This window comes from Oxyura jamaicensis, chromosome 1, assembly GCF_011077185.1.
Source record: "Oxyura jamaicensis isolate SHBP4307 breed ruddy duck chromosome 1, BPBGC_Ojam_1.0, whole genome shotgun sequence".
Classification (NCBI taxonomy): Eukaryota; Metazoa; Chordata; class Aves; order Anseriformes; family Anatidae; genus Oxyura; species Oxyura jamaicensis.
In genome coordinates this window covers 138,420,230-138,523,407 of record NC_048893.1, presented here as the reverse complement: position 1 = coordinate 138,523,407, position 103,178 = coordinate 138,420,230, and the positions used below count along the sequence as shown (strand labels likewise).

At 40.5% G+C, this 103,178-nt stretch overlaps 3 protein-coding genes across 4 annotated transcripts; 1 reads left to right on the top strand and 2 right to left on the bottom strand.

Moving 5' to 3' along the window:
- Window positions 1-18,274: 18,274 nt before the first annotated feature.
- TMEM182 (transmembrane protein 182) lies at window positions 18,275-42,286 on the bottom strand. Of its 2 annotated transcripts, XM_035316502.1 has the most exons (5): window positions 41,936-42,280; window positions 41,408-41,507; window positions 39,457-39,555; window positions 30,313-30,450; window positions 18,275-19,781 (listed from the first exon to the last, which is right to left on the bottom strand). In XM_035316502.1, the coding sequence occupies exons 1-5, from the start codon at window positions 42,074-42,076 to the stop codon at window positions 19,558-19,560; spliced, it is 702 nt and encodes a 233-aa protein (XP_035172393.1). In that variant the 5' UTR covers window positions 42,077-42,280; the 3' UTR covers window positions 18,275-19,557. The 2 variants fall into 2 exon arrangements, with proteins under 2 accessions (XP_035172393.1, XP_035172404.1); XM_035316513.1 differs by lacking the exon at window positions 30,313-30,450 and having other exon boundaries at window positions 41,936-42,286.
- Window positions 42,287-53,507: 11,221 nt separating this feature from the next.
- Window positions 53,508-64,581, top strand: MFSD9 (major facilitator superfamily domain containing 9). The gene is made up of 6 exons (XM_035316486.1): window positions 53,508-53,885; window positions 56,842-56,929; window positions 58,298-58,341; window positions 59,641-59,770; window positions 61,068-61,277; window positions 61,819-64,581. Exons 1-6 carry the CDS (start codon window positions 53,799-53,801, stop codon window positions 62,607-62,609), a joined length of 1,350 nt encoding a protein of 449 aa, XP_035172377.1. The 5' UTR covers window positions 53,508-53,798; the 3' UTR covers window positions 62,610-64,581.
- A 4,308-nt stretch (window positions 64,582-68,889) lies between these two features.
- Window positions 68,890-102,591, bottom strand: SLC9A2 (solute carrier family 9 member A2). Its single transcript, XM_035316473.1, has 12 exons — window positions 102,191-102,591; window positions 96,385-96,848; window positions 90,820-91,070; window positions 83,781-83,998; window positions 82,274-82,476; window positions 80,452-80,541; window positions 78,977-79,047; window positions 77,336-77,497; window positions 76,614-76,710; window positions 75,260-75,391; window positions 73,269-73,362; window positions 68,890-71,466 (listed from the first exon to the last, which is right to left on the bottom strand). The coding sequence occupies exons 1-12, from the start codon at window positions 102,471-102,473 to the stop codon at window positions 71,096-71,098; spliced, it is 2,436 nt and encodes an 811-aa protein (XP_035172364.1). The 5' UTR covers window positions 102,474-102,591; the 3' UTR covers window positions 68,890-71,095.
- Window positions 102,592-103,178: the final 587 nt, after the last annotated feature.

The window sequence follows — 103,178 nt, the reverse complement described above, 5'->3', positions numbered from 1 at the left end:
AGAGAGGGAGAGAGGGAGAGAGGGAGAGAGGGAGAGAGGGAGAGAGGGAGAGAGGGAGAGAGGAAGGAGGAGAACCAGTGTTCAGGGGCAGAAGCTTTGGATCAAGTAGTCCTTGAATTTAAAGAGGGAGATTTTCATGCCAAACAGGAAAAAAATAGAAAATTCAGAAGTGAAGGCTTCTACTTTGTGCACCTCCAGCCTCAGTCTTTATGCCAGCAATAGTCATTGCTGGATGCATATAGGTGCTACTGTTTGTAGCATTCAGCCTGCAGGATAGCAGAGTTAATTTTGCTGTGACAATATTAGCATTTGCCCTTTCTTAATAGGCGTTAACCATGTGACATTACTGGCGTGCTAAAGCAGGCTTTTGAATTTTACTACTTTTATAAATAAAAAGAGTGTTAGCTGCTTTGAGATTGGTCACAACAATGAAGAAAAGGTGATAGCTGTGACATGAGATCAACTTTTCTAAAAAGCATTCATTACTAATGAATGTGCTCCAAATATTTAGATATCGCTTAGTTTAATTTATTTCCAAATGCCAAAGAGATATTAAACAAAGTATTCATGTTTACCTTGATATTCACAATTTTGTCTTTATTGTAGGACAATTTAAAAACAACAGTAACCTTAAATGGGAGATTATCAGAAGGAATCAGAGAATGAGGATCCCAAGTGCCACTGCTCTTCATAGGGAGTTCTGCCCCAAACAGCAGCAGGAGCTTCTCAGAACCCTGCACCAAAACAGTGATGTGAAAGACACTTTTTGGATTTCCTCTCCAGCACACCATTATTCTGTATTAATTCAATTCTTCCTTTGAAATGGATGCATAAAATAGCATAAAAAGACGCAAAATAATTATCTATCTTTTTTAACAGCGGAGAATATTTGTGATGATTTGAGTAGCACTGAGGTCTTCTTATTAACTGGAGAGTGCAGTTGGTATAACAGGGTTTTTATGTGAATATGCAACTTTTGGGCAACTCTGCAGGGCAGAGAAACTAGCTGAGACTAGCAAGCTGAAGTATGTGCAGGTGTCTCCCGGACATTAATACCCCGGCTTATCAGGCACACAAAGCTGGCCAAAAAAGTATGTCCTACTTACAGAGGCGGAGTAGCTGGACCACAAAAGAGATAGGACCTGACCTGGAAGTTACTTCATTTCCCCTTCACTCAGCCCGTGGCAGGAGCCAGTGCAGGCAAGTGGAGGCCATCAGGGGGACAGAGGTTTGGAAAGGTGTGGCAGGGAAACCTCAACGATAAAGGAGAAAGGAGACTGCTGAGGCATGGAGGGAGGAAGGTGGCCCAAAACTACAGGCTGAGTCCTTGGTGTTTATGAGGAGCAAAGGAAGCAGTGTTCTTGCTTTTGCAGTAGGTATGCCAAGCATATGATCACAGCTGATAGGGGACAGAGTTTCAGTGAAGAAGCTGAAATCCTCTGTGTAATGCAAAGGAGATATTTCATCACTGAGGAGCTGAGGAGCATTAGCCCAACTCCGTAGGTGTGTGAACAAGAGAGGGGCATCCTGAGCTATCTGGTGTAACCCAGCTGTCAAGGCACCATGGCTGCACAGGCCAGAAAGCTGGCTTTCCAAAAATATAATGCGGAATCATCTCCTAGGCTTTTACATTACCCCCCTTGAATTTAAGTGGGTGGCAGCTCCCAGGAGGAGAATGTCCTGTAGTTGCTCAGCATGCAAACACCGCTATAACCTGAGCACTTAAAACAACAGTTGAAATACATTTTAAGCAAGGAAGTAGAAAAGCCACTCTCTTCAGTACAGCATTCAAACAAAAACATAGACTTCCTGGTATCTTTTTGGCTTGTAATACCACCTACATGGCTGCAGCGTGAATCTCTCTGACAAAACTCTGCAATGCCTGGGTGGTGAGTGCCATTGAGAAACATTCAACCTCGATTCAACCTCCCTGAGGAGTCTATTTTTTTTTTTTTTTTAAACTGGTTAAAGATGTTTCTACTCGGCATCAGTTCTGCAGTTTTCTCCTTAAATGAGTGAAACCAAAGCATGGGGCCCACTCTTATACTACAGGAAAACGCTACTGGAGCATGCTGTGCACGGCCCTGCCCAGCGGGTAAACTAGGCAGCCTGCCTTGGTGGTAGCACAGCAGGCCCCAGGAAGGATGCCTATCCCTTTGTATGAGACGAGGTAGCGGGGTGCCAGCTGTTGTAAATCTTGTGCTACTCACAACTGTGGCCTTTTGTCCAGCCTACTCCAGCCCTGCTGTAGTCTCAACTGTTGGAGCAACATGGGGGAACACAACCAAAGGCAGTAATATTGGTATTTCAGGGAAAAAGTGGAGGGAATGTGAGGTAAAGGCTAAACACAAATGTTTTATTGGAGGAGTTGTATATATAAGACTTGTTGTACTGGCTTACATGACAAGGTTTTGGGAGAGGGGCTTGTGCACTGTGGGGTGGCCTCTGTGAGAGAAGTCCAGCAGCTGCCCTGTGTCAGATAAAAGCCAGCTCCAGACAGCTCTAAAAGGAACTCACTGCCTGACTGTCCCCCTGCAGCCCATGGGTCCCACACGGAGCAGATCTCCACGCTGCAGCCCGTGGGTGGAGGAGCCCCCGGTGGAGCAGGTGGATGTGGCCTGGAGGAGGCTGCGGCCCATGGAGAGCCCCCGCAGGAGCAGGCCCCGGGCCGGAGCTGCAGCCCGTGGAGAGGAGCCCACACAGGAGCAGGGGTCTGGGGGGAGCTGCTGCCCGTGGGGGACCCGTGCTGGAGCAGTTTGCTCCTGGGGGATGGACCCCGTGGTATGGAGCCGTATGGGAGCAGATCTTGAGGAGCTGCTGCCTGTGGGCAGCCCCCGCAGGCTCAGCTGGGGAAGGACGGCATCCCGTGGGAGGGACCCCACGGGGAGGAGGGGCAGGGAGGGACCGTGAGGGAGCGGCAGAGACGAAGCTTTAGGGACTGACCACAGCCCCCATTCCCTGTTCTGCGCTGCTTTGGAGGGGTAGGGGTGGGGGAGAAAGGTGTTACAAGAGAGAGAGGAAATGTGGGAAAGGCGTTTTTAGTTTTCCTTTAGTTTTCACTGCTCTAGTCTGTTACTAACTGACAATAAATTCCATTAATCTTCCCCAGGCCAAGTCTGTTTTGCCTGTGATGGTAATCAAGGAGTGATCTCCCTGTCCTTATCTCAGCCCACAAGCTTTTCTTTAATTGTATTTTCTTCCCTTGTTTTTCTGAGGAGGGGGAATGACAGAACAGAACAGCATTGTGGTGCTTAGCTGCCTATTGATGTAGTTGCAGAGATCTGGGCCCTGTGATGTTGGAAAGGGGATTTGCCCCCTGCAATATTGACCTGTAGCAGCAGCCATTACTACTAGCTTGTTTTGTGAGTGTAACTGCTTGTAACCTCACACGTGCTTTCTCACTGTCATATCATATTAAATGAGCTATAATTGTAGTCTATTAGAGTGCAATAACCTAAAAGTGATAGTGCATGACAGCACCTGTCAACACGTCACAGAGGATTGTATGGGATGCTGAATTATACCCCTTTTATACCACATTAATGAGGCAGCTCACTCTTATCCAGTCATAAATAAACAGGTTTCCATTTCTTTATACACCATAAGAAGCATTTTTTCTTGCACTCAGACCCACAGAAGTCATGATAAGGTGATCTATTGCCTGGAAAAAAGTATCAGACTGTAGTCGTTAATGACAATGATGATGTTATTTTTATCATTATTAATTGCCCTATGAATACATCTTGGTGGGTCTGTTTCTTTCCATTTTCTGGGGGAGAAAAACATAAAAATAAGATTGGCTGCCCTTAGTAAAGTTTTAATACAAAATAAATGAATTGTCTGAATGTTTCAGCAGCACCCGAAGGACAAACCCATATGGACAGAAACCTGCTCCCCTTCAGATCAATGGCTGTGCTAGGGCCTGGCTATAATTCATAAATTCTCTATATGAAATGGGGATGGAAGGAGAAAAAAGGGAAATGACTATAAGAAGAGGAAAGACAGAGAGCAGGAGGCTTTCAGCCAAATCAAAAGAAAGCAAATGCATCAAAGTACATGTATAGTGCCCATTATTTTCTGTAACCTAACTGGATCAAGGTGTCTTCCTTTCAAATAGCTGCTTAGGGCTCAGAGCCATAAATAACCACTTGTGCTCTTGTGCCAAGTCCACATGAGACAGAGCTGAGAGAGTCCTCGGCAAGCCCATGTTTCCCTTCCCAAAGCCCAGCAGAGGCTCCCTGCATCAAATGCACCAGGTTGGCCGAGTGTGGCTCAGCCACCGACCAGTTTGGCAGCACCATTCCCTTTTAGCTTATGGTGAGAGGTGTTGTAGGAACTACATTTTTTTTTTTTTTTTGGACAACTTTTCTCCTTTTCTTGCTCTCAGTTACTCAGATAATGTGAGAAGAAGTAACACACTCAATAATTTTCAAGTATGATGTGCAAAAATGTAACACTTCTTGAGAGAGAAAAGGACCAATGTGGACAGTATATATAAGAAAGATAGCATTTTTCACAATAAGGAAAAAAGGGGTTGGAAGTCAGGAACTTGCAAGTAACCAAAACAGTCACTAAATCCTGGATGAAACCCATTCCTTTGCCAAGCACCTCTCGCAGAGCCCATGTGATGGTCGTCTTTCAGGATCCTGAAAAACAGCCTCTGTTCTTTAATCTTTGAGCTATTACAGGAAGAAGAGAGAACTTGAAACCCCAGCCCACAAAGACACATCAGCTTTTTCTTAATGAGTAAAAATGGGTGATTTCAGCCTTGGGAGCTTCATTCTCCAGGCTGACACCTGGGCAACCAGTGCAATCAGACACCAACCTTACCTGTCTTCAGCCCCATACAGAACCCTGGAGTGGCTCAGCACATCCGTGTTTGGTACCAATTTGCTGCAGAAATGACGACTGAATAACTCCAGAGCAAATCTGTGATGCATACCTGAATACTCTGGCACCACATTATTTTAGTTGGTTTTATTTGTTAAGACTGGTAATTGTTAATTTAGCAGTAGCAGTTTTGATGCACTGTTCAAGAATAGCTTTTTGTTTGTTTGTTTGTTTGTTTGTCAATCCTTATTTGCTTATTTGCACTTTACCTTGAAAAAATCTTACAGAATAGCTTCCCTGGAATATTTTCTTGTTAATTTTAGCTTTGTAACAGAGGAATGGGTTTAGAATTCTGTCCTTCTTCTCCAACAGAAGTGAATTAAAAATCCTAATTTAAAAATCATATCATCATTTTCCTCAGAAGTTGTTTTCAACAGTTCTTCTAAGAAATGCACTATCGTGTGAAAGCAAGGTTGAAGGACAGGGAGGACTAGTGTCATTATGTACTAGGAAAACATATCAGGCCATTGTTCCTGACTTTGGCTTGATTGGACCAATATTTTAACTGGAAAAAAAAAAAAAAAAAAGAATAAAGAGAAATTATACCATATTTTCATAATATTTCAAGCTTTTGTTCAAAAGTGATTATCTTTAAACTTCTTGAAATCAAAAATGTACTCAATAAGCATTTGAATTCCCACAACTAAATAAACTAGTAACTGACTTCCACACCAAGCCATTTTTTCTACTTTTTTTTTTTTTCATTTTGCCAAGAAAACCAATAACATTTTATGTTTCAGATCAACCCCAAATGAATGCTTTGTTTTGCCTTTTTTTTTTTTTTCCCGTCAGTTTGAGCATTGAACTGAAGAAACATTTACTCACATAACTCCACTCCAAAATGGCTTGGAATATTCAATTGCACATGTAGGCACTTAGTTTCTGTGAGATCGTATTGGTACTCTCCAACTGCTTGCTCCTTTCCCTCCTAATTGTGGTTGTGCTTTATTCTAAGTCAAACTGTAGGGTGTTAGGGGCAGACAGAAGCCTTCCTGTGTGTCTGAAATGTTTGTGTGGGGCAATTGTCTTCCTACCAATGGTAAAGAAGTAAACAAGGCTGCGTCCATCACATGTCCCTCAGCCCTCCCTAACACCTAGCCAACATCCTCATCACTAAAAGTGGCATTCCCAGCATGCAGGATTCATGACCTTCTGTTTTCTCCTGAAAATAATAATTCAGTCTTCCAGACTAATCATTTGACCTTTCGTATTGGTCCTGCCTACTGCCATGTGAACTGGAAGCCAGCTTGAGTACAGAAATACAACAGAAACCTTGGAAATCTCCATAGAAGAAGGAGAGCTAAGTGTTTGATTTTGAACCTAGAAGGCAGATGAAAGAAGCAGCAAATGACAGAGAAAGTTGGAAGATTCTAGTTTCTGCTTGTTCGCCAATGCTGGCAAAGGAAGAATGGATAGACAAATGAATAGCTCTCAGTGTACATATAATTACCAGATCATTCAAATGCATCTTTATCTTTCACTGTCTTTTCCAGCGTTTTTGTTGTTTGGCTTGTTTGTTGTTTTTTTTTGTTGTTGGATTTTTTTCTTTTTAAAAGAAACATGTGGTACTGTTTTCTGGTCTCTGCTTAGACTTGTCTAAGCTTATTTCAGTGGACTTATGTCTCATTTACTGTGCAGTAACAAAGCTTTCTTTGCATCCAAAGAATAATACTTTGAATAAATTGTGCTGTAAAAATATTTAATTCCTCCTCAAAATGGAACAGATATTTCACTTTGACCCAAACAATAGCAGATCCTGCCAAAATCTCACTGTAGGAAGCAGAGAAAGAGGAGATAGCAAGGTTTCATTCATGCAGTTGCTCCCAGATTACTCTCAATCATTCATAAATATTTTTTGGTTTTCTTTTTTCTTCACTGATTTTTAGTGTCCTTATAAAGTTTCACTGCATCCCTCTTCATCCTGTAACTAATAATGCAGTTACCACAAATCTGCCTTCAAACAACACGATACCCAGTCTGAGAAACACGTTTTTCTTTGAAAGGAGACTCAGTGACAGCATCTAAAACAAGCCCCTTTCTATTTGCAAAGCACTCTCCCTAAATCCTCCGTACATATAAGTCATAGCTCTCTGCCTCTGTGAACGACCGAAGCTGATGCTGAATCTCTGCGTTAGACTACTGCATAAGATTTCAGTGCATTGAATGGACGCTGGTGGGGAAGAGTTCATGCAATGGGCATGAAACTTCTACAGAAATCTAGATGCCAGCCTACAAAATGGACCTTTCTTGACCCGTCCCCTGCCCTCTGTACTCTTATTTTCCAGCAGCAAAAAACAATGGTTGCAGATCTTTGGGATCCTAGTTGAGAAAGTAAGTGATAGTGAAGTAGCCAAATAGTGACATGGCAAGTCAAGACCCTGAGACCAGCAAGACTTCATTCTAGAAGACGACTGAACATTTTTGATGGCAGTCATGGCTGTTCACTCCCGGGTACAGGCCAAGGTCCTGTATACAGAATGGGGGAAGGAATCAGCCGCTGAGACCAGGACCACAAGGGACGACTCTCAGAGCAACGTCCTACGTTGCTACCAGAAAACTGCACGCTATTTTGTATGTAGGGAACATACTACGGAATACATTGTACCTACTTAATTAACTGTACTTTGCAGTTCTGTATTATTAGCTGCTAAGGGCAACTGGCTGCTTGGCACCGTAGGCAGTGTGGATTACATACGCAGCCTGAACTTGCTAATTGAGTACGAGCAAGTGTATACAGCTTGGTTGGCTGATGTCCCAGACCCTCCCGCACCACGAGCAAAGTGTCTCGGGGTCTTCTGCCGGACACCCAGTACAACTCTGTAGGTTAAAGCATTATCACCTCTATGACCTACACGTGGTCAACAACTTGCAGAGGAGTTGCTCGCTGTATGATAGCGAATTCAAGCCCTGATTTGCAAGGGCTGTGCTGGGTATGGAAGGAAGTTTTCTTCTCCCCTGGTGAATATCTAAATGAATCTTTATCTGACTCCCTAGTACCACCTACATTTGCCAGCTGACGCCCTGCGTCAGATTGTGGTCCTGGTTTTGCAAATTCCATGAAGACCCTGGGGACAGCCGAAGTGCAACAGTAAATATATCTGAGGGCTTTTTTTTTTTTTTTTTTTTTTTTTTTGTTCCCTGCTACTCCTTCTGTATGCCAGTGGAATTTAGAAAGATCACTGCAAATGATACAGACTTGTGTAACGCTTAACATCGATTTCAGCAACATCTGAGCTCCCTACAAAAGAACTTTGCAGTTTAATTAGAATGGCTTACATCCAGCAACTGTGTTCAGAATAAACAAAAATTAGAGCAAAGGGATGATTTTTTTTTTTCTCTAACGGAGTGGCTCAAATAGGGAAATGGGAGAATTTAATTAATTATACTCACATAGTCATAGTTTGTGATAGAAGCACTCTGTCAGGGCAGTGGTTGGAGGCCCAAGGGGAGACCCTACAGGGTTGGATAGGGTGCATGTTGCCCAATGTGCTAGTGGGAGAAAGCAGGGCTCAGTACTGGGCCTCTCACCAGAACCCTTATTTTTGTGGTCCCAGCTCTGCATAAAGTACAGGAAATGAGATGTGAGGCCTGATTTTCTTCATATATGATCTCCTATCTTTTGAACTCTTATTCTTGCTGCAAGTATCATGGATAAATCACATAAGCTTTGATCTAAGCCTTCCCCAGCACCCCATAAAACACACCCAGAGCATGAACAACACCAATAAAAGGGGTGCGCATAAGAGCAGGATTTTATGGATCCATCTGCCAAGTGTTTCTTCACAAGAGGAGAAAGAAGCCATGAGTCTAAGCAGATGCCAGGACTCACCAAATTGTTCGCTGCCAGCAAAGCATCAAGCCAATTTGGTGCTCTCTGCAAGCTGTTTCCAAAAGAACTGCATTCTCCCTGATACATTTTTTTCCTACTTTGCAGTCAGTTGCTGAGGACATTTGAGTTGCCCACGTGGATTTGACCTGTTGTATTTGTACTTCAGCTATATGACTCATGGTGAAGTCTCATGTTATGTTTGACCTTGCATCTTCCTCGTGATTTCTGATGGTAAATTTGGATTTGCATCTTTCCCATGATAGGTGGACCTGCTTTCTATGCTTTGGAAGAACTGAAGAAGCTCTGAAGAACTCACTGAGGCACTGACTCTGAGGGAGCACTTCAGGGAAAGGTGCATAGCAGGAAATGATGCTGAAGGCAGTTTCCCTGTTCTCCCTTGACCAAGCGTGGTTTTTATCTGCAGTCATGTGAGGTCCTCTCAGGCTGAAGGAGAGGGAAAGGCACACACCAGATTCATAATCAGTTAAGGAGATGTCACATTCAGCCTTCCAGCATGGAGAGACAGAGCTCAGAGAACAGCAGGGCAGAAGAACAAGCATTGCCACTGTATAAAACTGGTAAATGACATGCAGAAATTATGAGGGCACTGCTCAAGGACATGTATAAGTAAATGGGACCCCAGAGTCATAGCATTATGGAGTTATTTTAGTTGGAAGGGACACTTGGGGGTCATCTGCTCTGACCACCTTCTCAAGACTGGGCTAGTTTTGATGTTAGTAAATCAGACCTACCATACTGAGAGGGTTCAATCAGTCAGAAAGGAGAACACGATTTGCAACACCCTCTGACACCTGGAATATCTAGTGGTTGCTTGAGTCCCTGATGGGAAAGTGGGCAGAGATGAGCAGCTCATGCAGTGTTCAAGCTGCTGTGTAACATTCAGCAAGCCTTACAATTTGGCTGAGACAAAGAACTCTAAGAACTTGACCTGCCCACTGTTCCCAGAGAGGCATTCTGAGTCAATGCATCCAGAACATGCCGAAGAGGAGCTTTCTGAATTCCCCTCTGCCTCTTCACGTAAGCTGTGCTGTCACAGAAGACACATAGCACAAGAATAATCTGGGGTCAAAACGTGAAATTTCTCCAGATGAGCATACTTCCCATTGTCTCCGACACCCATTTTTCCTCTCTTCCTTCTTCTCCTGTTTCTCTTGATGATGTGGAGAGTCCTGATATAGCTTCAGAGAGGTGACCATGTGCCCTCTGCCTCCCCAAACACCTTCCCAGCTGCAAACACAAGGGCATGGGTGAGCACTTGCCAGAAGGGCCCATGCCCTGAGGGAGATGCACTATTTGCACAGACAAAAGCTCCTCCTGCACACCTAGGCACCAGCAAAACCTGACCACCCAAATGTTTGTGCAAAGGCAATAAGAGGAGCAGGAACGTGATCAGATGGAATCACTAGCCAGCTTTAGCAAACATGGGCTCTAATTAATTTTTTCCTCCCATTGTTTACCCAGCTTTGTATGTAACTGAGAGCTGAACTGGGCTTATCAGTAATTACCAACAGTTCTGGAAACTTTACATGTCATTGTGCCGTGCTACTACACAAGGCAGTTATCCATGAAGAAGGGTGTTTCTTTGCTCACTGCCAAGCAATATGTTAGAAAATCAGAAAACTCCTCCGACCCATTATCGGGGTTGTCACAGTGGAGGGGCAAACAGGAGGAAAGCAGAGGACGGCAGCACCTCTGCTCCAGACCTAATCGGGAAACTTTCCTGGACGTGGCGGCGTGCTCCCTCCGTGGCCGTGTCGGTGGATGTGCTGCCTTGCAGCCGGGCTCCGGCAGCCGCTCTGCCAGCCCTGGGACTGCATTTTGCCATTCCATAGTGACACCTGCCGGGAGCAACCGAGCCGATCGAGCCGAGACTCCCCCGCTGCTCCGCTTGGCAAGGGGCTGTGGAGTGCAAAATGAAGGGTCTACGGCAATCAGGCAGATTGATTCTCCTCCTTTCCTTCCAGATTGAGCCGGGCTCTTATCAGGGGGAGAACGGATCTCTGCGGCGTGATTAATGGTTAGAAATGCCTCGTGTGAGCAGCCCCTCAGAAGCGGCGCTGGCGTAGCAGCCAGCGGGCTGCGGGAGAGAGGAGCAGAGGGATGGATATCAGGGGCTCGTGCGCATGCTGAGGGCCAAACTCAGCCCACGTAGCAAGGAGGTGAAAGCAGGGATGGATCTGTCCCCTTTGCAGAAGCTCACCAGGAAAGGTCATGTTACACTTGCTGTTTGCTGATAGTCTCTCTGTAAATATTGGCTGCTGTAGGGAGGCAAGATCCCGGGCAGTATCTTTGATACAGCCACTCTTATGACAGCCTGAAGTGTGGCTTCTCTGTGCTGTTTGCCTTTCCTCCCGAGGATTTCACTGCTCCTACTCAGAATTTAGCTCCCACCATGCCTGTAATGGGGGCTGCGAGGCATGCATGCAATAACCGGGGAAATGGAGAAATCTGGCCCTACCTCTGCACTTTCCCTTCCCTCACTCAAAGCTGAAGGGAGAAGACAACCTGGCAGGAAAAGTGCCAAAATGTTTTAGAAATAAACGACAGACACCGGAGTCATCACACATTTTCCTAGGCAGGATAGTAATTTCTGTAATGTATTTTTAACAGTGAGGAGTGATGGGAGGGAAGCCACTTAAATCTAATGCAAACGGAGGATTTGTCAGTTAACGCAGTTTGTATAATGTCATACCTAGAAAATGTTATAAAAATTGAGGGATTACAGAGACGAGAGACATTTCTAAAATTGGAGGCCTCCGTTAGCCCCCTCGCTCTTCCAGATCACTGGGAACGTTTTTCTCCGAGGAAGGACAGGAGCCGATCTCAAACCTGTGACAGCTCTCTAGGCTGCGTGTTACTTCAGAAACTCTGCTCTCCCTCTCCCTGCCGCTTCTCCCAGCTCTTGCCAACTGCTGCCTCCCCTCATTTCAGCTCTTCAGTGATCCCCAACCGTTTCGACCACAGCAGGGCAGTTTCCAAATGCTTCCAGACAATTTTCTTCCTCCCTTCGAGGAGGCGGCAGCTCCTGTGACCGAAACCCTTGTCTAATACGGGGGCTTCCCGCTGTTTTGTTTTTGGCTCCAGCCTTGGCTTAAAAGTGTTGGAAATGGGACCGTGTGCCCGGCTGAGGCACAGCGGCTGCGGTTATGAGCATGCCTGCAAAGTCTCTGCAGCAGCGGTTCAATAGGGTTAATTGTGCTGGCCTCATTTGAAAAGCACTTAGAGATGTGTGAATGAATAAAAGTGTTAAAAAAAAAAAAAAAAAGAAAGAAAGAAAGAAAAAAAAGGTATTATTATTAATAATATGTATTGCTCTCACAGTTAATTATTTAAGCAAAAAATTGTTGAAGAATCCTTTTATAGGAAAAATAAAAATAAAAAATAGAGCAGTACCTCAGGAACAGGGTTTTGTAAAGGGGTTTTAAGCCAACGTGTGGGGCCGGCCTGCCCCAGGAATAAACAGGGGGGCCGAGGCGCCTCTCAGTGAGGAAAGCTTGCCCTAAAAGCGAAGGGAGGAGGAGGAGGGAAGCCGTGCTCGCCGGTCCTGGGGAATCATCTCCCGGCTGAGTCCTTGCGAGGGGAAATGAAGCCCCCCGGTGGCCACCGGCCGCCTTGCAGCCCCCGGCCGCCCAGGCTGCCCGCCTCGTCCCCGGCTCCGGCGGGGCGATCGGCTGGCCGGGGGTGTCCATCCATCCACCCACCCTGCTTGCAGCACAGGCTGCAAGGCTGTTCCCTGTGTTTCTTTTCGAGCGAAACCACTTGTTTCCGCCAGCTGTTGGTCTTAGGCTGGAGGAACACGTAGCTCAGGGGCTCACACGCTGCTAGTGCCCTGTTCCCACTTAAAAGGACACCTTCCATATTATTCACCAGCAGAATCTGCAAAGGCAGGCAGGGGGCAGATGCTTTTCGTTAAATCGCTCCCGAGAGGGCCTGTCTTTTTCCATTATTGAGTGGTTTTTAAACACTCTTGCATCTGAGGATTTCCTTGTGTCTGGACGCACAGGCGATGACTGAACAAGCCACGTGTGCTTGTACTGGAGCAAGCACATGACCAAATCACCCAAACGCACTAATGATCAAAGAGTTTCAGATATCAAGATGTAGGGCATTCACTTCTAACTGGGGCTTCTACTTTGGTCTCTCTAGTTCATGAATTTCTTCCCTCTCTGAGTGCAGAGGCTCCTTATTAAATTAAAGAGCCCATAGCTGATTCATGCATAGTCTTCAAGGGTTGTGCTCATTTCACTGGAGCAGCAGAGATATGGGCACAGATTACCAAAGGCAATCTGAAGGGTATTTCACTGCCATTGAAATATGCACAGAATTTGGTGGGGTTCTTTTCTGCAGAGAAAAAATGTCAGACATGCCTTTTTTATAGCAATTAGTAATTGGAATATAATTACTTAGCACTCCAATACATCTGAATTACGAATTAATTCTTCTTACTGCAGAAAGGTTATCCAAATATTTTCCTATTGGGTGAATCACAGGTTAGAGTTATAAGAGGGTCTCATGTACCAGAACCAGCTGTCACCATCCTGTCTTTGAGCACGTACGTCACTGCCCTGTGACGCTGACTTCTATGGGACTGTTCCCACAGTAAGGTACAGCTAGGTTTTCATTAGGGCTCAAAAATCTCAGCTTATAAGAGCTGTTTTTGTTTTTTTTTCCTGACAGGCTAGAGAGTTTTTCCTGACAGCAACAGGAAGCAGATGCCTCCTGTGGACTGCACCCTCTGTAGACACAGTGAATTAGCAGTCCATCAGAAATATCTTCCAACAAAACCTGAAACTGCACAGCTTCTGTACAATGCCATATCAGTCTAACTGCAGAGTCACGTCTTACCCATACCACGTCCAGTTCTGAACCTGACCAGCTATGCCCACATCCTCCTATGTCTGGACGCCTGCGTGGGTCCTGGAGTAGCTCATGTAGTGGTGCAGGCTTCTCCCAGCCCCAGGCACGTCCAGTGGTGCTGTGTGGTGGCAGCACACCAGCTCTCTGAAGGTTGCGGTGCTCAGAGAGAGCCATGATGCTCTGCTCCCTTCCATAAAGCCTGTTCCTCAGGGAAGGATGAATGTCATGCTTTTGTATTGGGTTATGTGGTGCACATCCTGAAGAAACAAATTATGGAATAACCTTTGCACTAGTCCAGGAATATACATGAATATGCTCTTTGCATTACCTTGACCAGCAATAGAAGTTGCTACTCAAATTCAGGGCAAGGCTCTAAAGCCTGAAATTGTTGGGTGAGGGACAGGATAGAACTTCAGAAAAAGGAATCAGCTAAGGAATACATCCAAAACTTTGATTTTCTGATCAATAGGAATCACTGGTGCTTCTGGGTATAGCACTACCCTGTATTTCCTAAGAGAAGCTAAATGCAGGCTGATCATGCCAGCTTCTCAATTTAATCTATCAGGGTTAACAGTGACCTGGGTTTGAGATCAGTCACTCTGTTTCCTATGGAAAATTCTCCTCTTCTCCAATAATAAAAATAATCACATTTCCTGCAATGCAAAGTATTTATTGGTTAATTCTACCTGTGAGTCACTTGTCTTGACTTTGTTCAATGTTTTGTAAAATTCAAGATTTAGACTCGTTATATTAAGAGCAGGATTCAAATCTATTTTGAATGTAATAATGGCATCCTCTCCTGCTACAAAATCTCATCCTGGACTGATTATGGGAAGACAAAATTAGTCCTTTTCAAGAAGTAATGATCAAAGATCAGTGACCACCGAAGCATGTTACTTGGGGGAAAAACAAAGAGGCCAAATTTCAAGATAGCACAGTCAGTGAGACTGGGGTGCTTGGAACTGGTGGAATTTTCTTAAGTCATTCATAAATACGATATCTACCCTTGACAGGTCATTTCATTCTATTTAGCACTTTTTATTCTCTGTGGTTTATAAGCTCTTAAGCAAATGTAAGAGGAGGAAAAGCTAACGTGTCTGATAATACACTGTATCAGGCTGACAACCTAACTGAATTTCCCCTGTGGTGCTAGCAAAATGCTGTTCCAAAAAGTAATAATGCATACAAAGAGAAAAAAAAAAAAAAAAAAAAAAAAAAAAAAAAAAGGAGAAAGGAGGAAAGGAGGGGGGGAAGGATCACAGAGATCATGCCGTCACATTTAATTTCAGAGAACAAAACCTGAAGCTGATTTCTCTTTAGATCAGTTGTATACCAGTTGGAACATGGGTGCCTAGCACTGTGACAGAGTAATATGATCTGAGCTTTAAATAGCTGCCAAATAACCATGTGGTGGCTGGCAGCATTAAACGTGTTGCAACGAGAGTGATCTGTTTCAAAGTAAAGCCACATAACAGAGGATAAGTCAATCTGATGTGGTATAGGCAAGGAGGGGGGAACGTTTTTCATTATCTTTCTGGGTTTCTTGCTGTCTTAAACGTGTTTCCATCTTAGAGATGGATTAATTTGAGGTCTTTTTCTTAACCAGCTTAAAACATGAATCACGTGCAAGTCATTTCAGAGATCGTCTCCCTGGGCACCCGTGGCACAGGCTGGGGGGTATGATGTGCCAAGTGTGAAGTACCGTTGCTTTGATGGTACTGAGACCATCCCATTGGTGAAACCCAGTTTAGAGTGGCTGCCTCCCAGCGTGAAAGGCAGCTTCCATGTGTATGGGATCCCTTTGGTTTGTACCAAATGCTTTCTTGACAGTTTTTAGGAACAGTCAAGGAACCTTCAGGAAATAACCTGGGGTGACTTCTGCTCCAGGCACTCCCCTTAAGCTCACAGCAAACAACAGAGCCCAGCAGCACTCTGTGAGGACCATCTTAGAGACGTGTGGGGAAAAATCAGGTGCAGAGTATGGAGGTGTGTAACACAGGAGATACTGCCGGTCCTCCTCTCCTTCTTACCTTCATGCCAAGTGGCTCTCCAGATTCCTGTTGTCAGTGTGTCTCCTGGGTAAACATTTTGGACTGGGTAGACCATTTTAACTAGTAACATGAGTAAGACACATGGAGGAAAAAGTGGTACTGTAAATACTTGTGATTCTTCATCTCTCCTGACACTTTTGATTATAGATGATTGATTATAGATGACTGGCTTCTGTTTTCAATTTCAGCATCTCCACAAACTTCAGCAGCATCAATCCAGACTTACTCTAAGTTAACACAGCAGAATTTCTTACTTTATCTAGTCTTCACTGCCTGGAAATCACACTTCCAAAAGTACAGATAGGAACAGGATAGTCAGAGGAAAACCCAGCTGCTTCATTAGAAGGTAGGTAGTTCCTTTACCAAGTTCAATTTGACTTCTTAAAAGATAATAAACACAACATAGTTGGCAGCCAGTTAGGATTTTGCAAGAATGGGGGCAGCAATACAGGCACTACTTACAATTGTCTTACTAGTAGTTTACTAGTACACTGCAGAGAACTGATTCAGCTGCAGCAGCTAGACACCCTGCGGGGAAATAGAGCAGGCTTTACTTTGCACTTCCTCAAAGGAGAACATTGCTTTAGCTCACTAACATAAACATCAATAAATGACCACGCATTTCATCAAGGTCAGCTCCAGTGGAACTTCCAGCAGTCACCCCAATGACTAACATGGATAAAGCAGGGCCAGATCCTTTTCCATCTGTTTTTGTCAGCAGCTGCCTTTGCCACATCGTGTCAGCACGTCCACCAGGAATCCACAACAGCTGCACAGCGGGCTGGCAGAGGACAGTGTGGAGGGACACTCATGCTCCTTTCTTGCTCCCCTCATTTTTGTACTGCCTTTTTGGTGAGCATTTACTGTTCTTGCCGTATTTTGCACTGGACAATCAGATGATTATCAGATTAAAACTAATCAGAAAATGTTTCTTACCTGTTCCTTTTACCATCACTTTTCCAAACACGTGACTTAAAAAAAAAAAATGTTTTCTTTCAATTTGACCACAGGCTGTTGAGCCAGTCAGACAATTAAAAAACATCCCCCGTGCCCTATTGGTTTGCGAGGTATAGAGTTCTTTGACCAATTTCACTGAATATCGTGATTACAGTATTTAATCCCCTTTGCAATCTTTTACCCAGCTTTAATCACGAAAATCCCTGCATCGCCGCCAAGGATTTTTCTGGACAAAAGGATATCTGGAAGAATGCCATGGAACGAGCCTCCCTTGCTGGCCTGTCTTCCCAGGGCTCTGACAAACCCATTCCTTTGCACACAGATTTTAATGAAATCAGAAGAACAAGAGTTAGACTATGCTTTTAGGTAATATTTATATGTAAATGCCTCCCCATCACGCTCAACACAATGCCCTGGTGCACAACAGCTCCGCATTATGTGTTCAGCTATGACCACGTCCTGGTGTGAGCAAGCAACCTGTCCGCATCACTTCAGAAGGAATCCAACTATCAGCTCTGCCACTAGGAGAAAAAGGTGGTATCCAGTTAAAGCAAATCAACAGAGTGAGTCAGAGTGAAGAATGTATGCATGCTTAAGCAATTTCTGCCAATGTCGAAAGGCTTCCTGAAGTTTTTAAGGAAACTCCTCGGATCTGCAACAGCCATTATGCCCGCAGTCTGACCCGGAGGGTTGCCTCCAAGAGAGGTTGCCTCGCACTTAGGAGTATAGCTAATTTAGGTTGCCTCCAAGAGAGGTTGCCTTGCACATAGGAGGGTAGCTAATTTAGCTGCATAATGGAGAGAGTTCTGAAGATGCACATGGGCTGAATTAAGGGCTCCACAGGAGCCTTTGGCTCATTCCTTGCAGAGTTTATTAGTTGCTGCTGCACACATGGTTAGGTTTCTGGAAGAAGTCCAGCTCTGAGGCACCTCTCGATTCCTCCAGCTTCTAAAAGTTGCAAGAAAGTGGCTCAAGCATATTGCCCCCTCCAAGCTCTTGTGGAGAAGGACTCTCCCCCGCAGAGAGCCAGACAGGGTTTGGGAGGGGTATCTAGCCAAATGACTGCTGATTATTGAATTTACCTCCCCAATTACCAGTGAGTATCCCAGACTGTAAAGGGGGTAAATACCAACAGATTGTATTATTTGAGAAACAGTATGTGATTGTGTAATTAAGGGCAGGAATATAATACCATATGCGCAAGGGGCAGGGTTAATTTCAGCATTTCCTGATTAACCAAGGGCATTATTGTGTAACCCTAATGTTCTCCGGATGGCTATCATTTATATGGAGTTCATATATAAGTTTATGAATATTTGGTTAAAATTCAGCCATCATATTCTCTGACACAGTAATTAAAAACACCATGTTAGCTGCCAATAAAAATATTTTTATGATTTGGTAATTATTACAAACATCATAGCCCCATACTCCTCTACCCCCTGCCCTTGTCATCTTCCTGTTCTATATTGTATGAAGCCAATCTTGATGATGGAAAAATAAATAAGTAGCAGGGGAAGGCTGGAAATCTTCCAATCACAAAAACTCCTGAAATGGAAGCAACATCCAATCTAGCCTACCACATCTTCTAGGTGGGCACTCCTTTCCTGCCTTTTAGTGATGCTTTTAGTATTCATAACAGCTGTGGAATTAAGCATTATGAACAAGAGGAAACCAACATGCAGTCTTTATTTTTCCCCATCAGTCTCAAACTACTCTGCATTGAGTTACAAAGTGAAAATGAACACACACTCAGATGGATTTAATTTCAGCTTGGGCCCAGTGCCAGACAAACCAAGTTTCCCCATTGTTAAAACTCCACACCATCTTTTCCATATCATGCATACAGCCCCATCCTCACCCCATCTTACACACACACACACACACAAACACACACCCCAAGAACCAGCCACTCCTACAATACAGAACCAAATCCTCCTCCCCTGCTTTATTTGCTAGCCTCATTGATTTTCCTGGGATGACTAGTAGCAAGGATGGATTTGGTCTATAATGTAGATTTTTAATATTTAAGAAAAATTAAACATACATTTTCATGTCCTAAGTATTATCTTCATAATAAACCTTTATATGATTAAAAACAACAACAACAAATACAAAAAGGCATTTGACACAAGCAAGAAAATGCTTCAGGGAGGAGGAGCCAATTATTCCATTCAAAATAAAAGGGTTAAAAAGTTGATTAAAATATTAAAGCAGTAATTCAAAGTACAGTTTTGGCATAACTTTAACTAGTGAATAAAATATGGCATTTTGGCCTACAGAATCATGCAACAAACACGGATTTCAGAATATAGAAGTATACAGCTTTCAAATGCATACAGAAAGGAGAAACATGTAACAGAAGTAGTTAAGCTTTTACATGTACAGACTAGCACCAAATCACTGTTCACTGTAATTGTCCTCCCTCTTACCCTCTTCCCATGGACTCTGCATGAACAACTGCACTCTATTTTTATAAAGTGCAGATAAGTCTGCTTGTATCAAAGCTAAGGCAAGTAGTGGAAAACAGGAGAGGAAGTAGATTAAATTACTGTATTTGAATGTTTGTTTTCCCTCCATCTTTTACCATTCTCCACAAGCAGGAGCACAAGATACATGTTAAGAAATACATAAAACGTTGATTTGGCCCATTTCACATTGGGCTTTCAGTTGCAGAATATTTTTGCCTTCCACTGTTTGCAAAACTGCAAAAATGCTGCTAGTAGTACACTAGGGAGAACCACGTGTGTACCTTCTAAAGAATTAAAAGCAACTAGCTAGGACTAAGGGTGGTTTCTTGCCGTATTGAATTTTGTGTCCATCAGCCTTCAACAAATAGCAGAAGAAATTCCAGAAGTGTGCCTGCATCCTTAGGATTGCCAGAACAGTAATAATGTATAAAATTGTGTCATGAAGTTTCACTAGGTTTCCTGTATTCCCTTCAGTATATGACTAGTCTGAGCGTAAATAAATAGCACGCCCTACCAACAAGAATAGCATTCCTGCTAATAACGCAAAAAATACTCCTATTGGAGCCAGCATAAAAGACCAGCCATAGCGTACATAAACAGCAAAGTCTGGGCAATCCAATTTTTTCATGTTCGTGTAGTTTTCCAGATCAGCCACCGCCTGGACCCAGATGACATACATCACGACTACCAGCGAGAACAAGACACCTGGAAAAGAAACGTGAGGTTTTAACAACAGTGTGAGACAAACACTGGGTGTACTTATTGATTATACAGTAATACCTAGAAACACATCCATGCTTGTGGCCCCCTCTGCAAGGCACAGTCAGCGATCACTGGATATTTTTTGCCTTTGGCTTTCTCTGACAAGCTCTGTCTCCACCTTGCCTGAAAGTCATATTCCCATGACAAAGGATATATCTATTTTTGGTGGGCAGACCAAAACACGGGTGTGTTTAGGGACAAAATTCACTGTTTTGAATTCAGGGGCCAGGGGAGGAAGAAAGGGGAGATATGATAGGATGATCCAGAAAACAAATTCTATATTTACTTCCCAAACATTGATACTGTTTCTATCACAGACTTCTGGATGAGGTATGAAAAGGAGGAAGGGGTGGGAAATCTTTCTACCGTCTTCACCTCTCTACATTTTGCTTTTTTTTTTTTTTTTTTTTTTTTTTTCTTAGTAGAAAGGGCATGGTTTAGAATATTCAGGGTATTCTACTCAAGTATTTTGCAGACAAATTCAAATGTATTCCATTCAAATCTTCCACATTAGAAAAGAAGTTGCGGGCTATCAGTATTAACTACTATGAAGCAGGCTATTAGTATTAACCTCAGATTGTACAGAACAGTTTCCTGGAATTAATCCACCACATAATTCACAGCATTTTCCCAACCACTCCTCTGAAAGGCCTTTGGATTGTTTACACGTGATAGCAATGGGAGCACATGTCCTTACAAACTTTGTTAATCTCTTTGTTACTATACACCAGAAGGAGATATAAGAATAAAGTGCTTTCCTAAGTATCAGTCGCATGCCTAATAATTAATTTTAGTTTAGAGGAATGTTCCTCTTTATTTTAGTAAGAGGAACACTTAAGAAATGCAAGCCTGCAGCACAGATGCTCTAGAAGAAAAACCACTGGAAAGCTGAGGGCACAAGTCTGAATTTTTTGCATGCTCCAGCCTGTACCCACATGCTCCCTGAGCTCCAGCTGTCATAGCACAGTTACAAGCAGCAGGGTTATCTATTCCAACACTAAAATATTAGGGGAACACCACCTATGTTTTCCTGCCATGATGCTTAGGTACTTTGTTTAAACCATAAACCAGTGAAATACTTCTGGGAACACTTATTGCCAAACTTGAATCTACAGGCTGTAGAGCAGCAGAGTACAAGTCAAAGATATTTGAGATCTCTAAATATTTACAATGCAACCTTCAACAAATGTGACACTTGTGACAAAACCTACAAATGCTCTTTGTAAGTACCCATGGAGAGGTATTTGCCTCCAGACCCAGCTGTCCTGGTACCCTTTCATGGTTGCCTTTCCTTATCCCCATGCTGAGATGCTGCCTCACCATCTCTTGCCCTGCTACTGCTACCCACTTGCCAGGGAGCAACTCCTATCATCATTCTCTCATTTACTTTGGGCAAAATCAGACAGGTTAGCTGCAGCAATTTAAATTGGTGACCTGTTGACATTCTTGTTGTTGCTTTATTGTCAGAATGTAATAGGTTTACATTCTGGACATCCTGAACATCTGAAAGGTGAAAGCTCACAACTCAATGTTTATGAACACCACCTTTTGAAGCCAGACAAAAAAATGAACTGAAGTAGTTAACCTGAGGCATAATCAAAAAGTGACTGAAAATCCCAAAGAATTTCCTGTCTATGAAATATACTAATATACTTCCAGGATTACATCTTTTGTGCAGGCTTGAATTCCTAACGAAGTTATTAAAACAAAACAAACAAACAAACAAACAAACAAACTCTAAAAGGCATAAATTCAAATTTGAAAGTATTTTACCTAAGCAAAACTCAATTTTGATGGAATTTAGTGCTGCAATTGTATTAAACACACAGCTGGTGAAACTATCAGAGAGAAGGATCACCTCAGGGCCATATAAACAAAATAAGAAATTAAATTGAAGAATTTCCAAATATAAGTCAAATTGAGCAGAAGATTCCGGTAACAGAGGGTATAATGATAACAGATAATGTAGGCAACATAGGAAAATTAGAACCAACACAAATATTTGGAAAGACACATTGATAACATGGTAAAATCCACATGAACACTGGAATTCACCTCAGCTGTGACTGTTTAATTTGAAATGTCCAAAGTCTTATATTTATTTTATTCTCTACATTAGAGCAAACTTAATCCAGAAGAATAATAATTACAGAAAGTTGTGGTGTATATTCCCTTACTACAGCAGCAGGTAAGTACAACCAGGCCTTGCACATCTGGAATGCTTTTGACTTCCAGCAGGCACCCCAGGCAGGCACAAAGCTAAGCAGCCCAGTTAGTCAGAAGCATTAAAACAAGAGTCTTTCAGAGGTGCTGTAATTTCAAAATGAGCACCCCCTTCCTCTTCTGGCAGTCTGAAGCAACATCTAGTTAGTTAAACTAGAGCCAGCTCCATGCAGGTGCAAAGTAGCAAGCCAGTCCTGCGAGTAGTGAAACAACAACAGCTAAATTAAAATCCATCAGGTGATATCACAGCAAACTGCTAACTTCGGCCTGTGCCAAATTCTTGGGTATGGAAATTTGCTGAAGAAATGTATGTCAAGCAGAGATAAATGTCCATCTTTAAAATAGAAGAAAAAGGAAGGGAGAACATGTAAACCTTCTTAGTTAATTAAGGCACTAAAAAGAGTATTTAAAGGTTCTGACTACCTGCTAATGGAGGCTAATTAGTGGGTATACTGTTCCGAGTGTTCAAGAAATGTCCTGAGCAGCAGAATCAGACTAAGTAAAAACTGGCCAAGTCCCATTGGTCCAATAGGATTTCATTCGTTAATGCTCATCTTTTCTAATTTTCACAGAGTTTTGATTTCATGGGAGTTAAGCACTTACAGGGTAGTATACTGAGTCTCCTCTATGTCGTAAATAGTAACATAGAGAAAAGGGAAACCAGAGAAACATTTTTTCACACACTGACCTTCTGTTTTGTCTGTTTGGTCTTGTTTCCTGAGATGTTAGAGTACATTAGAAGCAGTAGTGAGAGCAGGGAAGCAGATCATATACTTCTATTATCACTAATGCATCTGCTGAAAATGTTTGATGTTTAGGGCCAGAGGCATTGGTTCCTTCCTATCCATTAAGCACTTCAGGTTGTGCTTAAATTTAAGCACATGTGCAAGTCTCTTTGACTTAAAGGGTTTTTCCTCCTGGCATCAACACTGATTGCATCAAAACACCTGATTCAAAGGCGAGTTATGAGCTTAATGAATGGTTACTATGGCTTGAATATTTATCTGCTTGTTAGATTCTAAAAGAATTACATTTCTTTTCAGAGGATATAACTAAATGTCTGTGCATTGTCTCATTTTAATAAAACAGTGAGATGCTAACTGTTCAAGAAAGGTTTGAGAGAAAAGCAGTATCAAGAACAGAACACTTTGTTCAGTAGACTGGTTAGCATGTAAGATTCAGATGCATCTAATGTGCGAGTTATTTTTTACAGACCACAAGATATTAATTTGGACTACACATTATGAATTGCAATAGACATGTCAGTTTACAGTCAGAACTTTATATGCTGTTTACAAAAATGTAGATCAAAAGTTGTTTTGTAGAAAGAAAAATGAGGCATAAAAAAAAAAAAAAAAAGAGAAAGAAAAAAGTGATATTCAGAGGTTCTAAGTATTCACGTTTTGTTCTGGCATTCAAAGGAGTTTTGCTCCTCAAAGCCAAGGCAAATTTGCTTAAGATAAGCAGATCTGCTAATAAACACACATCTATCCATCTTCTGCCTCTCCATCCTGCTACCTTGTGCATACATCTACACTACTTTTACACTACTTCTACACTGCAACATTCTGCTTTTGTTATTTATACTTGTTGGTGAATTACCATTCACTGGAGCATACTTTAAACCAACGTAAAGCCATCTGAATGAAGGCATAATAAAATCTTACTATTGTGGTCTGCTTAAATGTTTTAAAGTAGCTCCTATCACTCCAAACTCACAGAATCACAGAACCAAAGGATGGCTGAGGCTGTCAGGGCCCTCTGGAGGCCACCAGGCCCAAGCCCTGTTCCAGCAGGGCCATCCAGCGCAGGCTGCCCAGGCCCATCTCCAGGTGGCTCTTGGAGATCCCCAAGGAGGAGACCCCACAGCCCCTCTGGGCAGCCTGTGCCAGGGCTCAGTCACCCTCACAGTAAGAAGTGTCTCCTTGTCTAGACAGAACTTCCTGTGTTTCTGTTTGTGACCTCTTGTCCTGCCACTGGGCACCAGCGAGAAGATCCTGGCTCAGTCTTCACTGCACCCTCCTTTCAGGTATTTATACACATAGGTGAGATCCCCCCTGAGCCTCCTCTTTCTGCATGTCTCAGTTTATGTGTAGATAACAGAGTATTTTTGAAGAAAAATCATCTATTGCAAAAAGTTAAATATTAATATGTCTTTACATCACCCCCAGTCACAAGATTTAGACTTGATTCTGAAGAATCTAGTAGAGTCACTGAAATACTGGTAACTCAGAAACATTGGCAATGACCATGTAAATGCGGAGGTGAGAGTTAGGCTTTTTATTGCTGGAGAGTATTTTCTTAAATAAAGTTTGTACTGCTTGTTGAAGGCAACAGGGAGAGTCCTTCTATTTATATAACTACTGCTATTCCATCCTACTTCTGCATCGACAAGTTTGCCTCACCAGCTTGTCTCTTTCCTTCAAAATATTAGTCACGCCAATAGAGTTGAGAAAGCATCCATTATAACTGTAATAGGAAACCCTATTCATTATGAAGGAGAATATGCTAAAATGAATATATATTTATTCGGGGAAATCTGTTTCTGCACTCTTGTACTTACTACCTATCATGAATGTCATGAACTCCCATGGCCAAGCTTCCAAGCAAAATCACTGAGATTAAAAATATATATATCCACAATTTCATGAAGCAGATATTTTTAGGAACGATGTATCCTATAATGTATTTCTACATTGTCAGCATTTAGACCTTTTTTATAGCATGCGGATGTCCATTTGCCCTTGCCTTTTAGTGACTATAAAATAAAACAGCAGTTGCATGAATCAGGAATGATGGGAGAAATTATTCCTAGAACATGAAGTATGTCTGAGAGAGATTAAGACAAATAAATATTTCCCTCCTCCTCCTTTTTCTTTCTTTTTTTTTTCCATTTTGTATTTTTTTAAGAACACACATGTTTGATACACAGCTCTGTGCAATGTGATAAGACATGGACTTCTCTGAGGTCACTCTGTTCTGTCTTTTGCATTTATTCTTTTGAATTTCTTTCAAACAAATACTTGTGCATATTGCAGAGGAAAAAGAATACAGAACCTTTAGAAATGTCTATGAATTCAAGAAGCAGTTTGCTGGCCTTTAGTACTTATTCTTCCCACGTAGAAATGCCTTTCACTTGTCAATGGTGAATGGCTGTTTATGGCATGAATCTTTTACTATGCAGACATGAAGACAAAAGGTCCTAGAAAGAATGATGTGAGCTTTTTACTTCTGCCTAAAAGTTTAGAACTCTTTCTCTCATTTGAGGAAAACTTTCATGTCTGTGTATATATATATATATATTTTCAATTGCATTTTTCTGTCCTTGTCCTTATTATAGATACTTCCACCTACCTTGGCCTCTTGTGACCTTTACTTTAAAAAGTATGGTTTACATTCAAATCTAAAGTATTTGCAGAGGATCCCACTTTAGAGTTATGGTAGTTGGCACACATATCTCTGAAGACAGATTTTGTCCTCATCTAGGAGCTAGAATTAAAATATCAGCTTTTTCACTTTTTTGGCAGGAAGCAGAAGTCATATTTCTAATCTTGCGTCTTCACAAGGGTGTGATTCTGTAATGCTCTGTGCACATCATGAGGTCTTGCTTGCCTGACATCAGTACAAAATGAAAGTTTTAACTAACATCCAGACATCTTGCAGGAACAGGCCAAGGATAATCTGAATTTTATTGAAGGTTGCCCTAAGTGATTATTTTATGGCAGTTTCCCCTTCTTTTCCTATGACATTTGAAGAAATTATAGGGATTCTTACAGTTTGAGCTACCGTAGCTGCTCTTGTTCCATCCTCTGAGGCTGAAGACATGGAGGTGAGCTTGCAAAGAGACTGCCCAACTCATTGACTGTGGTATTGTTAAACTGATAGGCACTTTTTCCCCACAGGCATGGCACGTGTTTCACATGTGAACTTGGGTGAAACTTGAAAGCTTAACATGGAAAGTTGCTGGTCAATAATAGATACTAATAATTGTGTGTGCCCCTCCATTTGTAGAACTTCGGAGGTACCACTCAAGAGGAGAAGCTTGAAGCCTTTAAAATCACAGAATCATAGTATCATTCAGGTTGGAAAAGACCTCTAAGATCACCTAGTCCAACCTGTCTTAAATATTGGGATAAGCAAAAGGCAGGTGTGTGACCCTGCCACAGATCAGACATCAGAATTGTTCTTTAGGTACATTTGCTGCTTTTCTGGTGCTCAGATCTGGGATACTCTGAAGAACCTGCTGAGGCTCCCTTGGCCCTTGGAGTATAACCTCTTCCAGTTCATCCACATGAGGACTAGTGGTGCTGGCAGAAATACCTTCAGTCATGGAATCATAGAATGGCTTGGGTTAGAAGGAACTTTAAAGATCATCTAACTCCAACCCCCCTGCTATAGGCAGGGATGCCACCCACTAGATGAGGTTGCTCAGGACTTCATCTAACCTGGTCCTGAACAACACCAAATCCATCTCTTTCCAATTTAGAGACAGGGATGTTGTGCAGGACAGTTTAAAATACTTTGGACAAGTCCAGGTTTAGACAAAACACAGCTGTAGGATGGCTAAATAGTTGACTTGAATCTCATTTACAATAACCTCTTCAGCTGCTTTCTGAACCCTAAGATGGGACAACAGATTATGCTACAAGTTTTTTCTTCATTTGAGGCAAAGTTTTTAACTGCTACCTAGTTTGTCAGTTAAGGTTGCAAAACAATACACTCCAATAGTGGGTATTAAAATTGCTTCACCTCGCAGTCTTCTTTAAAGTACAAAAGTAGGAGAATGACTGATCTTCCTATCTTCTGCTTTGAGACTTCTACAGAAAAACTATGGTGACTGACTTCTTTCTCAGAAGCCTAATATTCTCCCTAGTATAACTAGTATAACTTGCACCTTGGCAGTGAGATAGCATGTACACATCGGCTGTGAGGGTATACTGACTTGTGAGCAGAGCTTTTGGTTTTGGTTTTGTGGGTGATCTGAACTGTTGAACAGGCTAATGATATTTACAGTAAGCACCTTTCTCGAGCAGTTCAGCTCTACTGGTGTGACTGGAAGTAGTTGCAGAAGAGCTCGGTCAGGAACTCTGTACCCATAACCAAGCCAAAATGTCTTGTGCTAGCCTAGTGGCTGCAGGGTCCAGTATTCTGTTACAACCACTTCCTTTTGGGAAATCACAGCAGGATTTTGCTAAATATCCTTCCCTTTCATCAACAAAAATGGTAAAAAAACACAGCCCTGCTCTGAATCTGTGGTTGAGAACAGTGCTGAAGCTGAAAGATACTAAGTATATGCATAGTAAAAGTCAGGATTTCCCTTAAAGAACATCTGCTATACAGATTCAAAGGGTGAGAGGGGCAAAGAGACAGGCCCAAGGTCATATACAGGGTTAATAACACTCAACTTCAAAAATCTAAAAATAGTCCAGATCTAAAGATGGTGAAGGGCCTAGAGAGGAAGACATATGAGGAGCGGCTGGTGTCACTTGGTCTGTTCAGGCTGCGGGGAGACCTGATTGTGGTCTACAGCTTCCTCACAAGGGAGAGTGGAGGGGCAGGCGCTGATCTATTCTCTTTAGTGACCAGTGATGGGACTCGAGGGAATGGTGTCAAGCTATGATGGGAGGTTCAGGCTGGATATCAGGAAGAGGTTCTTCACTGAGGGTGGTCACGCACTAGAACAGGCTCCCCACATATGTAGTCATGGCACCAAGCCTGCTAGAGTTTAAGAAGCATTTGGACTATGTTCTTAGAATTTTTGGGTAGACCTGTGTGGAGACAGGAGTTGGACTTGATACTCGTGGGTCCCTTCCAACTCGGGATATTCTATGATTCTATTCTATAACTGTACAGGTCTGAGGACAGACCCTTGAGGTACATCACTTGTCACCGGCCTCTACTTGGATATAGATCCATTGACCACCACTCTCTGAGTGTGACCTTCAAGCCAATTCCTTATCCACTGAATGGTCCACCCATCAAATTCATATTTCTCCAATTTGGAGATCAGGATGTCATGTGGGACCATATCAAAGGACTTGCAGAAATCCAGGAAGATGACATCAATTGGTCTTCCTTTGTCAACTGATGCAGTCACTCCATCATAAAAAGCCACCAGTCTGGTCAGGCACTATTTGCCCTTGGTGAAGCCATGATGTCTGTCTTGGATCACCTCTTTGTTTTACATGTGCCTTGACATTGCTTCCAGGAGGATCTTCTCCATAATCTTGCCATGCCCAGAGGTACTTGATTTCTTACATGACAAATGATAAATAAGTTGTGTCAGGGGAAGTATTGCACATTAGGAAGAATTTCTTCAGAGAGGGAGTTGTCAAACATAGGAACAGGCCGCCCAGAGAAGTGGTGGAGTCCACATCCCTGGAGGTGTTTAAGAAACGCATGGATGTGGCATGAAGGGACATGGTTCAGTGACGGGACTCAGTAGGTCAGATTGACAGGTCTTTTCCGACCTAGATGGTACTATGATTCTACAGAGCATTCATCTGAGGCATCTTAGGCCCCTCCTTCAAGATGAAGTGAATTGCCAGCTGGGGACTTCTTACCTAACATTTTGACTGTTAATGAATGTTATTGCTTGCAGCAGGCCTCTTAGGGAAGTCAGGGGTGACTAGCCCAGACTTGCGGATCTAACTTTCACTTGCCTAAATTAGGGTGGATGAAGTGACCGTTCCATAGTGGAAAAAACACACTTTACTTCAGAGGTCTCCCCGCTAGTTCCTGGTGGTTTCCCATTTCCTCCCAAACAGTCTCTGCCACTTTCTAGAGACAGTAGAGATTTTTACAGGTTACAAATGCAGAAAAAGAGCATAACTTACATGGGCTTTTAACCTGCAAATCAGTGCCAGAAAAACCTTAGAACTTCCAACAGATTATGAATATTTTTTTCATGTCTTTTAAAAGTGGGGAGGAGTACTCCTCAAGGGAGCAAATGCAAGTATTCAGGATTTTTTCCAGCAACAATGTAAAATAATTCCCACACTTTGCTGAAGGTCCTTTACAAGTAAATTGCGATCATTATTAGTCTGTGTATGCAGACTCCAAGGTGAAGTGGGTAAGCAATATCAGTAGATCAATAATAGAAGCAGAAAGAGAGCCCAGGCCTTTTGAGTCTGGCATGGGTGATCTGCTCCATAGCACTATGCTGCTGTTAGAACTGACTCTCACCAGGCTGTATACAATTTAGAATGAGCACATATTGAGCACGTATTATCATTTACATCCTACACAACTGTTATCTTACACATCTTCCTAGACTCTTCAAGATTAACAGAGCAGTGTCCCAGAAAGCTGGTCAAATCAGCTGAATCCTGGAAGGATGCATCCTACACATTAGCATATATATAACTCATCCAGCTGTTAGGGCAATGGAGCTGGTGAAGGGTCTAGAGAACAAGTCTTACGAGGAGCGTCTGAGGTAGCTGGGGTTGTCTAGCTTGGAGAAAAGGCGGCTTAGGAGAGACCTTGCTGGTTTAGGTTGGATATCAGGAGAAATGTCTTTACTGAAGGGGTTGTGTGGCACTGAAATATGCTACCCAGGGAAGTGGTTGAGTCACCATCCCTGGAGGTCTTCAAGAAAGGCATAGAACTTAGTAGCATGATTTAGTGGTGGACTTGTCAGTACTAGGTTAAAGGTTGGATTAGATGATCTTAGTGGTCTTTTACAGCCAGAATAATTCTATGATTATATGCAGGTTATGAGGAAAGAGGTAATTCAGTTATTAACTATGTTTCATTCACAGAGGTTTAGAGCTTCCACTTACTCATATTTGACAACTATTTTGTGCATTCCAATAGCATACAAAAATGTCTCCTATTCTAGTCATGTGAATGTGCTGTGTCTTGCAACTTCTTTAGTCTACCATTACCAACTTCATTGCTTTTGTGCCATGGATTGAAAAACCTCTTCTTAGCTAAAGCCCTTGAGAGTCCTACTAGGAAGCATCCCTAAATATGCATTCCTTTTTCCTGCTAAATAAGTAGTTTGAAATTGCAAAGTGATTCCATGAATGGTCCTAGACATTTTTTTTATTTTTATCTTAATCAAAATGTAGCTTTTTGAATGGCTTCATGACTAAATAACTGTTGTCTCCAAAAGCCAAAGGACAGAGGCATGCATGTTTCTTCCTTTTACCCATGATTAATATAATTTTTGTCACAGAAAATGGGGTGAAATACCTCCTATCTTTTCTATTCTAACAGCTTTAATTGACTGAGCAAACAGTATACCCACCAGCAATGATGTAAAAGCCTCCTCCTGCTTTGTACAGAATGTGGCTGGCAAAAGGAGCTGCACAGATGATGAAGAAACTAGCCATCACAATAGTGAGCACTCCCAGGAGCATAAGAACTGTCCAGAAACCTCGATAAACTGGAGAAAGAGAAGAAGGAAAAAAGCACACAACACTTTTTAGAACTTAAACAAGTGACTTATTTGGCTAACAAAACTTTTTCCTTTCCTCTTCTCTTTTCACTTTCCTTATTAACAAACCAAACATTTATTCCATTATGTGTGCACATTATATATCATGTGGATCAAAGTTGGACCTCAGTTCTTATCTGATGATCATGGAAAATAAGATGTAAGTTACCATGAATGAAATCCATATGCCTAATATTTAGACAGTGACTTGCAACATAGCAAATTTATGCACTTCAGAAAATGGTGCACCAAAGCTGTAGCGATGATATTCTGGAGTAAATGATTGGACTGACTGGATATAATTGTTTTACCAAAATTGACTGGGAGAAGCAGAGAATTCTAACATTTTGACATTCTTAGTGCTCAGAACCTCTCACCAAAAGCAATCTTTAAGTTCTCTATAATTTACTAGTGGATAATTCTCCTTATATATAGTCATGTTCAATACAAGGAAATTTAAGCAGGAAAGAACTGCAACACAAAAATGTAAACTGAAAAACTTTTTTTTTTTTTTTTTTTTTTTTAAACCAGCCTATTCCTGCTCTAATGCTCTCTGTATTTTATTAAATTTAAAATGTGATGTTTCAGAAGTCCCTGTTAGACAGTGCCAGGCAGTGCTGAATTAATGGATGCAGCTGGTGATAAATGAGCCGAGAGTTTTGTGACATACTCTGGCCAAAAGAGTCTTTCTAACAATTATTTTTTAGCTGGTTAATTGCACATCCATTTAACAAAGTCATCATTTTACAAATGCTACAAGAGTGACATAAATTTCTCCCATGAATTTAAAAATTGGTACATTAACACAACCCATTAGTAAAATTATGAGTTGCAAAGATCTCCATCGTCAGATCTGAAAATCTTGAGGCACTGACAATTCAGTCAGTGAAAAACATTTCCACCCAACTGAGAGAAAGCATATAAGCCAGCTGGCATGTCAGAAAACGTGAGTCACAAAAGAAACTGCCACTTATCATTTGACAGCACCTACTTACTGTTATAGCAAAACACAACTAAGCAACTATTATACTGGTTCAGCTCCTGAAACTTTCAAATCCATACAGGCTGTTAAAGCCAGCTATTCTGGAATAATTCTGGTTTGCTCTCATCTAAAAGCTGAAGGTGCACTAGACATTATCAGTTTGTGCTTCCCATTGAGTTTCAAAAATCTATAGATTTCAACTTGACCAGCTTAACTCATGTTAAAGTATACATCAGCTTGCCTACCTCAGCCCTGTAAATTTATTAGCTAGATCACATTCACCACATCACATTAGACAAACTTTTTAAATAAAAACCTTTTTAATCCAGGCAAAGATTCACAGACATAATTTTCTGCCACAATGATCAGCAGATTTGGGCACAGGGAAGATGAATGTGTCTGAAAGTAGTTGGCAGAAGGGCTAAAACTGTGTTTTGGTTCATATCCAATACAAGGCTTCCTTCCACAATAAAGAAATAAATATGAAAATAGTAGGTAAGAGATAAGGCTGTGGTTCAGCAAATCAGTTAAGTGTGTGTTCTGCTTTAAGTACTCTAATTCTTACGGGATTGAGGCACCTGTTTAAAGTTAAACACCTTGTTAAATGATTCACTTAATGCAAATGGACAGTGAATGGAGACCTAGAAAGGTAAATCTCTCAAGTCCTTCGGTATTGGGTATTAGAAGCATTTTCATGTTATTTTACTCATGGGTCTACTTTGCTAAGCTTCATCGCAGTCCCCAAGTCCATGGGACATTACTTCCTCATTTAAAACCTAATACCGCTAAATCAGCCTATAACCACCCAACTCCTTTACATGGATGGCCCAAGGTACTTCAAAGTCATGCTACATAATAGGACACATTGGCCAAAATGGACCTTGAAAAAGCTTACTTCGATATCATTATGGTCAGTCACTGTAGTTATATAGCAGTGTTTCTATTTTCTGAATGGATGAGGACACAAGCTTCTCCAGCATTGTGAAATTAGTGTGTGCAGCTTCATTATATATTCTTTATACAAGAACTTTGAAGGTGGCTTTTAGTGAATTTTTACCAGAAAAGCTTGATTTCCTCAAATATTCCTGAAAACTAAACATAAAAGGAGTACAAATGTACCTGATGAAAATTTGTTTAAACCTCTCTGTGACAATACAAGAGAAAAACTGTTTCTCTGCTCCAACAGCATAACTGTTTTATGCATTATATGTGAATACTGATTTGACCTTGCTATCGCCTGAAATAAGCTTCTATTGTATTCCTTCATACATAGTTATTTTCTTTAGAGAATCATGGAGATATTCTGATGATCCTAATACTTTTTTATCTAGATAACTCCATGATTAAACATCAATTAGAAAATAGAGAGGACAGGTAAAAAGTCTTCAGTGCTCTCAAATCTGTGACTTTTCATGCAAATGCCTACCCTTTCTAATCTACAAGAAAGGAAGTCATAAGGGTCATTCGTGGAACAAGTCCAAGTAAACACCCTAAGAGCATCTAGACTTTTTATTTAATAATGGAATTAAAATGCAACCATTCTTCTGCAGAGACTTTACTTATTTCATATTCAGACCATTTTTACCCAGACCACATCTCCTACCTTCTCTGTTTAGATGGGCAAGATCACTTCCCATGGAGCTAACCATTCAAAATTACAGTGCAGCCCTATTGCACTCATTAGCTTATCTGGCATCAAGAGATGAACAGAAAAGAGACAGTTGAAATAAACCTACCTAAGAATGAACTTCTTAAAGACTTTGGTGCTCTAAGACTGAAGTGAACTTTGGCAGATAAAAAACAACAGAAGATGCTGCTTTGAATTATGCTTCTTTATAACCCATGAAAAGGGATGACACTGTGATCCAAGCAGCCTGTTTCAGCTGTAGTTCAGTGTACATCCACAAGATGTTAACAGAAATTGGCACCATTTCAAGTCCCACTGAAGCAAGTTCATACGATGTTCTGGTCCATACAAGGAATACCCTTGCCTCTGCAAAGGCAGCAGGCGCTAAATAAATGAACCTCACAGATACGTCAGTATTGGCTACCTCAAGTACTTGCATTATTCCAAGTATTTCCTGTAGTGGAAGAAATAAAGTACAAGCACTACCGTAGAGTGAGGTAAACCTATCTGCAGTGTTAACCTCAGATATCATTGCTCTATGTTGTGAGAGTGCTAAACAGAGGGTTCTGTAACTCGTCTTGGTAAGCTGTCCCTTCATCAGGGTACAACATTTGTCTTGGTAGTGACAGGCAGGCCTAAAAATAAAATAGTATTTAGAGGAAAACAGGGGTACAGCCAGAATGCTTGTCTTTGAGCTCTGCACCATTCAGTCTATATACCATGAGAAAATTGCAGCCGAATGATATTCCTTTCAAATTGCGTGACCTGTGATTTTGCCTTTCCACCTGGTTTTCTCCTAAATGAGAAACTTAGATTAACTAACTAACTTAGATTCCTCTGGAGACTTCTGCATCATTTGGAAAGCAGCTGAAGTATCACATTTTAAGTAAGGGACTGGATTTTGGAGAAGTGGCTGAAAAGTATCAAAAGCTCCCTTTTCTTGTATAGTAGATCCCAACTGTTTAGAAACTGATGACACAGTTTCATATTTGAAGATGTTACTGATGCATGATATGGAAAATAAGTAATAATATATTTGACACAGTAAGACAATGATGTCACCTAAAAGACACACTTTTTATGTAGTAGCAATGCACACCTCAAAATCTCCATAATGGGCTATTCAGGAACAGGCTAACTAATGATAGAATGCAACACCCATCCATCTAAAACTAGGTGTGTTAACACCAAACTCATGAAACCACATGTCCTGATTTTAGCTAGGAGAGAGTTAATTTTCCTCCCAGTAGCTGGTAGAGTGCTATGTTTTGGATTTAGAATGAGACTAATGTTGATAACACACTGATGTTTTACTTGTTGCAGAGCAGTGCTCACACTAAGCCAAGGACTTTTCAGTTTCTTGCTCTGTCCTGCCAGCGGGCAGGCTGGGGGTGCAGCAAGAGCAGGGAGGGGACAGACCCAGGACAACTGACCCAAACTGTCCAAAGGGGTATTCCATACCATCTGGCATCATGCTGAACAATATATAGGGGTGGCTAGCCGGGGTGGGGGGGCGGCTGCTTGGGGATAGACTGGGCATCGGTCATTGGGTGGTGAGCAATTGTATTGTGCATCACTTGTTTTGTACATATTATTATTATTATCATTTTATTTTCCTGTCCTAATAAACTGTCCCTATCTCAACCCATAGATTTCAGTTGTTTTTTTTTTTTTTCTCGTTTCTCTCCCCCATCCCAGAGAGGGAGGGGGGAGGGTGAGCAAACGGCTGTGTGGTGTTTAGCTGCCGGCCGGGTTAAACCACAACACCACACCACAGATTTTATTGCCCTTGCCCACTCCAAGTTCTTCAAAATCTTAGCCGTGTAAACGACTTGGTCCATACATTTCCTATGGCCTACAAAAAAACCAAACCAAACCAAAACAAAACAAAAACACCACCACCATCACCAACAAAAAAGTCAATATCAAACAAGAATTATTAATTCCTACAAAGCTGAAAATCTTTTTGAAGCATGTGTGAGTACAGTGCTTCATAAACATTGCAAAGAATCATTAAAATGACTTGGAAAAGTTGTTGTGAATTTTCACCCACAAACTCAGGTCCTAAAGTGAACCTTTCTTGTGATTTGGCTAAATAGCGGATTTCAGAATATCTTTTTTACCTCTCTATTTAATGTAAGTGATATCAAAATGATTTTGACAAGAGGTATCAAAATGCCACTCCCAGTATAAAATATGATGAAAGGTAAAGTGCCTGAACTGTTCTATATTTGAAGGATCTTATCTGCAGATAAACAACTGCAAATGTGATCACAGCTCTCAGCAGCAGCACCTGAGACACATCTAGCAACACAATAAAGCTTGCAAAACTTTTATCAGTTTCACTCAGTACCCTTTATTACCCTTAGTAGTAATAATCTTTTTTTTTTTTCAAATAACCTTAACAGTAAAATAAATAAAATATTCACATTATGAATACATTGCTTTTTTTAAATACTTCTTGCTTTATCACTGCTCAGTGACTGGGGAGTTCTCCCTTAGAAAATGTACTGTATTACAACCTCTCGTGGGCAATTATGTGACCGTATTACATAACAGCATTTTTTTTCCTAAAAATAGGCTAATTCTAGCATTTCACTATACAGTTATTATTTTCAGATTTCACTGCTGATATTTCCTATATTACTTTAGGTTAATTTCAGCCCAGCAACAAACCTGCCAATAAATTTGATCACACCAATTTAGATGTAATAGTTGCTGAACCAGAACTTCTCTTCAGTCCTATAAACATTCTGTATTCCGCATTAGATTAGGCACTACTTCAGATGTTGGCAATGTGCCCAGTACTGGACAAAATAAGATACAAATGGCCAGGAAAAAAGGTACTAGCAGCTACAAATCAGAGTATTAAACTGATGTGTCAGTGCAGCCCCATTAAATTGCTTCCAATTTAACCTCAAAAAGTGCTGGGATAATTTACAACAGTTAAGAAACTACTGCATATTTCCAAATAAACTTGCAATTATTTTTTTTATTTTTTTTTTTCTAATTGATGACTTGACTAAGTGATAGATCTTATACTTCTTTTTCTTAGGAATTATCTCACTGTTGCAATATGGGACTACTTGTATGAGTAAGGACTTTGTACAGTAAAAGAGAGTTCTACAAAAGTATGATACTCCTTGAATATCAATGTTAAGTAATCCAGTGATGTGATACCATGAATTAATCTAGCTTGCAATTACTTTTATTTAAGTAATATAATTACAATGATAAAAATGTATATATAAGTATGCTTATTTTAGAATAAAATATTTAGAATAAAATAGATAAAAGGTCACTGTTCTGGTACTTTTATTGTATGGGTTATTTTTATTATTATTGTTATTATTCCTAGCTTGTAGTCTGTTGCACATATGTTTGTGAATCATCATATAAATGAATCTGCTGGTGACACAATGAGGTGCTGTCTGTCCTCTTAATAGCTGCACATTGTAATAGCTGTCACTATAAAACACTGTAGCATCACAGAAAGTCAGGAGAGTCAGACTTCCCTGACTTCATTTAGATGTCTATTTCAGGTTAAGATAAATGCCATGGCCTGCAAATTTATTTAAGTGCATAACTATAAATGATGGCTAGCACAGCTGTAGACCGCACTTTACACTGCAGGTAGGTGATCTACCAAGATGCTTAACAAAACCAATGAATGAACAAAGTCATAATACCTGTGATTAAGATACAGAAAGCTGCAATTTCAAAACAGTACTACCTCACCCTTCCAAGCTGATCATGTATCTGACAGTAACGATGAAAGGAAATCTGAGACAATAAAACATGCATTTGAATCCCCAATGTAAGCATCACTGAAGGCTTTTCTGTCTTCACATTTCCATCTAAGGCTATAACTCTTCACAGCAAGAGCTCATAGTCTAGGTTTCCACAGGAGGATGAACTAGGCCGTTTGTGTAGAACATACTAACACTCTAAACTTCAAGGTCTTCAGAGTTTGAGGTTTTTGGGAACTATCGAACACCTTAAAACCAACACATGAAAAAATATAAATAAACCAAGAGAGGATAGATCAAGCCTTTTTGGAATTATGGCCATGGCCCAGAAAATCTGAGGCAAATTCTTACTGATACTAAAGCCAAAGGAGTTATGTCAACAGAGGACTTGGTTCAGTCTCTCCACTCAAAAATCATCAGAGATTTTATAGCCCTCAGGAAACTTATTTTTGCCTGAGCCATCCTAGCTGGATGGTAACATGGCACTCCAGCTACAAACCACAGTTGTGTTTTTACTAGGGTCTGTAATTAAATCCAATTCACTCTGACAATTTCTCACAGTCTCTTAAGCTGAACTGTCTTTAAAAGCAGGTGCATGCCTTTGCTTCTTCAGAAAGTAACAGTTCTGTTAACATGAAGTTAGAGATTTTTAGAAAATTGTGTTGTACATCCACACTTGATTTCTCTAATGAAGTTTAAAGCTTTTTATTCAATTGTTTATTTTTCAGCAAACTGACTAATTTTCAGGTGACAGAATATTTCTTCTTATCCATTCCTAATTAAAATAAGACTTGAGGGTCTTATGAAAAACATGGCAAAAAATCTTTCTGAAAGGACCGGGAGTAGTGGATTATTTTTTTTATCCCTCAAAGTGAATGTTTTGAGAAAGCTATAAGCCATGAAAAATGAAATATTTTATCAAGATACAGTAGCAAAACCAAAAAAAGGAACAAGAACCCTAATCTTTTGGTAGTGCCCTTTTGTTCTATGTTTTGTTGACAGAAGGTATTAGATGCAGCCAAGTGGATGTACAAACAGCTGACAAAATAATTTTTTTAATGAAATCAGATGGAGGGCTTTCTCCACTGACTAATTCAGAGAAGCATTTCCTCCACTGCGAATCAAAAAGACAACAACTTTCTAGTATTTCTTAATTTAGTAACTGCAGATTCAGTGAGGTTTTAAGAGCCTGTTTGCCAAATAGCACAGGCAGGACTGTCGAAGTACACTAGAAGAGGCATGAATTTTGAACTAACAGAAGAGATGATGATATAACCTTCTTAATAAAAAAGGTTGTGGAAGATTCTTGAACAAGTATACCTGCTCTAGACACTGAAAATGAACTGGTGGCATAAAAAAAAAACAAACCCACACTTCTCCAGATTTAATGAGCTCCAAAGCAATCCAACTGTATCTATTTATACAGCAGGAATGGCTCTGAATATACTCTACCTGGGCCAGCATCTATAGTACAGTTCTGTCTATTTTTAATCTTGTAATATAAAATATAGATAGGAAAATTATATTTGAGCAGTGGTTCTTTTGGCAAACATTAACTGAAATTAATTAAACTTTTGATGATATTCCTTCTCCTTTCCTTATTCTTTGTTTGTCTGCTTCGGTGTAATCATGCAATATGATTTGAAGATCTTTTGTGAATGTATGAGTGAATGGTGGAATACAAACTCTGTCTGGATTATTAGGAGCAGATGACTCGTCACTTTCAAATGGAAAGATAAACTGTTCTAGGCGTGCTTCGAAGTTACAGATTAGATCTCTGACTCTGAATGGTGAGGGATGAATTCTTCCTGGACAAACAGTTCATAATTTCTGGAAATTAACAGAACTGTTACCAGTCCAACTTCTTTTTCATGTCTGTAGCATAAAAAATGGATTCTGAAGACCCTTCAAAGTCAGCAAGGGTATAATTGCAGCTTCAGGGATCACTTAAGTCATTGAGTCAGCAGGCTCAGAGACATGCAGCATCCACACATCACAGGTTATTTAAAAAGTCACATGAAATAGGCATCAGAAGCAATATTTTCAAATACATTTGCGTAAAACCCTTGATCTGATGAAATGTGACCAATTTTTTAAGTGGAGTAGTAAAAACAGAGCTTTCCAGGCATTATTCAAGTATAAGGTTTTTGATTCTATGTATTTTACATATACATATCTGTTACTACACTATAGTTTCTCAATGTTAAAATCTCAGTTTAAGATATCAAGTATTCTGAAATATTATAGAACGTATATATATGTTCAAAAAGAACTTAATTTACAAAACAAGATTGCACATTGCTACACTCTTGGTCTACATTATTCACGTATGGCACACACTGTAACACTAAAAAAAAAGTTTCTGTTTTTAGAAATGATTTCCATTCTGCCATCATACTTAAAGCTATGCATTTATTTAAGTGCTTTGCTAAATAGTGTCTTAAATATGCGTGTTGTGAAAGTATGAGAAGTATGAAACACCAGAACTCTATAAATTAAACTGTATGGAGTGATAAGGCTGTTTTGTACTGAAGCATACAAATTGTTTTCTTGAAACTATAGGCATTGTATCCATTTGCAGCCAAAAAAATACTTACTGACTGCAGAGTCATAGGAGGTTGAGTTGTGTTCATCTCGGATATGAGGAAATGGTGAGAGGTAAGCATGTGTGCAATTCTTAGAAGGTGACTGGTTGGCTAAAAGAAAAAGAGAGAAAAAGATTAATATTACAATGTCTTAGGAATAAAATATTTTATGTCTGTTTTTCAAATAGGTAAACTGAGTTTCATAGGTCAAGATTCCAGGTCCTTCCCAGGCAATAGCTTTAGAGTGGATTTTGCTTTGGTAAGAGATACCAGCCTTGATATCCAGCCAAGGATATTCCTTAAAGGGCAGCTCAGATTTGTACTATGGGAACAGTAAAGAAGCCTCTCTTGAGAGAAGGATCTGGTACACTGCAATTTATATACAATGCCTATGTATGCTTTTATATGAATATGTTCTTTTCTCTTGTGAAGGTTAATTATTTCTGTCTCATTACTGCATATCCCACCAAAACAAACAAACAAGCAAATAAAACAACAACAAAAACAGGAAATTAATTTTTCTCTTGTGAAAAGATAATGACAAATACCGACCATCTTCAGAAATTTTACAGTGTCAACAACTAGGAGTTCATTCTATGGAATCAGTATCTCCAGAGAAGTGTTATTTCACCCTTTTTATTAAATGCTTATAAAAGGTGATGGTGATGACCTTCTTCTTTGCAAAGGGTAAAGGTTTTCTATAGTTTAAATCACATTCAGATTTCATATTCCTGACTGCAGAATTATCCAGATAAAGAACAAGGGGAAATTACAGTGAATATTACATTTGCCACCTAAGAAGAAGCAACATCGTTACAAAACTATGGATACTGAAGTAAAAAATGTATGATGACATCTGCTTTTCACAAGAATTGTGGAAATCTCACAATAAGGAGAAGGAGCTCTGTATATCACAATTAGGGTCAAACACAGTAGAAGCTTTGCTCGATCTCTCCTCCATTGGAAAATCTCGTGGCAAAAAAACTCACTATCTTCCAGAATCCTGGCATGTAGTGAAAGAATACAGATCATCCATGCAATTAAAATAGGGATTTTTCTGAGAGGGTGTGTACAACACTATTCTCACCACAGAATTGCTCATGCCTTCCTTAAGCTACTCATAGAACTACTTGGAGAAAAAGTGCAGGCAAAAATGCACAGACCATCCTAACCACAAGGCTCCTTTTCCAATGTTACAGACAAAAACAATCTGTTAACAACAAAAAGCAAGACTGTCCTGATAAGAATGGACTCAGACTTAAGAGGACAGGTATAACATAGAACTAAATCCTAGAATCACAGAGCAGTTTGGGTTGGAAGGGACCTTAAAGCCCACCCAGTTCCAGCTCCCTGCCATGAGCAGGGACACCTCCCCCCAGAGCAGGCTGCCCAAAGCCCCATCCAGCCTGGCCTTGAACACCTCCAGGGATGGGGCATCCACAGCTTCTCTGGGCAACCTGTGCCAGGGCCTCACCACCCTCTGAGTGAAAAAAAGTCCTCCTAACATCTAATCTAAATCTCCCCTCATTTAGTTTAAATCCATTCCCCCCTGCCCTGTCATTGTCTACCCGAGCAAAAAAATGGTTCTCCATCTTTTCTACAAGTGTCCTTTAGGTACTGAAAAGCTGCAGTAAGGTCACCATTAAGCCTTCTCTTCTTCAGGCTGAACATCCACAGCTCGCTCAGCCTGTCTTCATAGGAGAAGAGTAACAAAGGAGAAGAGTAACATAACACTTGAAGAATAAACTGATACTTAAACATGTATGATTCTGTCCTGGGGATTCCTTTAGTACAAATTATGAAAGTGTTTGTCACTTTTGAATTTATTTAAAAAGAGCTAAAGAACCAAAGAAGCCAAATGAAACTGAGTGATTGATTCACAATCACTCAAAAAAAAAAAAAAAAAAAAAAGAGTTTTGAAAATGAAAGCACTGTAGATAACAACAAAGGAAAAGTTACTTACTGTACCAGAACTTCCACATGCTGGAGTTATGTTCTCCTACTTTCCCACTAAACCAGCACCTCCAGAAGAAACCTTCATGATGGAAAGTGGCCTTCTCTCCCTACAGAAATAAAACATAAAAATAAATAAATAAATAAATAAATAAAAAGCCTTTATCATACCCTTTTTCAGCTACCTGAAAGAATCAAGTTCACGTGTTTAAGTAAAAAATAACATAATCACAATGAACCATAGACTTGTCTGACTATAGGTTAGCTATAGTATATCTATACAGTTACAGTTCCTTTAGAAGACTATCATATCAGAAAAAGCATTATCACAAAAGACAAATTATTTTTGGAGTTGATAATAATTGCTTAAAAACGGTTTTGAAGTAGCCTTGTTTTGAAGCAGCAGACCTCCAGAAGGTCAAAATGAACATGATTAAAAGTTCCTACAGAAATAATTTTTTTTTTTTTTTTACAAAATAAATACATCCATGAAACAACCAATATATAATTCCCATTATAAATAAAAATCCATACTAACCCCAACATCCTCAGGTGCTTTTGAACATTTTCCTATTTCCGTAGCAAGAAGCCAATAATCAGTTCCAAACGCCACCAAAAAAAGCAAAACCCCTAGAGCTGCAAAGAAACCTCCAAAAAATATTCCTACACTCAGCTTCATTATCAAAGTTATCTTAAAAAAATGCAAGTATTTTTTAAAAATTACTTAAGAAGAAATTGTAAACTAAAGAAAATTATTGTGCAAGTGACTAGAAACTTTGGAGAATACAGCTCATGTCTGAAGAAGTTCCTCCTTGCTTGACTTTCTGCCTGTGTTTCTCAGTGCCCTGTGAGCTGATTTGTGTCTCCTAATTTGTGTTCCATGCGGCTGACTCAAGACTGACAGATGAAAAGGGCCATCTATTTTAGGACACTGATGGCAGAGCTTCATTCTGTTTCTCTGTCTGGGCGAGGCCAGTCAGAAATAGCTGACCTTCCCATAACTAATCAGGGATTGACTTGAAATATTATTGCAGCTGGTACATCAAAATCAGGGGAGATGGAGGTGGAGCTGCAATGACTCTGGCAGTCCACGTGAACTGTGTTACAGAGCAGCAGTAAGGGCTTGCAAAGTTCAGGACTGATGGTGAAAGATTCCCTGGCTGTTAGGAGGAAAGGCTATATGAAGAGCACTATGAAAGTTATCTACTTTACTAAATGAAGTTTGCATTTGTTTGTTTCTTTACGGAACTTTGAAAACATGGCAGCCAGATCACAGAGATGCTTTTGGAAAGTCTTGACCTTTACTGAAAATACACTTAACTTTACAAATTTGCATCTTACCTGTAAAGTAATACCTTTAATGACACTAAGCATTTAACTGCTTTATTTGTTCCCATTCAATTTATTTGCATATCTCACAAATGCATGCAGGTAAAACCAAGAAGAACATCCTAAAACTGAAAAAGTGAAAGCAATTCCTGCACCGCACCTCTGAAGCACCTGATATAGAAATACCAAACTTTTTTAAAAAGAAGACACTTTCCCATCTGTGTTCCTGGGATATTTTGGAAGGTGATCAGGTAGCACATTTAAATTCCAATGATTCACTGCACAAGAAAAAGGCTTTTCCAACAAATTCTTGTAATGCCGAACAAGCCTTCCCTGCCACCTCCAGAGGATGAAATGGCTTCCTCCTGTAGAGATCTGTTGAGTTTGTACCGTGCATCAGATCCTGCAGTCGTTACCCAATAAAATTCCACTGGTGTTATCTATCACCGGAGTAAATAATCCTCCACTGCTTTCCTGTGCTGGGAAGTGCTGTGACCAAGAGAAAGACGAAGTCAATTCACTCCAGAAAATACTTGTTGCAAAATTTTATTGCAACAGATTTAGCTCTTAGGAATTCCTACTGCCAATGCCCACTTGGACAGTACTGCAGTGTGCTCATGGAGAGTAACAGAAAAGTCTGTTTCTACCTGCTCTTATTTCCAGACAGATGAAGCAGATGTGTCCTGAGTGTTTTCATAACACTACCTTATCTGCCTAATGCCATATTTGCATATTACAATTCATATTTTATACAAACTTGAAACTATACTAACTTAATACAGAAGCATTTCTGATATTTTGTGGCCCTTCTGCACTGCCCAGTTTCAGTGCAGAACAGTAAACGAATCTCCAGTCAAACAGACTCTTTGACATGTTTTCTTTCCCTGGCAGACACTGATGCAGTTCGTTTTGCTGTGCTTGAAGGTGATCTTTGGAGAGTATGCTATTCAAGAACAATAAGCAATATTTTATTCAGAAAGAGAACACAGAATGTGTTACAAAAGAATATATAGCATATTTAGAGCATGTTTTAGAAAATCATTACTTGCTAGTTAGAATAATGTCCCATCCAAATAGAAGAAATAGAAAAGGTGAGATTCAGCTCAGAACTAACCTGTCAAAATTTAGACAATTTCATATGAGCTAGAGGTCCTTCCATTATAATCAATACAGATCTAGTAAATGCAAACGGTAGCTCCAGCTAGTTCTCAGGGGATCCTGCTGGCTTTCAGCTGCCACTCCAGAGGGCAATGTTTGTCTCCTGGTTTTGACTACATTTGCTAGCACCACACAGGGGTCTCAGGTACCTTCTACCACCTGAAAAGGCACTAGGAGTGTACGTGAGGGTAACTAAATGAAGCTTGGAGAGAGAGATACAGCTGCCTTGCCAACATTCCCTACCACTCCCTACCAGTACCACTGGATACTCCAGCATGTCTAATACATCTACATTTGGCAAAGAGGGACGACAAAGGACTTCGAGGAGATCCAGGAGATCCATACTTTTCTTAAATGAGTGCTACAGGCCAAGTTCACATCGCCTAAAACTGATGCTAGATACCTCTGTTTAGATGACTAAAACCAGTCTCCACTAGTTGGTCAGGTCATTCTGGAGTACTACTCACCATTTTAACTAGACCTCCATTGACTTTAACAGCAGCACAGATTTTTATTTCACATGGAGGTGTGAATTTCAAGGTCTTACTCTGGAACTGAATCCTACACTGCAGGTCGGAGTTCCCAACAATTTTGGTGCTGTATGGGTGGCCTTAGATTTGCCCAAAGCCTAAGAAAATTTATTCAGTGAAATCCAGAGATGTAGACACTCACAACATTAAAAAAAATCAATAAAGCATAAACAAAATCAATGTCACGATTTTTCATGATATTCATTTTTAAAAAGAGAGGGATAGAGAAAATTGAATTACTTCAGATGAGCTGTTCAACATAATGCCATTTGGCTCATCTTGAAAATTATATTTTTGAGTGTTACAGGACATTATTTATAACCTCCAAAATACCAATTGGGCAAGGCTGTGTATAAGTACTGCAAAACTCACTACAACCTGATTTTGGTGAATTCTGACAATGAAAATAATAAAAATGCTTTTCACTCTTGTGCTTTAATCTGAAAATCTCAAAGTTCTTTTCAGAATTGTTATGCACTGCTATTTGTACCTGTGAATAAGGAAACTGCGGCACACAATGGCAAAATGCCTTTCACAGTGTTACATCGGAAGTGAAAAGAGGACTCCAGTCTCCTAACTCAGCCACTGAACCACATATGATAAAAGAAATAAAATGGTTGGTTTCATTCTTATTGCACCCAGCTGCCTCCAGGTGGCTTCAGGTCAGACAAAATAAAATAATCAGTGACTCTGTGAACCTATTTCTGCATAAGAGTAACATACTCTCACGAGTAGCTTCACCAAAATCAGTTTGTATGAAGTGTCACTGAATTCAAATGACACCTGAATCACTGACATAGATTCTGTACATTCATTCTGGTCTCAGAGTAGAATGTTCGTCCTGAGATGATCTCATTTAATTATTCTCTTTTGTATTTACGGTACATTCTCTGGCAACACTATCTTCTAAATACTCTAACATCTCCAGTATTATGCCCACCTATGTCTGGAATGAATCAGAAGACAGATTTAGATCTGTTATGTCATCATAAAAATCACTTTTTCCCACCACTTGAATGCTCACTGAAAGTTCCAGGGCATTTGTTCTTCAATTAAATTAAATTAAATTCTGAAGGTGCCTCAACAGAATAGAGAAAGTTTCAAGGCAGCGAAAATAGGGCCAGGCTTATCAAATCAAAACAATCATTAATCTGATTCTTAAACACGGTCACTCTCCAATTACTTCCCAAACTCCTAAATTTCTACAGAAAGACTGACACTTTAAAGTCATAGCCAAATTTATCCCTACTACAATGACAATGATGTAATTAAATCTGTTTTAACATACAATCAGTTTGGCCAATTATGCCCAACATCCATTGATTTTGTTGATTCATAGCGTGAAGATTGAAGGCCCTCATATAATGGATGCATTCCAATCTCATTTAACAAAGCTGGCAAAAGTTTTATGATTATATTTCTGTTTATTTTTCTTTTGCAGATAAGGCAAAGCTAACTCCCAAATCTGCATATTTTTGTTTATTTATGTATCTAAATAGCTCCAGCATCAATATACTATCCGAGCCCCTCCTTGTATTTAAAAATAGAAAAGAATTAAAAACAAAATGAAACAATAGCAGGCTGTTTCTTTCTTCCTTTTCCATCTGAAGGAGAAAAAGCTTGATTAGTTTATGGGAGGGGGAGGTTGTTTATTTGCTTGTTTATGTTTGTGTGTGATTGAGTAAATGTCGTGTGTATATGTTTGGAATTGGCAGGCAGCTCCTTATCTGTGCTGGCAGATATGTCCATGATCTAAAAACAGCCTGTTAGAACTGGCTGCATGTCTCACTACACACCAAGAAACAATTTCTGCAGCTGCCTCAGAGCTGAGTCCTTCTGAGACCTCATTGCCCATTTGCTGCTGGAGAAAAAATGTTTTGAACATCGATAAAATACCTCACCCACAGATTCAGATCCTCATCCAGGCCATCCTCCCCAGCTGGGTAGTATGTTATCCATTGCACCTACAAGATCAATTGTCAGCAGTGTGCTGGGCAGACACATAGAGTATAGTACACCTTGTCCATTAAAACCTTGGCTGGGATTCATCTTACCTAACACTAGACAGCTGCACTATAGCTGCCTCCAATTAAGCCAGTCACCTCAGGTTTCCTTTACAGTTATATAGGCACATTTAGGGCACCGTCCATCTGATCTATTTTTGTATGACTACTTCAACATGCAATGAATTACGCCGTAGAAGTTCAATTCCCTGAATTCACTGAAAAGGGCCTGGCTCTGCCTTCTTTGTACCCTCCCTTCTGGTATTTATATTCCATCACAGAATCATTTAGTTTGGAAAAGACATTTAAGATCAAGTCCACACTACAAAGTTCACTGCTAAATCATGTCCCTAAGTGCCACATCCATGTCTCTTAAATATCCCCAGGGATGGCAACTCTACCAACACCCTGGGCAACCTGTTCTGATGCCTAACCACTTTCCCATGATGAAACTCTTCCTGATATCCAATCGAAACCTTCCCTGGTGCAACTTGAGGACATTTCCCCACATCCTATCACTTGTCACCTGAGAAAGGAGACTGACATCCTCGTTGCTGCAACTTCCTTTTAGGTAGTCATAGAGAGCGATAAGGTCTTCCCTCAGCCTCCTCTTCTCCAGACTAAACAGCCCCAGTTTCCTTAGGCACTCCTCTTAAGTCCTGTTTTCTAGTCCCTCCACCAGCGTCATTGCTCTTCTCTGTGCTCGCTGGAGAAACTCAATATCCTTTCCTGTAGTGAGGAGCCCAAACCTGAACACAGTTCTTGAGGTGCGGTCTCACCAGTGCAATGTACAAGGCCACAATCATGATCCTCATCCTGCTGGCCACACTATTTCTGATAGTGGCCAGGATGCCATTGGTCTTCTTGGCCACCTGGGCATTCTATTGGTTCATGTCCAAATGGCTACTGACCACCAGGTCCTTTCCTGCTGGGCAACTTTCCAGATATTCTTCCCCAAGCCTAGACTGCTGCATGGGGTTGTTACAACACAGGTATAGGACCTGGCACCTGCCCTTGCTGAATGTCATGTGCTTGGACTTGGCCCATTGATCTAGCCTATCCAGGTCCCTCCGCAGAGCTTTCCTAGCAGGACAAGGAGAAGGCTGTGGGAAACAGTATTGAATACCTTGTTAAAGTCCAGGTAAACAACATCCACAGACTTTCCCTAGTCCACTAATCTGGTCATCTTGTCACAGAAGGAGATCAGGTTACTCAGACAGAAACTGACTTTCTGACTTTTCAGCCCATGCTGACTGCTTCTGGCCACCTAGCCACCCTGTACTGTGCGATGAAGGGATCTGCTCCATGACCTTTCCTGGCACCAAGGCTGGACTGGCTGGTCTGAAATACTGATGAGATCTTCCCGAGCCTTCTCTGCTCCAGGCTGAGCAATCTTCACTCTCTCAGCCTCATAGGAGAGGTGCCCTTAATTACTTTTGTGGTCCCTTTTTTGGATTCTTTCCATTATGTCCATGTCTCTCTCGTACTGGGATGTCCAGAACTGAACACAGTTCTTCACATGTGACCTCATTGGTGCTGAGTAGACGCGAAGAATCACCCCCCTGCTGGCAACAGTCCTCCTAATGCAGGCCAAGATATCATTAGCCTACTTTGTGGCAAGGGCACAATGTTGGATCATGTAAATCTTGAGTAGAGACTGCAGAGAGTACAAGTTCTCTATGCATGGATGAACTCAAGCCATTCTGAATACAGACATCACCAAGTCATTCATTTTGCAGCACTACTATGCTGTTATGTAGTATAGCTCATGAAGAGAGGATGGCCCAAGGACAGAAGAAGCCCTTATCCCAGCTATAGCTTCAACCGGAACTCTCTAATGCACCAACAAGAACCATCTTATGATCCATTACATCTACACATTTTAATGTATCCAAGTATTATATCATACACATTGCTTATTTACTGTGTGGGAGGTAATGAAAAATACAGCCTCTCCCTCTGACTTCTGTTTGTACAATCTGGCGCAACCTGCATCTGCAGAACGTGCCAGACTTGCAGCCACCTACATGAACTGCAGGGTGTGTAACTCCTTTGGACCCTGCCACGTATCTTCTCTGTGCTCCGGACTTTCACACTCTAAATACAAGGAGATGCATCTGGGTTCCCCACTCACACCTGAGCGCTCTTAAATTTTCTTAAATGAATAGGAAAGCAGGGGAAATACCATTACTGTTTCCTGCAGTGTTTTAATGGAATGCCTCACCCCTGTGTGCATTTTTCACATAAATGAGTTGCTTAATTTTAGGAGGTGTTCGAGGAAGCTTCCCATGGAAACAGTTACGTGCTTGCAGCTCAGAAATTGTCAGAAATTAAGAGCTGCACCTCTCCTCAGCATTTCTATTGCTGTCTTATATGGGTCCTTTCACAGCAGAAAGCTGTTATGAAACTCACTCTGAGGCACTAATTCTTCCCATGTACTGCACAGATGCTTTTTGGTACATATTTTAGGATTTTACTCAGGAAGCCCGAGGAACCTGCCTTCAGACCTTTCTGTACTGTTCCAGCATCTACAGGGCTTCTCAGGTTAATAAATAACTAAATAAATAATAATAATAATAATAAAAAGAGCATAGGCTGGGGTGGGGTGAATATTGTAGTATTACAGGAAATGGTCTGGAGTCAAAAGGACTTGTCTGGGCCATCCTCTGAAATAGAGCAGGATCAATGGTGTCTAAACTTGACATATTTATTTTATCTGTTAATCATTAACTGAAAGAAACATGGAAGGATATGCAGTCTTAGTTATGCTGCCACAGAAAACTCCATAAGGGGAGAAAGAGGCCCAATGGCTGAAACAATTTCTTTATTTATCAAGATTTTTAGAAATGCTTTCTAAGTCACTCTGTCTTGACCACCAGCATTTATAGCTTTGACGGAGGAGTCAATTATATGATTTCTTTCCATATTCCTTAAATCTGCAGATCTTTTCAGAAAGATTAAACTTTATATGCCTTTAATATTATCAGCAGCTTCCAAATTCAAGTTCCTTTACAGTTCCTCTTAAAAAGTTCTGGACCACTGGATTGTAACTCTTTCTACTGGGCCTAATAGAAATATATGAAAAGTTGAAATGACTGTTAGATGTTACCCTAATGATTTGAAACTGTAAACCAGAATGAAATAAGTCATTGTTAGATTTGCTAAACTTGATGACAAATGGTACATCGGGGGGTCTTGACCTTTTGCATTTGTAATGCAGAAATTCATGAGTATGTTCCATTTACTGCAATAAATTCCTGTAGTTGCCTTAGATCTGTCTTACAAAATGGTTTAAAGAACTGTATTTGAGAATTTATAAGGTTTAAAATGTTCTCCTTCGGAGGAATGAAAGGATCTTTTTTCACAACTTTGTTAAATTTCAGAAGATGATTTCCATCAGAGCTTTCACTTTGTCTTGGTGTGGAGCACACATAGCTTTCCTTGGAGTTGGCTGAGGAAGGACAGGTGCTGACTGCCTCAACTCCTTCCTTGGCAGGTGACACTGAGCATTTGCCACAGGAAATGTTTTTAATGAAGGGTTGCAGATCCCTCGTACCTTCTCCTCATTAACAAACTGAATCTCAGACATACTCCCCGGATTACTTCTCCCATATATAATCTGAGGCAAGAACAGTTCAGGAGGTGAGCCTTAGGAGGGTCAGATATCTGACAACCTGACATGGTAAGGTATTTTCTTCCTGCCATTAAAAGCTTTTTTTTTTGGACCCTCTCCCATTATTGAACATTGTCCTTCAATTACGACAGAGGAATTAGACAGAATGTTGCATTAGTATTCATATCAAAAAACGGATACAGAAGGAATACAGTTTTCTGCTTTTTTACTTTAGATTGCCCTATTTATTATCAGAAGATGGAGTTAGCTTCTTTTGGTTACAGAATAGTAATAAAAACGTACTCTTCCTGATTATTTAATATGACTACCAAGTTTATTTCATAATCACTGGCTGCCACAACAGAGATATGCACACCCTGAGCGTGGCCCTCATGCTTTGTTTATAGCTGTCTTTATATTTAGAATACTAAAATATCATGAGAGCTGAGTACTCAGATTGTATTGTACTAGTGGTATGCGTAATTTTCCTGGTCACTGTGTTGCCCATAATATTAGTAATTTTGATAATATAGTTTCTTCCAAGTCGTGAAAAAAGGGTAACAAATGAGAGGACCCATCTAAACGCACCCTTTCCTCAGCGAAGATTCTTCATTCACAATTACAGTCTGGAGGGGTATGCCAAAATTCTGAATCCACATGCTGATGGCCATTTCTGAGTGTGTATTGTTCTACTCAAAGAACTATCCAGTAAAAAGACAAATACCTTACAGTAATTTAAGTGTACAATATTGGCAGTATAAAACAACTATGTAATTCTGCCCTCAAAAGATATCACATTAGACCGGTTCTATTTTCCTTAAGATTGTGATAAATGTTCATTATATTTTATTCCTTTAATTCTGTGCTAGTCAAGTCATACCATTCTTTATTTGGGAGCCTTTATCTTAAATTTTGTAATTGCAATGACGGAACATGAATGGGATGTTCTGATGTAGTGGAAACCATCTACCTTCAATTCAAAGGCAACAGAGATCTTCACCATGTTATTATACATTAATGCCCTTTCCTTACACATGATGTAAAAACAGACAGATGCATATATATATACGAATTACCTGATTAAATTTGAATTTTGTTTGTTGGTTGGTTTTTCTCCATGAACAGTTGGCACTGAAAATGCTATGGGAGCAACCAAAAACTTTGGGTTTTGTCTGCTTTACAAGCCATTCCGCATGGGAATAGCTGAAAAGAGTACACAAAACTAAGAAACAGCTCTTACTGTCAATGAATTCATGGCTGCCAACAATATTCTGTCCCCATTATGATTGTTTGGATCTTCACAATCTGAAAATAATGCACAACTGCTAACTCTGCTTTCTGAGACTTGAAGCAGAGACTGACATTTACACAGAATCTCAAAATTTTCACTTGGGCTTAGTGTTAGGACAAGACATGATCTGTCTTATGACCCAGGAACAGTATCTAAACCCTTGCAACATCTTGTAATCATCCACCTCTAATACTTTCCCTTAAAAAGCCTTCAGGCTTTTTCCATTTCTTCTATCAAAGTTAAAATGACCAAAATTAGTGTAATATTGAGCTGATACAATGTAGTGTCAATTCCCATGATACTCTAATATTTCAGTATCCTCTTATCATTTTGTTCCATTTCAGAGCAACTGTATGCAACTGTGATCCCCATCAATGCTACATCAAAATTTTAAAAACATCATTATTCTGAGAGGACTTGTTATTCAAAGTAAATGAATAGCCTTAGAGAGCTAAATTAATAGGGAGCACTGGTTAAGCCAACTATAAAATATTACTGCCACTGGGATATTAAATAACCGAGTTATTTGAGAGACTGATAGCATCTTTGTCCCTATGCATACATAAGGCTATCATTTTTGGTGTCTTATAAATAAGCTGTATATTTAGGAATATTTCTTGCCTTCCAGCTTTTTTTTTTGATAGCTCAATTCTTCAAAACCACAAGGAAAATGGCATTCCCTTCTCCTGTTTCGTGAACTAACACTGTTGAAGACCCTCGACCCTGTGGTACTTATTTCTTCTTAAAACTTGAAGACAGAGCTGAAGTTATCTCAAGTTATCCCATTAATTAATTAATAAGTGACATTCTCAAACTTTTATGAACAGGCACTGTTTAAAATATCACCATTGTTTTTCAAAAGCTTGTTTTTACTCCTAGTGAAAACCAAATTTTAAAATGTCCTGTTTCATAAATCAGTACTCTTGTTTTTGTATTACTATTTTTAAACATTTAAAACTGTGATCCTTTTGTAGATCAGCAGCTATACAAACAATCTCTGCTGCCTCCAATAGAACAATATTTTGCATGTGATAATCACTTGTCTATGCTTCTCAGAGATTTAAGAATGCTGCTTTACTTCTTCGGATGAAAATACCTTTAAAATAGAGTAGTGGTCCAGAATTTTAGGTAACTCTGACTTTAGTGAAGCCAGGGATAAAAGAACAGGGGCTTGCTTAATTGCATTAATGATTTCTAAATAAAAATATCGTAATTATTAAAGCCAGGAATGGAAGAATGGGGGCTCGCTTAATTGCATTAAAATAGATATTGCTGAGTGTCTTTGCTTACTTCTGTGCAAATTAACCAAAACAAGGAGTCTAGGGGACCCTCACAGAGGACATTTCCTGACCAAATGGGGAATCTGTCTCAAAAAACAGCTGAGACCGACCTTGTGGTTTGGACAAGAGCCAAGGAGCAGCTGAGTCTGTACAAAGGCAGGGGGTCAGCTAGCGGTGATGAAGAGGAGTTATCAACCTTCATCCCCACGATGACCACCACCAGAAGGCACTGCGCAAGCGCAGACAGGAAGAGTTTATGGAAATGATTTCTTGGAGCTAATTTTAATACAAAGTGGGGAGAGGTTATGAGTACGTATAGGTGTGTTGGGAAACTTCATGCATATGTAACTTTTTACTGCGTATAACCAAAGCAAGATGCCGCGTTACGGTGCCCATGCCTTTGGGAGTATACCACATGCGCCTGACGCTGAAATAAACCACATACCTACTTTGTTTCTCATTTGCTTTGAGTTGTAGAGTTCTTCCACGAATCACTAGGAGAAATGAAGCACAACTACAGACACACTAAGAAGAAACTAGGATGACCATCACCATCTCCTCTGGCTGTGTCACCATCTCCAGCCAGTTTGCATGTAGCATGGCTTGAAAACACTTTGCCATCAGAAACGCTTGAAGCAAGCAGGTTTAGCCCTGTGAGAGCCAAACACCAGCAGTGGTAGTAGAACAGGGACACCTTCCCACGAGGGAGGCAGAACCAGAGGCATATGGGTTTAAAACTTGTCTTCCTACAGCGGCCAGGAGGACTGTGTGGGGGACCATCACCATGCTGCTGGGCACATTTCTGCCTCCAAAGGCAGAAATGGAAATTCATCTCCGAAGAACTATCTTCTCCTCCCTATCAAGGCGTTCACTGCTTTCCTGGGGTGACACTGACACGTTGCGAAACTCTCTGCAAACATGCAGAGAGGCAGAAAGGGCAAATTCCTGCAGGTGACGAGAGGAAGGCCAGGACTCCAAAAACCTCCAAAAACTGAAGGAACCCTGATCCCTCGCCTGGAGGAGAGGAAGCACGAATACCCTCGCTAAAATAAGGAATAAAAAACCGCCGAGGTTTACACGACGGCACCGCGAGGACTGCCCTGACTGACTCCCCCGCGCCGCCATTTTACGGCCGCCCCGGCGGCACTGCGCACGCCCATCGCGGCCGCTCCGGGGCCGCGGGCAGCCGCCGGCCCCATGGAGGAAGATGGAGGCCGGGGAGCCAGGGCCAGCCCGGCGGCATCCGCCCGCTTCGTGCGGTGCCTTTACGCGGTGGGCTTCCTGGTAAGCGGCGGCCGTGGGGCAGCGGGTGGCTGCGCCGGGCGAGGGGAGATGAAGCCCTCCCCGCCCCGCGGCTCTGGGGCCCTCTGCCAGGTCTGCCGCGGGGGCGCCGCCGGAGGGGCGGTGCTGGTGGTGGCAGGGGGAGCCTCTCAGTTAGGGTCCCTCAGGTGCTCGGGAGGCGCTGCAAAGCCTGAGGTTACTCAGAAACTGGTCTTCTGTCTCCTTTTCTCTTCCACCGGTCAGAGCCCCCGGTGCTCCCACCGAGCCTGCGGTCGGGCCTGAGCTGGTGTTGGGTTCCCCCCTTGCGCTGCAGGCGAGGTAGCCACGTTCAAGGTGCATGGCTTAGCTGCTCTCTGGAGTGTGAACGCTTGCTGAAGTACTGGTCTGTAGCAGCTGGGATGTTTTTCCACTGTGATCAGTCATATGGCCTGGCTTGGTATGGGTTGCATCCAGTGAATGCAACAGAATAGTGTATCACCATTAAAATTACGTCTTGTTTTACGTATATCAGAGCTGTTCTTTGCTTCCTTGAACTACCAGTGCTTATTACGAACTCAAAAACCATCTCCTTTTTTTTTTTAAAAAAAAAGAAAAATTACAGTGGAAAAATAGGTTTGCGTTCTGTAGTTTACAAGCCTTGGAAAACAGGACATTTTTATTTAAAATTAAAGGGGGCAGCATGGAAAATGAATACAACAGTGGTACAAATTTGCACTGTGAAATGTAGCTATACTCTGTTATTTACCTTTAGCCTGGGCAGTAGCAACAGTCTACCTGGTTTCAGTCCTGGAACTAATATTCCAAGCAAAGATGCATTATAACACGCTCCGCTTCTTAATACCTTCTCTGTAACACCTTGCTGACGTGAAGCTTTGAGTACACACTGCAGCCAAGCAAAAAAATTAGTGTAATTTTAATGGTATAGAGTGTGGTGAAATATAATAAAGAACTGCTACCTGTTACGCAAGTTTCTTGTAGCCAAGCAAATGCAACGTCGTCATTTGATGTGAGGAATTGTAAGTGAAATGACAACTAACCGCCTATTACAGAATAGCGGTCAATGGGTCTTGGTCATCCTGCATGCCTGTGACAAGTCGAATGCTACCAGGATGCATTCTGAGACCTGAACTTTTCAATATCTTTATCCCTGGCCTGGACGAGGTGGCAGACTGTACTCTCTTTGTGTTTGCAGATGACATCTAAGTAGGGGGTGCAGTTTAAGGCAGGGGTGCCATCCAGGGGGGAACTAGGCAGGTTGGATGAATGAGCTGACAGTAGCCTTATGAAACCAAACAAGGACAACTGCTAAGTCTTGTAATTGGCAAGAAATAATCCCTTCCAAATATACAGGCAGGGGAGTAGCTTTTCTGATAAGGCCCTGGTGGGAAGAGAGCTGAATATAAGCCAGTAGTGTGCCCTGGTAGAAAGGCAGTCAGCAGCATCCTGGGCTATGTGAACAAAGAAGTGATGTTAGTTCACTCAGTATTTGCAAGAAGGCATCTAAAATACTGTGTCCAGATTGGAGTGAGCTTCCTGAGCAACCATCCTGGCTGGAGAGGTGGAACACTTGCCCTCTGAGGAGAGGCTGAGGAGGAACCTGGCAGCAGCCTTTTCTGTGCCAGCAAGCAGGTACAAGAAGATGGAGCCAGACTCCTCAGGGTGGTGCATGGCAAGAGTAAGAGGGACACAGGTCCTGTATGCAGTCAGAACTTCTCATTTTAATTTCAGGAAAGCCTTTTTTACCATGAGGATAGTCAAACAGCAGGACAGGTCATCAGAGAGGTTGTACAGTCTCTGTCCTAGGAGCTTTTCAAGGCTTGTCTGGTTAAAGCCTTGAGTTACTACGTCTGACTTCAGAGCTGGCCCTGCTGGAGGCTGGACTAGAAACCTCCTGAGGTCCCGTCCAAGGGGATTATTCTACTTTTCCATGATTCTATAAGCTAGTGCTTGGTATAGCTTTTTGAGCCCTAATACTGTTTTACTGATGATGTTTGTAAGCCGTGTGGGCTGTTCTAACTTTTTAAGTCTTAGTTGCAGCCATCATAAGAGACTTAATGATAGACTGATGGAATTTACTCAGTGGCATGCATTGTTGCAATTATTCTGACTGTGGACATACTATGAACAGCTAGTCTGCTTCAGCACTCAGTGATAAAAGGTGATCTTGCTTCAGCAGCTCTCCTTTGTAAGGTTCAGCTCTGATAAAAGACTCGTACCAGCAGCGTATAGTGTAAGAACTCCTGGGTTAATGTAGTTAGCTTAACAAAAGATAGAAAGTCGAAAGGACTGAGTAGGAAATCCTTGTACTGTTCAGGATGGGCAATGTCCTTTGCCCTCCCCTTACAATAACTTTTCTACTCATGCTTTGCTGTATGTTTTTTTTTTTTTTTTTTTTTTTTTTTTTCATGTTTCTGCCTTCACATTTCTTCAGTTATACAGAAAGATAGCATTTGGGTAGGTTCAGATCTGTCTTAGCTTCTACCCCATCCTGGTTGAGAGGTAAAGTACTGTAGATTTTCTAAATATACTCCCTCTGCGCAAGTAAAAAATATGTAGGTGACTGAAACGACAGACCACTTTGAATTTAAAATACTAGTGCCAAACACTTTTCCTGTTAAACAGATAAGTATTCCCTTAACATATATTCAAATGTAATGTTTATATATGTATCTTCAAAATGTTAGTATCTGGAGGGGGGAAGTACTGATGTTTTCGTAGTTTTCACTACTGTGTGAGGCAATCCTTTATCTTTCAGTTTGTATGTTTTTAATTCTGTTCATACAGGGTATTCTGCAGAGGTTACGACATACCACATTAGACATGAAAACTTCGTTTAATCTTGTATTGATGTAGAAAACATTTAAAACTTTTGAATAACTGACTGGCTGTTGTTAAGCCAGGTTGCTACCATCTTTGTAGAAGTGATCAGTTCCTAAAACTTTTCCTGCCTTCTTTTCAGGATTTATTTGGTGTGAGTATGGTTGTTCCTTTAATGAACCTTCATATCAAATCTCTAGGAGCAAGTCCTACAGTTGCTGGAATTATAGGTGAGTTGCAGTACTCCATTGATCTACCAAAGAATAAGATGCTCTGAACTGGAATTTCCTGCAAATTGGACGTTGAAGCATAATTCTTCCCTGCTAGTAGCATGATAAAATTAATGACAAATTTAAAAAAAAAAAAAAAGTATGGAAAACCATGCTGTGTTAAGATCCAGAGACCTGTCCAACCTCACATCCTGTCAGGAGCCTAAAGCAGATGCCTGGGAAAGTGCATTCTTGGAAAGACTAGAGAAGTCCTGCAATAATACTTGGTATAATAATAATAATACTACATATACTGTACATATATATATATATATATATAATAATAACAATACAGGTGCTTTTCCAGCATCCAAGAATTCACAGCTCAGCAACTCAGGGATCCAGAGCTGTAGCTTTTATTGTTATTTGCAAGCTTTCTAAACAGTACTTCCACAGCTGGTTCTGTTGAGCTTTCCAATGCTCTAGATTGCTTCCCTTTTGATTGAATTCCTTGCAGCTGCCTTTTGGCAAAAAAATATTTATCATCTTTAAGTAATATTTACAAGTAAATTTTGAAGTTTTGGAGTTCTATCTTAAAAATTAACTGGTAAGATGAAGTTCCACGGTTCTAGGGTTCTTATTTATATATTACGGTACTGTTTATGGTTTGCTATCATACAAGTGTGATATTCTTCAGAGCCATGTGTGGTTGACTTAGGTTTTGTTATTAATTTTTTATTACCTTGGTTTTTTATTTTGGATGAAAACACTTTCTGTGAAATAATTTAGTTCTGCTCTGAGGTGGCAATATTATTTTAAGCAGCAGTTCATCAAAAATATGTTTGTGTTTCAACAGTCTGCTTTGATTTAAAAAAATAGATTTTGGGGTGTATTCTTGTAAAAGAAAGAATTTGGCAGATGTTTCTCTGTGCTTTTCTTTGCTGCTTCTCTTCTGTCACTAACTGCGCTAAACTCAGCCTTTAAAATGAAAGAGTAGGGTCTGTGGTTTCTTCAGGGCTTCTGTGGTGCCTTGGAATAGGTTGAAGTGCCAAGTGGAAAGTAATTACAGCCTTCCAGTAATGAAATCCTCTCCTGATTCTGAGAAAGGAATTAAAAATGCCAGGATCTCTTTTGCTTAATACACCATGCAAAGCAACGTCCTTCTACATTACATAGCTTTGTAAGTTTGATCAGCAGTTGCTTTACTTTTTCACTCCTGAAACTATTTCCTTTGCGGTCTGTATTTCATCCTTGGTTTGTTCCATTCCCTCTTCTTTCAGTAAATTATTGCTTGAATCTTTCTCATGTTTCCTCATTTAAGATTTTGTGCACTTTTCATAAAATAATAATAATATTTTTTCCTGTTGGTATTTTACTTGTTTGTTTTAGGATCTCTATATGGTATAATGCAGCTATTTTCCAGCACATTTGTGGTGAGTTCTAACACTGCTTTTTATAGTACATTGGTATATCTATGGCTTTTATGGAAAATAGAGAATTAGGTTAATAATAACATGTCTTGAAATTTTGAAAATGTTTATACTGTTCATGTAAGCATTTTTGGTTTGAAGGAACCATGTTTTTTTTTGCCTTTTGTTTCACTTAAAGCAAACACCTAGATCCTTCAGAACATTTCTAAATAGAATGAAGTCTTTAGACCAAAGCTAGAATTCAGATTTGGAATCAGTCACACACTACTGAGCCACATCTTAGTCACACAGGGTTGTCTCCAACGTTGGTGTTAGTAAAGCAGTTCTCCTCAGTGCAGTATCCTTTCTAAAAAGTAGTCTCATCAGTCAGCTCGTCATAATCCGGTTATCTAGAGCTTGCTTTCCCTGCTTCATAAGCAGTGTCTTGTAATCGGTCATATGGCCTATACTCATGCAACATGTCTTTGAGCTATGTTTAGTTTTCTGTTTGTGTTTGTTGCTGTTGGTGTTTTCATTTGTTTTTCTTTTTTCTCACATCCTAACCAAATAAGAGTTCTAAGGTTTGTCAAGCCCAAATTGCTGAATGCATGCTTTACCTATTAGTACTTTAGATCCCTGCGTTTAAGCAGGAACATCTTCAATATTATTACCCTGGTACCTCATAGCTCTCAAGAGAGACGATTTTGAGCATCTTACGAAAAACTGTTTCAGAGTTTGTTATGCAGGCCACCTGGGATAACTTGCTTCTGCAATTTTGTGGCTTTTTCTCTGAACTGCAAAACCTCTACCTACATTCTTAAAAATGTACTTCCTGTTTAGAAACAAGCTGATTTATAAGTATACTACCTATAAGTTTACTGTTTGACCTTCTCATAATTAACTTCCTACCTGTCTGCTCTCAGGTGACAAACTCCTACCTAAGACCATTTGTTTTAGGATGCTCAGCAAATGTCTACTCTACAGCAACCATTGTTGCAACCAAATATTTGTGGTTGATTGTGATGACATTTTCAGAGGGTCACCATCAATAACATTCGAGGGTGTTTATTGCAGGATTGTATTTTTTTAAAAGAAGAGTATATTTTTTAAAGCTTGATACACGACATTAAATAGAATGCCGGCAGGGCAGAACTCTGCTTGCCTCTTCCAGACTTCAAGCACTTAGGAAACTTGTATAATAAGCTTATTAAGCTTTCACTGACAGTTCTTTTAATTATTTTCTCAGCTTAATTTAGACATACTGATTGTGCATTGTACCTAGTTAAATGTTACAAACTGTTCTTAAATTCCTGCTTTTTGTAGGGCTGCTGGAGTGATATAGTAGGAAGACGGTATTCCCTGCTGACTTGCATTCTTCTCAGTGCACTGGGTTACTTCATTCTTGGAATGTCCACCACTGTGTATCTGTTTGCCATTTCTAGAGTCCCTGTAGGTGAGTAAGCACTTGGCATTTTGCAGTTTAATTTCCCTGTACTTACAGCTTGAGAATTGCTACTGGAGAAGTGGTGGCGTGTGGATAACTGCACAGCATCATCCAACAGCACCAGCTGAACCCTGCTAATGGAAACATCTCTACAAATTCACTCTCATGAATTTTCTGAAAATAATCTGAAATGTATACTCAAACTGTCACAAATTTTATGCCACCTTTAGTGGCTGAGTTTTATAAGAATAGGAGTGCAGCAGTTCCTTGAAAGCAACTCTTGTAAGGTTAGTCTTTAGGGGTACCCAATGTACCTGGTCACTGATGAAATCTTACTTGCAATGCAGAATGGAATGATTTGTGCATTTTTTTTTGTTCTGTTTTGTTTTTATGCTGAAAACGTACTTTAAAGTGATACTACAAAATCTGGCTGAAATTTTAGGTCACTGCTTCAGTAGAATATTTATGTGCAAAAGCATGTGATTTTGCAGCACATAAGCTAAGTTTGTAGCAAGGTTCATAACAGAATTCTTATAATAGCTGAACATTGTACATATTCTGATGTAATAAACGTTGTTGTTACTACGAACACTTAACTGATGGGCACTTTGGTGCCCCATGGTCCCAATTTAGGAACTCATGGTATTGTTTCTTAATTTAAAGAAAACTTACTAATGAATGACTTGGTTGATCAAATAATTACCCAGTAGAAGTAATACTTTTTAATACTAACAGCGCAGTGCCTGTGACAGATCGATTTGTGCTGGTCAGAGAGAAGGAACTTAAAAGATTGTATTGTTAGTATTCCCGCAGCATGCTTACACTTCTGGGCTCTTCTTTTGCCACTCACCAGTATCTAATATGAATTCAGTGCATTACAATCCTGGAAAATCTCCATACTCAGCAAAGTTGGTACTGAGCTATGTTTATAAACAGAAAAGCCATTTCTGCTCCACCTTTACCCATCCTTGTGATCCTGTTTTACAGACTCTTAATCTTAGCGTGCTCCAGCACTCAGTTTATTTACTTTTTATTATTCTTCCAGTAGGTGGAGCAGCACTTCATCAACTCAGTTATCTGAGTAGTTTTGGTACTTAGATCCAAAACCTTGAACAGCCAGGATGATGGTCATGGCTCAACACACTGTATAGCTCTAGCATTGAAGATTTATTTTTTTTTTTTGGTGGAATATTGACCATACTAATCATACAGAGGTTTTTTTTTTAATATTGATACTTCAGATACTGTCTGGAATTTTTAATCTTTTGGATTAAACAATACGTTTTTTTTTTGTATTATTTTGCAGGTATTTTCAAACACACACTCTCCATCTCTAAAGCCCTGCTTTCTGATTTGGTTTCTGAGCGAGACCGCCCTTTAGTAATGGGACGTTTCAATGCAGCCTCCAGTGTGGGCTTCATTCTGGGACCTGTTGTTGGTGGCTACCTTACAGAGTTGAAAGATGGCTTCTATCAAACGTCTTTCTTCTGTGCTTCTATCTTCCTTCTGAATGCTGGTAAGTTTTGTCACATTGTGCATTTTGGGTTCCTTCACTCCCTACTCTTGTATATTTTTGATATTTGTAACACCTGGAATTCATGGTGGCTTTTATTATTTACAGCACACATGTTCTGTATATTAATAGTACCCTTTGAATTTGAGCCTGTGTGGAAGAGCAGGAATTTTTAAACAGTTAACTTCCAGTTGCTTCTCCATTACATTGTGTGCATTGCTTTTATAGTCAGACACCGGAATGGAAATTTTGTATGTGCCCAAAGATGACAACTGGAAATCAGAATTTTGGCTTCGGTCTTTAGATTAATATGTTGTGAGGGTTTCATCTCAGTGTTTGTGTTTTCATTCCTTGCTTTCACCACATTTAAAATTGAACTGTGAATAATACTAGACTCAATCTTTGTAATTTTTTAAGGTGAAATGATTGTTGAAGTCATTTTTTTAATTTTTTACACTAACTGTAAACTTACCATCAGACTAATGTCAAACCACATAAAATTAATGCAATTGAATAAAATCAACTGATTTTTTGATCTATTTAGGTCTTGTCTGGATGTTACCCTGGAGTGAAGAAAACATTGACGATAGGAAACAAAAACAAGGGAAGAAAAGGACAGACACTATCACAGCAAAACCAAATTGTGACCTGCAGTTGAAATCAGTAACTAATGGAACGGTGGCAAGTGACAGTCCTTTCCAGTCTCCGTGGGTCCAAATTGTGACAGTGCTGAAGAGGATTAAAGGAATTGCATGTTCTGACTTGTGGGATATATTTTTAGTGCGGTTACTGATGTCTGTTACTATACTGCTGTACCATAGTAATTTTAGTCTGGCCTTGGAGGAGAGATTTGGGGTAAAACCCTTGTTCTCTGGATACCTAATGAGCTATAGCAGTTCGCTCGGAGTCCTGGCTGGTTGTCTGCTTGGACCAATAACAAGACTGTATCAGCACAACACTTACAGACTTCTGTTGCACTCCAGCACTTTCACCTGCACGTTGATTCTGCTGTACGCATCAGCGCTTAGCATATGGATGGTCGTTTTGTCTTCCACCTTCTTAGCCTTTTCAACTACTATAGGTCGTACTTGCATCATTGATCTTGAACTGACCATCGGTGGGAATGAGGCCAGCGGTACTCTCCTGGGCGTTGGACAGTCTGTGACATCAGTGGGACGTATAATTGCCCCGCTCCTTTCTGGAATTGCTCAGGAGTTCAGTCCTTGTGGCCCTCCAAGCGTAGCGGTTGGATTGGCTTTGGTAGCTATTCTGATAATGAATGTAAACAAACAGAAATATTGTAGCAGTGGAAATGTTAAGTTAAAAAATCAGTAGCTGCAAATTTGGATTGCATGGATGTATCTTAGCGCAGAGGCAATGAATCAGCCTGGGGTGATGCTTACATCTACCAGACCTGTACAGCAGTAACAGGATCTTTTACAAGGGCACGTTACGTTCGCATGGACAACATGTAATGAAATGCTGGAGACAAATACATATAAATGTCTGCTGCAGGACTTACGTCTTGTGAACTGGTACCACTAGAACCCTGAGAGAGAGATATTACTGTACAGTATTGACTGGGATTTTTTTATGGACTTTAACCTTTCTGGAGGGAAAAAACGATGACTTGAAGTACACAAATCCTGTTTGGAGCTAACATTTGAAACAGTATTTAGACTGATTGTAAAATGTGCAGACAAGTTGATTTGTATTACTTAAAAAGAAGTGAATTGTTATTATTTAATCGGAATTTGCATTATAACTCGTTAGCCTTATTTTCTTACGCTGTGGCCTGCTTCAATTTGTCTGCTGTGACAATAGCTGCATTAATAGGATGTTTGCTTATATGATTTCGTTAAGCATACTTTGTCTACAAAACTTGTGCAGCATGATTAGACACCTTAGGGTAGCTGTCCAGCCCGTTTTCTAGTCTCTCCCAGGTAACAAAATTGGGTATGTGTTAACTTTGTGTATTAGCAAGCCTAAAATGGACAATTTTAGAATAACGTGGGGACATTCAGATGGAAACAGACCAAACCTAAGCTTTGTTGAACCTTGAACTGGTAGCTTCTGTTTAGTGTTGACTTCTACTGAGCGACTTTGTCATGAATTATTTTTTAATACTTCCTGTGCAGGTTTTCTACCTTCGTTTTAAGAATAAATTTTCTTCTCAAGTCTTTGAATGGCTGTTAAAGGTCTGCCAGAGCAACCATCAGTAATTCTAAGATGGCTCTGGATTAATGCATTTTCTCTCATCACTGGAGGCATCGGTGACATTTTAGTGGCAAAACAAAAAGTGTCAATTTGTTTCTATCGTAGTCTTCATTTGTCTGAACTTCGTAAGTAATGAGAGTTTACTCTCAGAGTTATAGTGAGAGTTGCATTGCTCTCTTGTGCTATTTGTTGTTTGAGCCTATATTGCTTACCAGTCACCACTGTTTATATTTAATCTGAAACATATACAAAAAAATATTTTGCACTGATAATGTTCCATGTGCTTTTTCCTAGCATTACTTGATGAAAGTACAAAGTCAACTACATAGAATTCTTCTTCTTATTATTATTTTTTTTAAAGTTATTCCCTTGAACACATCTGTGCAAATATGTTGCTACTTCAGGAGAATCTCAGTGTTTTGCACTTCATATTTTCTTTTCCAGTGCCTGCTGCCGCTTAAGTCCTTTCTGAAACCTCAGTCATTCAAATGACACCACCGTGAGAATACATAGAGGGAGCTCTGAGTTTTTAATTGTATATATTGACATAATAAGTGTCTTATTATACTACTGCTGTGATGTCAGTAACTAGCCTCAAAGTTACCTATTGTAATAACCTGTGTTTAATTTACCCTAGGAACTTGAGGCATTTTCAAACGTGTTATCTCCTGTTGTCTTGCTTGGTAGATGCTTCAAAACATTCTCACCCTCAATTTCTATCCTCTTTCTTTCCATGTCTTAAATAAATTTCAGTATTTATTTTTACCTAAAACCACTTTTCTGTAAGTCAGGGATTTTTGTTTTGCAACTATAGCAAAGGTTAAAGGAAAAAAAGGAGGAAAGGTGGGACCTAAAAAAAATAGTGAATGCATTTGAAATACTTAGCCAATAAGCATAGTAAAAATTACTATACTAGGTAACAGATAACATTTACCCTCCTAGAGTTGCTGCATTGTTTAAAGCTAAATTCTGTAAACACCATAAAATTCAGTTTATACTGTTCAGCTGACAGAATATTGCTTTTCTGCCTATAAAAGCTTCAGTCTCACTGTTTTTTATACATGAGTAAAAAATGTGCTTTCCACAATGATTAAATGTTTTTGTTTAATGTTATTTTGCAAAATAGGTCTCCATATACACTAAATAAAAATGAAATTAAATATTTTCATTGAGAAATCTTTGGAAGGCTGTTATCTCAGGGATGTTACAACTGGTGTTATGGAAGGTTGTTTTTTTTTTTACTTGTAGGCCAAAATGATTTCAGAAGTGCCATCCAAACATTTCTTCTTGAAAAACCTCAGTTACAGAAAAGTTGTACTTTTTTTTTTTTTTTTTAGGAATAGTAATAAAATGAAATAATGTTCCACTTTTATCATTTTGTCACTGTGTTTTTTCCCCTCTGCTGAAACTATACCATGAAAAAGAAATGGTCAATTTAATGTTCCTTAAAATGACCGTTTGATCATTTGTTCCTTAAAATGATCATTTGAGTCTGTCTGTTTTTATGTAAAAGGCAAAGGAGCCAACCACGTGGCCTGACAGTGAATGAAAAAGAAGAAAGAAATGAAAATAAAGAACTTACCAGTTTTAAGATGGAATACTTAAAGCTACTGTTCCTAGTGTGTGGAGACCATGTTTGCATCCCTCGTGTTGCTATGGCCATGTAAGTTCAGCAAGTGATGAGTAAACGATGTCCCTGGAGAGAAGGAGATGTGACTCCCCCTTTTAAGTTGAGGGAGGAGCGGTTGCAGCTATTTTTGACTACACTCTTCTGGACTTTACTGAATTACTCAGCAGTTTCTTTAATCCAGTTGTGGTATCTGAAGATACCAAACCATCTAAATACGGACTAAACTGGAAAAAAAAGTTTCAACCTGCAAACGACTGCAGAGTGAGAGTTTTCCCTTGCTCACTGTTACTTTAGTTTTGGGTTAGTTTTATTGGGCTTGTAGGCAGGGTTGATTATTTTTATTTTTATTTATTTATTTGTTTAATTATGCTTTTACCTTTTGAAATTTTCACTTTTTTTAACACTGACCTTTATGATCAGCTAATGCTGAAGAAACTGCATATACTGTGTGCAGTATTTCTTCTGTAAAACACTGGTAGCATATGATAGGTATTCATTTTGCTTTTAAATGATTAAATAAATGTAAGATTTATTCCTTGTTGATTTATACTGTATACATTCCAGCAGATACTTTATAAATTTATCAGTTCTGCATGTGGTTTTTTTTTTGTGTGTGTTTTGTTACTGTTGTTTTATGCATGTGTTTGATTATTATTATTATTTTTTAATCTGAATTTACCCAGCACAGCCCCACCGCAGAGGTCTGTACCATTCTCATTTTCTGAGAACATGTTTACTGAGGACTAGGTAATGCAGCTACAGACCAGGACAAGTATTGCTTTCTCATTGCCTTGCTCATTACTTCAAGCACTCAATTTCATTGAAGTCAAGCAGACTGCAACCACTGGGGATATGTTCAAGCACTGCTGCTCCCCACTTCTTCCCCCCCTTCAGTTCTGGGTGCTGTGGAGTATCCCTGGGTAAGTGATGCTTTGTAGCTTGGCACTTTGGGATTTGGAGGTTGTGCCATTGTTGCTATAATTTTGAAAACTCACAAAGAGATCATCATGAATCTTGCAAGGAAGTTTATTATGGCCTGGACTTTGAGAAAAATTTATTTTGAGTGGAGGTCAGAACTTTTTCTCATAAAAATGAAATAGTTAATGGAGCTTGTTTTAAAGGGAAGTCTTGAAAATCTCTGAGGCCAGCTTAGAAATGAAGCTAAATATTTAGTTATTTTTAATTCAATGTTAGCATCAAAGAGCTATTTTTGAGAAATGCTTTGCAACTGGAATTGCCCTTTCATTCTGTTAAGTCTGTTAAACAGAAGTGTAAGAAATAATATGAAAAATAAATAAGCTGGGGTATTTAAAACACCTTTACCTTTCTGTGGCTAAAAGTTACTTATTGAAACAAAACATCTAGCAACTGGTGTGCTATTGCAACTCACAAAACACCAATGTGAACTGCAGCACATTCCAGATCATGAGACAGTGAGACTCATCAGATCAGCCAGTGTAGCTATTATTTTCTGTCCTGCAATATTAGTCCCAGATATCAAATGTCACAAGATAAAGAGGCTTCCAAAGCTTGTCAGTGCTGTGCAGGAATCACATCAGTGTTTGACTGCATGGAGAAATGATGCTAACCCAATATCGTATTGTGTTGTCCTATTAGAAGACCTGTCCAGCACCTGCAGAAAGAATTCTGGTGGAGAAAATTCTCAGGTGGCACAGTGCAGTACCCAAGCAGGAGACTTTTCAGCCCCAAATCTGATTAACTCCCAAATGCTGAGATACCCTTCAAATGTTAAGAGGAGAATTCAGCTGTAATATATATTTTATTTTTAAATATCTACCCATTTAGCTTGCCATCTAATAAATAAGCCAAGAGGGAGATTAAACCCTTTGACCTGAAAGTCTTAAGACATCTTCCTCATGGTGGTTCACATAAGTGACGTCAGGCACAGCTGCAGCTTTATCTATAATGCACAAGTTAGTTCAAGGTGTGCTAAAATCAGGGAGGGGGAAAAAAAAAAAAAAAAAAAAAAAAAAAGAGGCTATTAGTCCTTCTTTCCCTTCAGGATTTACTTAGCACCTGAATAAGGTGAGTTAGGTAGTTCATGACTTCCCTCTGTACTGGGTCCTAAAGCAGATCCTCATTCTCCTGCTTGGACTCGATACCTCCTGCATCTTGTTTTCTGGGCTGTGCCTCCAGGCCTCTAGTGTTGGCCTGGCTGGCACTGTGTGTTGCAGATGTTTTAAACATATTCACAATCATAGTTTTATAGGTCCAGAGCTCTTGCGGTACAAGCATGCCTCTAACCAATTTCAAAATCCTTCATCTCTTCAGGAGTTGGGGATGTTGGCAGATCTTAGCCAATTCTGGAAATGGTGACCAGCTGAAGCACTTCTTGCAGTGTCAGCCTTAAAAGGTTTCTGGTGTCTGGAACTGATGAACTTGGCATCTCTTGAAAAAGCTGGTGCAGAGTGCAATGTATTTACTTCCAGAGACCCCAAGGAACTATTCAGAACAGCATGCATGTTATTTTGGCCAAGTTTTCAACTTGGTTTGTTCTCCTATGTGATTTCTATGTGGCTTCAACAGAGAATGATATTCTTAAGCTTTTAAATTGTTATGCAGCAGGGTTATCTTCTGTTAAACACCTGTCATTTCAATGGACCTTGAATTACACTTCAGTACCAAGCAGTACAGCCATTAAATTTGGTCTCTTATAGCAAACTATTCTTGTTTTCTCTTCCAAATATATGCTTAAAACAGATAAATGGATGTCTATCTACACTGTAGACCTTGCTATACCTACTTTCTTATCCTATTTGCTGTCAATTTTATAGGCCTCAGAAGCTGAAGGGGAAAAGAAACTCTCAGAGAACCCTAATTCACAGTGTAATATATATTTCCTACTCTCTCATCCCTAAAATTGGACAGCTGGGCATTTACCAAAGCAGTAAAATATTGATACTACAGAAAGCATCGGGGAGTCCATATGGAAACAAACAACAACAAAAAAAGTGTGGATATGGCAAATTTCCCAGTCAGTGCTGAAGATGTGGTTTTTCTGAAGTGAAAAGCGTGTCCCCAGTCAATACACATTTTTCTCCATCAGATGGTGCTCCAGGACAGCTTTATTGGGCTTCTCTTTCTTCAGCAGACAAGCTTTGATACAACGTTAAGGAAAGGTGTCTTCTGCCAGCTGAAGATAGACTGGCACTCTGGGAAGAGGCAAAAGTGCTATTGAACTTGTTTACCCTTTGCAGGAGAGAAAAAGAAGAAAAACAAGAGAGACAAACCTCAGACCCAAACCAGAGTGTGAGTTGAATGAGGGGTTGCCTGGGACGTAGCCTGTGTCACCTGCAGCTGTGTTTGCTACTGAAAAGACCACCCAGGGAAGCAGTTCCCAGAGGTGATGAGGTCTGTCCCAGCAGAACCAGAAAAGAAAGAGCCTGAAAGGGGTGGGAGGAGCAGGAGAGGGAAAGGGAGGCAGTGCTTGCAAGGAGACAGTCCCAGGAGATGTGATTCTGCATTGCAGTGTAACCATGCTGGAGGTTTACCTTGATGCTCCTCTTATGAGGTTCTCAAAGTGCTTTGAAAAGGTAACAAAGTGCTGGTGTGTCTTGAAGCACCAAGAAGTTAAGACCATATTTCATAAGAACAACCTCTGTCTTTGTGTTTTTACAATGGGGAACCCAGTTTAAGTACCAATGATCTAAGCAGGTCCTGTACTAATGAACAACAAGCAAAGCTGTCAGGTTGCTGAAACCTGCATTCATTATTTAAAATTGTGCCAATAAAACCAACAACCATTTAAAAAAATATGATGTCTTTCCCCAGACACAAGCCAATTACTTGGTCATTACCAGCACGTGAAGGAGAAAGCTCCACAGGGAGAAAACTAAATGTCGATGTGCAACATTTTGCATTTATTTATTTGGTCAGATTTCAGATGAGTCTAAACAGTCCCATCTGCGGAGAGGTTTCAGAACTGAAATCCAAACTTAAGTCTTCTTTCTTATTTAATCATTGTATCAGTAATGTAGTGACAAAGTACTTGCTGGCAGTTTCACAGCTGAAACATTTGCCTGTAGAAAGACATCCAAATTTATTTTTAAAGCTTACTAGCTTTGTTAGAACCCAGTTTTATTTCCAAACAAGTGATGATCATTAAAGGGTAGACAAATATTGCCTTCCACAAAAATCGTTTTTTGAAAATAGCCATGAATGCCTGACTGAGATTTCTAGGGTTCACGTAGCCATCTCTCTGCAGCTTAAAATTTGCATTTGACAAACAGCAGAAATTACATAGCCTGAACAGAGGAAAAAGATTAAAAGACGTGACAATAAAAGAGTTCAGGCAGGTCTGACATTTTAAATACGTACATGAAATGAATATTTTGGAAAAGATATTAAATGAAGGAAAGCCATTATCCCTGTTTATAAAACTCATTTACCATCCTGGCCCACAAACATTTGAAAGAAATCTACCCCGTGATTTTAAAAGGAAATTTGATTTTTAATAGTTCTTTCATAACGAGCTTAAATAAAAAAGTGAATCTTATTGCCCACAAATTTAGAAATGTGCTAACAAAAAAAAGAGAAGTTATGATTTCACAGTGTACATTCTTAACTGAAAATTATGGATTTGTAACAAGAAGAATGAAAATGATTTTTGCATTGTGCTGAAATGTGTATCTGTGCTGAAGCAAGCTCAAAACTTAAGATAAAGTGGGACAGAAAGTGCAAATTCCTGAGAGCTATTAAGTATCATTTATTTTAATGCACCCTCCCTTCTCATAGGCACTCAGATGACAGCCATTTACGCTGGGGTGAAGAAAGTCTGCATTTCTTATGGTTATTAGTAAGGTGCACACTGACTGCAACTGATTCCAGAGCTCTCTGGTGCTACTTTTACTCAACAAGAAGGAACATTTTTGTTCCTTGGAGTGCATAGCCCGAAGAAAAGATAATCATTCCCCCTTTACAGACAAAGGAACAAGAAGTAAAATGAGTTGACCAGGTTCACAAGCATGAGTGAAGGAGCTTTCTTGAACCTCAGTGGTCCCAAAACTCAAACAGGGCACTGCTGGTTTTGTCTATGTGCAGTGCTCTACAACTATTCTACTGCTGTGTTTGCACTGCCATGGAAAAGCTAAGGTGCAAAAAGCAATTTTGAACAGTAACATTTTTTATCTACTTGAAGTCTCTTTTTAGGGCTTCTGGTGTCCTTTTAAGTGCTCTAGTCGTGCTGACATTAGTCAGAATCAAGCTTCAGATTTCAGTGAGAATTCAGATTTCCCTTGGTGATTTGCAGTCTAGATTCAAAGGCTACATATAGCCAAAAATTAAAAAAAAAAAAAAAAAAAAAAAAAAGTAAAAATTCAAGCTATTCAGGTCTTGTCTCTGTTGCAGCTTCTCTCTATAAACTGTGCAATTCTGCTCCAACAGCTTGCTCCTTCTCTTCTTCCTCTTTTTGCACATCACAGCTCTTCCAACAAACTGGGCTCCAGGAATATATTTATTCTTCTTATGAAGTCTATATGATAGGTGCATTGTGCAATTTTCAGTGTTACTCATATTAAAGCTCTGGTTAAAACAAGTATTGTTTGATCATAAATAAAACCTGAAATGATATAGGTTTTTGTACAGAACCCCTTCATCACTAGACTTTCACGATTTTTTTTATGGATAGCTGGGTATTGAACTTGCATGACTTGGTTCCACAGGAGATGATGTGATAAGGCACGTTTCCATCCTATCTTAATAGTGGATATAATGTAATTAAAGCATTGCCATAAGTTATTTATAAAAGAGATATTTTTTTAATGTTCTCAGTTTTGCAATTGCTCCAGTATTCCTTTCGCTTAGTTAATGGTGTTGACTTTGTCCAAATGGAAATGCTTAGATCCACATTAAGGTTTCTTTTCTCTTTAATGGATCCCGCTGTCTGATCAGATAGTTTAGAATCCTAACTTGATATGCCCACTGCTTATTACCAATAGTTCAGTTTCTGCTGTGTTCAATACGGCTGGTTCTCAGGCTTATTTCTTTGTCTTTCCCCTTGTGATGCCTGCCTAACCAATCGTGGTGGTGGTATAGGTCTTGCCGACCCATGGTCTGCAGTCAAATCTTCCCTGCTCAAAGTGCCAAATCTCGGTCTTGTCAGCAGTGGTTGCCTGAACCCAATGGACGGCTGAGGCAGGCTGCCCGGCTCCTGCTGCTCTCCTCGTCCGTTCTGGCTCCCATCGACTTCATTCTTCCACTCCATCCTTAACTCAGACGGTGGCCGCTGCTGTCTCAGTCTCTGTTCTCTCAAGATTTTCCCTGCTCTGGGTCTTAAATTGAGCACCGTGGTAGTGGCATCCATTTCAGAGTCACTGCTGTCACCCACTGTTGATTGAAAACAAAATTAAAATTTGACACAGAAACGAGATACTCTCATCCTCACATCCCATAAGAGGCATTTCCAGGGCACTGCACTTAGAGGCACTCTAGAAACTTGACTTTGGAAAAGTAGCATCAATGTTCTACCAAGCAAAGGATCTCCCAAGGGCAATGGCCAGCTAGCTGGGAGGAAACATCCCATCCTTAATACGCCTAAATGTAAGATATCAAAGAAAAAATACAGGGCAAATCTCACAGTTTGCAAGTGCCACAAATTCCTTCAGCCCCTCACAGCATGGTAGAAAATGGGCAAGGGAAAGCTGGCATAACCATTCAGGGAATACTCTTAAATGATAACTATCAGGTAAGCTCAGCTGGAAACATTTTGGGTGTGTGTATGTGCAATATATTTTCCCCAGCAGACTTCTTTTTAATTATTTAACATCTTCATCAAAACTTGTGCACTTCAGTCATTTGGTAATCATTTTAACAACTGTTTATGAATGACTCAGATTTGTTCTTAGGCTCACGTCAGATATTGTGTTTTAAATAAATCAAAGCAAAGAATTGCATATTGTGCAACTGTCACAAGAGCAACTTCCATTAATAACCTACATGTTAGTTCTTTTAAAAAGGTGAGGAAGAGGTCAACAAAATCTATCACCATATAATTGTCCATTCACCCAGATAATTTTATATCAAGGAAGGTCTTCATCATACTGTGTTTGTAGGCTTTTCTTCTCCTAAATATGTCATATGATATATATTTTTGACAATTGAATAATCTGGAGGCATTTTTCCTCTTTAGTATCTAATTCTAGGTGACAGTAGGTGACCTCTGTAGACATAACTATAGAATAAAATGCATCTTACATTCAGGAGAGCAAAGATGTAATTAACAAGAGACAAAGACATGGTCTATTGCTAAATTAATTTGGAAGAGTGGGAGACTAATTGGGCTGGGGTGTTGTCAAGAAATTTTAGTGAATAGGCAGAGATTTAAACTTCTCAACAAGGGATCTTGATGATTGCTTGGCATGAAAGGGAATGTTCCTGAGCATAGTATAAGCATGGTAATGCAAATAAAAGCAATGTATAGAGTTGACTGTTTTCGCATCAAATTTTTGCCTTCCTCCAGATTTTTTTTTTAATTTCTTATTTTTTGTTTTAGAATTCAAGAACTCCAAAGTGAAACACTTGTGAGTTCAGGCATAAAAATAAATAAATAAATAAACATTTGGGTTGTATACCACAGACTTTTGAGAAGTTCTTCATGAGATCTATGAATCAGACCTCATGTCCCCATTTTCCTCGTTGGTTTGGTTCTCAGGGCACTGTCATCTGCTCTGACCCCAGTAAGAAAGGAAACCACATAGGGTCACAATCCAAGAGAGAGATCTAGGTATTATCAAATAAAGGTGTGGAGAATAAGCAATGGACGGAGTTTCTGGTGCAAGTGTATCCGGCTACTGCTTGCTCACATGAGGAGATGTGCTGTGAGGACCACGCTGCTACAGCATTTGAACTGAGAAAGCCCCGCAGGACTGTTTGTTGGGGTATTTCTCTGCACTAAAATACCTGCTTTAGAACCCATCATTTTTAATGCCCTAAGACCCCTGCTAAATATCCAGCACCTACAAAGATTCTATGAAGGCATTAACTCTAGAATGAAAGCACTGCACCTGAAGCAGTTAAAATTTATTTCAGTATTAACATGCTGACTTCTTTACATCATCCCTGGAAAAGCTTTCCTTCTATGTAGGCAAGATGAGTGCAGCATAGTAAGAGAGCAGAAAATTTTCCATTACCTCTGGAAGATGTTTTATTTCTTACACGTAGTTTCTCTGGGAGTTTAGTGTTTTTAGGAAGTGAAAGAAATCTTTTTGTATTTGCAGCAGCAGCCTGTCCAAAGAAGTAAGTAAAATGTTAAGTTACAGCAGACTGAAGTACCTCCATAGTGTATGTTAGATAAACAACCGAGGCTTGAACAGACTTAGGTAGCTAAAGGGCTAGAGTAGTTTGGGATTAGCTAATACGTGATCTTTTACTATACACTCAATTAACACTTACTGCTGGTCGAGGACTGTGCTAACTAAGGCAAGGACTGGGTATTCTCAAGAAGCTTAATCAAAGCAAAGCCTAGTGTTATGCCCTCTGAGATCAGAGTTAATAAATATATGCTCTCTAACCTCAACCTTACCTGTACACGTTTTTCAGAGGAAGGCAAAGCATCATTTTATGCAATTGCAGTCTGGAACCTTATTAGTCAGCTACGAAAATTAGCTTGAGATTGAAGCTTGGGCACAAGAAGTAATCTGTATTCTGATCCTGCAAAGACCTTATACATATAAATGACTTTTACAGTTGACTAGTCACACTAGTTGATGAGGAAGTTAGGCACCAGTGTGACCATTTACCAGTGCAGGGCATAAAAGCCTTGTTTTCCCAAGACTAAGCTCTAAAGTCCCTGGTGCAGAGCACACCTCTGGCATGCTCTGGCGAACACTTCCTGGAGCATACGAGGTACTTTCCAGGACAGGGTGATTTTTAAAAAGAGATTTCTCAAGGGTATCCTTTCTTTCATTTGTATATGAGGACCTGTTTAAAACCTTTGTAATCTACCAACTCTCCCTGCCTGCACCACCATCATTGCATGCTCAAAGGGTGTGTGTAAGGAAAATCTACTTTACGTTAGACATTTTTCATCTTTTGATATTTTTGTGCTTCTCAGGACCACTTCTGTAGTCTGGCCAGGTGCACCAGGCACGAACCTACAGATAACACTTCTTTGTGTGGTGAATTTACTCAAGGATAATTATTTTTAAAATAACAGTCTGTGCATTTTAAAAAGTTGGGGGCATCTTTCTCCCTGCCCCCAAAATGACTCAGTCCTGCAAAGTGTCTTCAGTATTCCTCATAAAAAATCAGCATATGTTACTGTGGTTGAGAACACCAACACAAAGATCATTCAGAAACAGACTTATTGCTGCAACTAATGCCACAGGTCACCCAGGTGATAATTACAAATGGGATGCAGCACTCGTTGTAGACATCATTATCAGCAGCCTCAGTAGCTGAAGGACAAATGTATCATTGAAGTTGCAAAGTGTTCTTGTAGCATGAAAATACATGTTTATAGGGTGGTTAATTTCCCTCCTAGCTAAAATGGGAGTATCAGCTTCTCTGTTGTTGCTCTGTTTGGAAGGTCTGAAGTTTACAATGATGGCATAAAAGGATTGGTTCAGAGTCAAATGTCAACATGACATGCCATTTCTTGCAGATGGAGGGGTTTTCCCTATCCTGTGTAAAAACCTGAAGGCCTGACCACTTTTTAAGAATCCTAAGGAGATGATGGCAGTTTTCAAATGGAGTGCTCACCCTGTCAAACTTGACCAGTAGTTCTCCTCATTCCCATATTTTGGAGCATACTGCAAGTAGTTTCTCTGCCTCAAAGTAATTTTCTACCTCAATCATCCACTCTGCATCAAAATACTGACAGAGAATTCTGACCATGCCATAGAAGTACACTGTGTATGGAACCTGCTCAGCTCCTCCGAGATAAAATCATAGCAGCACATCCCACTCTTACCCACTCTTAAATTCCACAGTATTGAAGGTTTTCTGAAGGGCTCAATGCAAACTAAGGGCCCTCAGTGTACAACTGAGGGTGTAACGGTGACATTATATGTGCTGTTGTCTTTCAGATTTGGGATTTATTTTTTCGGCACTTCAGATTTTGTTCTGCATGGCATTTAGCTACCGAGAGCTGTTTTCTATAAATCAACTGAAATGCAAGTACCGGTCTTTCTCTTGACAGGCTGTTAGTTTTCCTTAGGCTCTCCCTAAGGCTGTGCCGGCGACGGATCAGAATTTCTTTGGCCTGCTTCTCATTTGCATCTGCAGCCAGGCTATGTCGGTTATATGACATTGTCTGAAACAGAAAAGCAGTGGTTACATTCTGAAAAGAGCAATGTCAAATGTTGAGCTATATGAATAGTACAAAATAGGATTTGCTTTAATATTTTAATAACCACCATAAATCCTTGCAAATAAAATCATATTCAGGATGATTAAGAACAAGGACAATAATTATGCGTGCATTTTTTTAGTCAGAGGCTTCGTGAGCAGCTTCTTGTTTTTTAAGCCTGCTGATATTTGTAATGAAGCAGAAATTGCAGAAAGCTGACTTAATACAGTATTTACCCCCAACGTTGTACTAGCTCAGTCAATGTCAATGGAGGATGCACATTTGAAAGTGGTAAGATGAGTCACCTAGAGGGAAGTCATTTTTACCTCCAGCAAGTTGAAGCAAACTCCACTTTTGAATGTTTTCCAAGGGCGCAGACATTCAAACTACTTAGCCACAGGAGGGTAAATGTGAAATGTCCTTTTGCTTTTATTTCACTGTTTTTCCAGCTCATCACCTCTGCTCTTAATACAAACAACTTCTCAACTGGAGGTAAATGGGAAACCTAATCCCATATCATGAGGTGACCAAAATACTAATAGAAGTGGGACAAGGTTGGATTGAATTTGCACCTTTCTAAGTAATGGAAGTATATTGCAGGTAATAAGAGAAAAACATGAAGCTTTATCAATAGTCTAAGATTAAGTAAGCAATTTGCATAAAGGATCATGAATATGTTGCTCTACATATGACAGCAGATTAATAGACAACAGTAGTAAATAACAGGATTAATTATTATGCTATAGTACAGCAGATGCTGCACTGGCCCAAAGATGTCATAGAACCATAGAATATCCCAAGCTGGAAGGGACCCACAAGGACCACTGAGTCCAAATCCTAGCTCCACGCAGCACTACCTGAATCAGAACCTATGTCTGAGAGCAGTGTCCAAACACTGCTTGTACTCCAGCAGGCTCGGTGCTGTGATCACTGCCCTGGGGAGCCTGCTTCATGGCACAATAAAGCTTCAGGAGCAAACCCTGCTCAAAGGTGAACCCAAGACCAAGAGGTACAAATTCACTGCACAACAGTCTTCTAATATTTCATTAGCACCTGAGCTGACAGTACCGTTAATGGAGTGATCAAAAGGAAGACTGAAAAAGCAGAAAGGCAATAAGGATATTATTATTACAGTATAATATGTAAAAGTACTGGGGTATTTAAGTATGCAAAACTTCATCCTTACTCGATGTCGTATTTGGTAGAGATTCTTTGTTAGAATTTCCCGCATGTTTTCCATTTCGGTGGGAGACAATGGCTTTATTTTTCCTTCATGATATTCACTGTGGCAGAATAAAAACAAGCAAACAAATAAACAAAACCACACACACACACACACACACAAAAAAAAAAAAAAGGAAAATACATGAAAGAGAGAGAGAGGGAAAGAATATTTTTATGATTGGAAATTACATTTAAACTATTTTGTTTGATAGAGTTGAAAACAGCATTTTAAAACAACTGAGGAAGAGGTAAAAATGTAGCAGGTAAAGAATGAAACCTTGATCTCATTTGAGTCAAGTGCTAAGGCTCAAAACCCACTCTCCAAATGCTTTCACTAAATAGTAAATTCAACTAAGACACTTTTCAAAATGTCCCTCAGGCTTCCCTTGTAGCTCCTAGTAGCAGATGTGCAGGCACTGGTTTAAATCCAGCTCAGTTCTAGGCAGCAAATCAACATTCCCTGTGAGCTGCGTGCAGCTGCCCTTGTAAAACTACATGGTCCGGAAGACTGAGGCTCACAGTACTTTTTATGTGAGCTGCGAGTGAAACGCTCCGGTTTCACGTCTGCTTACTGTTCGTGGACACAAAGTGCCCTAAGTTAAAATGATTATCTTGCCTGTGGACTGTGAAATACATTACACGAGCCCACCACAATGCTCAGCCATGCTGGCCTAGCTGGCTTACCTGAGAGACACCGACGATGGGACTTTGCTGATCATTCCACTCTCTGCCATCTCGATGGCATGCTTTATTTCCAGCTTCTTGTACAAAGAAACAATGCTGGATTTGGGCTGGTTCTCCCGGATGAGAAGTCTTCGCAGGTATTTATTGTCAAATTTTTTAAACCTGTATGAGAGGCAAACCAACCCAACCAGTTAATTTCAACTATGCATAGCTGAGGAAAGCTGCTATACTGTAGCTAAAGCGATTGTGAAGTAGTTTATGCCCTTGGAATATGTGCATATTAAGAACTTAGGGCTGGGTAACACATAATCAAGGGTCAAGCTCATCTTTGCTTCAGATAGTCTTAACCTATGTTTTGGTTCATCTGTTAAAGCACATGTCCCTGGCAGCAACATTTAACTTTTGGGTACTATGTGTTATTGGACAACATTGTTTCTAATTCTCCATTTTCACTGAGACAAAGGGAACATTAAATATTTACTGTAATAACAAATAAAAGGTCTACATCTGCACCCACTGCTTTTTCCTTTGAAATTTTAGCTTGCTCTTGTAAAACTTCTGAAGTTCGCCTTTTCTCTAAAGCAACCACAACTCTCTTGGATGCTTAGTGAAAAAACATTGATTAGAGCCAGGGTGACTTTGTTTGTCAGAAAATATTCTGCCCTCCAGTCATTCTGAAATTATTCTTGAATTTCAGTCAGAAGTGTTTCTGAAGGTCACAAAGAGGTGGAACTCTCCTTTGCTCCATAATCTGTTGGTTAAAGATCTTACAGATTGGAGGAGAACCTGGCTGAGTAAAAAGGTTGTACCCATGTTATCCATCTGTCAGGAACACATCCTCTGTCATGCCCTCTAATTATTTGGAGAGCCTCTCCTGCTGATGCTCTTTCCTCTGTACAAAACACTTAAATTCTTATTGGAACAGTGACTAGAAGGTGGGTGAGCAATGCCCATGCTTTGGGGCCAAAGGATTTGGATGAAAAAGAATGTACTTATGCGAAAAGGGAGTTAGATCCAAACAAACGATGATGATGATGATTCAGCAGCTAAACTGAACACACGAATAATTCAGGTATTGCCAGTGGTAATCTCCTTAACTGACACTAAGTCCTAAATAATACCATCAGGAACTGTGGAGCTGCCTGCCATTAAGATCTCTCATGCACCTCATGCCAGCCAGTACCTTGATCTTTCTAGAGGAAGTCCCAAAGCTTTTGTTTGTTTCTCATCAACTAGGGAACTAACCCCGCATTTAACACCACAGAGGCATACAATTTGCAGCAGCATCCTGAGCAGGAAAGCCAGCTCGGGATGAAAAGCTCAGCAGACATACAGGAAATGCTCTGAAACTGTCAGAAATAGGGAGATTACACTCATCCTCAGAAGGTAGAATACTTTACCCTGGGATCAGAGGGCTATGCTTTTTCCCAGCTGGAGATTTTGTCCTGTTTGCTTGTGGTTTAGTTAAAAAGACATTGTTTTTCTGCCTTCTCTTTGTAACCCACACGTTCTAAAAACAACCACCCGCTTTCAAGAATGAAATGCTGAAAATGAAATCTGATGCCCAACAGCCTTTATTTGTTGCTGTGGAGCCAGTTTAGTCTCCCATGTATAACAAAGAGTTTTAAATGCCATTCTTACTTATCTCTCCAAAAGTTGTGACCCCAGTGTCCACACACATCTTCAATTCCCGTCTTCACATGATCAAAGAACTAAAGGGGAAATGTTGGATCATTACACAAACTTATAGACATAATTTGGTTTGCCCTCAGATATTATTATTTTTCAACTTCAAAACCGAAAAGCCTAGTCAAAATTTGGGACAATACTTGAATTTAACGAAATGCAACTAAATAATGTTAACTAAATGCAATCTAAACAAGTGCAGGCTTGGCTTATGGATATTGAAAGGGGTCTGTCCTTGCCTCCATTCAAATGCCATGGAGGGCAGCATGATCTCAGAGCTGGATTCTGTTCTTCTCCCATCAGCTCCATCAGCTCACAGCCCCAGAAGGACAAAAGTCAGCTGCCAATCTCCACATCAATCTTGCTGATCTCCTACCTAAATCTGGAGGTAATTTGTTTTTCCTATATTTTCATTTCTTTTATGTTCTGTAACCAGTCGGGGCTATGCCTGGGCCTTCTCCAGGGACTTCCCCAGGCTTGACAGTGAGCCAGGTATGACTTTGTGGAGACAGCCTGAGTGGGCAGCAGGTCCCCATACCAGCACTGCCCTTCTGGATGCACAGTCTAGAGCTGTGAGAGCCAGCACTGGGTCCTGAGCTCCTATTTCAGAGGACTGTGGTCCAACTTCACCTCAAAACATCCTGAGCCCCCAGTATTGGAACCACGCTCTTCCTCACTCTATTACCAATTACAAAAGGATGAGCCAGTCCATCTAAGATTTCACTGGATCCCGAGAGGTGGCTCACAAACAGCTGTGCTCTTGATTCAAGTACCATAGCAGGGGGTCTATAAAATTCAGAGACAAATCCTGATAGATATGTGTAAAATGTAAGTTCTAGAAGTACTGACTAGATTTGGTTCTTTGCTGAATGTCACCCTTCTTATTCCTCAATTTGGAATTTAAAACCACCTACAGCAGGTATGCTGTAAGTAGAAATACATTCAAGAACATGCACAGCTAATGAGCCACAATAATTAGACATACACATACCAAATACAAATCCACTGAGAGGTTGGTGATGTGAGAGTTAAGGAAGTTTAAATGTGTCTTTAGAAGGAGTTTACATGTGTTTAATTAGACTAACTCAAACACAATGTGATGTAATTAAATTGCCAAAGGTTTCCTAATGTAGTCAAGTTCTAAAATAACACATCTCCTAAGAGAAACAAATTACAAGATAACTTACCTCAACAAGTAACAAAACAAGGTGAAGATTCCCAAATAATGATACATAACTATGATAATTTTGATAATGATCAAAATTTAAATATAAGCTCTACAGTTATTGTGCTTAAAACAGCTATAGAAAAGAAATCTTAAAGAGTGCATTTATCTCTGTAATACTGTATGTTAAATCTCTCATCCTGAAAGTCATTAGGAATTTTATCTATATGAAGGTTTCATCTGTAACACTGAAGGTGCAACATACCCTGTTATAAATTTCTTCACTGACAGCAGGTTGCTTTTTATTTGACCTTTTGACATCAAGAAACTCCACCAGTGGACGAATTGTTATTCCCTGTGAAGAAAAAAGCAAATATTTCTGTGTTTTTCCATAAACATAAAGGAAAAACAAAACCTTTTGGTCTTTTTCATCTCTGTCAGAGCAGTGAAAAAGGCTGTGGATAACTTTTTTAGCTCCAAAAATTTTCTTAACTCAGGTACTCAAATATGTCTCAACAGTAGCACTAAAATTGCTATTGAATGGCTGTAGAGCAGACCCATGACACCAAGATTTTTGGTATATATGTATCCATGTTATACTATTCTTAGAGAAAGAACAAATGCTTTGGCTACCTCTAAATGATATAATGATTTTTAACCATTATTTGTGGAAGAATTTACATAATGGTTTATTTGTATAGGCACACTGACACAGGAGAGAGAAATGAATCTAATGGTGTCGAGATCAGTCCCTACCATCCCAGACAAGCATGTCATGTATTGCTATTCATAAATGAATCAAGCTTTATCTCACAAGTAGTTAGGTTTCTTTGCCCCATTGCTCATACTGGAACACTCCTCCTGAACCTCATTGTTCTGATAATTAGAAAGCTGCTTCTTAATTACATCATGGTCACTTTGTACCACTTTGTTCTTGTGCCAACATTGTCTTTTTGGCTTGAACAGTGTTCCTCCTTCTCTGGTGTTCACTCCCTGATATAAACAGTAATTACATTCCCTCTTCTCCTTCATTTTGCTGAGGCCAAGACATTCTGGTCTCCTTTCATACGGCAGGCTTACTAGTCCCATGATCAGTCTAGAACATGACATTGTTTTCTCCTGGAAATACCTGTCTCAGTATATCTTGAGATCATATTTGCCTTTCTTCTGTCCATATTGCATTGGTGGCTTAAACTTCACACCATTATCAATCAGTACACCTGTGTCTTTTTCCCTATTTTTTTTTCCAGAATGAAAGGTCCCCATTTCATAAGAGAAATCCCTAGTGAGAAAATCCTTAACAGAACACATTTGCACTTACTACTGTTAAATTTCATTATATTTCTATCATATTGGTCCACATCTGCTCTCCTTTTCCTAGCTGCTTCCCCATAAGGTTGTAACCTGCTGAGGTCTGTCCTCAAACACAATCATCACCGAAAGGCTTCTATGTCACGGTCAGTAACAAGGATATTAAACAAAACAATCCCCAGGAACCATCCTTTGAGGAGTTCCATCTCATCAGCCCCATCTGTCCAGGGTGGTCAAACCCTGGAGCAAGTACCCAGAGAGGCTGGGGGATCTCCATCCATGCAGATACTCAGAACCCAACTGGCCAATACCCTGTGCAACCTGATTGAGCTCTTGCAGGTAGCCCTATTGTGGGCATGGAGTTGGACTAGAGACCCTCAGAGGCCCCATGCATCTATTTCCCGATGTAGGAGAAATTGCCAGCTCCTTCCTCATTCACTTTACAATCATTCAAAGCCCAGTCTAAACCTCATTTTAATTAACAGGCTAACAAACTCCTGTGTTGCAGCTCACCCCCCTCCCCCCCCTCCAACCTCATAGGGTTTTAAGTGCTTAATGCTACTTACATGTTCACATAAGTACTTAATATCTGGCATACTTTTGCTACCTGTCTGCTGACTGCATAGCATTTTTTTCTAAGTATGACCATGGAGCAATACAGAAGTATGTTCCTTCAAGTATGTTCCTTCCAGTAACTTAAGACACCTGATTTTCTACTCATTTCTTATTTACAATATGTTTGAGAATGAAAAGGTCCAGAGGAGGAAAGGTGTTACCTGAATGAAAACAGTAAAGAATATCACCACAATAACAGCAGTGATGAACAACTTCTTCCTGGGGAACACAGTAGAAGGAAGCAGAAACACAAGTGAAAAACAAATAGCTCCTCGGAGACCTCCATAGGCAATAATAAATTGGTCCTTAAAAGTGAGAGGAATTGTCCGGAACACATTAATGATCTGAGTCAGAACAAAAACACCTGAAAAAAAAACAAAATGGAAATACAAAAAAAAAAAAAAAGAGAGAGAAAAAAAGGATAAATTAAAATTGCATGGAAATCCCCCACAATACTAATATTTGTTTTGAAACACCTTTATTTACTTCTTCATTACTTATTATGGAAGAAATGAAATATTATATGGCAGCTTGAAAACACAACAGAAGAAAAAAAAATAAATTCCCAATAAGTATTGTCTTAAACATATATACCTCAGGTCAGCTGGATTTAGGACCTGAAGCACCTAATTGAGAGCCATGAGACAGCCACTATGCCCCTTCAAAGCATCAATGATTCTTGTGTCAGTATGGACTGAGGCAACTAAATTACATTTTTAAATGGGATTTAAGTGCTTTTGAACACATGGTCTTGTTAAATCTGTGCTTTGAATTCTGCAAAATCCTAGTCAATCTCTTAATTTTACTGTATTAGGCAGAAAGGATGGAGGACTGGGAATGGAAAGAGAAGATATCAGTGAATGTGGGTGTACCAAAGGCACAGGCTCCAGACGTGGGGCATGGTGGAGTAAAGGCATAAAGGCAGATGAAGGGAGCAAGCCTAATGGCCCTGAGCTGAGGGGCAGTCAGGCTGGTTTTCAGTATAAGGTATTAATTATGGGGTTACATGTGGTGGAGGGAAAATAGTCCATATCTGTGCAGTGAAGGGAGACTTGGGATCTGGAAGCAGAAGTGAGGACGCAGTCCTGAACATGAGCTGCTCGTATGCACAGAGGGGCCAAAGTATTACACAGCAAAGTGAGATTGAAGACCTATGAACCTGACATCTACTTTGGTATCAAGGTAAAAGAAAAAGAGATAATACTGCAAATGCAGCAGGGTCAAGCAGTTTCCTCGCATAATATGCCTGAACAACACTACAAATACAGCATTTCTTGTTTTGATGTTATTAATGCCAATGATGGGGAAAAACCCAAGCCTAGCAAGCATTAAAACAAAAACAAAACCTTTTTATTGTTGCAGAACTGATCATCCCTTTAAGTCAAAATGGTTAATTTGTAAATAAATGTGTAATTAGATATACATACTCTGATTACCATGCCTACTGCTTGTGCCTTCAGATAGGCAAGATCAAGACCAAACTGATGTTTGGGTTCTGTTCTGGGGAAAGGTGGAAGCTGACCCTGAGATCTAGGAAACATTATAAATAAGAAGACCATTCCACAAGCTGATGGGACTCTACCTAAAATTTGGCATTTTCTGCTAGAGGAAAAGTGGTAGAAGTTTTCACATGTAAAGAACACGACGTGCAGTCTGAGACTTGCTTACCCAGTGCTCTCCAGATTAAACAGAAAAGGAGGGTGAAGCTAACAAAGGCCCAGTTCCACTCATGGTTCTTCCCAACTGTGGACACTCCCATGAAAATGAAGATTAAGGTCTCACTGACACTGCTCAACATCTTCATAAAATACTTTATCGTTGTATAGGATTTTTGGGAAACATTTTCCTCCACGTATTTATTCATGGTCATGGCGCAAGACGTAATCCTGAAAGGCAAACATAATCCTGTATCATTGACATGATTTCTTCTCTACCCTCTCTCATTTCTACAGAATACTATCCACTTTTCCATAGTCCTCTTTAAATTACAAAATATGACTTATTCCACCACCAACAAATCTCAAAGGTATAGACTCAGTGAAACTTCAGCCTGGGGCATTATTATTATTTGTTTTTCCCCATAGTGGGAAGTTTTCTGAGAAGACATCAGTATATAGAGAGTTTTGTCACATACTAAATTCATGTGATCTGTGCAAGGGTCACTCAAACAGTGTGTTAAGAGAGGCAGATCTGAGGAGAGCCAAGGGCAGCCCTGGAGAACATGGAGTTATGTTCCTATTGCTGCTGAAGGGCATCAGACAGATGTCCTTCAGACATCAACAGACAGGATGGAAACTGTCCTTGGGCAGGATTTTACTCCTGTCCCATCAGTAGTTACCCTCCCAAATCATTCCCCCTTCAATGGCAGTGTCTGTAGCTAGCTCCTCTTTCCTGGCAAAGTAAGCAGCAAGGCTATAGAAAACTTCTCCTCCACTCTAGGACTCTGCTTGCTTTGTGTATGCACAGAGCTGACCATGGCTTCAGAAGTAAAAAACACAACCAGAAATCATGCTGGTGCTGTTGTACATCTAAAGCACTCACAAATTAATGAAATTCACATTTCAACTGATATGTGAGAGAACAGACAGGGACCTATGTCTACAGGTCCTTCCTCTAGGCCTGTTAGTAAACACAGGTTCTTAATCAGCAGGAAGAGCAAAGCAAAGAATGACATTACTGTTTGTAATCCCACAGTGCAGGGATGGCTGAGACTATTCAGCTTTAAAGTCTTCAGGCTTAAAGATGGTTAGCAGTGCTGGCTAGAAGATAACCTCGGGGTGGTGTCTCAGAGTATGGTAGCACTGTCTGAATTGCCTAATAATCATCAAGGTGGGCAACTAGTGCAAGATGATTTGAGAAACAGCCGTCGTTCTTTGTTCTTTCACCTAAGGCAAAAGCATGTCTTCACTCCCTGCAGCCATGTCTTTTCTGATTTCCCAGTTAAAAACAGTATTATACACAGCCATGTATTGATTCTGAGCCAAATGATATAGACTAAACCTAAACAGTGAGATAGAGGTGTATTTATGTTGCCTTTCTGAATATAGCCCACAAAGACTTATCCCATGGTTACTTGTCCCAGTACAACTATCTTTCAGTATGTAAACACTATTTGCCAACATAGGGGATATCTCCTCCTACTAAAATGTCCACACTGCTCTCTCTCATGAAGGAAGAAGATCAAAAGTTTGCCAGACCCTCTTTGGAAAGAAGCTGAGGAATGTTTCCTCATGTCTCATGGAGATTCCAGTGAAGAAAATCCAATTCTGTATCCTCCCTCCAAGCTGAGATTCCCATTTCTGAACAACTCAGTTGTCCTTGACTGTAAGTGCAAATAGAAAAGTAGGCAGAGGGAAAGCTCCGAACAACCCTACTCACTGGAATAAACATGTCTAGATTCTTTCTTCTAAAATAAGATATATATATATATATACATATATTTTTTTTTGCAAATATCAGAATTAGTAGTAACTTCAAAAGGACCTCAGAATAAAAACTTTCTTAATATTTTGCTAGAGGCTGTCCCTAACAGAGGACTGAGGCTGTAGTTGAGGCTGTAATAGAGGCTGCAGTTGTGGCTGACAGATTCAGAAAACATTTCTTTTATTAAATAACTTAATTAGTTTTGTCCAGAATTTTATTTCTCGTATGTAGAGCCAACATGACCCGTTTTGGAGGACAATGGCCAAAATGTGATATGTAGTTCTAGATCTCTGACCCAATCAACAACACATCCACAGCCCCAGAAAGTGACTGGGAAGCATTAGGTCTGCCGGGTGAACCTGGGACATCACATGGACACTGGGAGAGGGCACAGAGTACTCCTCTTACCTCTGCTGAACAGCACAAGCATATCAGGGTGAATAAAACTCAGGGGAGAGGTTCTGATATGGGGACAGATGCAGTTCAGTGGGGCTTGTGGTGGCTTAGAAAGGTAAGTGGATAGGTGTTAAAAGAACAGTGCACCTAACTTGGCCTTCACTCTGCATTTTTGTACAACTACATTTGGTGATACAGAGGCAGATCTAGTCTGCACAATATAAAATGGCCATTTCTATCCAAGCACTAGCTCCATCCCTAACCAAACCCCAAGACTGAGTAGAAGGAAAGCTTGATAATAACTGTCCCAGGTCCTCACCTGCATTTAGTACCAACATAATGGTCCACTGTCTCTCATTGTCAGCTGATTTCACCACGGTCTTGAACAGAAAGATTCTCTGTGGCCCAAGACTAGTGTGCTCTCTGGGAAGCAGATTTCATCATGGCTATATGGGATCCAGTACAAATGAAACGATGCAGATTTCATGAGTATGCAACCTTCCTCCTTGCAACTTTCAGTTGTTTAGGTAACATTTCTAGTTTAAGCATGACTAGGACAACCGAGGTCCTGCACTTTTGCCAGCACAGACTGTGATGCAGATGCTCTTCACAGCTCTCCTCCTCATTCTGATTTTACAGTTGCCCAAACCAGGGACTTGTCAGAGATCCCACATTACTCATGCCTGCACATCTCAGGAAGAAAGTGGGAGAGGACCTGGGCCATGCAAGATTTTGTCCTGACATGGAGTGATGACTTGGCCAGGACACACACCCAAACCTGGGAGCTGGCAAACATTCCCAGGTTCTTATGTTTACAGGTGACCAACCTCTAAAGTATATGTGAAGAGGGGGTCTCAATTTTACTTATCACATTCACTCTCCAGAACTCTGATATTCAGAGGCAAATCAGCTGTTGTCAAGCCACAGACTGCACCGATAGACCTACAAAAATCTCAGGTTATGTCACAGACCATGACGGCTCTCCTGTGAAAGCACAGCTTATCTGCCCAGGTATAGCTATTCGGTCACATCCTCACCACCTCCAATCGATTGCAGACACAGCAGAGATGGCACTGGTGCAAATGCAGGGGCAGAAAGGGAAATCTAGCAAGAATGCAATGGGCAGGCTGCAAAAGAGACCCACAGCCTTTTCAGGGTCTCAAAGCTGCAGCTTACTGCCTGACACATTATGGCTGTGAGGTCATTTATTACCCTCTTGAAATAAATAGTTTTTGTGATTATAGTCCTTTAGGAAAGCCCTGAAGCTTGGGGAGTGGGGAAGCATACACTGGACACAGTTTGTTTTTGGATCCTGAGGTAATGGAGACACTGTAAATAGATGTCTGATAAGAATCTGCCACCAGATTAATCGTGATCTTTACAAGGTGTAATTTAAAACACCTACCATGTTTAACCACCACAAGAATTTAAAGGGACTACACTCCTATATAAAATATTATTTTCAGTCACATTTTGCATTCATCCAATTAGTGTCATCCGCTGAGCTGATTCACTCTTACTCTTCAGATAAATGCTATTCCACTGCAAATCACTCTTTATTTTATGAATCTGGTTTCTCTTCAGAAAATTTATCTACATTAGAAAAAAAATCCAACTGAAATCTCTTCAGTTTGAAAATGGTATGGAGATAGTGTTAGAATTCAATATAAAATCAAATCCTTTCAGATTCAATATAAAAGCAAATCCTTTAAATTTTTATTAAGATTTTATGTAGATCACTATAAGATGTTTTTAACAGTCTAAATTTTTACTGTCACCCTGATCAAATGAAAAGCTTAGGTGTGTTTTATTTTACATTTCTTATCCTCAGACATTACTTCTAGCTTCCATTTCTGTGACCTGAAGTAGTTGACTTCGTCAAGAAAAGGAGGGAAAAAAACAGTTAATTTCAATTAACCTGCAGCTTTCTGTGCCTCTGAAGAATAGAAATTCTCCTGCACAAACAGTAGAGTTTCTGTCATGACTGAAATAAACTAGGCCACTGGGTTCAATCCTCATGTTTCCTTGACCTACTAAATTTACAGTAGTTTCAATGTTTGTCCTTTCAGACTGCTAATTCACTGTTGGAAAAAAAAAAATAGCTCTTCTGCTTCACAGCCTTTATAAGAAATTAGTAAGAAATTAGTAAGCAGCAAAAGTAGAAAATGCAGTTTTATAATTACAAATGGAACCAAGCAGATAATGTTCAGATTCACATCTGTATTTTTCACACCTGTGAATCTGACTCAAGCCAGGCTCTAATTACAGGAGGACCTCCTTCCTCTCCTTCTGGAGAGGACTTTCACACAGCAGCTGGCAGGGACATGCAGTCCCAGAGCTATTTCAGCCAAGTAACCCAGTGCAGGGGTTCACATGGATGCTTCACGAATCATTTGTCCCCAGGGTGAATACACAGATTTATCAGGGGAGGGACAAGAGGGCACCTTTTATTCCCCTCTGCTCCTCTGGCAGCGAATTTCTACTTGCACAGAAAGGAGGCACTCTGTGTGTCATAATATTTATGCAAAAATCTTATTAGTAATAACACTGCATGTTCCTGCTTATGTCCTGTGCCTGAAGTGTGGCACAGTGTGTACCTGCAAGGATTTGTGGAGTATCTTTAAGAACCTGGTTATGAAGGAAGAGGGAATCAGTAGTTCAGCAGACTCAAGCGAATATGGATTTCTTCCCCATGGGCTGAACTACAAATGGCCACAGAATCACGTAATGACTGAACGAGCTGGGTTGTGAGGGGCACCCCAAGGTCATTTGGTCCAGCTGCTTGCTCGGAGCAGGGCTGCCTTTGAAGTCAGAACAGAGTCATCATGACAAGAGGCACTTGTTGCAAAACGTGGCAAGGGGCTCAGTACCGGTGCATGCTGTGCTCTGACACAGGGCAAGAGATTCTCCCTAGCTCGGAGCCTAATGAAATGCAAGGAGCACGAGGTAAGATTTACTCCCAGGTGATGTGGGGATTACAGGAGCTGTAAGGCCCCCTGCAGGGAGGGGGCATGCTATATGTCTCATGATAGCAGAGAGTCTACGCCTCTGCTGAGAGCCCTTCCTCCTTCCCACCCGTGCCACTGAGGTATGCACCTCCCTCAGCTGATACAAATACAGTTCAGATACAAATACAGAGTCAAAATACATATAGGACATTTTAAAGATAACTTGTTTTCTGTTGCGTTGTTGGAGGGAAAAAACAAACAAACAAACAAACAAAACCAACTCAATGTTTCCTCTACTGTTTTGAACCCACTCAGAGGATGCCATTATAGAAATAGAATAAAATAATAGAATAAAAACAAATAGTTTACTTGTGCCATGTGAAGCAATGGTGTGCTGGGTCCAGGCACTGGCATGCACCAGTTCCACTTACCCACCAGCAGACCCATGGTGTCCTTTCCATTTTATCCCAGATGCAGAATGTCCAGTTCAGTATTTTCATGCGCACTGATACTTTTTTTTTTTTTTTTTCTTTTCCATGCACAACTTAGCTACACGTTTTTAGTTTAGAAGCCCTTTAAGTATCTGATCATAGGATGTCAAGGACATTTGACTTAAGAAGTGGAGGAAACTAGAAACCACACAAATGCTATGAATAGAAGCTAGGGAAAGAGATGGCTCATTTATGAACTCGGTCAAAGTGGATGCATATGTTACTTTATTTAGGCTCATATCAGAGAAAGAAACCCATATAATCTTTACATCTTTACTTATATTAAAGTACTAACCCTTCTGGTTTCATGGCATATTTCTATTTTTATATTACTGAAATCATCAGCTACAAGTTTCCTTATAAACTGCTTCCTGGCCACAGAAAACCTTATACTGACAGGACTACAATATCAAACCTATCTTCATTTTCTTAAAGCATAATCATCAAATGAGGTATCATCAAGTATCAGTGATACTCAGAAGTAACATATGAGCTTTCAAAAAAAGCTATGCTTCTAAAGCCTGAATGACTCACATTTGCCACTAGAACAATACAAAGTCATTAAGGAAGGTCAGCCTTTAAAAATATTACTTGGAACCAAAGAAAACCGTATATCAGGTGTCATAAAGGCTCTTTCTAAAGTTGAGGTTGCTAGAGTATAAACAGCACCAAGTGAGAGTCCGTGCTCTACCCTTACTGAAGCCCAGGAGTGAAAACCCAAGGAGGGAAAATATTTATATATGTTAGCAGTGGGAATAATATTATTTTGTACATAATGATATATGCAGAGAGCACTGTAACACACAGGCACATGTATGAAGATATTAAATACAGGGTTATACCACCATAGGACGGGATTCTGCAAATCCTACATTCATCCAATTCTTACTGTATTGTAATCCAGCAGGAGTTTGCCTGGATGATACATGCATTGTCTTCATTGAATGTCATTTACTGGCTGCTCATGTGACTGCATGAAGATGCAGTTTCACAATACGTTGGCATCAGCAGCGAAGCCAGCTCATGAGGTTCACAGCTACCACTCCCACTCCCTGCCAGCCACTGCTGCCCCCATGTCACTCTGTGCCACCCCCGAGCCATGCCTTTGTGACTGGTGGTGGGGTCATATGAGGACTTGGGTCACCAACCCATCTTGGTAATGAATAACCCACCAAAAATACAAGGGACTATTTTTAACTTGGAACATTTCAAAGATATGGTTTATGGTGTGATGCCATGGGCAGTTTTAGTGACACAGCTGGTGTGGTGGCAAGCTGAGACAATGGGATGGAAGCAGGAGGGGAGAGGCCGGAAATCCTCAAGCCAGCTTTGCTGCCATGCACAGTGGAACGAGGCCACATGGCAGAGTTTGCAAAATCTGGTCCTCTCTGCAGTTCCCTTTGGCATTCTTATTTGGGTGCTACAGTTACTGAAGTTTGGGGTACTTACGCCATGATGCCCGAGAGATGAAACATTTCAGCTGTTATGTATGACAAGTAACTGTACAGGAAGACAAAGAGTGGCTCAATCACTCGGATTTTATGGGTGAAACGGGTGGTAAAGGCTGCTACAAATCCCAAAAGGATTCCAATCAATACTCCACCGATCCCCACTATAAAGAAGTTAGCAATCCCAGCGAATACATCAATAACCTTAATTGTGCGCATCTGGCAGAAAGACTTGAACAAATTGTACAGGACCTATGAGAAAAAGAAAAAAGCACATCATGTTTCTGAATTCTTCTTAATTTCCTTTTGTGTTATCATGTTCCTCTGATTCAATGCTGGACTTTGTATTTCTCTATCTATCTTGAACACACTTTTGAGATATGCTGCTGTTTACTTCTGGCATATTACTTGTCCTCCACAAATATCAGGGAGATATACGAAGAAGGGTAAATATAATTATTCCCATTTTTGCAAATGGAGACAAAAGACTGCAGTGTTTCAACGGACATCATCCTGCAGGCCAGGAGCATAGTCATGATTAGACTCCTTACCTGGCTGATTCAAAGACCTGTCCAAAGCTCCACCTAAACTTTCTTTAAACTCATTCATTTGCAGAGCTTCTAATTTCCCCTCAAATGGCTATTTCAGATTTTCCCCAGCAGCAAAGAAATAAAAAAAGGAGGAGGAAAAAGTACAGCTTCATAATTGGCGAAAATTCATGTTATTTTCAACTATGTTTGTGCTACATAGGACACCAAGAGCTGCAGCACTGAATTAGACCATAGATCTGTCTGGCATGGGGAAGATGGACTGTGACCACCCCAAAGATTACAAGAAACATGGCATCCATTAAGTGGTCTTTCTCTACTAACCACTAGGAATCCAATGGTTTAAAGACTTTTCAAATTTGAGATTATTTCTAGAGATCTGGATGTAATTCCCATTAAAAGACCTCTTAACATGTATTTGCCCAGTTTTGTTTTCAAAGTTCTTACAACAGTCCTCCTAAACAAATGAGGTCAATGAGATTTTAATATTTTCTTGGCCAAAAAACCTTTTTGTTATACGCAGGAAACAGAATGATATAAAGTCCAAATTTCTCTAACATTCAGTATGCTAGTTGCTACTTAAAAGACAACAACGGAATCAGTCACTCCTAAAGAAATCTTTAAAGGGTCTCCCCTGTTGCAGATTTATTGTATGTGTGTTCCCAGCCATACGATACCATGATGGCTACATGGTCCCCTTGTCCAGCCCAAAGCTTGGTCCTACTCCTATCACAGAATGCATCTAAGCCAGAAGTGGAAACTGGGGTCACAGGTTAAGCCACCTTGGTCATAACAAACACCGGGCTAGGCAGCTTGGACAGTTTATAGGAGTTAAACCTCTGCTTTCTTTCTGGGTTTCTTAGTAGACCAAACAGGTTTCTCTATCAGAAATGCTATTTGAGAGAACAATGTTTTATCAGTACTTGCATTGTGCCAACAATGTAGGTATTTGAATACTGGGAGGGATTTGTCACCTTTGCAGTCTTGTTCTCTCTCACATGACAGAAAGAAAGTTGTACAGCTCTTCTTGGCCAAAATTTGAGAGGTCTTACACAGGTAAAAGTCCTCACTAAAGACTAATGCGAAGACATGGGCTATAAGGGGTCCTTTAGGCTAAGTGAAAGGAAAGAACTGAAAAAGAAAATAAAATATATATTCTAATGCAAGCATGAAAAAAAAGAAGGTTAAATCAAACATAGCAGGGTCACTGGTAATTTCTGATTTTCACTACAAAGCAACAAATAGGGCAAGAGCAGGAGCACAAACTGTTCATCTCCTAAGAATGACACCCTCAGGATGAGTCCACATGGGAGAAGTGTCATTTTTCACCTGGGCAAACCCATTCACCTTGCTGCTGTGAGGCAGACTACCAGCCTTTTTTTTGCCCTGTTCATTGCTACTGTGTCCCGTGCAGGACAGGAAAGTAATGTCATATATATGATCCAGTGGTTTTCAACCTGTTTTGATTTGTTGACCTTATGAATTTTCATGGAGAAAAGCATAACAGAATTAAGCCTCCTGACAATAGGTGTGCCTTTATTTTTCACCCTAAAAAAAAAAAACAAAAAAAAAAACTTCCAGTCCACAGACTCCCAGGGCTCTCCAAATCACAGGCTGAAGAAAAAATACTGCTGTTTGGTGTCAAGCAAGGAGAGGAGTTTCCTTGAGTCACTTCTTAGTACTTATGACTACCCAGGGTTGTGTTATTCTTCAAGATTCAGAATTTGACCATGCAGAATAGTCCCTTGGTATGTATTATGGAAGATGACTATTTTCTTTAAGTGGTGTCAAATTGTTTTACATTTTCAAAACTAACTATATAAATATATGTATATGTATGGCAAGTCTCTGAGGTAAGGCCACTGAGAGCCACTTGTAAAGAAGCATGTAATTGTGACCTCCTCAAGCAACAGCCTTTTCATAACATCACCTCATCTTCACAGCGAAGTACTCACACTGCAAATCGAATGGAGCCTAGTTCCATCAGGCATCCCTATAAATCTTGAGTCTGTTGTCAGAAGTTATTTGAAAGAAGAAAAGCAATGTTCATGGTTCAAAACCAGACTGCCATGCTAGAAGCAGCAGCTAGGACTATGGAATGTCATGAATACAGTTTCAATCTCGTCCTTATTGTTCTTTATTTGCACTACTGTACATGAGATCATAATCAGGTTAAATTCCCTTTTACTCTACAGGTAGTTCAGTTTTACAGCTCTCTTTAAGCTTTCAGGTGAGTTAAACAACAGCAACACTAGACGCATTTTGCAATGCTTTTGGTATGAGAACCGGTTTTTTTCAAGTTCAAGATTTGCATTTACTCAACATCCTCTAGCTGAACTCACTGAAGGTTGCAACAAATAATATCAGTCCCCAATCCTTTCTTAATCATGTCTCAGAGCATCTCTGCTTCTCCTAGACACTAATTACTTATTTTCATCAGTCCTCAGTTATTAGCTTTTAATTCTGAAATTACTTTAAAGCACTCTAAAATAATATTTTCAGTAGAGGCAGAATACAGAGCACTGCTGCAATGTTTTCTAACAAGGGAATAATTTTATTGCAATGACACTAGCTCTGTCTCTGTGATTTTAAGCCCAGAACTGAAATTTGAACTGCTAACACTCAGCTTCATCTGTGATCTTGCAGTTTAGTATTATCATGGTAGTTATCACTGACCCAGGAGGCTGGTAAAGCACCAACCCCAAACGAGAAGCACTACAGCTGACTGGCAAACATTGCCTTCAGCCAAATTCAAGCTCAGAAATTCCACCAGCAGGAAAAATGGATCATCCAAATGCACAGGCCTATCATGAAACCTATCAGGATTGCAAGATCATCTGAGAAGCACAGCAGAGCTGAGATTCCTAACAAAAGAAAAGCTTTTATTAGGAACAGCCTGGCAGTGCAAGCAGGTTAGCAGGAAGAAGGGCTTAAAGTATTTAGAAAGCATGGCTACTGAAGTCACACTGTACTGCGCTGCCTGTCTGTGTAGCCCCCAGGTTTTGTGGTACTTTTGTGGTTTAGTGGCTGGTGTCTGCGGGCAGGAACTGGGCAGTCCACGCTGATGGCCAGCCTGCCTTCAACACCCCCCCCCCCCCCCCCCCCCCCACATCCCACTGAAGGCCTCCATAGTACCCTGACCACACTGCAGCAAGAACTGCTCTGGCAGCACTGCCACAGGGAGGGGAGGCAAAGTCCACTAAGCACACCCCACAGAGAACTCGTGCGATGGCCTGGGTCGTGTTTTAAGTCTAAGCACATGATTGCAGGTGTGCAAAACCATAACTGGGAGCCATTAGCAGACCAGTGTTTAGCATGTGGAAACCACCTGGTCGGCTGCCAAGTACCACCTCTAAGCAATAGCTGGGAAGTAAGACCAAACACACTCCAAATCCCTTTCACTCCCTCATGAATACATGCATGGCCAGTGCCATATGCTCAGTTAGCCCTACAGGATCCTCAGAGTACCTTTCCCCATGCTAGGGTGTTTGGGAAGGCAATGGATGAGAAAGGACCCTAAAGAAGGTTATAACAATGCCTACAGGAGAGCCACATATCACAGTTATGTAATTGCCATGCCAGCACCTATAAATATGGTGCCTTGAAGTAATCTGCCATTGGGCAATGGCACACACAAATATATCCATCATCAGGATGCAGTGTTTTGCTAGCAAAACTGGATTCACTGCTGCTCCAGTGGGAAGGCGATTGATTTTGTGACTGGAAAAAGCAATTTCAGTTGGAAAAAAATCAAGAAAAAGCTTTATATTAACACAAAATTAGCCCCTTTTCTCCCTAAATAATAATAATAATGGAAAGAATTCCCTTGCACGAGTGCTCATTAAGAGTGAATAGGGAAAAGACACAGACATGGCTAAACTGCCAAGCTATTTGAAACTCACCACTGTTTTCCACAATTGCTTTAGGTAACAGACTAGTCAGAACAAGCAGTTTCAGCTGTAAGCTAAGACAAAAAGTTAGGCTCTAAGGCAAGGCCATATGAGGAGATGATTCAGCTGGCTGGATAGCAGCAGAGTCAGGTAAAACATGAAGCTTAGGAGAACAAAACAGGACACCTACGGGCACACAAGAAATGATTGGTATCAAGGCTCAGATTAAATGTTTGAGATATGCATGTGTTAAGCAGATGAGGCAAAGTTCTAGAAAGGAGGAAAACCAAAGGACAGCTCTGCATGGAGTGGGACAGTCGATAAGAAGCCAGTGACAGAGACAGGGAAGGTGCAGACCCAATTCGTGTACATTTCTGATCCTTCTGGAATAATAATAATTAAAAAAAAATGGATTTCCATTGCTAAAACAGAAAGTATGCCATGACATAGTTAACATGGGCAGGGTTTCAAGTAAGGCATAGCTAAATGGAAGTGATGTTCCAGACATGGCGTCATCAGGTACAAACGAGGGGCATTGGGGGTGTTAGTGGAATTTGCAGATTGCTGTCTTCAGGTCATCACCACAAACCCAGTTCAGCTAGTTAATGATTGGAAACAGCTACCTCCGGGCGGCTGTCCTATCTCATCTGTAGCCTGTGAGAGTGGTCTCAGTGCAGTTCCAACTGGACAGGCACATGCAAGTGCCTGGCATCAAGTGGATCCTGTGCCTGTGATAGCTCAGGGACTGGCCCGTTCTCCCTGCAACCTTGCAGGGACGCTCCACATTGGCCCTTTTCCCTCGCCCATCCAACGACATTTCTGCAGGTGAGGAAATCCTCCAGTTTAGGATTACGGAAGTAGCAGAATTAAAAGAAACAGAGACTAAAGAGGTCAGGTAGTAAAATGACTTGAGCAAATATGCTACCATTGCATGTTGCTCTGCTGTAGTTAAGCTATTGTAATTTCTAAACATAAAAGTTTAGAGAATTACATAAATGCATTAGCACTTACTGACTTCCCTCTTTTAGCACGCTGCAATAACCACACACATAGAAAGAGATATAACACAGTGACATGCAAAGAATCATTTATCATTTTTATCAACTAGTCATTTATCAAGTAACTTACCACAGTTATAGCATCATTCAGCAATGACTCTCCAAACACCAGGATGTAAAGCTGCTCATTGACATGAATGTTTTCAAAAACAGCTAACACTGCCACAGGATCCACAGCTGAAATGAGGCTGCCAAAGAGCAAATTCTGCAGCAATGTGATATCAGTCAAACCAAATGCACTGATCTGGCAAATTCCAAAAAGTGAGATCCCAATGCCAATGGCATTCCAGAGTGTGCCTACCACGGCATACCAGAATATAGTACCGAAGTTCTCAAAGAAAAGACGAGTTGGCATAAAATATCCAGCGTCGAGTACAATCGGTGGTAAAAGATATAAGAAGAAAACATCACTGCTCATTACAGGTGGAGACTTCTCCTCTGCTCCAAAAATAATGCCACCAAGAAGCAATCCAACCAGAATAAGGAGGCAGCTTTCAGGTACTATTGAGGGCAACTTGTGATAGAGATGAAAGCCTTCAAAGGAAATTCAAACACAAGAAAGTGAAATAGTTATTTGTACAGAATCCAAGACTATTCTGGATTCTGTTATCTTAGTCTCTATAGTAAACAAACAGCAATTGCAGGAAAAGTTCATTTTCATTGCAAAGACTGAAATGGACCACTATAACAGGTGAATGTAAATTTGTGAGCTAGAGTAGTTAATTCAGTTAATTTGGTGGAGAATCAATTTAATAGCTAGATTTTCCTGCTAATAGAACTGTTGCTCTGTTTGTGAAAGTGTGTTGTTATTTTGTTTGTTTGTTTCATTTTGTTTTATTTTTTACATAAAGTGGAATACCCCAGAGACATGAGCCAAAGACTTTTACAGGGAAAATTACATCTAGATAGACAGAGAAAAAAAAAAATCAAAGAAAAAAAAATCAAAGAAAAAAAAAATAATGTTTTTCAGAAAGTGACAATAAATTGCAACCTGTACTATTATACTCTTTCTTCTCTGTTATATGAATTATGGTAGTGTCAGGAGTCTCTCATAAGCAGACTGTGCAGAGTACAGAAAAAAGAGTTTCAGAAAAAAAAAAAAAGAATAAAAAATTCTGAATGATGACTTAAAAATTGACTGTTCCATAGCTCACTAAAATTCTCAAAGCCAAATACTTTTGATTTAAAGATTCTGATTACTTTTAGAAGTTGATTACTGTAGAGGTGATTTTTTTGTGATGAATGGGAGATATTCCAAAGGAAATTACTTTGGCCAATCTAATGGAATGGTCAACCGTATGCACCAAGGTCACATTCCAGGTCCTGGCGATACCAATCTTTTCCAGGCTCCTCCTTATCTATATTTGGCCCACATAATTATATAGAAAACTATCCACACCCACAAGATCCTACAATTCTTGCCTAACTAAAAAGCATTTAAATTATTTTAAATGAGAGCTGCATGGAAACACTGGGTGTGGTAATAACGGGCGTCTATTTCAGTAGAACTATTTCAGTAAAAATCACACCTGTAGTCGAAACAGTTAAACTAGTGCAAACTTGGAATAGTTCACATCTAGTTTACTAATTCCAGGTTTCTGTATCTTGTGACACCAATTTTGTTAATTCCCCTCTCATCATAGATTTTTTCCAGGTTAAAAAAAAAAAAAAAAAAAAGCCTGAGTTTATACTTAGGAAAAACAAATGGTTAAGTAGGACTAAGGGGGAAGCTGTTTTAATCTACATATTTTTACTTACATATTCAATAACTGTTAAAGCTACTTTTAAAAGTGAGCAACTCAAACTGCTTTTTTTTTTTTTTTCCTCTCTGGATGAATACAGTTTTTAAAAATTAGAAACACAGCCTATGTGATGTGTCAGAAGGACTGCCAAATTCACTATTGTTCCTCGAAACACAAATCACCAATATCCAGTCTATTGCATGGGCAGAATAGGTAACGACCCTGGAGACACAAGAATTGCCTCCTGGACACTTGACTCTTCACCTTTCAGCCACTTCCACTTAAACATTTTATGGTTTGCCTTAGTTTCTGCAATGGCAGGCTGCCAAAATTTCTATTGCAGTGATTGAAGTTTCTCCCAAGTAGGTTTTGCTAGAAGAATAGTTTTTAAAAGTCTTCAAAAAGTATCTTCAATAATTTTCTCAATAAAAATCGAAAAGGGGAGAATTTATATAAGTGTTGCTTTTAATGAAAAACAAACAAACAAAAAACTACCAGCCAGTTCTAGCACAAAGGCAATGAAATGTCTATTATGAATATAAAATATTTTTCTCTCTCTCTCTCTCTTTTCTTTTTTTTTTTTTTTCCTTTACAAGTAACTGTTTGGAAAGATTTTGTCTTCTCAGAGCTTTTGAGGACTGTACCTCATTCCTGAAGGTAACATAAGGCCTCCTACTATGCTAAAAGTGCTTTTTACCCATGTAAGCCAGATCAAAACTCCTAAAAGACTACCTGCCTTCATGAAAAGCATTCACAAGTGATCTCAGGAACAAGCTGTGGTTCCCTACTTAAGGGCAGATAGCCAGGAGATGGCACCCAGTGCACACCAACTCAGGCACAGGTGTCCTGCAGGATGAGGGATATCTTACATGCTCTGACAGATCCACAGCCACGTTGCCCATAGTGTCCTGGCAGCAGATCCCCAGCAGTACATGACTATTTGGCCCTTTATGCTGAACCCAGGACCACAGCTACTTTCTCCCCCTCTGACCCTGCTCCTTCCTGGGCTCCTGACTATGCAGTGGAAGCATGGAGTATGTTTGCCCTCAGGCCATTGGGCATTGTCTAAAGTGCAAGTTCAATATTCTTCAAAATTGAAGTCCTTAGAGCCCTGGTTTGCCACTTCTTGGGTGAAATCCAATGATTTCTGATGCTGAGAATGCTATTGAGACATGTACTTATGATTATGTGTGAGTTTTGCAAGGGCACTCTGAGTTCAGGTGCTGAACGGTTTAAACCTTTTTTTTCAGGAAAGAAGTGTTGGAAGGATATCAGCTCAGTTCCCAGAAGCAGCACTTCTAATTGTGTATTTGTGACTAAATGTAGGAGTAATGGGAATCTGGATGAGTTAGAGAACATTCTGTAAGTTTAGAGGCATAGGAATTCAGCAAAACTGGGCAGTAAGCAGACGAGCCTCACTGCCTAGGCACCACAGCATGCTTGGAGTGCACTGGATACCACCTAAAGCACTGGTGGAGTCCATCAGTGTGTTAGTAACATACCTAATTTGTGGTATCACCACGCAAGATAATAAATAACTAGAAGTAGCCAGAAATTAGCAATTCTGTTCAAGGCAATTTCTTACATTTCAAAATGTGCTCTTGTTTTATCTTGGAATATACACAGCCTGTTCCTAACTTCTTTGTGAAAATGTACTTCATCAAAACTTTTAAGTTATGCCTGACAACTTCAAGTTTTCCTTTCTCATGCTATGTTTTGTGCTCTCTCCAAACTTAGTCTGCAGTGACAGGATCTGAAAAATCTTTCAGATCTGTAACAATAAGCACATCTTGGAGACTTTCTGCTTCGATAAAACTGCACTTCTGCAAAATCACATTTGTTCAAAAAGGCTCCAACCAGGCAACAAGCAGGTGCTGTGATACAGTTATCTTTGGGATCCTACACACACCGTGAGAGCTGTTATTAAATTTGGCCGTACCTTCTGAGCTCCTTGCAGCTGAGAAGAACTTCGGGCTCTGCTCATAAAGGTTTGCTGGTCAGCAGTGCCATGCGTAAGTGCTCAGTGCCTAGCCCCAGAAAGGAATTTGCGATGCCAGATTAAGCACCTAAGTTTCCTGGGCAGTGCGTGAGTCTCGAGGTGGCATGACATGGGAGAGATCCCTGTGCTGCCCAGCAAGAAATGCTGGAGAAAGGAATCTAAGGGAGAGCAGCCTCTCTCACAGGCTCAGAGAGATGGGCTGCGAAATTCCTCTCCATCCCATTGAACTGAAATGGCCCAATCCTAGAAACATAGTAGGATGTGGCAGAGCCAATGCTGCTGTGTCTCAGTAGTTAGAGAACTCCGCCTGTATGGGCTACCTTCAGTATCAAAGAGGACACAAGCGAGTGCAAATTAATATTGTGGGAATGCGGCTTAGGAGTGATGAGAGTCTGCGCTGGGCAGGTGTAGTGACCCGATGCAGTGGCTGGATAAGGGAGCGCAAAAGGAGCTCCAGCAGCAAGAACTGGATGTTCCTAATTCCTGTCCCGGAGTCAGGGCCCCTGCAAGTAGGTGTGGTGGAGTCGAGTGCTGCCACACCTAGGGCCTCCCTTGGATCCAGCCCTCATTGCTCAGTGCACACTTATAACAGCAGGGATAACACCCTCGATTAGCCACATCAGCTTTCATTTGGTATAAATGAAAACATTGTAAAATTATAGGCATTTCTCCTCATTTACGCTCTCTGCATATTTATTTCACTGCAGTCAGCTTGGGAAATAAAAGTAGCCAAGTTTCTCTTTTTTTTTTTTTTTTTTCTTTTTAGATGCCTATACACTAGCAAAATATCATGGCAATTATAATGTACACAGTCCTGCAGGACCTATATATTATTATGTGTGTATGCGTTTACATGTTTCAAATGGTTTGCCTGTAATCTTTAATAAAACATAAACTTTTTTCTTTAGTCTGAGATTATTCAAGAGTTCTTGTTGTATCTACACTCAGAAGCCAGAGCAATTTTGCAGTACTTAATTGGCTGAGATTAGTTCTGTAACGAACTCTGTATTTTCTGGCTATAACAGTTCATGGTATATTTGAGAGGATCATATCTGAACTACAACTTGATTCTGCAAATGCCTAATCACATACTCAAGGCTAAACATGCATATTTAATGCATTAAGATACATGCAACCTTAACGGATGCAGCATATAATAAATCTGCTGAAGGTAATGAAGCTACAGCAAGTTACTGGGGTAGGGGATCGGGCCTCCAATTTCAACACAAACTGGTGGCTGGAGGTAAGCACAATTTTTTTTTTTTTTTTTTTTCAGAATTTCAATTACCTGTCTTGCAATACGTAAATAACATGACTTGGTCCATTTAAATGCTACAGGCAGAAGTCAAAGTTTTAAGTTGTATCAAACTGATTCTTCAAAGTGAGTATGATTGGAGCTTCTACAGAAATCTGTGCTGCCAAGTCTGGCTTCTGATTTAAATAACTGGAGTATGCGTACACCTTTTTATTTGGCTCCCCCAGCTTTATTCCTGACGTTAAGGCTATCTTTTTGTTAAGAAGACATAGAGTTTATCATTTATAGCTTTACTGATTTTTACAAAGCTCTGTAGGATGCCTCTACCTGACATTCTTCACATTAGTATATTGCACTTATTTTTCTGCCCGGGCCATAGAAAGCTCATTAAAAACATGCTATATAAACCTCACAAAACAGTCCAACTATGCAATACAAATAATTTCCACATGAGGGAATAAGTGGCCTTTCTCACTCATTCAGCACCGCATTTTTCATCTTTCACGGGACATGAGTGAACGGTGGGAAAGCGCAACGAGAAGGCTTCCTCATAAATATTTGCTTTCCATCGATCTGTTGTTCTGTTTGGAAGCTGTCATTATAGCCGGCGTTATTTTAAGAGAAAGCGCTCAAATGACAGCGGGGACGACCGAGGAAGGAAGGGGCTGAGTGAACTCCCGGCCCCGGTGCTTTCGGGGCCAGGGGGCAATCGTCCTTCTCCGCGGCCGCTTTTCCAAGCCCGGTCCCCCCGGCTCTCACCACAGGTCACTCCGGGATGTCCATCCCGCGGGAGCATCGCCAACCTCGGGACCCCCGGGGAAAGAGGGAAGGGGAAAAGGGGTGGGCTGGTGGTGAGGGGGGTGGTGGTGGTGGGGCTCACCGATCTTGGCGAGGGACGCCAGCAGGATCCAGAGGGTGATCTCGAAGGGGATCTGCACGTGGGGGTAGTCCAGGGTGAAGACGTGCAGCCGCGTCTCCTCGGAGGCGGTGCCGCCGGGGCTCGGCGGGGTGCCGGCGCCCATCACCGTGCCGTCGGGCGCCGGGCTCACCGCGGCCGCATTCGCCTCCGCCGCCGCCAGCACCGCCAGCGCCGGCACCAGCCGCAGCAGCAGCCGCGGCCCGCAGCGGCTCGGGGGGTCGCCGGCCCCGACGCCCCCTCCCATGGCGCCCCCCGATGCCCCGCTCCCGGCCCCGCCGCCGCTGCCCTACGGCCCCGCCGCCGCCACCATCCCGCCGCCGGCACCTGCCGCCGCCGCCGCCCCGCCGGCTCCGCCTCCTGCCGGGCACTGGGCGAGCCCCGGCACCCGGCTCCGCTCCCCCCGCGCCGCCCCCTGCACGCCGGCGGGCCCTGCACGGGGGGAAAGACGGGCAGGGTGCTTCCAGGGAGATGGGGGAACGGTGGGCACCTGTGGGTACGCGCCTAGGTCGGAGTGCGTGCACCTCCACACACATCGGTGCGTGTATTTGAATCCTCCGTGCATAAAAGTCGCTCTGTGTCAATGTGCAACTCTATAAACACACACGCATGTGAGCCCGTATGCCTACATATCGCCCTTATCAACTACAGGAAAGGGGCTTCTGCTGAACACAAAAGAGGAGACATTCTGTCCCGGCAAATTAAGAGTTAAATTCTGTTAATTTAGAGTTAAAAGAACGTACTCTCTATAAATGTATACATGTATATAAACAAGTACCTACGTGTATACATAGGTACATACATACATCATATACATACATTCATATACATACATATACATACATACATTCTATATAGTATATAATATATAGAACATATATCACTATAACATCCAATATACATGAATGTACATGTTATCTGCATGTTGCCCCATCAGGCATATGACAAAGCA

Bases quoted from the DNA above. Each gene is read 5' to 3' on its own strand.
- TMEM182 (XM_035316502.1), bottom strand. From the start codon at position 42,076: ATGAAGCTGAGTGTAGGAATATTTTTTGGAGGTTTCTTTGCAGCTCTA. The intron at 30,451-39,456 runs GTAAGTATTTTT...CTCTTTCTCCAG, and splicing joins CTCCTATGACTCTGCAGTCA to TTTATCGAGGTTTCTGGACA. The intron at 19,782-30,312 runs GTGGGTATACTG...TTTCTTTTCCAG, and splicing joins AGGCTTTTACATCATTGCTG to GTGTCTTGTTCTCGCTGGTA.
- MFSD9 (XM_035316486.1), top strand. From the start codon at position 53,799: ATGGAGGAAGATGGAGGCCGGGGAGCCAGGGCCAGCCCGGCGGCATCC. The intron at 59,771-61,067 runs GTGAGTAAGCAC...ATTATTTTGCAG, and splicing joins CATTTCTAGAGTCCCTGTAG to GTATTTTCAAACACACACTC. The intron at 61,278-61,818 runs GTAAGTTTTGTC...TGATCTATTTAG, and splicing joins TATCTTCCTTCTGAATGCTG to GTCTTGTCTGGATGTTACCC.
- SLC9A2 (XM_035316473.1), bottom strand. From the start codon at position 102,473: ATGGGAGGGGGCGTCGGGGCCGGCGACCCCCCGAGCCGCTGCGGGCCG. The intron at 80,542-82,273 runs GTAACACCTTTC...TTTTCTTCACAG, and splicing joins TCTTTACTGTTTTCATTCAG to GGAATAACAATTCGTCCACT. The intron at 75,392-76,613 runs GTAAGGATGAAG...TTTCTGTTTCAG, and splicing joins TCTACCAAATACGACATCGA to ACAATGTCATATAACCGACA.